The sequence below is a fragment of the Cynocephalus volans genome, chromosome 1, assembly GCF_027409185.1.
Source record: "Cynocephalus volans isolate mCynVol1 chromosome 1, mCynVol1.pri, whole genome shotgun sequence".
Taxonomy (NCBI): Eukaryota; Metazoa; Chordata; class Mammalia; order Dermoptera; family Cynocephalidae; genus Cynocephalus; species Cynocephalus volans.
Genome location: NC_084460.1, coordinates 141,926,441 through 142,070,619, shown reverse-complemented (window position 1 = coordinate 142,070,619; position 144,179 = coordinate 141,926,441). Strand labels below are relative to the sequence as shown.

The 144,179-nt window shown below is 37.9% G+C and overlaps 4 protein-coding genes, 2 non-coding genes and 1 pseudogene across 7 annotated transcripts; 4 read left to right on the top strand and 3 right to left on the bottom strand.

The window, feature by feature from the left end:
- Positions 1-16,169: 16,169 nt before the first annotated feature.
- On the bottom strand, positions 16,170-42,489 carry ZBTB11 (zinc finger and BTB domain containing 11). Its single transcript, XM_063088280.1, has 11 exons — positions 41,953-42,489; positions 35,366-35,601; positions 34,698-34,929; positions 27,578-28,422; positions 27,146-27,322; positions 23,429-23,674; positions 21,752-21,896; positions 20,721-20,838; positions 18,636-18,794; positions 18,141-18,316; positions 16,170-16,967 (listed from the first exon to the last, which is right to left on the bottom strand). Exons 1-11 carry the CDS (start codon positions 42,260-42,262, stop codon positions 16,450-16,452), a joined length of 3,162 nt encoding a protein of 1,053 aa, XP_062944350.1. The 5' UTR covers positions 42,263-42,489; the 3' UTR covers positions 16,170-16,449.
- A 3,427-nt stretch (positions 42,490-45,916) lies between these two features.
- Positions 45,917-50,849, bottom strand: RPL24 (ribosomal protein L24). Its single transcript, XM_063088281.1, has 6 exons — positions 50,760-50,849; positions 50,559-50,634; positions 49,855-49,965; positions 47,246-47,382; positions 46,660-46,723; positions 45,917-46,043 (listed from the first exon to the last, which is right to left on the bottom strand). Exons 1-6 carry the CDS (start codon positions 50,762-50,764, stop codon positions 45,963-45,965), a joined length of 474 nt encoding a protein of 157 aa, XP_062944351.1. The 5' UTR covers positions 50,765-50,849; the 3' UTR covers positions 45,917-45,962.
- A 16,526-nt stretch (positions 50,850-67,375) lies between these two features.
- On the top strand, positions 67,376-89,451 carry CEP97 (centrosomal protein 97). 2 transcript variants are annotated; one of them, XM_063104314.1, is made up of 11 exons: positions 67,376-67,459; positions 69,290-69,432; positions 70,058-70,216; positions 71,304-71,405; positions 72,805-72,918; positions 73,476-73,642; positions 77,912-78,076; positions 78,785-78,918; positions 79,358-80,132; positions 83,400-83,475; positions 84,887-89,451. In XM_063104314.1, exons 1-11 carry the CDS (start codon positions 67,417-67,419, stop codon positions 85,583-85,585), a joined length of 2,577 nt encoding a protein of 858 aa, XP_062960384.1. In that variant the 5' UTR covers positions 67,376-67,416; the 3' UTR covers positions 85,586-89,451. The 2 variants fall into 2 exon arrangements, with proteins under 2 accessions (XP_062960384.1, XP_062960394.1); XM_063104324.1 differs by lacking the exon at positions 67,376-67,459 and adding an exon at positions 67,666-68,075.
- Positions 89,452-90,800: 1,349 nt separating this feature from the next.
- On the bottom strand, positions 90,801-90,907 carry LOC134365077 (U6 spliceosomal RNA). The gene has a single exon (XR_010021925.1). It is a non-coding gene; the product is annotated as a U6 spliceosomal RNA (small nuclear RNA).
- A 4,904-nt stretch (positions 90,908-95,811) lies between these two features.
- LOC134390580 (vasculin-like protein 1) lies at positions 95,812-97,217 on the top strand (annotated as a pseudogene).
- Positions 97,218-98,638: 1,421 nt separating this feature from the next.
- Positions 98,639-98,745, top strand: LOC134365104 (U6 spliceosomal RNA). Its single transcript, XR_010021929.1, has one exon. It is a non-coding gene; the product is annotated as a U6 spliceosomal RNA (small nuclear RNA).
- A 2,263-nt stretch (positions 98,746-101,008) lies between these two features.
- Positions 101,009-143,688, top strand: NXPE3 (neurexophilin and PC-esterase domain family member 3). Its single transcript, XM_063112857.1, has 6 exons — positions 101,009-101,089; positions 108,434-108,725; positions 120,950-121,704; positions 125,541-125,614; positions 139,248-139,454; positions 142,451-143,688. The coding sequence occupies exons 2-6, from the start codon at positions 108,633-108,635 to the stop codon at positions 142,999-143,001; spliced, it is 1,680 nt and encodes a 559-aa protein (XP_062968927.1). The 5' UTR covers positions 101,009-101,089; positions 108,434-108,632; the 3' UTR covers positions 143,002-143,688.
- The last annotated feature ends 491 nt before the right edge of the window (positions 143,689-144,179 follow it).

The window sequence follows — 144,179 nt, the reverse complement described above, 5'->3', positions numbered from 1 at the left end:
CCTTGCTTTCTGATTTACTGTTTGGTTTCTTTGTTTGTTGGTTCCTTAGGTTGTAGATAGTGTTTTTGTTAGCTTGTTTTCTCTTCATGAATGCCATTTTTATTGTACTAGCGGGTTTAGATTTTTCTTAGGTTTTTATGGCAGTGGTAGTTATTTTTCAGGAACCAAACCCAGTACTCCCTTGAGGATTTCTTGTAAGGGTGGTCTTGTGGTAGTGAACTCCCGCAGTTTTTGTTTGTCTGAGAAATATACTATTTGCCCCTCATTTCGGAAGGATAGCCTTGCAGGGTAGAGTATTCTTGGCTGGCAATCTTTGTCTTTTAGTATTTTGAAAATATCATCCCATTGCTTTCTAGCTTTTAGGGTTTGTGATGAAAAGTCTGATGTTAACCTGATTGGGGCTCCCTTATAGGTGATTTGACGCTTCTCTCTTGCAGCTTTTAAGATTCTCTCTTTGTCTCTGAGTTTTGCCAATTTGACTATGACATGTCTTGGAGAAGGCCTTTTTGGGTTGAATACGTTTGGAGATCGTTGAGCTTCCTGGATCTGAAGATCTGTGATTTTTCCTATACCTGGGAAGTTTTCTGCCACTATTTTGTTGAATATGTTTTCAATGGAATCTCCATTTTCCTCCCCTTCTGGAATACCCATGACTCGGATATTTGAGCGCTTGAGGTTGTCTGATATCTCTCTCAGATTTTCTTCCATGTCCTTGATTCTTTTTTCTTTCTTTTTGTCTGCTTGTGTTATTTCAAACAGCCCATCTTCAAGTTCAGAGGTTCTCTCTTCAACTTCGACAAGCCTGCTGGTTAAACTCTCCGTTGTGTTTTTTATTTCGCTGAATAACTTCTTCAGTTCAGCAAGTTCTGCTACATTTTTTTTTCAGGACATTGATTTCCTTGTATATTTCCTCTTTCAGATCCTGTATACTTTTCCTCATTTCATCATGATGTCTAGCTGAGTTTTCTTGTATCTCATTCAGTTTCCTTAGAATTATCACTCGAAATTCCTTGTCAGTTATTTCAAGGGCTTCTTGTTCTATAGGATCTAGAGTATGAGATTTATTAACTTTTGGTGGTGTACTTTCTTGATTTTTTGTATTTCTGGTGTCTTTTTTTTGGTGTTTATTCATTGTTGCAGGGGGTTTCACAGTCCACCGGTTTAAGACTAATGACTAACTAGGATGTTGCTGTGGTTGCCAATTTGGTATGGCTCCCGCCGTGACTGCTCAGTTGGCCTCTAGTGTCTTGTGTGTGTGGTTGCCTCGGGTCTTGGGCTTCTCCGGGGATCCACCTTTCTGGTCAGCTTGTACTCTGCTGGGCTGGTGGATCACGTACCACAGGGTGTGTGATCTCTGTTGAGCTTTCACTTTCTGTACAGGACTTCTCCCCGTTCCGTGTGCTCTGGCCCAGGCTGTTAGATCGTGCAGTGGCGACCCCACCGGGTGTGTGGTTTCTGTCGAGTCTCCGCCTCCCTGGCCGCACGTCTCCCCCCTCTGTGCACACTGTGCTGGGCTGGGGTGTGTCTTCTGCACCCCTCGTCTATCAGCTGGGCCTTCAAGACCCTGCTCAGCACCGCCTCGCCCAGGAAGTCTACCAGGTTTCTGCTAGGCACAGACGACCGGTCTCTCTGGGTGCCTTTGTAGCACTGTGTAGATCTTTCTCGGGTCTTGTTCACCTTTGTATCCCCCCGGTATAAACCAAGTCTAGTGCCCGCCTGCAGCCTGCTCTCCGGCAGGTTCAAGCGGACCTGGGAACTCTCCTACCACACTATTCCCAACCAGAAATTCGTTAGGCTTTTTTCCAAACTGGTGGTCGCAGAGATGGTATCTGCCTCCCAGTAACAGGAAGTTTACCGGGGCCGGAGTCCAGGGTGTGGTGGAGTGACAGTCGGCCCCCCCGTACTTCCTAGCCCTCCCAACACTGGTCGGGACGCCCCACACCCCCAGCCCCGCCAGAGAACCGCGGAGGGAGTGGGAGAGGAGGCCGGCCCGCAGGGTCCGGAAAGCACCGCGCCAGGCCAGGCAAATGGGCTCAGTGATGGCCGAGCAGGGCGGAGCTGCCCGCACCTGGGAAAATGGAGGCAGCACCGGGGCAGTGAGTGGCCTGGTGGTGCAGGCGGGGAGCCGCGTGGGCATCCACCCCCCGAACAGAGCTGTGCCAGGGATCTCTCACAGTGCTGTGCCAGGTCGGGCGCTCGCTCTGTCTCTGGTTTGTTGCCTTCCGTGTTCTCGGCGCTGCCGCCTCGGGCTGTTCAGTCGCGGCGCCGCTCGGGCGCTCCCAGGAATCTTCTTTAATGCCGGCCTGAAACCTCGAATCCTGAATAGGGCAGCTGGCCGCCTTCAGTGCGGCCCCAGCCTCCGGGATCCTGGCTGCATCCACAGCAGCCCTGGCGCCGTGTTCCCTGTTTCAAGACTCGCTTTTGCAGCTAAGAATCAGTTCTTTTCCTGCTCCACACTTCAAAGCTGTTGCCTGTAAATGAGGCAGCCTCTCCTGCCGGGGGCAAAGTGGCGTTGAGCCCCCACGACCGGCCAGCAGCAGCAGTCCTCCCTTAAGAGATGGCCAGAGGAAGGTCCACAAGTTTCCCAGCTGCCTGAGGCCCAGTGGCCACCTTTTCCACCTCAGCTACTCCGCGCCAGCCGCCGCAGCCGCCGCCATCTTGAAACTCCATATTTATCATTTCTTTGTGGTGGTAAAACTCAAAATCCTCTTTTCTATCTAATTGAATGTATTCAATAAATTGTTGTTAATTACAGTCACCTCATGGTGCTATAGAACACTAGCTCTTATTCCTCCTTTGGTTAGAGCATGGCCTTATACACTAAGGTCATGGGTGCAGATTCCCCGTACCAGCCAGCCACCACGAAAATAAATAAGTAAATGGATAAATGCATAAAATAAAAACAACAACTAAAAACTAAAAACAAAAAAAAAAAGATTAGCTCTTATTCCTCCTATTTAACTGTAATTTCTTATTTATTAACCAGCCTCTCACTATTTCTACTCCCCTTCCCCTTCCCAGACTTATAACCAACATTCTACTTTCTATTACTACACAATCAACTTTCTTAGCTTCCATGTGAGTGAGAACATGCAGTATTTCTCTTTTTGTTCCCAGCTTATCTCACTACACATAATGCCCACCAAGCTCATTCTTTTTGCCCTGAATGACAGGATTTTATTATTTTTCTCTGGGTGAATAGTATTCCATTGTGTGTAAATGCCTCGTTTTCTTTATATATCTGTTGATCTTTTCGAGAAACCAACAATTGTTGATCTTTTGTATTGTTTTGTTAGTCTCAATTTCATTTATTTCTGCTCTGATCTTTATTATTTCTTTCCCTCTACCAATTTCAGGTTTGGATTATTCTTGCTTTTCTAGTTCCTTGAGATGCATCATCAAGTTGTTTATTTGAAATCTTTTTTCTTTTTTGATGTAGGGATTTATTGCTATGAACTTTCCTCTTGACACTGTTTTGGCTGCATCCCATAGGTATGTTGTTTTTCTGTTTTCATTTGTTTCAAGAAAGTTTTAAATTTCTTTCTTAATTTCTTCATTGACCCATTGTTGTTCAGTAGCATGTTGTTTAATCTTCATTTGCTTGTATAGTTTTGACAGTTTCTCCTGTTATTGATTTGTACTTTTATTCCTTTGTGGTTAGGAAAGATACTTGACTGAGACTTGTTTTGTGGCCTAACATATGGTCAATCCTGGAAAATGTTAAATTTGCAGATGAAAAGAAGTGTATTTTGCAGCTGTTGAATGAAATGTTCTATAAATTTATGATAGGTCCATTTGTTCTATAGTGCAACTTAAATCAATGTTTCTTTGTTGATTTTTGTGTCTAAATCATCTGTCCAGTGCTGAGAATGGGATGTTGGAATTCCCAACCATTATCGTATTGGAGTCTCTCTCTCCCTTTAGCTGTCATAATATTTGCTTTATGTATCTGGGTGTTCCAGTGTTTGGGTGCATATATATTTATAATTGTTATATCCTTTTGCTGTATTGATCCTTTGATCATTATATAATGACCATCTTTGTCTCTTTTTACAGTTTTTGACTTAAAGGCTGTTTTATTCTATATAAGTATAGCTACTCCTGTTTGCTGTTTGTTTTCATTTGCATGGGGTATCTTTTTCTATCCTTTCACTTTCAGTCCATGTGTTAAGTGAGTTTTCTGTATGCAGCATGTAGTTGGGTTTGTTGTTTTTTATCCATTTGGCTAGTTTATATTCTTAATTTGGGAAATTTAGTTTGATTACTTTTAAGGTTATTATTGATAGGTGAGGACTTACCACTGTCATTTTGTTGTTTTATAGTTGTTTTGGATATTTGTTAGTTTCTTTCTCTCTTTTTGTTTATCATTGCAGTTTGGTGGTTTTCTGTAGTTTTAAGCTTTTATTCCTTTCTCTTTCCCATTAGTGTATCTGCTGTCCCAGTGAGTTTTATACTTTTGCATATTTTTATGATGATAGTTATCATCCTTCCACTTCCAGATGTAGTACTCCCTTGATCATTTCTTATAAGGCCAGTCTAGTGGTAATGAATTCTCTTAGTTTTTGTTTGTCTGGGAAAAACTTTGTTTCTCTTTCATTCCTGAATGATAGCTTTGCTGTATGGTGTTCTTGTCTGGCAATTTTTTTCTTACAGCACTTTGAATATATCTTCCCATTCTCTCCTGTCTTGTAAGCTTTTAACTGAGAAATCTGCTGTTAGTGTAATGGGGATTCCTTAGATGTAACATTATGCTTTTCTCACAATGTTTTTAGAATTCTCTCATTTAACTTTTGACAATTTGACTATAATGTGCCTCGGACAGGACCTTTTTGTTTTGAATCTATTTTGGAACCTTTGAGCTTCCTGGATCTGGATGTCCATATCTCTCCCAAGACTTGGGAAATTTTCACCTATTATTTTATCAAATAATTTCTACACCTTTTCCTGTCTTTGCCTTCTGGAACTTTCATAATTCAAACATTTGTTCACTTAATGGTGTCCTGTAATTCCTGGAGGCTTTCTTCACTTTTTCATTCTTATTTATTTTCTCTCTAAGTAGTTTCAAATGGCCTGTCTTAATGTTCAGAGATTCTTCTGCCTGATCTAGTCTGCTGTTGAAGCTCTTTATTTTATTTTTTAATTTTATTCATTGAATTCCTTAGCTTCAGGATTTACATTTGCTTCTTTTTTGATATCTATCTCTTTGTTAAATTTCTCGTTCATATAATGAGTTGTTTTGATTCCACTGAATTGTCTATCTGTATTCTTTTGTATCTCATTGAGTTTCCTTAAGATCATTAAGTTAAATTCCTTTTCCAGTAATTGTTAGATTTCCTTTTCTTTGGGGTTGGTTACTGGATGATTATTGGGTTTCTTTGGTAGTGTCATATTTCCTTGCTTTTTCATGTTTCTTGCATTTCACAGATGTCTATGTATCTGGTGGAACAATCGCCTCTTCCACACTTTAAAAAGTGACTCTCACAAAGAAAGCCTTTCACCTACAGACTGATTTTAGTGTGCCGATTGGGAAGAGTGTGGTTATTCTGGTTCATGTAGAGGCATTGGTATGGTCTCTGTGCAGCTTCTTCAACAACATCAGCTATAACTGTCTCAGTAACCTAGGATATAGAAATTTGTGGTATCAGTGGTGGCAGCATAGGTTAAGGTCTTTGGTGGCAAGAGCTTTTGGGGTCCTTTTATTCTTATTTTTCCCACAATGGGGAGACTTAGCCAAGGGCATCTCCTTTGATGTTGGGTCAGACACACCCTAAAAAAGCTTGAGTGATGCTGGGTTCCCAGTTCAGGTGCTTGGAGCAGCTATGGAGTTAGGGTCCTAGGCTCAGGGCTGCAAATCCATTATAGCACCTAGATCTTGGGGTTCAGGTTCACTCTCTGTGGCAGGGTTAGATGTAGATTTCCCCAGAACCAGGATCTGTGATTCTGAGGCACCCCCTTGCAGATCAGTCCCAGTGATCTGTGTCTGTAGCTGTGACTCTGATCCTTGGGGGCAGGGCACAGCACTGGCCAAGCTTTGGGGGACAAGGAGTGTTCTTGAGGTCTGGACCCAAGGAGCAGGGTATGGCTGCTATTCAGTAACCAGAGCCAATATGACTCAGTAGTCACTCAAGTCCCTTGGGGATGAGGCACCATGTAGCTGTGACTCTAGACCCTAGCATGGTGGGACTTGGCAATATTCCAGACTCTGTGTGACCAGATGCAGTGGCAACAAGACCCAAAAATGGCAGGGCATAGATGTCATTTGGGCCCTGGGGCAGGAAGCAGCACAGCAATGTCTACACTCCTGAGGGAAAGGGGTGTCTCAGGAACTCAGAGTCTAGGGAGATGGTCCATCTTCATGGAAGCACAGTACTAGAGTTGTGTGGCCTGTAGGGCAGGATGTCTCAGCTCAGCCACTACTCTGTTTCCCTGGGACATTCGATACTATGTCAGCTCAGCCCTGAGATATGCAGCTGCTCAACTTCTCCAAGCAGCTATTCAGCCAAGGCACTGATTCCCAGGGTGCATGACTGCTCTGGGTGGCCAAAGTCCCATTTCCCCAGGAGGCAGTGGGCAGCTTTAGAACCAGTCACCAGGTGTAGGGTATAGCAGCAATTGGGAGTGGTGTAGGGAGTCCATTGATACTTTTGACTGGTAAACAGTTACCTAAAATGATATAAAACCTTTCCTAAACAATAAGTGGGGCTCACTGTGCCCAAATTCCTTGTACAGATAAAGTGATTTATGCTGAACACTTGCTTTCCTTCAGGGAGTTGGGAATCTTAGAATGTGCTAGGCAGACAGTGCCCATGTGACCAGCATCATTAAAAACCTTGGGTGCTTATTCTCTAATGAGCCTCCCTGGTAGATATCACTTCGAATGTATAATCACAATGTATTCTTGGAGAAATTAAGAATAATACCATTGGGAGAGGATTCTTGTAAAGTTGTGCTTGTTTCTTCTAGACTTTGTTCCATACACCTTTTCTCTTCACTGATTTTGCTTTTATATCCTGTTTCTTTAAGAAATAATAGCCATGAGTATGACTATTTTCTGAGTCCTCTAAGTCCTTCTAATGAATCACCAAACTGGGGGATGGTCTGAGGGACCTCTATCTCAGTCAGTTTAGGCTGCTATAACAAATATAAACTGGATGGCTTATAAACAACAGGAATTTCTCATAGTTCTGGAGGCTGGGAAGACCAAGATCAAAGTGCTGAAAGATTTGTCATTTGGTGAGGTCCTATCTTCTAGTTCATAGATGGCGTCTTCTCACTGTATCCTCACATGATGGAATAGGCCAATAACCTCTGGGGTTTCTTTTATAATGACAGTAATTCCATTATGAGAACTCCACCCTCATTTCCTAATCACCTCACAAAGGCCTCATAATACCATCACTTTGGAGGGTTAGGATTTCAACGTATGAATTTGGGAGGGACACATTCAGATCATAGCCATGGGTACTAAGTATAATCATTGCTGATGAATGTCTCCAATCCAGACCACCCCTGTACATGAATGCTATGTTTTAACACCAATTCTCTGACACCAACTACAGGCAAACCTCATTTTATTGAGCTTCACTTTATTGCACTTCCAGGTATTGTTTTTTACAAATTGAATTTTTGTAGCAACCCTGCATCGAGCAAGTCTACTGATGCCATTTTGCCAACATTTTTTAGCAATAAAATATTTAAGGTATGTATAATATGTTTTTTTAGTCATAATACTACTTAATTGCACACTTAATAGACTACAATATAGTGTAAACATAACTTTCATATGCACTGGGAAACTAAAAAAATTGTGACTCACTTTATTGTGATATTCACTTTATTGCCATGGTCTGGAACCAAACCCACAATATCCCCAAGGTATGCTGTACCTGGAGTTAGTGCAGACCCCACAATGGGCTCAGTCCCACAAGATGGCCTCCCACTTCTGATGCCAGCTGCAAGTCTTGGGTATCTCAAAGCCATCTGAAGTTCTGCCTGGCAGACCCCATTCTCAGGGGCTTCTATGACATCCTCCTACCTCAGGTTTGGTAATTCACTGGAATGATTCACAGAACTTATTGAAAGCACTATACTTACGATTACAGTTTTGTTATAAAAGATACAACTCAAGAACAGCCAAGTGGAAAAGATGCATAAGTCAGAGTTTGGCAGGGAGGGGCAGGGGAGCTTTTGTTTTTGTTGAGTCGGGCTTTGCCGCCTGCCTGGTCATGAATATGTTCACCAGTGAGGAAGCTCTCTGAGCCTCCTCAAGAATTTTCCTAATGGCTTCACTACATGGGTACCATTGATTTAATTAAAGGCCATGATTATACTCAAGCACCAGCCCTTCTCCCCTCCCAAAGAGGTCAGGGGGTGAGGCTGAAAAAAAGGTGTTTTTCCTGAGGTAAGGCCCCATCCTGAAATTATCTAGGCCAACTGTCAGTTACCTTACTAGCATAAACTCAGTATGGTCAATGGTCCAAAACCATTGTTATGGTTCTGTTATGAATAACAGTAGACACTTAGATCACTCAGGAAATTCTAAGGCTTTTAAAAACTCTGCCAGGAACCAGGGACAAAGACCAGATTTGTAAAAACAATTACATTACAGATGTCCTGTTGTCTTTACTCAGTCATTGATACCCCATGCTGTGCAGCCTTCTGTGGAAGATATACATCCTCCTCGTCCTACTCTGGCTTCAGCAAACACACTGTAGTCCACAGAATACCTACTTCATTGTACCACGCCTAATGGATTTAGCGCTGTTCTGGAAGGAAAGGGAACTTGTTTTTTATGTATATGTATATGTGTGTGTATATATATATACATACACATTTTTTTCTTTTTTTTTAAAGATGACTGGTAAGGGGACCTTAACCCTTGACTTGGTGTTGTCAGCACCACGCTCTCCAAGTGAGCTAACCGGCCATCCCTATATAGGATCCAAACCTGTAGCCTTGGTGTTATCAGCACCACACTCTCCCAAGTGAGCCACGGGCTGGCCCTCACTTTTTTTTTTTACGGCTGGCTGGTATGGGGATCCAGACTTTTGACTTGGTGTTATAACACTGAGCTCTAGCTAACTCAGTTAATCAGCCAGTCCAAGAACTTGTTTTATAAAGAGACCATTAATTTGATAACAAAACCAACAAAGACAATATAAGGAAGGAAAACTACACATCACTGTCACTCAAACATAGATGCAACAATCCTAAAAAAAATTAGTAAAGTGAATACAATGATATATATCAAGTTGGACTATCCCAGGAAGAAATAGTTGGTTTGACATTTGAAATATCTATTAAATTCACCTTAATAGAATGAGATGATAAAATTGATAAATTTATGATAAAATTCATCATATGCTTATCATTTAAAAAATCCTCTCAGAAAGCTTAGAAGGAAACTTTGTTCATGTGAAAAAAGACGTCTACAAAAATCTACAGCAAGACATTCTAAATGGTTAAATGTTTAAATTTTTTACTCTGAGATTGGAAAAAGATGTCAACTATCACATCTATTTAACATTGTACTGGAAGCCCTATACAGAGCAATAAAGCAAGCGAGGATTGGAACAGGAGAAACAAAACTTCATTATTTGTGGATGACACAATTGGGTATGTAGAAAATGCAAGCAATTTAAATTAATAAAGGATTTTAGCAAGGTTGCTGGATAAAAGGTGTTATTTCTAATCTCAGAGAAAATTTTAAACATTTCGCCACTCAGGATGCTTTGCTGTAGGTTTTTGTACTCATCCATTACCAGATGAAAAAAGTTCTCTTAATATACAGAAGCATTTTGTATTTCTACATACCAACAACAAATAAATGAAAAATGAAATTTAAAAGTCAGTACTATTCACAATTGCATAAAAATGCAACTAAAAATAAGTCTAACAAAAGATTTACACACACAAGGCCTGTAAAACATTATGAAAGTAAAGATAATCTAAATAAAGTGAATAGTTATGATGGGGGGGAGGGGAGAGAGGAAGGGGGGAAGAGGAACCAGTAAAGGGTCATGAAAATCAACTACAATGTACACTGAGAAGTTAAAATAAAAAAAAAAAAGATAACCTAAATAAATGGAGAAATGTACAATGTTCAGGGAATGAAAAATTCAATATTATAAATATATCAATTCTCTCCAAATTGATATATGAGTCAATGCAATTTCAGTCAAAATCCAAGCAGGTTTTTATTATGAAAATTGACAAACCGATTCTAAAATTTACATGGAAAGAGTACACAAGACAAATTGAAATAAGAATAAAGTGGGAAGGCTTAGTCTATCAGATGTCAAAATTATCAAAAACCTACATTAATTAAGACAATGTATTATTGGTGCAAAGATACAGAAATATAGCAAAGAGGTAGAATAGAGTCCAGAAAAAAACCCAATATGTATGTACTCTCGATTTATGACAGAAATGGCAATGCCGAGCAGTGGGGAAAGGTCACTATATTAAAAAAATTGTGTGTACAATTGCAAATCCACATTACAAAATAAAAAAAGAAGCTTGACCTCTTCTACACCTCTATTCCAGATGGATTATTGATCTAAATATAAAAGGCAAAATTATAAAGTTTTTAAAAGATAAAATAAGGAAATGTAATGAACTTTGGGCAGGGAAAATTGTAAAAGGGTACACATTTATAAATTGGGCTACATTAAAGACATTCATCAAAAGATACCATTAAGAGAATGAAGACAAGTTCTGGAATGGGAGACGTGATTTGCAAAGCATAAATGACAAAGGGCTTGTATACAGGAAAAGAAAAAGATAGACAATCGAACTGAGAAGTAGGTAAGATATTAAAAAAACAATTACCTTACAAAAAGGATACCTAAATGTCCAATAAATATACGCATAAAAAGGTATTCAACTTTATTAGTCATAATGAAAATGTAAATTAAAACCACAATGGGATACTACTACACACTTCTCAGAATGTCTAGTTAAGTAAATAATAAATAAGACTCACAGTACTTGGCAAACAGAGCAACCACCACTGATGAGAGTGTAAACTGGCACAATCTCTTTGAGAAGCATTTTGGTATTATCTGATAAAAGTTGAATATTCACAAACCCAAATGACTCAGAAATTCCACTCTTGGATATGTACCCAACAGAAATGCACGCACGTGCAAGCCACATGGCAAGGAGAAAAATGTTCTTTACTACATTCTTCTTGATAGCCCCAAACTAGAAATAACCCAAATGCCCATCAATGGTAGTACAGTAAGGTATGGTACATTCACACGAATTAATAATTTTTCAGTAGAGCACACAGAACAGACACAATAAGAATTAAAAATGGGCATAGTAAATCAAATCAGCAAGATAAAGTAAGATGAATAGAAATGGGAAATAGAAATACACACACTTATGAAAAACAAGTGGAAATGCTAGTGTAAGAAATAGAATTTTTGACCAGTACTGGAGAGCTGCCAAAAAAAAAAAAAAAAAAAACTCTATCTATCTATCTATCTATCTATCTATCTATCTATCTATCTATCTATCTACACAAACACAATTTTTGAAATGAATTCAGTAGATAATTGAATAAAAATAGTTAAAGATCAAGATCAAGTAAGTTAAGGAACTCTCCCAGGTTATCAGGAAAGGAGAAAAAGATGGGGAGCTTGAAAGGTCTGAAATAAAACTGCCAAAATATAATCCATAGGAATAAAGACGGCCAAAATATGACTCAGGAAGAAAGAAGAGAGTAACCAGAAGGTGGAAGTATTTTTAAAAACAACACTACTTGGTTTACAGAATTTGGTAGACTAAGGTACCTGTAAATCTCTGCTTGGTAATAGATAATAGATAACAAACAACCTTTGAAAGTCATGGTACCGAGTTTGTAAGAAAGGAAATGTCCTAGCTGCCCCCAGTAAGAGGAAACTGAGTTCAAACTGTAGTAGCCCTACAGTAGATGAGACTGTCAGTCTCAAAGGGGCTTGCTTTTGATAGCCAAACAGCAACAAGAGATCAGGATGTTGGTCCACAAAAATTGAAACAGAGCTCCACACAAAGCTTAGACCCATGAAGAGCTACAACTTCAGTGAAAGAACAAACGAGAGAAATCTCCATTTACCAGACCGTAGAGACAAAGATATTTGTCTGTCTGCAGCTGAGCTTTAATTGGGCCAAAAGCCTCCTTTGACGATTTTTACAATGGGCTTGTCCTCACGCTGGTCTTGAGTTCAAATTTACAATTGTTCACCTGGGAAACCACAGACTGAGAAGTTAGTATAAAAATACCCATTGAGGGCCGACCCCCTGGCGCACTTGGGAGAGTGCGGCCCTGAGAGCGCAGCAGCGCTCCCCGCTGCGGGTTCGGATCCTATGTAGGGATGGCCGGTGCGCTCACTGGCTGAGCGCGGTGCGGCCGGTCACACACACACACACACACACACACACACACACAAAAAAAAAAAACCATTGATACTCCTGGAGGAACATAGGAGAGGCAAACATAAACTGATCTGGAAGGAACCATTCTGAACTTACGAGGGTGGCACAAAATTCCCAAAGAAAAGGCCCTGTCTTAGTCTGTGCTAAGAGGGGATTGTAACCCTTGGCTTGGTGTCGCCTGCACCGCGCTCAGCCAGTGAGCACACCGGCCATCCCTATCTAGGATCCGAACCCGCGGTCTCGGCGCTACCAGCGCTGCAGCACTCCCAGCGCCGCACTCTTGCCGCACTCTCCCGAGTGAGCCACGGGGTCGGCCCAATAGCACTAATTTCTAAACAACAGAAATTTATTTTCTCAGTTCTGAGGCTGGGAAGTCCAAGATCAAGATGCTGGCAGGCTCAGTGTTTAGCGAGGGCTGCTTTCTGCTTCCAAGATGGCACCTGCGTCCTCACAGGGCAAAGACAGAAGGAAAAAAGGACAAAAAGGGCCTATCTAGTTCCCTCCAGCCCTTTTGTAAGGCACTAATCCATTCTTGAGGGCAGAGCCCTCATGACCTAGTCACTTCCCAAAGGCCACACCTCTTAATATTGCTACACTGGGGATTAAGTTCCAACATGAATTCTGGAAGGGACACAAACATTCAAACCATAGCAAGCCTTAGTGGAGATAAGCTCATACCCTAAAATTTATAAAACTTCTTGAGGAAAATATTTGATAAACAGTAGCATTAAACTTCAAAACTTCAGATATTGAACTATAAAATAAGTATGGCATATTAAAATGATTAAAGAAGTTATTACAAAGATTGGTTACATTTTGTAAAAATGAGTATACTAATTATCCTGATTTGATCACCACATACTTTACACAGGTATTGATATTCAAATCTGTACCCCACAAATATACATAATCATGTTTCAATAAAAAAAACTGTCAAAAAACGTTGCTCCACCTGTTTTGACAAACTTACTGATAAATTTACAGGATCAGGGGAGACAAAAGTTAACTTTTACTGCATATGTGCCAAACATTACATATAAAACCCGTTAGGAGCCTCCAAGATGACAGGTTTAAAAGGAAGAATCGTGAGCAGGAAGCACAGATGTTAAAAAAAAAAAAACAGGAAAAAAACAAAAAACGCACAAGGTTCGGATTAGCTACAAATCCAGCAATTTAAGTAACCTTATAAAATTCTGCAACCACTGGCTTTTAATAAAATGAACAGATTAAAACCCATGTTAGAAGACTACTTAATTCATTTCTATTAATAATACAGGCATTGCAGTGACTAACAGCAGTGACTCAAACTGCTTAGCAGCAGTGGTAGTAACGCGTAGGCAAAAGTGCTTATGACCCTCATATTTGATCAGGAGACACCCACAATTTGCAGAAGTCATCTGGCAGCAACAACAAAACAATTCATGTTTCTAAAAAAAAATTGTTATAGAAATATCCCCCATGGTAACATTAAAACTGTTAAGTTAAAATGAGTTTAGTTGGAATAGAGTTTGTTTTACAAGGTGAAAAAAGGAGATCAGTTGCACAACAATGTGAATGTACTTAATGCAACTGAACTGTATGGTTAAAAATGGTGACCACGGTAAATATTATGTTACGTGTATTTTACCTACCACAATTTTAAAAAATTGACAAAAAATAAAGCCTTCATTAAACTGCAAAAAAAATAAAAAATAAAATAAACTGTCCAATTAGGCTGGCTGGTCAGCTCAGTTGGTTAGAGCACTGCCTTGTAACACCAAGGTCAAGGGTTTGAGTCTCTGTACTGGCCAGCCACTTAAAACAAACAAACAAAAAAACTGTTGAATTTTGGAACCTTCTTAACACTTGTTTCTATATGCAATTTATGTGATTCTACAAATTTAAATTATCCAAAGTTGACAGTTAATGGTACTGCATTTAATTTTGTGGTAAGATCAAATTTAAGAATAATTAGTTTTAATATTAAGTGTTCCCCCAATGGTTATTTTTTATGTTCAGTTCCCTGTCCCTTTTAAAATAAACATATCAAATAACAGCAACTGATTTATTAATTAAAAAATAGTGATAAGGACAGTGATTGGCCAGTTTGCTTACTTGGTTAGAGCGTGGTGCTGCTGACACCCAGGTCAAGGGTTTGGATCCCTTTACCAGCCAGCCGCCAAAAAATAAAAAAAATAGTGACAAGCTCAACTCCAAAGCTTATGCTTTTAAGCAAGATTCAATGTCTTTTATTCACATATTTATGACGTACATTAATGGTCTTATACAACAAACTAAATCTAACAATAATGGTGAGAATGGAACATAAAAGATAAAATTACAAATTTTAGTCAGGTTGAGATACTTTTTCACTAACTAAAAGATGCAATAAATGAGCAGCCATTATAGTTTTGGGCTGCATGTCAATTCACTTCTTAAAATTGAAAGTCAGCCACACAGCTATTAAAACAATGAGAAATTTGCAAATGCAAATATTACATATACAAATATAATGCATGCATGGCTATCATTTATTATTTATCCTTAAAGCCATTTTTAAAGTAAACTGGAATAAGCATCTTAATAATATATGTACATCAAGGCACATTCTTTTCTTGTGCTTTAGGAATGACTTACATGTGATCTGCTTACTTTATACCTTATAATAGCTTCTGAAACCTAAAAGGTTAATTTTAACAATTATAGCTTGAATGATACTTTCCTAGAGAGAAATATGGCCATCTCCACACAGTCATTTTAAAAATTAGAAAATTGGATAGTTTAAAGAGGTGGGAATTTAAAAATCAACACATGAATTAATATAATTTTGTTTTCAGGTAACTTTTAAAAATAATTTATTTTCAGCAATTTGGTGGGATCATCATTAATTTCTTCAACTAGTATACTATAATTGTCAATATTCTGAAATTAGGGGCCGGCCCATGGCTCACTCGGGAGAGTGTGGTGCTGATAACACCAAGGCCATGGGTTCGGATCCTATATAGGGATGGCTGGATGGCTCACTGGCTGCGCGTGGTGTTGACAACACCAAGCCAAGGGTTGAGATCCCCTTACCGGTCATCTTTAAAAAAAAAAAAAAAAAAAAATCTGAAATTACTTAACCATTATATAGTACCAACAGGATCGCTGTATGTCTATATTGCAATCCTATTTCTCAACTGCAGTTTTTCAACAAAATTCAACAATTAAACATGATACAAAAGCTGAAAACATACGAAACTTAACTTGCTCATTTATTAACTTGGTTGATTCTTCAGCAAAAAAACATGAGACTTCTTTTTTCATTTATTATCCTATATTATCAGGGAGAAATTTCCCATCAACAATGTTTGACAACAGTGTTCTTTTCTCATGGTAAATTTACCTGCCTTGAAGAGATAGTACAGTAAGGCTTTTAATAGGCATTTCATGCATTTTGATGGCATTTAAAAAATTAACTATTCATTTATGGGTTCCCCCTATATATTAATATATTGTGCAAACTTGATTACAGCATGTAACTCATTAAGTGCTTCAAAATAGAATGAAGAATCCCTGACTTAGAAGGGACTAAAATAAATAGTAAGTCAAGAATCACAGATCTAAAGCATTTAAAAAACATAATATACCTATGCGTCCTACTGAAATGCTTTATAATAGAATTTTCTTTTAATCAATAAACAGGGCAAATGAAATCACAGAACCTCTGTATTTCAAGAACAGAAGAAAAGCCAACTGGTACAGACTTTAAACTCAAAATATATAATAAAATAATGTCAAAATGTAAATGAAACTGTATAATTTTAAGTTTAGTATAGTCATTTATAAACATTAATTCATAAAGGTATATCATGATAAGCCACTGCCATCAAATAGATTTGCTTTCAATTTCTTTACAGTAAATGAACTTTTCTACAGAACCCACTGGCCAGAAATATCACGTCACCAAACAGCCCAGAGCCTTGACATATAAACTCTAAGTGGGTAGTTACTGGTTTTGTAAACAAATATTCTGCGAGTTCAGCGTACATTAGATGTCACTTCTCATCTTCATTCTGCTTCTGAAATATGTGCCACCTCTACTTCAACAGTTTGAATAGCTTCTGCAACTTCAGATAGTTTCTGTCCTTGCTGTTGTGCCAATACATAATTAACCACTTGCATAATACTTTGGTCAGAAAGCGTAGACACCGATGGACACTCTTCAGTAGCTGCAACAGCTTCAAGAGCTTCCATAGTTTCTCCTGTCACTACCACAGTCTCAAGTTCTTGAGCACCATTGCTTTCTTGTTCCTGCATGTCTGCTGTTAAGATGCTAACAGCATGCTCCACTTGAGTTCCTTGGTTATGAAACTGAAGGGTGTCTTTTTCCAGCATAATTTTGCAAGGCACATAGTCTCTGTGGAATTTAGTCATATGTTTACGGAGTGTTCGGGCATCTATGTAGGCTTCGCTACACACGGGACAGACGTAGGGACGCTCTCCAGTATGTGTTCTGACATGGCGTTTTAGAGATCGGGCATCTGCCCAGGCTACTCCACATGTTAAGCATTCAAATGGCTTAACTCCTATTAAAAAAAAAAAAAAAAAAAAAAAAAAAAGCGTGTGAAAACATTAAAATTGCCTACCAAACTCAGTTGACCCTTGAACAATGCAGGGGTTAGGGGCACTGACCCCCACGCCATCGAAGATCCCCATATAACTTTTGACTCAACTGAAACCTTTCCCCTGGGTTGGGGCAGTCCCACACTGAGCTCCCCCAGTGGGGTGGGGGGAGGGAGGGGGTGGGGACTGCACTGTTAGGAGTAAGTAACTACTTAACTACTAATAGCTTCTTAACTTTTGGGTTAGATATGTTATGTACATGATTACATGACATACCCAACTAAAAATTTTCCAATATATTTATTGAAAAAAAATCCACATATAAGTGGAAACACACAGTTCAAACCCATGTTGTTCAAGGGTTGGGTGTAATTTTTTTTTTTTTTAAATTATGGTAACCCATAAGCCTTTCTACTTGACTATGGCAATATTTTATTTAGGACATAACAGTTTCCCACAGAATAAACTAGATTCTGTACTATGATCTCTGTGAAGATGTTCTCACATATAGAAGTTACTAAGAGACAAATGAGTGTAGTACGTCTTCAGATGAGATTAGCATGCGGATTGAGATTTCTATTGGGAGTATACTCGGTTGTCGACTTCCAGCAGTCAGAGTTCCCCTGGCTTTAGGTCGGGGGTGGGGACCATATATGAGTCGAAGTTTAGGTCTTTGTAGTCTGTATACTCGTAGCTTCAGTGCCATTGGTGGCCCATGGTTTTGATGGTTAGGAGAGGGTTGTTAATTTCATCTGTTATATATAGGATTCATAATGTTGGGAGGGCAATTAAGATGAGACTACTAGGGGTAAAATTGTTCATACGGTTTCTAATTCTTGAGCATCTATGGTGTTTGTGTGAGTGAGTTTTGTAGTTAAAACAGAAGCTACAGTTTAGTTCAGCATCACAATGTAAACACAGAATTAAGCTCACTAAAAAAAGGACTCTACCCATATACATAATAATTAGGTATTCAGGTTCAGGATCACCTCTGTCACTTGAATAAATCTTTCAAGATATAGGATTAATCTCTTATTAAGAAAGGCGAGTTAATACGTAAAAGGGCCGTGAAGGGAAAATCACTACTGGATTGGCTTTCATTCTATTAAGATAAATTTAATACAAAGTATACTTACCTCCATGGTTGTTCATGTGTCTCCTGTACTCTCTCAGCTGAGTGAATTTTCTTCCACACTGCTCACATACCCGTTCCAGGTTTTGCTTTGCTCTTCCTTTTTTCCCATGGGTAGCTTTCTTTACATGCCTTCTAAACAATGCTTTTTCATAAAATTCTTTGCCACATATATTACACCTAAAATAGGGGGAACAACCTAAATTATTTTTTCTAAGCACTAAGAGCCATAAGAATCAAAGTACACATACAGGTTGAGCATCCCCAATCTGAAAATCCAAAATCCAAAATGCTCCAAAATCCAAAACTTTTTGAGAGTCAACATGATGGAGCATTTCAAATTTTCAGATTTGGGATGATCAACTTGTAAATATAATGCAAATATTCCAAAATCAAAAGAAATCCAAAATTGAAATACTTCTGGTCCCAAGCATCTTGGATAATGGGTACTCAACCTGTATATGTCAATTAACATCAAATCCTTCTCAAATTTACCCACCTGTAAGGCTCAGTGACAGAATGAGACTTCACATGGGAATACCAATCTTTCTTCCAACTATAGCACTTATCACAAAATTGGCACTGGAATGGCTTCACACCAAGATGTTTGTTCATGTGCTGGCGAAGATCTCTAGCTTCAAAAAAACTTTTTTCACATCTGCAATAAAGTTCAATTACCCAACTGGATCATCTTATTCCTTTAAAACAAGTTTTCAAGAACTCAGTACATTTCACAAGATGATCCCAATTTAAAACAATATCCCAGTCTTCCCTCAAGGCTGCAGGGTTTTAAGTTCTTTTACCTCTAGAGCACTAGAAATGTTTTAGAAAGAATTAATCAGAGTTCCCAAAGGTTATGATAGAGGGAATTTTCTGTCTCTCCCCCTCTCCCATGTGATCCCCCCTTTAACATCACCCCTTCACCCCTCTCATTCTCTGTCCATGTGTTGTGGGTAGACTTCACCCTTGACCTGGGGATGGAGCAATGACTGAAGTCAAAGTCAATCAGAGAGTAGCATTCCCGTAGCCACAGTGATTCACTCAGGGATGACCAAATGACTTAACTTGATCTAACTGGAGTGAACCTTAGGGCTTTTATAGGAACTACAAGAAGCTTGACAATTTGGGAGTTGAGAAGATGTGAGGCTGAATCCACTGCCACTGCCTTGGCCATATGAAGCCTGAGAAAAGCCAAGTGCTAACAAATCTGAATCCAGTTTACATTAAACCACTCAGACACCTGGACTTTACCTTTCATTCAAGCCAGTTTGGGTTAGGTTTTCTATCACTTACAACTAAAAACGTATTAATGATAAACTATCTTTGTTTCAAAGTACGATTAATTAGAGTGACATCAGCAAATATGGCAGGCAGAAAAGGAAACTCCAAAAGCCCATCCCTCCAAAAGAGCAGTGGATAAACTAGCAAACTGTCAAAATCAACTTTAGCAGTAACTCTAGAAACTAATCTAAAGGTTTACAGTGATCAGGCAAATGTTTAATCAAGAAAAAAAAATTGTTGAGTCTCTGTAAGAGAGCTTTACGGTGTTTTAAACTTACCTTGGCTCCCATCCCCTGCTCCCCAGAATCCTTAAAAGATAGCAGACTGCATTTTCTATATAGATTCCTACTATAGAGAGGCTTATTCTTAAGAATAAGAATTGTGGTTGTTTTGAGCTATCTGATGGCTGTCTGACGGGCCTTTATTTCTCCTAACTCTCCCAGGGCTGAGGGTTATAGGCGGGGACTTTGTGGAAACATTTAGCAGCAAATGCATTAGCCACTGCCACCTGGGGCAAGGAATAATGGTTTTATGCAAATACAGAAATCGAAAGCTTGGGAATCAGATGCTTTGGGGAATAAGGACGTGAAAACTCTCTTGTATTTCTGGCAATCTAGAAGGCCACATCTGAGCCATGGTCAGAAAAGACTTGAAAAGGCCCGGAGTTCTCACCTCTGGCTGACCTTCCAGTTTTGCACAAATAAGAAGTGGGATCTAAGGCAGAGCTGTAAACTACATGGCTGAGTTTCAGAGGCATTCTGGAATTAGAGGTGTTTGTACAATATTGTGAATGTAATAAAGCCTCTGAATTGTGCACTTCTTTGTTGTGTTTTTTATTTTCTGAATTGTATACTTTGAAAAGATTAATCTTATGTTGTATGAATTTTACCTCAATTATAAAAAAGAGATTTCAGGAGGCTTTGGAAAATAAAAAGAAGGGAAAAAAGAAATTTTAAGGAGGACAAACTAGCAGTGTCCAGTGCTTTAGAGGAACTGCCTAGAAAGAAACTGGCTGGCAGTGAGTTCCTTCTTTCCTTCTGCCCCACCCCCAGGTAGTACATTTAGAAAATCTCTTTAAATCACTTTAAATGAGTGATTTGTATGATGCATGATTTATATCTCAATGAACAGTTGAAATAAATAAATAGTAACACCTAGACAAAAAAAGACAGATTAAAATCAAGAGTAAACTAAAATTACAGTTTAATATTATCTTTGAATAATTTCTTTTAAAAACAACTTTCAAATAAACTTAGTAAGAAAATAATGAAATTAATTAATGCTTCACATGTTAAATACTTACTGAGTACAATGATAGCCTCGAACCTCAGGCTTTGGCTGGTGTTTCTTTAAGTGCTTGCTGAGCCCAGAGCCCCTATGAAAAGATTTTCCACAAACTGAGCAAAGATACTTGGACTCTCCTGTAAAAAGTAAAAACCACGTCACAAATCCAACAATCAGGTCCTCTTCCAGTAGAATTCTTTTCCAAGTTATTTTATAAAGGGGACATGGAAGCTATAACATTTGGCAGATGTCTTCTAAGAATAACAATAAACCATTTCAAAATCCCTGTTTCCTCTCAATAACTATACTAGCAAAGGCTACTACCAACAGAATGTGATATGCTTACATAATCTATGGATTATAACAGTAATAGTTAAAAACACAAGCTCTATAGCAGGTATCTATCTACTTTACATCGGCAATTCCCACATTCCTGCTTTAAAGCATTTGAAAATAAGTATGTGTGGATTAAAAATTCTAATAAAATTAGGGCCGGCCCATGGCTCACTTGGGAGAGTGTGGTGCTGATAACACCAAGGCCACGGATTCGGATTCCTATATATAGGGATGGTCGGTTAGCTCACTTGGGAGAACGTGGTGCTGACAACACCAAGTCAAGGGTTAAGATTCCCCTTACCGGTCATCTTTAAATAAAATAAAATAAAATAAAATAAATAGGAATTCTAATAAAATTATAAGCTATCCACCAAAAGCATGAGCATTTCTTTAGGTGCCTAGATCTGAATTTTGCATGATTTTTAACACTGAGTACAAATTTTTCTATATTGAGGGGAACATTGAATAGTTTTATATAAATAAGACAGCTATAAAGCTAGATTTATGAAAAACTTTGAAATGGACAAGGTATAAAAAAAAAGAAAGGAAAAAAGAAAACCTGTTAACTTTAAATACTGTCTCATTAATTTAAAAAACTACACACACAATCATCAGTATATCAATATAATTTCTGATATAATTCTAGCATAATCAATATATAAGTAAATTAATAGTATATAAAATGTAACTACATCAATATAAATTTCTTATTACCTGTGTGAATACTCATATGTTCTTGAAGACTCCGTTTGGTAACAAATGACTTAACACATAGTTCACACTGAAACTGTTTTTGTGATTGATGGAGACTCTGGTGTAATTTTAGACCATGCTTATAGATAAAAGTCTTTCCACAGACCTAAGACAGAACAGGGGTGTTTAAGTCAGTAAAACAAAGAGGGAGAAAGCTGCTGTTTCTGAAGGATGAGAACAGAGAAACTAGTACATTATTTTAAATAAAAATTTAAGTTATTTAACTTAAATTATAAACAAAATGACAAAGTTGAAACCACAAATGCCAAGGATATTAGCTAGATGACCCCTCTTCCAATTCAGTACTTAATATTGTCGCTATCTTTAATTTATGAAGAGCTCAAAACAGTAAACAAAAAAACCCCAAAAATCTCATGCTATCCTTGAAACTGGTCAACAGTATATCTTATATTAAAAGAGACATGGAAGCTTAAACAAGAACATACTCATTTCCTGCTACACCAATTGGAATAGTGCTTCTCAAACTCTATGAAGAACTTATTTTTTTTTTTTTTTATTTCCCCAATCCACTGGGGAGAGATTTTTGTTAAACACAATAAAAATGTCACAACAAGGTCGAACTGCTATGAGAGTTTCTACATGCTTATTCTCTATTTCTATACTTACCTTCCAGGGACCATACATTTTGAGTGGTGCTGCCCTGGAAGACCAGAGGCCCAACTAATACTTGGTATTTAAATTTATTAATAAAATTATGCCTAGGACTTGGCTTCAAAATCATCAGGGATACCTGTACTGGCCAATTGCCACCCCCCCCCCCAAAAAAACCCCCAAAACCCAAAACAAACAAACAAACAAAACGCTCAGGGGGTGGGGGTGGGAGAATAAGGTAGTGAGTGACAGCAGACATAAAACACCTCTGACCATGAGTTGATAACTACTGAAGTTGGGTGAAGGGTATATAAGGGTTCATCCCATTCTCTTATATTTTATTTTCATATAATAAAAAGCTAAAAAAAAAGAGAGAAAAAAACTTATTAATAAAAATAGTAGGGTTGCCCAGTTAGCTTGGGAGAGCATGGTGCTGGTAACACCAAGGCCACAGGCTTGGATCCCTGTACCAGCCAGCTGCCAATAAATAAATAAATAAATAAATAAATAAATAAAAATAGTGAGCCATGCTTCTATGCAAGGCTATAGGAGCTACTAGAAATTTTCCATTGTTCTGAATAGCCCAAAGCTGGCTAATCACAGGAATTACCGAGGAGTCATATTTTGGCATTTAGACACCCTCAATCCTCAGCTCTGGAGAACGCATAATTCACTGACCAAGGAGATTTAAGCCATGGATTCCTTTCCAGTCCAGGTTGGTCCTGTTGAAGGTTAAGGAATGACTGGGATGATAAATTAGTTATTCTCACCCAATACATCCTCTGGACTCTAATAAGTTTCAAGAGCATCCTAAATAGATTCTTCTCAAACTATAACTTCAGGCAGCAAATTAAAGAATGCAACACAGGGAATCACTCTCAGTGTAGGTGACAGACTGAAGAAGTCATAAATTTCCCTGACATTTCCCAAGAGTGAGAGCAACTCCAGAATACCTATCAACCAGTCCCATCACCACAGTTAAGTTCCAATCTTCTTTAAGTAACAAAATAAATTTCATTGCTTTACCTGACATGCATGTGGCTTTACACCTGTGTGCTTTAACATATGTATTCGAAGAGAATATAATTTAGGTAATGTCCTTCCACATATGGAACATATAAATTCTCGTTTGGTTCTGCCCTTCTCAGATGACGTTCCTGATGCCCCATTAGATGTGGAACTGGTCGAGGATGAAGTGGGTGCATCTTTTCTGGTATGTCGAATAAGGTGTGCTCGCAAGGAGGCACTGTACTGAAACTGTTTTTTACACAACTAAAAGAAAGAGTAAAAAATAGTAAACAAAATTCTGTCTATGTATTTCCATCACTAAATGTTAAGTTGACTCATTCCAACTTTTTATTTCTGTTTCAATTATATAAATCAATAAACACATATACTATATAAAAGACATATACTAGCTACCTGATTATAAAGATAAAAGATAAGACTCAGGTCTTACTCTGGAGAGGCTTAAACTCTAACTACAACACAAAATTTACATATAAAAAGGTGAAGTATTTAAGAAGAGGGAGCAATCAAAGCAAGGAGTTAAGGCATCATCAAGAAGGCTGAGACTGAGTTGGGTGTTGAAGGAAAGGTGGGACACAGACAAAGATAGAATACTATCATATGAGTACAGTAGTCACCCCTTATCCAGTTTCACTTTCCACAGTTTCAGTTACCCGCAGTCAACCAGAGTCTGAAAATATTAAATGGAAATGAAGAATTCATAAGTTTTAAATTGTGCACCATTCTGAGTAGTACGATGAAATCTCGCTTCCAACTGATCTGTCCCACTAGGGACATGAGTCACCCTTTTGTCCAGCATGTCCACGCTGCAGACACTACCTGCCCTTTAGTCACTTAGTAGCCCTCTTGCTTATCATATCTACTGTGCAGATGGTGTCACAGTGCTTGTGTTCTAGTAACCCTTATTTTACTATTATTACAGTATATTGTTATAACAATTATTAGTTATTGTTGTTAATCTCTCATTGTGCCTAATTTATAAATTAAATTTTGTCACAGGTATCTATGTAAAGGAGACAACAAAGTATGGATAGGGTTTGGCACTATCCTTGGTTTCGACCATCCACTGGGGGTCTTAGAATGTACCCCCTGAAGATAAGGCAGAACTACTGTACTAATAGTTGTTAGATAGAGCAGAAATAGGGGAAAAGCAGAAAGATATAAGACTGTGATGGTCCTTGGATTTTATCCTGTAGCTGTTGAGGATTCACACAAGCTTCCGTTCTTTTAAAAATCAAAGTTATATATGCTTACCATCAACAAAACTTATTTAAAAGAAGAAAAACGAAGAAACTGGCCTCCTGGCCCACCATCTCCACCACATTTTGCTCTTACAGTTAACTTTTTTTTTTTTTTTTAAAGATGACCGGTAAGAGGATCTTAACCCTTGACTTGGTGTTGTCAGCACCATGCTCACCCAGTGAGCGAACCGGCCATCCCTATATGGGATCCGAACCCAGGGCCTTGGTGTTATCAGCACCACACTCTCCCGAGTGAGCCACGGGCCGGCCCTACAGTTAACTTGTTTTGAATCTCTCTGGATGCTTATCTTTGTAACAGTAAGTAACATGCATAATGGAAGTTGATTCTCTTCTTCACTCCTCCACTCCCTACACTTATATAAATGATTCCCATTACCCTACTTTATAAATATAGTTACATCATCTTTTTGAATAGATCAATTTCAGTGTTTACATTACTTGGATGTAAATGTCAATATGGCTGGTCCGCATGTTATACTATGATTTTTTTCTTTCTTGCTTTTTGCTTTCTGTTTTGCTTTTATCTCTTTTCATTTATAGATGATTCCCAACTTGATGGTTCAACTTCTGATTCTTCAACTTGGCAATGATATGAAAGCTATTTGCATTCAGTGGATTACATGAGATATTCAACACTTCGTTATGGAAGAGGTTTTGTATTAAATGGTTTTGCCCAACTGTAGGCTAATGTAAGGGTTCAGAACACGTTTAAGGCAGACTAGGCTAAGCCATGATGTTCATTCAGTACATTGAGTGCATTAAATGCACTTTCAACTTAAAATATTTTCAATGATTTAGGTGTAACCCCATCATAAATTCAGGAGCATGCGCATTATTAATTAATCACCACCAAACCCTTCTCCCAATTGTCCACTGAGATGAGATTCACCTTACTGGAAATCTGTGTCAAAGCATTATGTCCTGTTGCATCCTGGGCTGGTTGTTCCCTATGCTTGGCACATAACTTCATCCTGGGATCTCCTTTCACTACTATCTTGATGAATCCCTTTTAGATTTATTTTCATCCACTGTTCTGGGCTTTCGATGTACCCTTTTAACATGGAAACGTCTATTTTTACATTCTGAAATTTTTACTTTGATTATTACAATGATTTCTTTACCTCCATGTTTTGTTTGGAAATATTACTTGAATGCTGGACATCTTAAACTAATCCTGTAATTTTCTTTCACTCCTATTTTCTAACTTGTCTTTTTGCTCTATTTTCTGGGAGATTTAGCCAACTGTATTTCCCCACTTTTCTGAGATTTCTATGTATTTTATTCCTAAAAAGCTCTTCTGTTCTTTTAATGTATCCTTTTTAAAAATCAGCATCTGGTTATTGTTTCATAGATGCAATTTTTTCATTTATCTCCTATATAAACTGTACCTTGTGGGATTTTTGTTGTTGTTGCTTTTACCTCTGTGGTCTTGGAGTCAAAGTTGCTTTTCTTCTCAATCTTTTGTTATGAGTCTGATGATCTCTGATGTCTTTTTGTATTTCAGAATGACTTTAAAAAACTAACTGGAATTTCCACCTAAGTAGGGAGGATGTTGTTGTCAACTGCTTTAGTCAGCAGTATATTTGTTATTGGGTTTCTGATTTCTCATCTCTGACAAATCTTTTTGCTTTAGGGTAAGGGTCTGACTGCTAATTTCCTGGGACTTGAGTAAGGAAAGAGAATTTGAAGGGTCTCGATATTCAGTATGTTAGCTTTTACTTTTTCCTGTTTGGGGGTAGCATCTACCTTCACTTACATAGTGATCCCCAGAGCAGTTGTGGTTTTATCTTTTCCAGAGAGCAGAAAAAGGATCTTTGGCTGAGGAGGTGGGGGTGGTGATTTAATTGCTTCTACTTTCAAGGCAGCTAGTATCACCAGTTTTTGAGCCTTTTGGTGGTTCTGCAATACAATTTGGGTTGATTCTAAGTTTTTCCCAGAAATGAGCCCTTTCGAATCTGCTAAAACAGTTATTCCATCTGTTAGTGTCTAGAATTTAGTTGCCAGGGTCTCCTCTCCTGTTCTCCTTGCCCTTTTATGAGTTTCTTTTTTTTTTAAAGATGACCGGTAAGGGGATCTTAACCCTTGGCTTGGTGCTGTCAGCACCATGCTCAGCCAGTGAGCAAACCGGCCATCCCTATATAAGATCTGAACCCATGGCCTTGGTGTTATCAGCACCGCACTCTCCCGAGTGAGCCACGGGCTGGCCCTGAGTTTATGTTTTTAAAATGACCTTTTTACTGATACTGCGGTATCAGGAAGAAGCAGAGGTAAGTTTGAATATTTCCGGGAGACAATAACATATACAAATCAGAAGATGACTCACAATAATATGAGAGAGAAAGAGAGAGAGACATAGAGAAAATGTAAGTGGTTAAGATAACAACAAAGCAGTAAATTGGATTCTATTATTATGAGGTTAAAGCCATCTTCAGTTAGCTTTCCAGAGACTTACCGGACATTTGTAATCTTTAGCTCTTTCATGTTTCAGCGTGTGCGTGATAAGGGCATATCGTCTCTGAAAAACCATTCCACACTCCCCACATTTATGAGATGCTTCTTCGTTGTTCTCTTTACCATCCCTTTTTGGCTGTTTCATCTTTTTTCCTCTTTGAACTAACTTTTGGGCCACCTAATTAAGAGACAGAAAATACAATTTAAGTAAATATACTCATTTTGACTTTAAAGTTGCGTCATGTTATAAATTTCTAACAAAAATATTTAAATTCATATTCTATTATTAATATTGGTATTTAAAAAACTAAGTTGTTGCCCTGCACCCATCTCCCCTCCCAAATAATTTTTACCATAGTAGGCATAAGTTCATCAATAGAATGCTTTCAACCTAAAGCTACAACTATAAAGGTCAACACTTTTTACATCATACCTGTTGAACTGCTGACTTGGGAATGGCTTTCCGTTTCTGCAGCTTTTTCTCCATTCCCTTATGTAGTCGCATATAACCCCCTTCATTAACAGAACGCTGCCGAAGCCTACTTCTGTAAGTATCATCATCAGGGCCAAGGTCTGTGTCTGCTGTCAGTGCAACTAGACTTTCCTGATCATTTAAAGGTTGGCCAGAGTTCTGCCTATGTTTTGGAATGTCTTCAGCACAGATATCCTCAAGTGATGAATCATTTCCCATTTCACTGTTTTCTGGAGAACTACTGATTATATTCTCTTTTGGAAGTTTAGGATCAATATTAGAAATTGTGCTATCTTCTCTGCTATTTGAAGTTTCTAGTTCTGTCTGCCTGTTTTTTGTTAGTAAATCAACAGACTCCATTTCAGGATGGGAATCAGTTATACATCCTACAGATGACAGAGCAGCTTCAGTCACTGAAGAAACCTGGGGCTCAGGCTGTCGTCCTAGCTCTCCATTCTGCTCAGCTTCTGGCAATTCTCCATTTACCAGTAGTACAATTTCACAATCCCCCAGTTCAGTAGATAAAGTTGTTGTGGTTCCTTCATTGCTAGTCACAAGAGGTGCTGTACCTCTATTCTGTTCTGGTAAGTCGTGGGTAGATGCGACCGTTTGTACTTCACCCTTCTTATATACTGTTAGCTGTTTCTCTTCCATTAGTTTATGTACACTTTCACAAATTTCCAAAACTTCTGACATGAAAAGATGACGAGCTAAGATGGCTACATCAGCCATGCTACAGAAATCAAAACTCAACACAGAAGTATAGGCAAATTCCAGTAAAGGAAGGAAGCTTGCCTTACAAAAACCTATTCGAAAAAAGAAAAGTGGAGACAAAAAAAGTCTCAATTACCACTAAAACCCTTAAAAGTACAATAAATATAGAATTATGACAATATAAAATATAATACAAAGGCAAATATGACCATTTATTCTGCAATTAATTCCCTGGATTTGCTTTCTGTTCTGGTTATTAAACCTTGACTAACTCACTTCTACGAGCCAAGTCTCTCGATACTTAATACAGAAAATAACTTAAGACTTACTACCTCAAAAGTTGTTGTAAGGCATCACTTTCAAACTGCACTCCTTAGAACCCCAGGGGTTCCTCAAATTCCCCTCAAGAAACAGCTGCTGGAGAATGGAGGATTAAAAAAAAAAAAGAGGGAGGCAGGTGAGTTGGCGAGTACCAACCCGTCCCCTAACTTCACTTCCGTAAGCACAGCTATATATATATATATTTTTCTTTTTTTTAAAGATGACTGGTAAGAAGAGGATCTCAACCCTTGGCTTGGTGTTGTCAGCACCACGCTCAGCCAGTGAGCCAACCAGCCATCCCTATATAGGATCTGAACCTGTGGCCTTAGTGTTATCAGCACTGCACTCTCCTGAGTGAGCCACAGGCCGGCCCATAGCTATATTTTTTAATAACAGTAGTCCACACAGAAATTGGGTTGAACAAAGTATTCTAAGACTAAAATTAAAAACCAAAATCTAAGGGCCGGCCCGTGGCTCACTCGGGAGAGTGCGGTGCTGATAACACCAAGGCCCCGGGTTCGGATCCCATATACGGATGGCCGGTTCGCTCACTGGCTGAGCGTGGTGCTGACAACAGCAAGTCAAGGGTTAAGATCCCCTTACCGGTCATCTTTAAAAAAAAAAAAAAAAAAAACAAAATCTAAGGCAAGAGTCAGCAAAATAGGCCATAAGGTGTCTGTTCCAACTACACAGTTCTGCCATTGTAGCTGGAAAGCAGATGTGTAGGAATGGGTATGGCTGTGTTCCAATACAACTTTCTTCACAAAAAGGTAGGGAAAGGAGGATTGGCCCTTAGGCTGTAGTTTGCCTATCCTGGACCTAAGGAATGAAATAATTATTATACAGATGAGGTATTAAATTCTTGTGTGGGAAAATTAGGTCAGTTTATTTCCTTTCTAAGTTCTCAGTGCTTCACTTTCAAAAGCCATTTAATAATTTATTTATTTATTTATTTATTTTTGTGTGATTAGCTGGTATGGGGATACAAATCTGTGACCTTGGTGTTACCAGCTCCACGCTCTCCCAAGTGAGCGAACTAGCCAGCCCTCAAAAGCCATTTTAAATTCTTAGTACCGCATGATTTAAAAAACAGAAAAAGATTACAAAGTGATAATTCTAACTCTCTCTCTACAACCACTATGACTAGGAATTTGTATAGTTAAGCAAAAATATTCCCCCTTCTTACACTAGATATCATATTACATGTTAATTGTACTGCACCTTACTCTTTTCATACAACAATTTATCTTAGAGGTCTTTTTTTTACTATATAGAGAACCAAAGCAACCAAAAACTCACATTTGCTGTATTTTTCAGTTTGGACTTGAAGTACGTAAAATGTGGTCCTTTAACATAGGCAGATGGTGGATAGACAAGTAAAAAGGGAAACCTTAAATTGTGGGATATGTTAGGAGTAAGGTTGAAAACTTATACATCAATGTTACCATCATGGCTAATTTGGCCATTCCTAGGAAAGCTGATTATTAAATAGGCTGAAACCATATAAATCCTGCTACAATCCATGAGATCAAGTTAAGCTTAAGGTAAGTAAGGATATTTCTTAAAAAAATAATTCACATACCAACAAAATAACATAATTAGTCTTTTACCTAATATGTTTTAAATTTCTAAGTTCAAAGTCATAAAAGAAATCTTCCCATGAGATAATTAACACTTGGGCTGGCCGGTTAGTTCAGATGGTTAGTGTGTGGTGCTGATAACCATCCCTGAGTAGCCATAACCACAAGCCAGGCTTCATTTGGTGTTTTTTTTTTTTTTTCTTTTGGCAGCTAGCTTGTACGGGGATTTGAACACTTGACCTTGGTGTTAGCAACACTGTGCTCTAACCAACTGAACTAACCGGTCAGCCCCCATTTGGTGCTTTATTTTGTTGAATATACAGCACTATGATAGCAAAGAAAAACCTCAGAGAATTTAAGATAGTCCCAGTCTAGTAATGTCACTAGTATCTAAAGAATCAAATGTTTTATCTGTCGAAAACATCTTTAACCCAGGACTCAAAGACTTCTCACAAAGTTCTAAAGAATATGAATTCGGTGTACGGAGATTTTTAGAAAACAAGGAAAAAACAAGGTACCAGGAACAAGAGCTAAGCAGAGAAAAACAGCCCAAAATCAAATCAGCAAATATTTTAAATATTGTTATCATCAGGTAGAGAAAGTAAAGAAGGGATGGCATAATAAAAAGCAAAAAGTCATAAGAAGCAGCTCCTCAAAAGATATAAAAAAGAACTAAACAGAACCTTTAAATATGGAAAAAAAATTAGAATAAAAACCTCAATAGATGAATTAACAGCAAATTAAGACACAGCTAAAGAGTGAACTAGAATTTTCCAAAATAAACTACAAAGAGATAAAAAATTTGAAAGAAAGATTAAGAGACAGAAGATAAAGTGAAAATGTCTGTCTAATTTGAGTTTCAGCAAGGTAGAAGAGAGAATGAGGCAGAGACAATTTTTGGTCAAGAATTTTTCTCAACCAATGAAAGACAATAATTAGTCCACGTATTCAGAAGTCCAATAATTCCATGCAGGACAGTTAGAAGTCAAAGATCCTTATACCAGATCAAAAACAAAATCCGGCCTGGCTGGCTGGCTCAGTTGGTTACAGCGCAGTGTTGATAACACCAAGGTTAAGGTCAAGGAAACAAAAAACAAAAAAATCTAGAAATTTGATGTGTAAGGAGATATCTAAAACATAAAGATACAAAGAGGTTGAAAATAAAAGATGGAAGAAAGGAAGAAAGATATCCCTGGCAAACAGTAATCAGAATATTGTTCACATATTAATTGCAACCAAAAATAGATTTTAAAAAGCGTCACTTAAGAGAGTGACTACATAACAATGAAGGATGTTTTATCACAAAGTCATAATTCTAAACCTATATGTATTAATAACATGGCCTCAAGATACATAAAAAAAATTAAAGGAACTCTAATGAGAAACAGACAAATAAATTATACTTAATATTAAGTTAATATTCTAAAATACCTCTCTCAGTAACTAATAGATTAAGCACACAAAATAAGCTGTAAATAAAATAATTAACAATTAACAAGCTTGACTTAATGTACAGTATACTGAATATTGCAACCCACAAAAAAAATGCACATTTTCAACTAAAATGACACTTATGAAAACAGACCGCATGTAGGGTTAAAAACAAGTGTCAAAATAAAAAAATAAAAACAGAAAAAAAAAATACCAACAAAAAAATAAATAAAAGGAAGTGTCAACAAATCTGGTATTTACAGGGAAATATATAGTCTCAAATGCTTAAGCTGAAAAATAAGAAAGTTTGGAAATTAATGGGCTAAGTATCATACTTAAAAAAGAGAGAGAGAGAGAATGTCCAAATAAAGTAGGAGGTAGATGATAATAATAAATAGCAGATATTAATTAATGTAAAAAAACAGTATTTGTTTTTTGAAAGGAATATAAACAAAAATTGGCCAAAACTTGGCAATATGCAAAAAAAAGATTATCAGGTGTTCTTTAAAGCATGCTGACTATGCTTCATTGATTGACTTCAATTGACTATTTTATAATTCTATAAAATTTAACTTATAAAAAACTGATAGCAAGTGAATTGTAAAAAACTGAGAAGCTATTGCTATGAGGGTAGAAAAGATAACCCCCAAACTTACAGCTTATTACACTACAGGGCATTAACCAGTTTTGCACATATTAGTGAATACGTTTCAACATTCCTTTGGCCAAAAGACCTATATAACTCTCTTCTTCAAAACGATTAGAAGTGGTTTTAAACATTTTACTGGTTTCCTCAATTGATGACTTAAATAAAATCTTGGTTTGGTTCCCTGCACTGGCCAGCCATCAAATAAGTAAATAAGTAAGTAAGTAAGTAAGCAAGTAAGTAAGTAAGTAAGTAAGTAAATAAATAAATAAATAAAATCTTGGGCATTTGCATAACAGGTTTTTAACATTTAAAAATCATGCTTTGGCATGGGGTCAGGAAAATTTTTCTGTAAAGAGCCAGATAGCAAATATTTTAGGCTTTGTTGGTCATGTGGCTTGCGTTGCAACTATTAAATTCTGCCCCTGTAAGCCCAAAAGCTACCACAGATAATATGTAGATAAATGAGTGTAGCTGTGTTCCAATAATACTTTATTTACAAAAACAGGTGGCAGGGCAGATCTGGCCTGCAAGCTGTAGTTCTCTAACTCCTGATTTAGAAGGACTGGGGAAAAAAAAAGCAGTAAACTTCTAGTAAAAAAGATTTTAAAATGAGAGAAAAGGCCCAAATAACTCAAATAACTATTATTAAGAATGAAAGAGACATAACTAACTACAGTTGCTGGAGACATTTAGAAGAGAATATTATAAAAAAGTACCAATAAATAAGAAAATTTAGATGAAATGGACTAGTTCCTAAAAAAATATAACTTCTTATAAATTATTCAAGATGAAATGGAAAACTTGAACAATTCCATAACCATTAAACTTCAAAAAAGTAGTTAAAAATCTTCTCCCAAAGTCCACTGCAAAAAGTTAAAGTACCTCAGAATAAACATGACAAAAGATGTGCAAGACTTTGTGGATAAATCTCTAAAACTTTCTTAATTTGATGTAATCCCTACCAAAATGCATTTATTCTTTTCTTTTTGTCCAAAGACAACAAGCTAATTCTACAGTTTAAATGTAAGAGCAAAGGGTTATGAATAGCTAACATCCACCTGAATAATGAAGGTGGGAGACTTTTCTCATTATTACAAAGCTTAAGTAATTAAGACCAAATGATAATAGTGCAGGAAGAGACAACCAATAGAATAGAACAGAGAGCTCAGTCCCAAACATAGAAATGTTTTGTAACAGAATGCTGTGCTACAATTATTTATATCAGGGCAGAAACTTCTTTTCATTTGGTATAAGTTGCTGAGAAGCAGAAAAGAGCAAAACTCACATGCTTTCTCTTTATGCTTCAGATGCATGAAAAACAGGAAAAAAAATGCCAAAGCTAACATTATCAAAAGACTACACCTGTGATGAATTTTATTATTCAGATGGCTCAGTATAAGACATATTTTCTCCTGAGTCACCAAACCCAGAAAAAAATAAATACCACTAATCTAGAATGTAATGCAACTCTAAGCTCCAAACAGTTTTTGCTCACTATTGTACCACCAGAGCCTAGGGTAGTTCCCTGCACAGAATGGATACTTAATAAATCTTTATATAGAGAAAGCTATTGCTTTATATAAACATAAAGTTACTGCTAAGGAAAAATGTATGAATTTGTCTTCCCAGAAAAGGTGAGATTAAAAAGTATAAAGTAGAAAAGAATTAGTGGTTAAATGGTTAAGTATTTACATACCTGGATAAAGTTACTTTTTTGTTTCAGAAAGGGGAAAACATTTCACAAAGTAATGTCAGTAATTCAAAAGTTACGGCAAGTTTATATTATGAGAAAATGTATAAATAAAGTCACCTATTTAAATTCTTCCTAAACTTTCATAACTCATAAGCCAATATATAAATTCTAGTGAGGCCAAAAGAAAATCAAAATATTCATTTACAATAATAATAACACAAAAAAAAACTCACCTGGAATTCTGATTTTTCTACACTGACAGTTTGATTATTGAACCTAATGAATTCTATTGATTAATCTTTAAAAATAAAAAACAGACTTACAGAAGAACTGTATTTACAATTACATGTTCCACAAAATACAATATAAACAATTTTTAAATAACATATTCGCTTATTGTATAACACTGATGTAGTTGTGAATTTCTCTCAAACTGTTCCTAACAGTCTAGATCCCAGAAATTATTCTTCTGCTACAACTGTTCTATCTAAGAGGCACTGATAGGAAATGACAGTCTTTCTCATAACTCTATCTTGGAAACATTGCTTAAAAAGAAGGACCTTTCAAGTTCAGCTTAGTCTGCTGCTCTAAGGCTTCTACTTTAGCATAAATCCTGTGTTTGGAAGACACATATACACTTCTCTTCTAGAATGTACTTACAAATAAAAAGCAAGAGTATTAGAAAATTCTTACCCGAAAGATCCACCACAGCCTCATGACTGGAAATAGCTCCTTTCTCAATAAAAAGATCTCGAAAATATTCACTATTGGCTGACAAAACAGATTTATGAGCTTTGTACTCTTCTCCTTCAATTAACAAAGTAACATCACAGAACTGGTTGGAAAGTCTCTGTTCATTCAGCTGTTTTAAAACAGCCTGACAATGTTTTGGAGAAGAACGTTTTACCACTCCTTTGGTGTCAACCTAATAAAAAAAGTTTGAGACCAAGAGTTGCATTATATATCATCTGTATTTTTTACCCAAAAGACTAAAACAAGACACACTATTCCCTTTTAACATAAATGAAGAAATAACCTCATAGTCTTTCTTTGTTACCTATGTGTTTAAATTAAAAGGTATGATGTCCTCATTATTTTCTGCTATGTTCATTCTATATTACTTAATGGAAACCTGTATCTCACTTCTTGCTGCCTCTTATTGGAAATTTGATGATGTTGAAACTAATGCAGGCAAAAAACAAAGACCTAGCCAGATTAATTTACCTTGCAGCATGACCAGGCACTGCTTCCAGAAATGTCAGTTGTCAAACAGTCTCAGAGGTATGATAAAAATTCACCAAGACTGCAAATACTAGTACACTAGTTTCAAACACTAGAGCTGAATGCAAAGTACCACTTACAAATACAAGTTCATGTCTGGATACTGGCTTCTTTTTTGCAGGCTTGGAGGATGTAGTTGGAGGTGAAGAAAAGTTGCTCAGGTCATCCTCTGATTCATTACTTTCTTCTCCAGATTCTAGGTCTATTCCCAACTCTTCCAACATTTCTGAAGCATCTGATATTGGACGGGAACGGTCTAATTTCTCCTGGCATTTGCTACATTGTTTAATGTAATCTTTGACTTGCTTTAATATGCCTACAAGGAAAATAAAAATTAACAAGTCATATTTAATCTGTGTACACTAATGTTTGAGTGCATACATGCAGACACACTGAGGCCCAATAAAGTATGTAGAATGAGTTCTTTAGAATGTAAGATACACCTTTTCAAAGATATAAGGTTATAAATGATGGTTTGTTTATGCTGAGATAGACTTTTGTTTTTTATTCCCAGTTATTCACTCCCCCCACGATAAGATGATTTATAGAGTCCTGCCCATTTCCATGTGAGTTGCAACACATTTATGCAATAGAAACTATATGAAATTGCCAGTATTAAACTGTTTTTGACCTAAATAAGTAACAATTTAATATGGCTCAAGCTAACACTTCTCTACCCCCTTACATCAGGCTTCACCATGCAATCTGCTTTGACCAATGGAATATGAATGGATATGATGAGTGCCAAGTCTGAATAGAAGATTTAAGAGTCACTGAGTATTTCGCACCAGTTCTTTGATCTTTGTCCCCTCTCCCAAAGAACAGCATGTCCCAGATATATACTGTCCTTTAACCCAAACTGCAGATGAAAACAGGTGAAGTGAATCTGTAGTCTGGAATAGGATTACAACCAAAATTTGTACTGAGAATGTAAAATAAATCTTCTGTTTTTGAAAGTTATGAGATTTCAGGATTGTGTGAAGTAACAGCATACACACACAATCTAACAAAAGCTGATTGTTAGACAAGCCACTCACAATTAGCCTGTTTTGAATTTCAACTTCCACCTCACCATGCTGGGGTAGGGGTGAGGGGGCAGGGAGAAAGAAATTAAGATACATACATACAAACGCCCCCCCCCCATCATCCTTATAAGGCAGTAACAATTCCCAGTCTATAGAGGATGAGAATAAAGCCCCAAAAGATATGTAACTTGTCCAAAGTCACATCTACTAAATGGCAAAGCTGGGCCTCTAGAAGTCATGTGATTTTCAGTATATTATGCTACTCACACGGGAACACGTTTGTCCTTCCCTGTAGCAGAAACTTCTCCCCCCATCCCTAAATACTGTAAATACAAATGAATAGGTTTGTTATTAGCTAAAATAATACAGAAGTATTTAGTATATTCCCGAAAAGAATTTTAAGATGTCAAATTATACCAAGTTCCTCATACTTTTAACCTTCAAATTGTATTCAAGCAATATTTCCCAAATTATGTTATGTCTCATATTTATTATAAAAGTATACAAGGGTACTTCAAAAAGTTCACGGGCTGGCCAATTAGCTCACTTGGTAGACCATGGTGCTGATAATATAAAGGTCAAAAGTTTGGATCCCCTTATCAGTTAGCCATGGGAAAAAAAAAGATAATATGAATCTTTCTTTTTTTTTTTTTTTTAAAAGATGACCGGTAAGGGGATCTTAACCCTTGACTTGGTGTGGTCAGCACCACGCTCACCCAGTGAGCGAACCGGCCATCCGTATATGGGATCCGAACCCGGGGCCTTGGTGTTATTAGCACCGCACTCTCCCGACTGAGCCACGGGCCGGCCCATAATATGAATCTTTTGATGAACTTTTTGAAGTACTATCATTCACTGAACTAATTCAGAAAATTAAAATTTAAAGACACACAATGGACATTATTTTAGAAACTGACTTCCTACAATAAAGAAACCAGTTTAACCTAGGAATTTGCCAAATCGCCAGTTAGCTCAGTTGGTTAGAGTGCAACATTGTAATACCAAGGTCAAGGGTTTGGATCCCTATACCTGCCAGCCGCCCCTCCCCCCTAAAAAGCATAAAAGTATTTACATGTGCACATGAGACCAATTGAGGCTGTATTCTAATACCTGACTAAATGTTAAAGTCAATAACAAACCTATTTCATGTATGAGGTATAGTAGCAGCTTTTTAAAAACTAATAAAAAGGCAGGATGGACATATATTTTACATATTTAAGAATAAATGGGTTAAGGATGAAAAAAATTTCTAGAGATGAATAGCGGTGATGGCTGTACAACAATGTGAATATATTTAATGTTGCTGAACTGTTTACTTAAAATGGTAAATTTTATGCTATGTATGTTTTATTATAATAAAAAAGAGTAAATGGGTATGTGAGAGGAAGAAGCAATGTAAGCAAATATATATTTATATATAAGTGTACTTCTAGTAAGAAAGAGCATATGGAGTACTGCTATGGAAATTCCCCTGCCCAAAATAAAGACAAGAACAACAGTTTTTTCTAATTATTCTTGGATATAGTTCTAACTATTTTATGATTGTACACATTTAAGCATACAACAGAGGTTTGATTAAAATATTAACTGGCTGAGTTCATATTGGTATCAGACAAACCATATGGAAAGCACTTAAAAATGAACAAAAACAAATAAGAAAACTTCAGGAAAAAAATGATACAAATATATAATAATCAATTATCTCAAAAATTAACCTACCATGTTTTGTCTTTTATCTCAATTGTCAGTGTTTTGATGGAATAATCTTAAATTGAACTTTAGAGTCAGATATTTGACCTCCTTAGTTCACTCAGAGTAGATCAAGCTTTAAGAATCTGACTCAAATTAACCACACAAAAAATACTAACAAGTAAATATAGTTAATTTATTATTTTAAGAGCGGGGAATTACTGCAAGGAGTTGAAATTATTTATGCAGCAAAGTGATCCACTAGTTCTGTGACCATGGCCAAGTCACTGAACTCAGAGACTCTCTGTGTCTCTGTATCATTAACTATAAAATGGGGATAATAGCACTTACCTTATAGGGCTGTTATGAGGATCAAATGTTACTATTTATAAAGCACTTTGAACAGTGTCTGACACACAGTAGCTGCTAAGTGTTTAAATAATGCTTACTGGTTAATGTCTCTTGTATCTTAACCCCCACCCCCCATCCCAAGGCAACATAAAACATCAAGTTAATATTTTGAAAAGGTTCTTTACTGAGCACAGACTCACAACAGAGGGAAATAAATTACCTTAGTACAGTCAACTGATAAAACAGCTTGAGAAAGATTCTCACTCTAGAGTAGGGTTTTTCAACCTCATCAATATTGACATTTTTGGCCAGATGATTCTGTTATGAGAGGGCTGTCCTATGTACTGTAGAATGTTTAGAAGCATCCCTCACCTCTACCTAACTAGATGCCAATATCACCCCTCCTCCTCCCAATTTTGACAGCCAAAATTGTTTCCAGACATAGCTGAATGTCCCGTCGGAGGCATATTATCCCAGGTTGAGAATCACTGGTCAATCTGCTCCAGTCAGCTGTTCAAGAACCTCTCTCCTGGTCAGTGCTGGATACAGTGACCATCTCTTGCTCAGTGGCATCTAATTCGAGTTCCAAGCATATTAGTCCTTCAATTTCTTGCTTTGTTTTCGTCAAAGAGGTTACAAGTGGTTATAGCTTTATTTTACATAAACCTAGGTCTTGTCAGGTTTTTATAGAAATTACATCTTCTAGATTAGATAACAACAGCATCAATTTATCCCCACAGTGTAAACAAAAACAGATCAGTTCTTGGGGTAGGAACTTCTGTAGGCAGCTAATTTAACCTATTACATAATTTTGCTTGTTTAATCCTTTTTTTCCTCTTATCTTATTCTCGTATTTTGCATGCATTTAACCATAGATCCCCACACATCAGCTTTTGACTGAGTCAGGGGAGAGTCATTTTGAAATTCCAGTGCACACAACAATATAGTATTAAATAGAAAGATAAGGGGAAAACAATCTATTAACATTTTATATTCTGCATATTCTGAAATAAATTTGGTAGCTACTATACTAAACTTTAGGCACTGAGCCAGAGTTTTTCACTGTGCCAGAACAAGGGAAGCTGTTATAATCTTGCCTAAGAACTAGAATGTAGCTTCTGATGGGAGCATTCCAGAAAAAGCAGCATAAATAATGAATCCCAGTAAACTGTCGCTGTACAACTTCTGGTGGACTGACGTTGAAGCACTGTTCCCTAGCAAACACACAAGAGCATAAGCCTTACTCAAATGGAAAAGAATCAATGGAATATTCTTCAGAAGTGGGGAGAGTCAGAAAAGAAAAAAAAGGGCTGACAGGTTGCTCAGTTGGTTAGAAGTGGTGTTATAACACCAAGGTCAAGGGTTAGGATCCTGATACCAGCCAGAATAAATGGTATAGTTCTTTTCTAGGCATGTAAATGTACCAAATCTTATTAGCTCTCAGATAAAGTCTACAATGGTTTTAGAATATGTATCTATGTATCTCTAAAGAGCCCATTTGCAGTTTATGACACATTAAAAACAGGTAGTTAAGGAGGCTTAGAGCACAGCTTTTTAACACTAAGGTCAAGGGTTCAGTTCCCCACACTGACCAGCCAGTGGAAAAAAACAACAAAAAACTAGTTAAAAATGCTTATTTTATCAATTACCTGTTCTAGATCATTACTAATACCTGTTATAAATACCATCTGTAGAACTAACATCAATCAGCTTAAGCATTCTTCTTACTCAGAAGTGTTATATAAGTTGCTTAAGACTTTTTAAAAATTTGAAACAAATTACTTATTATGAAAATTCTTTCCATTTACTAATGTATTAAGAATGTATTTATTTATTTATTTTTTTAACTGAAGATCCGAACCCGCAGCCTTGTTGTTATCAGCACCGCACTCTCCCGAGTGAGCCACGGGCCGACCCAAGAATGTATTTTTTCCCTGACTATGCAGTTTTGTTAATCTAATAACCCTATAATCAGGAATTAAACAGTGCTAATGTAATAAACATCAAAATGATTAGCTAATATTTGAGGGCAAACTGCTCTGATGCTTACTGACTAGGAATTCCAATTTTATGAGAGGAAACATTAAAATAATAAAAAATGTCATTCAAATAATTTAATAAACCCATTAAGTGTTAACGTAAATAGCATTTTTATGAAAAATAACTTTTTTCAAAAAAAAAAAGTAGTGAGAAGAGTGGCACTTTTACATTTTTGCAAATCTTTTTAATGTGTGGCATAACAGAAGGCAGATCATTATATATGCGTCTGCATTCAATCTATATATCATGTAGTCTCTGGAAAACTGCACTGTATATTCGTGAAATAGGCAAATAATGCTTTAGTATTATTATAAAAATAATTTTTTTTTTTTTTTTTAAAAGATGACCGGTAAGGGGATCTTAACCCTTGACTTGGTGCTGTCAGCACCACGCTCAGCCAGTGAGCTAACCGGCCATCCCTATATGGGATCTGAACCCGTGGCCTTGGTGTTATCAGCACCACACTCTCCCGAGTGAGCCACGGGCCGGCCCCATTATAAAAATAATTTTAACCTTGTGGATCCTCTGAAAAGATTTCAGGGCCTCCCTTCTCCTGTACTTTAAGAGCAACTTCCCTAAATGTTTAAGAAGTTTTGAAATTCCACATAACTACAAACATAATTTAAAAATGAAAAGGATAACATAAACATCGTCTCAGGTTTTTTCATAGCTTAAGACATTGCGCACGCGCACACAAAACTGGATTGGACATGGGCTTTGGAAAGTGACTAATTCTAACTGAGCAATTTGAATTGAATATTCATCAACTTTGTGGAGAGAGACAGCGGTTAAGAAGCTAAAGGCATCTGCTCTCCTTTCCTAAACTGGTTCCGAAAGAGTCGAGAAACTTTAGGACTTTATTTTCTGCCAATAAAAAAATCATAGTAAGCACATCTTTTTTGGCACATACACCGCTTTTCACAGTATTAGGGGGAAGTCTATTAAAACACCCATAATTAAGACTATCTGATACTCTACATTTAATTCTTGCTCTAAAAACGAGTTTCAATACGACTATTCACACAATCACTCCTTAAAACTTCTGCACCTGATTGCATTACGTATTCCTTATTTACGCCGTAGTATTAGAATTTGAGGAATAAGGACGGGCGGAACACACGGGCGACAGCAGCCCGGGCCTTGGGCGAACCGTCCCTCTCCAAAACCGTCAGCATAAACAGATCTAAAACGGCACAACCCACAGCTTCCTCCCGAGAGACACAGCCGCCACCAGGGCCGCCTGAGGAGGCGGGCCAGCGCAGACCGCGCGTCCGGCCCCTCCCCGCGGCTGGCCCGGCCCCCGGAGAAGCCCCCTTGGCCCCACCCCGGGCCAGGGCCCGCCCCCAGCTTCCCCGGCCTCCTTCCTGTGGGAAGTGCGGCTCCTTTCGCGTCCCCCACCCTCTCTGCTCCGCCTGGCAGCCGCTCCGCCGCCGAGCACCACCTGGCCCGGCGAGGGGCGTCCGGGACCCTCACACTCGCGGGAACGCAAATAGGGCTCGCCAGCGGGCCTAGCCCGGGCAACAAGTCTCCGGCCCGCGCCCTATCTGACGACCTGTTCTTACCTCGCCACCAGTACGTCTTGGACAAGAGGTGCCAGGTCTGATGCCGGGTGTGGTGAGTGCCACCCGGGCCCAGGTGCGCAGCCTCGATGAGGCCCCGGCGCCGCTCCGGCTGCAGTACCACCTCCAGCTCCGCGAAGGTCTTGCGGTGTCGCTGCCGCCGCTGGTAATACAAAGTCCCTTCGCGCACGACGTAGCAGGCGGCAGCCTTGCGGATTTTACGCTTGACATTACCCTCGGTGCCCGGCTCGTACGGCTCGCGCTCGTTCGTCAGGTAGCGCAGGATAGCCCGGTAGCTCTCCTCGCTTGACATCACGGACGGCGGCTCCCTGAGGGCGCCTGTCAGTGGCAGGGGGAGGAAGACAGCTCACTAGTTCCGGCCGGTGCAACAGCAGAAACACTGCAGGGAAGAACGGCTGCGCCTTTGGTGAGCGCTCTTCGACGGCGCCCGCAGCGCGAAGGGAGAACGGACGAGTTGGTAACCAGGGGGGAACTGCACTTCTCCAGCGCGCGGGATCCTCTGGCGACTGACAAAATGGCTGCTGCACCACCGGAAATGACGCAAGTCAAAGGCGGGGACTGAGCCCTGATTGGGGCGCACTCGCTTTCTGGCTTGAGGTAGCCTATGGAGTGACGTCAGGACTGCGGACAGACATTTTGGACGCGGGTAGGCCTTTCCTGGGATATTGAAGGGTCTTTGGGCAGACATCTTAAGTCCTGGCAGTTTCCCTTTTTATTTTTCCCTTTTTTCCCACGCTTTCTGAGGAGCCACGTGTAGGAGCTGGTGGGCAGTTGTGATCCCATCCTACACACTCAAAGGGGTAGAGTATTCCGTTTTTCAGTCTACCTTCTGAGACATCCGACATCATAAAAGCATCAGAATTTGAGGCTCCTAATAAGATACCTTCTGGATACAGGGCCAGACAGCCCCATTCCCATGTGAATGTAGGTTCCAGGTATACCTTATAAAATCTAAGCCCCTCGGGGCCGGGCCGTGGCTCACTCGGGTGAGTGTGGTGCTGATAACACTAAGGCCACGGGTTCGGATCCCATATAGGGATGGCCGGTTAGCTCACTGGGTGAGCGTGGTGCTGACACCACCAAGTCAAGGGTTAAGATCCCCTTACCGGTCATCTTTAAAAAATAAATAAATAAATAAAAAATAAAATAAAATCTAAGCCCCTCAATGATAAGTTATTGGCATTTCTAAACTTCCAACCGCTACCCGAGGAATAGTCAGGATTTTTCTGGAATGAGCAGCATATATATATATACGTATATATATGTATACACATACATTTTTTTCTACGTATAAAGGGCAATCGTGTTAGAAAGGTGTGGGAAGAAGTAGTTAGCACTATTTTCCTAACACTTAATTTTCATATAATTTTACATAAACTTGGTAAAAGTTCTCTATTTGACACACAGTACGTGCTAAGGACACAAGTGGCCAAGCAGACTTGAACTGAGTTTCCCAAAGTACGTGGTAATCCAGAGTGGCGACCCAGGTCACCCTTCCCTGGGCCGAATCTGCATTGATCACTAGAGCCCTGGGCCGACTACACTTCCTGGCGACTGGGATCGGATGCTGGCACCGCTTCGCCGAAGCCGAAACTTCTAGGCTTCCCAGCCCAAGGACTCTGGCTGCAGATGTTGCCAACTCTCTCCTTCCCCACCCGGGAATCTGCAGACTCTGGATAAGGATCTTCGAGCCTTGTGGAGGCAAGTGAGGGGCAGACAGGTAAATAGAGTAGGCTCAAAAAACTGGGAGAGTAATTTCCCGTGGTACTTGTGGCCCGCACGCATTAATTCCCAAATGACCCAGAGCATCCTTGAAAGACTACGGGTGTTGGGACGTGAACTCTCAAGACACAGAGGAAAAGCAAAACTACCTGGCCTGGAATCTACTTAGGATTACTTGATCCACAGACTTTGTACAGACTTTGTGACTATAGCTGGGAAGAATTAGAAGATAGAAATGCTCTCCTGCCCCCATGGGGTGAGACAGTAGAGCAGATGCCCAAATCCACCCTCCAAGGAGTTGGTCTAGGTGCTGGGCCAGCCCTGCCACTCTTCTGCTGTGATATCCACTCTCTTAAAACTAAATTTAACATAAAAAGTGAATAGAATTCAATAAAACGTTAAGTAAACAATACAAAGTGCAAGTGACAAACACTACTAAAGAAAATCTAAGGCTGGCCAGTTAGCTTTGTTGGTTAGAGTGTAGTGCTGGTAACAGCAAGGTCAAAGGTTTGAGACCTGTACAGGCCAGCTTTACTGGTACCAAAACAAAAAAAATCCTTCCACCCAGTTCAGTTTCTACTAAAACACAAGTGTGAAAAGAATTGGGAAGTATACTATTGCTTGGAATTCTCCTTTGGACCAAAATAAATGTTCTAATAAAATGCTTTCCTGGTGGACAAATTGTCTTCCTGAGCAAAGCTAAACTTTGTACTGAGAACAGATAATTGGTATTTACTTCTAGCTTCGCTGGGCCACAATCTACCCAGGGCTCAAGGGTAATTGAAATTGGCTGTTCCAACCTTATTAAAAGCCAACAAAGCAGTGCTTTTAATGGGACATTTTATTCTGTATCTAAAAATTAGCAAGAGTTCTGCATTCAAGCTGGGGTTTTTTTGGGTGGGGGGTGGGTAGAGATGGCTGGCTGGCAGGGGGATCTGAACTCATGACCATGGTGTTATAAGGCTGCGCTCTAACCAACTCAACTATCCAGCCAGGCTGGCCCCTCAACTTGGGTATCTTGATCAGTTATTTTAAGCTTTTCTTGTTCACAGTTAAATAATTATTTTCCCTCTAACTTCATACATAAAAGTGTTGTCTTTACATTACCACAATAAAAAAGGGTTATTTGGGGGGACTGGCCAGTTAGCTCAGTTGGTTATAGTGCTAGAGCATGGTGTTGATAACACCAAGGTCAAGGGTCTGGATCCCCATAGTGGTCAGCCACCAAAAAATTTTTTTTTCTAAGCAAAATCTTAATATTTAAGTTTTGCCTTGTATGGGCAAGTCTGTTCAGTACATCTTGCACGTTTTCAGGTTCCGTAAAGAGACTGTTTTATTCATTTTGTTATCCCCAACACCTGGAGCGATGTCTGAATTTAACATGCAGTAGAAAAATTATTAATTCCATCACCTTGGATAGAATGATGATGGGGGAAAATGTTGACACTGACTATTCCTTCATCTAGTGTTCCTAAGTAGTTTGTGCTTTGTTATATCCTTGTAATTTGGCCCAGATTGGCAGGTAGCAAAGAATGATCTTCATTCTGTAGAAGTGCTAGCCTATTCTTTATAGAAATTAAGATTACTACTATTTATTTTCCTTATCCTGTCTTGTATACATACATTTCTTAAACATCAGCAAGCTAATATATTTTTGCAATCTAACATGGCTCTGTCAAACTCCCCAGCTAAACAAACTAATTTAGGAATAATATGAATACTCAAGAAGTAGCGCTCTTCATTTAAGTTTACTTTATGAACTATTAGCTAATGGTAGGTGAGGTACCAATGAATGGAAGGCAAACTTAATATAAAATAAATGTGTCTGTTTGTTATGGAAAAAGAAAATCTACCAAGAATATCATTAAAAATACTTTCTGCAAACACAACAGAGAAAGTGCATCTTTTAGCAATCAACTTGGACTTAATCTATGTAACATCCTAGTACTTGCAGCCATGTAACCAAAAAATTAAGATAATGCAGTCTATGTAATATGCCCCATACATCTCAGCAGCAGCAAAGCTAGCATTCAACCATCTAATTCTTATTACATCGTTTGGCTTAATATCTGTCCAACTTACAAGGTTTGCATTAGGAAGCATTATTCCTGAGAAATGAACTTTAAAAAAAAAATGCCTACCTCTTAAATTCTTAACTTTCTATATAGTTCACTTATGATCATGTAGGCCCAACATGCCTGTTATGAGTAAAAAATCAGCACAGTTGAAAGTTAAAGTTGGATCTTTATTTAAAAATCTGATCTGCCAACTTAGCGTTTTCCACCAACTCTGGGAGCAGAAACCTTCACAGGCTTCACAATCTTTTGCTTAGGTGCTGCCTTCGTGGGAGCCTGTAAAAAGATAACACGTGGCAGTACTTCATGAAACTTTTAAATTACCCTTTACATCCAGATTCTATACTTATCCTTGATTGCTTTCATAATAATTTAACTGCATTTCTAATACCAATCTTTTTATGTAACCCCCCATGTTAAAAGTCCATCTTTATAATCAAAGACAAAGATACTGTCACAGATGGGAGAATAAGGAGACATAACTAAATGCATTGTGGGTTCCTGAATTGTATCCTAACAGAAAAAGAACATTATTAATAATATAGCACCAATGTTAACTTTCTGGATTTGAAATTTTTACTATGGTTATGTAAACTGAAAGCATTGAGAAAAGCTAGGTAAACTCTGTACTGTGACTGAACTTTCATGAGTCTCAAATTATTTCAAAATAAATTTAAAAAACAAAAGCCATCTTTATTTTCCCCTTTCCCAACTCCTGACTTACATTTACATACTCACTGGCTCCTGGAGGCGGCCCTCTCTGGGAACATCATTTCCAATAGCATATTGCACTGAATTTTTAAAACCGTGGAACTTTCATTTATCATTATTTGTATTAAAATAAATTTTTGTGTTGTATCACTTAAGAAATCCAAGAAAACTCCAAAATTACCTTAGCAGCAGCCACTGCAGTCTTTTTAGATGCTTGCTTAGCCTTTTTTGCTTCCTTGGCAGCCCTGTGGAGTTATAAATAACTTAAGGCAAGGCACTTTACTCCTTAAGGGTACAACTTATTATCAAGGAGGTAGAGTAACTGGACAAGCAGAACTATCACATTCCTTCCCAATCTGCATTTACTTGTAGGTTAAATCCAAGGGGTTTATCAATAAATTTCATTAACCACCAAGCCAGCTTAACATATATTAAGGTTGTACAATAACTTTAATTGCATAAAGAATTTCAACATGAATTATTTAAACTATATTATAAAGTTTTGCACTATTAAACCTAAATATTTATGATCAACAATTCCAATACAGATGAAGTATCAAAACAAAATATCAGGTTAGGTTCCTGTACCCATAAATCCAAACATAAAGGGCCGGCCCGTGGCTCACTTGGGAGTGTGGTGCTGATAACACCAAGTCAAGGGTTAAGATCCCCTTACTGGTCATCTTTTAAAAAATAAAAAAATAAATCCAAACATAACCTAAAATCCATCCCAATAGCTAAAATGCTTAGAATGAACTACTCCTTACCTGATAGCTTGTTCTCGTTGAGCCTTTCTAACTTCAGGTTTTTGATTCCTCTTGGCCATTATATCAGCAAGAGATGCACCAGTAATGGCCCTCTGGAATTTGACTGCACGTCGGGTTCTTTTCTTTTGAATTTCTTCCTACAAAACAAAAAGATGGGGAAGCTTTATGATTTATGAAGATAAGATTTATGAAGCTGGGAATTTGGAAGGAGGAAAAATTAAGACTTAAGACAGGATAAATGACATCTTTTAAGATTCATATTCAACAAAAAATAATTTATGCAATTATTTGAAATGAAATAAAACACAAGTTTTCCACTTACGGGCTTAGCATCCATTACAAATCCTGGCCATTTTTACTACTTTAAAAGATAAAGAATTGAACTGTAAAGAAAATGTTTTTTTTTTTTTTTTTCCATGAACTGGATGGTACTTTAAAAGTGATCTTAATATGACTTTACGTGTTTAGTAATTTACTTATGGAGAAAATGATCAAACCTCAACTCCTGTATTTTAATTCAAAAGACTGTCGGTGGGAAAAATACTTATGTTAGACAATGATATATGACAGGAAAGCCCACCAAACTTCAGGGAATGTCAGGGCATCAAAGCAGAGTGAATGTAAATGTTTTCTGCAGATTCTATAGTGAAAACCTATATCACAGTCCTTATGAGAAAAAAGATCTTGAAGTGCAGCTCTAAATCCAAGAAGAATTAAAAAATATATTTGAACTGTTTGTAAGTCAGATGTGCAAAATTACCTTAAAATTTTTAACAAAATGTTTGGAGTAAATAGGCATGATTGTGGTTAAATAATTTTACTTGAAAGTTCTTACAAAGATGAAATCCTATTGTTGAAAATGCTAATATTAAATCAATGTACCCCACATATATGTATAATAATAAATAAATAAATAAATTGCCAGTATTTATCTGTTTGTTTCATATTTTTGTCATCTCAAATCCATTTTTAAATAGTTTCCTTATTGTGGTAAAACACATAGGTTACTTCAAAGTTACTGGAAAGATTTGTATTATCTTTTAATTCTATTTTTCATGAACTTTTTGAAGTTCTCTCATAATATAAAGTTGACCATTTTAACCATTTTTAAGTGTGTAATTTAGTGGCATTAACTACATTCACAATGTTGTAAAATCATCACCACTATTCATCTCCAGAACTTTTTCACCATCCCAAACTCTGCACCCAATAAACAATACTTCCTCATTCCTCCTCTAGTAACTTCTATTCTTTCTGTCTTTATGAATTTTCCTATTCTAGGTACATTATAAAAGTGGAATCATACAATATTTACCTTTGTCTGGCTTTTTCCACTTAGTATTATGTTTAAGGTTCATTCAGGTTGGCTGGTTGTTGGCTTTTTAAGGCTGAATAATATCCCTTTTATGTATATACATCGTTACCCACTCATCTGCTCATGGACATTTGAGTTACTTTTTGGCTATTGGGAATAATGCTGCTATGAACACAGTATGCAAGTTATCTGTTTCAGTCTCTGATTTCAGTTCTTTTGTATATATACCTAGAAGTGGAATTGCTGGGTCATATGATAATTTTTATGTTTTAACTTTCTGAGGAAACACCAAATGGTTTTCCAGTGTCTGCACCATTTTAAATTCAGCAATGCACAAGAGTTTCAATTTCTCCACATCCTCACTGACATCTGTAATTTTTTTTTTTAATAGCCACCCTAATGGATTTGTCAAACTCACTTTTAAGTGAAATTAGAAATAGAGGGTTGTCAGTTACCTCAGGTGGTCAGATCACCAAACTGGAGAGCAGTCAAAAAAAATAAATAAATAAAATTTTTCCTTCCTCTGAAATTGCAACATATTTTTATATCTGATGGCATTTATTTCCCACAATATCTTTCACTGAGGAGGAGGTCACTAAATACAGGTTAACTATCCCTAATCCAAAATACTCTAAAATCAAAAACTTTTTGAGGGCCAACATGATGCTCATTGGAGCATTTTGGATTTGGGAAGTATAATGCAAATCCGAAATAAGAAACTCTTCTGGTTCCAAGCATTTTGGTTAAGGGATACTCAGGCTGCATTCACAAGCCTAAGTTTCCACGCCTCCTGAATACCTACCACAGCACTTTTTCTCACAAACCTCCTTCATCCAGCTAAAAAGGCACTTTAAAAAAAAAAAAAAAAAAAAAAACGCGCCCCCAAAAACTCAAGTCTTGAGAAGGAATCAGTATGATGGAAGAATCCCCTGATGTCTTATGTTAGGTCTAATCCTGTAAGTACTATAATTAAAACCAAATTACCATAATATCTACCATAATTTCCACACACTGGAACACCTTAAACCCTTCCATGGTGTTCTACAACCCCAATGTGCTTCATGTTATTTAACTGACTTTTTTACAAGGGGATACTTTCAAATTTCAACTAGATATTGCTGTGAGCCTAAGATATATAATGAGACACTGTTTATATTGTCGTTCTCACTTCACTGATGCTTTACTTTCACATACGGTCTCATTTTATTACAATTCTACAAAGCAGAAAACCAACGGTCAGGGAGCTTAAACTACGTAAGAGATAGTCCACAACATCAAAATGTATTCCACCTACCGACTGCCCCTTTTTGTGCTTTCTTCTGTAGAGGACGGTCCAGTTTATCTGCCGAGGATTCCTCTTGGATAGAAATGCTGACTCGCATTTTGCATTAAGAAATTGGAAAACCTGGAGTGACAAAATCAAAGTAATTACCTACTTAACTATACAAAATAGAGGAGGCTGAACTTGAAATCCTCAGGAAGTTAATATTTTAGTTCTATCTTCTCATTTTACGAAATCGAGGCCTACAAAAACCGAAAGGCTTATGTTACACAACTGGCAGGTAATTGAGTAGCATCACGAAGGTCTTTGCGTTTGGTCTTTTCTTGAAAGCAGAGAAACCTAAGCTCGTAGCAAAGGGTAGGGTGGTCCGTCAAATTCTGGGATGCATCCTGTTCTTGTCCCTCCCTGGATTCCAAGAGGACCTGGTGTCCCTGAAACAGCCAGATACCCCGATATCCCAATTATTTCCCTTAAACCCGAACATAAAAATTACACAAACCTTTCCTCATTTCTGATCTAGCTCACAGTAAGTACACCAAGGCTAAATTCTGGTTCACTTGGAGGTTTCTGTTCCTCACAACCAATCCGCACGGGGTCCTCACAAAGCCTTCCAAGGACCAAGAGTGATGGGGTAAATGAACCTGCCGAGACCGAACTAAACCGGCCTTTGCTCCCCGGAGCACAAGAAGCTGTGTTTAGCTGGCGTGGCCTTTTACCTTCCCGTCGGTCCTGGCGTACCTCCTCCCATGTCCGGGATAGATCTTGTACCCGCTGAAACTGCACAGCTCGACCCTGTTACGAAAAGTGAAAGCCTGTTAGGGGGGGATGTCTACGGCAAGGAGAAGCCATGCCTAGGACACCGGAGAGGCGCTCAGGCCGAGGATGACAACGGATTGGGATCCACGGGTATTGCTTACTTCATGGCGGCGGACACCGGGGATGAGAAAGGATGGCAAGAAGCAAGAGAGGATCATGGGAAGAGACCTAATACGGTCGTGGGGAAAACTCCTCCCCAAATTCCCTTCTCTGACCCCGGCGCTCGGTGATGGCGTCACTCCCGCGGTGCGCCGGATCTCGTTTTCTGCGGCAACCGACTTCCTTAGGAATCCTTTCTGCGACAGCTGGAGGCTCTAGGGGTTATAAGGAGGTGAGGCCCAGAGAAACAGGCAGGCTATTGGTTTCTGAGGGATTCTGTCTAAGCTACTGCCAGGTGTTCTAAAGCCGTCGTTCTGTTGTAAGGAATGTGAACGTTAGAAAAAGTGTCTCCTCTCTTTCTTATAGGGACCCATAGACGAATACCCCGCAGGTGAAACTTAAAGAAGTCACATTTTGTCTTACGTGTTGGCCCATTTCCTCAGCCCAAAAAATTAAATTTTAATAGTTCGACCATTTGTAAAAAAGTATGATTATCTCAAAAAAAAATTAATAAAGTAATGACGTCTGGACCGTCTCCCAGGCCGTGCGAATCGAATTGTGCATGACGACACTTTGTTATCATTAATTATAATTGACTTTCATTGAGCGCCTTCTCTGTGCCAGGAATTATGCTGAAGGCTGTTTACATACATTAGCTTATTCAGTTTACAAAATTCCTACTAAGTACGCGCCGACGCACTGCAAAATGACGACTACTGATCGGGGAGGAGCTCGGTTGAGAACGGCGCTGCGGCCCGGTGAAGCCTAGGGGCCGCTGGGGGCGTGCCGTGAGGGCCAAGGCTGTAATCTCTCGAGCCCTTCTGTGATGCTAGATACTGAAGCATATGCTATATGATGGGTAGTGGCAAGAGGCAATCCTTGAATTCTATGGGAGACTGGAGAACATGACCAGGAAATAAATGTAATGATTGATTTATGCTTTCTTTATAAGCAACTCACCCTAAAAATGTTGTGTGACATAGGTGGTTGAAGAGATTTGGAATGTCTCACAAAGTGGCTGACTTATGCTGAGAAAATTGTGCAGTTGTGTTGGGACCAGTCTCAAGAATGGTTTGAGATTTCTGCGTAGGATTAAAAAGCAGAGCAAAAAGAGGAATTTGACAGCCTGACCTACTCTGACCAGTTGTTGCAAATACCTGGTGTACTTGAAAGATGTTCACTTCCTTAGGCTTCCATGGCTTGATGAACTTAACCAACTCTGACATTCATCCAGCTTTGTTTGTTGTAAATCATTGCTGACTGAACAAATGTTTGAGTATAAAAAAAAAAAATCTTTTTGAAATAGTCCTGGCTTCTACAAGTTCCAAGGCACAGCTGGGTGTGAATAGAGTGTGGAGCCAAGATCCACCTGCGGGAATGTAGTCCTTTTTGCTCCATAGAACATCAGAATTTATTGTCTCTTTCCAGCATTTTGGAAAATTATTGGTCTTTGAGTTATGTTTGGTTTGACTAGTTCTGTGGAAGAAAAGCGGGAAACTGGGTCTTTGGGATTTTAGTTGTATGTTATTCTTTCCTGGAGGACATTCTTGAGGTGATATTTCAGGGTTCTTTGTAACACACTGCCTATGTCACAACTTAAATAACCCTTAGAGGGTTTTGTGCTCAAACCTTCTTGGAATGGGAAGAAGTTATACAGAAAACCCCCAAAGAATTTATCTTATATGGTGTCAAAGCACAGCTTCCAACACTATCTATACATTTTTGCTGGCTTAATCCTTTTTTTCCTCTTTCATCGTAGGTAAAAGGCTCAGCTGCAATTTATTCTTTTATTAATTTATGGATCAGTACTGACCCAAACTTGGTGCCCTTCTCAGCCTTCTATACCTTTTGAGAACAGTGTTTTCCTTTCACAGCTTCTTCAACCTTTTATACATATTCACCTGCTATATTAGTTTCCTGTGGTTGCTATAACAAATTACCACAAACTTGGTAACTTAACACAACAGAAACATATTCTCCCAAAGTTCTGGAGGCCAGGAGTCCAAAATTAGTATCACTGGGGTGAAATCAAGGTGTCTGTGCTCTCTGGAAGATCGAGAGGAGAACATGTTCTTTGTCTCTTTCCAGTTTCCACCCAGATAAACCACTCTAGAATTCCTAACTTATCTCTTCCAATTTCCACCCAGATAAAACACTCTTGAATTCCTAACTTACAGACAGTGTGAGATCATAAATGTTTGTTGTTTTAAACGACTATGTTTTGGGGATAATTTGTTTTTTTTTTTTTTTTTCGTGACCGGCACTCAGCCAGTGAGTGCACCGGTCAGTCCTATATAGGATCCGAACCCGCGGCGGGAGAGTCGCCGCGCTGCCAGCGCAGCACTCTACCAAGTGCGCCACGGGCTCGGCCCGGGGATAATTTGTTAACATAGCAATAGGTAATACAGAGAGTAAGGAAAATGTGATGATGAATGCTTGGTGAATGGTGTTATCATTTGTAAAGAGAAGACAGATAAGAGAAAGGAGCAGGTTTTGAAAAGCTGTAAGATGCCCACAGGACATTAGGTAGAGCTGTGTAGTGGGAAGTTAAACAAGCTCAGAGGAGTGTTTGGAATAGAATATATTTTAGGAGTAATGAACCTGTGGTCATAGTAGGATATGTGGGATAATACCACCTAGTGTCACAAGCTGGCTTCTCTGGAAGCAGTTGCTGAGACTGAGTTTCAGGTGCAAGATATTTGTTACAGCCAAGTCTTGCAACAGGAAGGAGGAAAAAGCAATATTAGGCAGAGAAAGAAACTGAATGCATTATAGGCCCAACTAAACCTCGACACACCTGTCAGAGTGTCCTCTATTGGGCCAAATGGTCAAGCCTCTTTATAACAACACCTTGCTCAGTAAACAGATGTGGGCTGCCCCAGAGAGGTCATGACCTCAAGAGAGATGGTTCTCAGCAGCTGAGTCAGGCCCTACTGATAGCCGGAGAGTGCTGCTGCCTAAGCTGTATTCTCTTAGACAGCAAGCCAGCCCTTGCTTGAAGAGGGATCTGGGTAGCGTATTTCTGTGTCTGCCACCCCCAGAAAGAGTGACTGGAGTGAGTCAGCAAAAAAGAATCAGGAAATATCAATATTTAAGGAATAGGGAAATGGAGGAAGAGAGAACCGTCTGAAGGAGCCTGAGCAGATGAGGTCAAAGGAGACAGAACCATGACAGTCATCTCATAGAAGCCTATGGAAGTGCTAAAAGCCACATAAAGTTCAAGCCAATGACAGGAATGTGTAAATATGAAAGCCTTTGGAATAACTTAAGTGCCATTCTTAGTGTTTCCTTCTAACATAACAGTATTCTCCCCTGAGGTGGGAGAAGGATCCTGCCTTTTTAGACTACTGCCAAATAGTTCCCTGCATGCTTGCAATCCCCAGATTTAGGCATTGACTTCCAGGTGCGCTTTGAAACAAATGTGTAGTAACTAGATTAGAAAATAGGTTTAAAAATTACACAGCGCCTCTTTATTTTTTCTTGGTGGTTGGCTGGTGTAGAGATCAGGATCTTTGACCTTGGTGTTACAACACCATTGTCTAACCAATGAACTAACTGGCCAGCCCATACTGTCTTTTAATTCTATTTCTCCACAAACTTTTTGAAGTACCCTCCTAAAGCTATTTCCTTTCTTCTGCAATCAGTCTCTCCACCGGTCATAGTATCTTTTCATTTGCTATTTAACATTATGCTCTCTCAGACAAAGATGTTAGTTTGGCCAGTACTGGTGCCCAGGGGCCCAACTGGTGATTTGACACTTGTGCTTGCACCACATGTTCCACCAGCTGGGTCCTCTTTCCCTCCAGCTGCTGGACCAATATGCAGTGCCCTACCTGGGGGCAGGAAGGTTGAGCCAGCCATCTCCTTCCACTGCCCTGGTCAAACCCACAGTGGACACGCAACCCACCTTGGACATGTTTTGTATTTGGATCCTGGATCGAGGGTGGGTATCAAGTCACTTGCAGAGCCCACTGGTGTTGTCTGTTTGGAGGAAGGGGTAGGGAAGTCAGGCATTAGGGAAATGCAGAATCAGCTCATGAAGGCTGTTGGGCAGGCAGCAGGAAGTGAGACCATCCTGTGAGCTAAGGCTTCAAGCCCCAGGCACGTGCTTTATTGTCCTTTTTTACTTCACTTACAAAACACAAAGTCAAAGATAAGCCTTTCAGAGCATCAACTGTAGGGCATTAAACCCCAAGTAAGGGACCCTCCTTAGTGTGGTGGATTGTGTAACTGCACTGGTCACGCAACTTGAAGCTGGCTCTGCCTTTTGATTAAAAGAAACGTTAGAGCCTCATTAACCAATTACAATATATGGATCTTATTTAAGCCCTGATTTGGACAAACAAGCTGGATAGACCATAGGGGTAATTAGAATATTGATTGGATTTCTGATGATATTAAGACTTACTGTTCATTTTTTAGTTATAATTGTGTTGTGGTTATTTTTTTAAGTTATTACTTTTTCAAGATATGTACTAAATGTTTACAGATGAAATAACATGATGTCTCAGATTTGCCTTAAAATAATCTGAGAAAGGAGTTTGTGGGTAAGGGCATGTATAAAAAAATGATTGGCTAGGAGTGGATAGTGGTTGAAGCAGGATGTTGGGTACCAGCAGGGTACATCAAGATAGTTTTTATACTGATCCCTGTACTGGCCAGCCCTTAAAAAAAAAGTCATCTTATACATAGTTTGGCAGCTGGCTGGTAAGGGGAACTGAACCCACCTTGGTGTTATCAGTACCGTGCTATAACCAACTGAGCTAACCGGCCAGCCCTAAAGAAAATTTTTATTTTATTTTTTTGTTTTTTTTTTTTTGTTTGTTTTTTGTTTTTTTTTTTTAAGATGACCGGTAAGGGGATCTTAACCCTTGACTTGGTGTTGTCAGCACCACGCTCACCCAGTGAGCGAACCAGCCATCCGTATATGGGATCCGAACCCGGGGCCTTGGTGTTATCAGCACCGCACTCTCCCAAGTGAGCCACGGGCCAGCCCCTGTTTGTTTTTTGTTTTGGTGGCTGGCCAGTATGGGGATCCAAACCTAAAAAAGAAAATTTCAAAGGAAAAAAAACTTTGTACAAGAATGTTTATAGTAGCTTTATTGTTAACAGACAAATACAGGAAACTTTCTATGTGCCCGTCAATAGTAAATATATAAGCAAACTGCAATATATATTTATGCAACATACTACTAAGCAAGAAAACAGAATGAACTATTGATTTACACATCAACATGGATAAGCCTCAAACATTATGCTAATTGAAATAAATCTTACATTAAAAAGTACCTGTGGTTCAGGGCTCAATCCCTGTACCGGTCAGCCTCCAAAAAAACAAAAAAAGTACATATTTTATGATTCCACATATATCAAGTTCTACACCATGCAAGACTAAAAAATGGTGGGAAAAAAATCTGGCTGGGTTGGGAAGGATTGACTGGAAAGGGTAGGAGGGAACTTTGTGTGTTAATGGTAATGCTCTATATCCTGATGGGTTTGGATTATACAGTTTGTCAAAACTCAGAGAATGTTCATTTAAGATTTGAAAATTTCATCGTATGTAAATTTTTCTTCAACAAAAAGCAAACAATAATATTGAGTACTGGTTAATGAAATACATGCTGAAGTATTTAGGGAGAGGTGTGCTGATACATTAAAAACATCATGAATTGATGGATGGATAAGAGGGATATAGGGATGGATATGTGATAAAACAAGTGTAATAAAATATTGATAATAGGGGCCAGCCTGTGGCTCACTTGGGAGAGTGTGGTGCTGATAACACCAAGGCCACGGGATCGGATCCCATATAGGGATGACTGGTTAGCTCATTGGGTGAGTGTGGTGCTGACAACACCAAGTCAAGCGTTAAGATCCCCTTAACAGTCATCTTTAAAAAAAAAAAAAAAAAAAAAAAATATATATATATATATATATTGATAATAGAATCAAAGTGATACAAGTGAATAGAATCAAAGAATCATATGCCTATATGAGTGTTCATTGTAAAATGTGTAAGATACTGACATTAATAAAACATATATATTTCACAGGGCCATACCCTATAGTGTAGTAGGACCAAAGTTCTTAGATTAGACTGTAGCTTAGTAGGACCAAAGTCCCGTAGTTTAAGCCTTATGCCAGTTCTTTAGGAAAACACATAGAAGTGCTAAGATTGGGAAAAACCAGAAAACTTTCACAGGACTAAAGTCTTTGATGTAGATAAGAGAATTGAAACACAACAAAAGTGGTTGCTCTGGGGGCAGTTGCCAGTTGGTGCAGCTAAACCTAAATGATGGGCAAGTATGTGGGCTAAAATCTCCAAGGCTATTCTGCTAGTTTATGGTTAGGGGACGTTCCACATCTTACCCTCAGCTGTTTCTTTGAGTTTCTTGGGCCATAGTGATTATCTCATTGTTTCTTTTTGTATGTCACATAGCTTAGTTTTATGACTCCTTTTGATGGTAAATTGCTTGAACTGTTTTAAGTCACACTTGCTTTAATAAAGATTGTCATGTAACCAGTTTGTTTATGTTTTCACTATGATTGATTAACCACCTGTGTTTCTTCTGTAACTTTCTTGCCTGCACAATAAAAACTGAGAGAAAACCTGACTTGGTGTTGTGCCTGGGGCCCTTCTCTCTTGAAGGAGTTCTCCCTGGGTGTAGTCACTTGGGGCCTCTCAGTGCTCTGGATATATGGACTCTGAGTAATGCTTTGCATCTCCGTCACCCTGTAAGCGGTGACAGTAAAATTCTTTCAAATTTTCTGTATGTTTGGAATTTTTCATGATCATTTTTTTTGGAAATTATGAAAGGGAGCCATCTTCTGGAAGAATCTTGTATTACTAATTGGCCTAAAAAGGCAAGCCCAACAAAGCGTGGTTTTTATATGATTTGGTATGCTTATTATATTTCACATTCCTTATTGGTTTTCTGTCATGTGCTCAATGAATCCTCTTTGGCTGGAAAGCCTTCTTTCCTTCCACTGGCTAACTTCCTATTCAGATTTTACTTTCTCTGGAACTAGTCGGCCAGCTTTTTCTGTAAATGACCAGATAGTAAAATATTTTAGGCTTTATGGACCAAGAGGTAAAATTGAAGATATTTATGTAGATACTATCAAAGGACAAAATTACAACAAATTTAGTTAAAGATCTCAGTTGGCTTTATCGTGATTCTAGAATTGGGCAACTTCTCATTCTATAAAACAGAATGTGTTCCAGTGAGCTGAGCAGAGGAGGTTGGTTTTATATACAGAAAAGACAGAGGAAAGCAGAAACAAAGAACAAAAAGTGGATTGGTCATCTCAAAGTTACTTCTCTTGTAAGGTGGGGACAGGGAGACAGAACAATGGAAAAATAACTGGTTACTTAACATAAGGTTACTTCGGGTTATCCTTTTTATGTAAGGATTAAAGCAGAGAGAACATTATTTTGCCTATTGAAGATTTAAACTGGCCTGTTTGGGGAATTAGCTGTTATGTCTTTCTTTCTGGAAAAGTCAGACCACAGCTTAGTTTATTTTTTTAAATTATTTTTGGCAGTGGTATTGGAATCTGAACTTTTGACCTTGGTGTTATCAGCACCATGCTCTCCCTCAGGTGAGCTACGTGGTCAGCCCCAACATCTTAAAGCACATAGATATTTTAGATTTGGTGATATGGATCTTAGCAGGAGTTACTCCATTTTGATTTTGAGTCTGGTCCTTTGGGGCCTAGTGAAGGAACTTCGTTCAAAACAATGGCCTCCTATAATTTTTATTTAACAGTAATTTTAGAACAAGAGAGGAAAAAGGGACGGAAGGAAGAAAAAGAAAAATTTCCACAACTTTTTTTTGTTTGTTTTTGGCAGCTGGTGGGCACCAGGATCCACAATATTTTTATTGATAAAATTCAAAATATAATAATAAAATTGAGCACCAGTTTTTGTAAAACAGATCTACTAATAAGAAGAATGAAATTCTTTTTGAGGGAGGTGGAGAATAACATTTTACTTTCCTTTCTTTTGGCACTGGCTAGTATGGAGAACTGAACCCTTGACCTTGGTGTTACAAGGTTTTGCTCTAACCAACTGAGCTAACTGGCCAGCCCTAGAACTGATGCTTTAAGAGTTTCCATCTTCCTGAAACGTCACTGGTTTGGGCTTGTATTCACCTCTAGAGGGGTGGTGAAGGCAGTCATTCACTGGTCCCTCAACCTGTTTTGTTTTCATCTCTCTAACAAAACTTTCTGTTTGTCCAGTACTGATCTCTGCCCAGAAACCCAGCTAGAGCCTTCTTATAGTAAGGCAGAGTAGTCAGCCCCTCTGTTCAAATATTATTGTAGAATTCTTGAAATTCTTTAACTTTGGTTCTACATTTCTTTTTGGTTTACTGAGACCATGTCATTCTTTTTTTTTGTCAGCTGGCTGGTAAGGGTATCCAAACCCTGTGATCTTGGTGTTACAAAGCTACACTCTAATCAACTGAGCTAACTGGCTGTATTGGATTGAATTACGTCCCCCCAAAACTCTCTGAAGTTCACATTGAGTTTTATGTATTAGAAACTTAGCCCCCACTGTGACTGTTAAGAGGGTGGGAAATCCTATTATGGTAATTGAAAGATGGAGCCTTGAAGAGGTGATTGGATTGTAGGACCATGCAGTAGTGAATGGGTTAAAAATGGTGGTTAGGGGTGTACTTCTGAGGGCTTTAAAAGAAGAGTCTGTGTCTCGCTCTCTTTGCTCTCTCTTGCTTCCTCTCGCCATGTGACCTGCTTGTACCCACCAGCTGTCTGCTGCTTTCCTCCATGAGTAGAAGTATCCTGAGGCCCACACCAGATGCAGCTGTCCCAGAGTCGTAAGCCAAATATACCTTTGTTCTTTATAAATTACCCAGTCTCAAGTATTCTGTTATAGCAACACAAAACAGACTAATATAGAAAATTGGTACCGAGGAGTGGGATGTTGGTGTGCAGATATCTGAAAATGTGGAATTGGCTTTGGAACTGGGTAATGGGCAGATGATGGAGGAGTTTAGAGGACTTGGAAGACAAAAAGGTGAGGGAAAGTGTGGAATGTATTAGAGACTGGTTACGTGGTGGCGAGTAGAATGCTGATAGAAATACGGACTGTAAAGGGGGCTGGCCCATGGCTTACTCAGGTGAGTGTGGTGCTGATAACATCAAGGCCATGGGTTCAGACCCCATATAGGGATGACTGGTTAGCTCACTGGGTGAGCGTGGTGCTGACAACACCAAGTCAAGGGTTAAGATCCCCTTACCGGTCATCTTTAAAGAAAAAAATATATATATAGAGAGAGAGTGTAAAGACCATTCTAAGCAGGTCTCAGATAGAAATAAGGAGTTTATTGGAAATTGGGGCAAAGATTACCCTTGTTGTGAACTGGCAAGGAATTTGGCTGCATTGTGTCCACGCCCTAGGACTTTGTAGAAGTTGGAACTTAGGAGTTGTGAACCAAAGTATTTAGTGGAAGAAATTTCTAAGCAGCAAAGCATTAAGGAAGCTGGGTGGCTACTTGCAACAGCCTATGCTGAGTTATGGTGGCAAAGGCATAACGTAAAGCCAAAATTTAAAAGTGAAGCAGAGTGTAAAAATTTAGAAAATTTGCAGCCTGGCCATGTGGTAGAGAAGCAGAGAGCATCCAATGGTGCAGCCCAGCCACCTTCAGCTAAGAATATTACTGCAAAAGAAAGGGAATATCAAGAGAAAGGGGAAAAGGGCCCTGAAGGCATTGCAGAAGCTTCTGGGGCCAACCCTTCCATTTCAGGCCCAAAGACCTAGGGAGACAAAATGGTCTCGGGGAACAGGCCTGTGGTGTCCAACATGGGCTTGCTGCCCAGGGCCACCTTGGGATGCTTCTCCCCACACCAGCACCCCAGCTACTTTGGCTGCCCCAGCTGTGGGTAAATTTGCCCCAGGTGTGCCTGGATGCATAGCTTTGGAAAATACAAGCCAGAGGCCTTGGCAGAGTCTACGTGGTGTTAGGTCTGCAGGCTCACAGAATTCTAGAGGTGGGAAGGCTTTGGAGCCTCCACCACAATATCAAAGAAAATATGGAAAAGACTGGGGGCCCAAGAAGAGATCCATGATAGGGGCAGATTCACTGCATGGAACCTTCACTAAAGCAATGCCAAGTGGTGTCAGAGTTGCAGCAGAAAAACCCCAACAGTGCCATGACTAGTGGAACGATGAGAGTGAGATCACCATGGATACCCCGAACATCTGGAGCTACCAGAGTGGAACACCAGCCTGTGAGAGCTAAAACATCAACTGAGACCAGGAAAGCCATAGGAACTTAACTGCCTGAGGACTTGGGGACCCAACCCCCTCACCAGTGTGCAGAGGAGATCAGACATGGAGTCAAGGTACAAGATTCACCAGCTTTGAGTATTAATGCCTGCCCTGCTGGGTTTCAGACTTGTTTGGGGCCTGTTTCTCCTTTCTTTTGGCCTATTCTCCCCTTTTGGAATGGGAATATGTACCCTATGTTTGTCCCACCATTGTATCTTGGGGTAGATAACTTATGTTGATTTCACAGTTGGGACTTCGAACTTTGGACTTCTGAGTTGAAACAAGTTAAGACTTTGGGGATGAAATGAATGTATTTGCATGTGAAAACACATGAGTTTTGGGGGGCCAGGGGTGGAATGTATTGGATTGAATTATGTCCCCTCAAAACTCTCTGAAGCTCAAATTGAATTTTATGTATTAGAAACTTTGCTCCCACTGTGACTGGTAAGAGGGTGGGAAATCCTATTACGGTAAGTGAAAGGTGGAGCCTTGAAGAGGTGATTGGATTGTAGGACCATGCGGTATTGAGTGGATTAATAATGGTGGTCAGGGGCATACTTCTGAGGGCTTTAAAAGAAGAAAGGAGTCTATGTCTTGCTCTCTGCTCTCTCTGCTTCCGCCAATTTTCAATGTGAGACCCCTGGGTCACTGTTGCCACCACCAAATGGACTTTAGACTTCCCAGCCTCAGAAGCTGTAAGCAATAAATATCATTTTCTTTATAAATTGCCCAGTTTCTACTATTTTGTTATAAGCAACAAAGATGGACTAATACACAGCTCCCAACTGACCACTTCTTAAAACCATAATCTGAAAGAGCTGTGGCTCCTCTTCTAGACAAGTGCAAAGACAACATTCATGAAACTATCAGCGCATAGCCTTTCCTACTGTTTGATTTTTAGCATGGTGTGTGTAACACCTATTAAAATAATAAAATAAAGGCATACTCTTTTCTGACATCAGAACAATTGACTTTTCATTTTTGTGTTTTCTTATTGGATGAGTAATACGTTTTAAAAAAATACTCAAGAAGGGCCGAGCCCATGGCGCACTCGGGAGAGTGCGGCGTTGGGAGCGTGGCGACGCTCCTGCTGTGGGTTCAGATCCTATATAGGAATGGCCGGTGCACTCACTGGCTGAGTGCCGGTCACGGAAAAAGACAAAAAAAAAAAAAAAAAAAAAAAAAATTCAAGAAAACAAAATAACATGTAAAACACAAGACAAAAGTTTTGATAATCCCACTCCTTAGAGCTGCATTGTCTAATATGGTAGCCACTAGCCAAATGTCAGTACTGAGCACTTGACATGTGGCTAGTCCTCATTGAGGCCTAAGTATAAAATAGTCACTGAATTTCAAAGACTTAGTTAAAAATAAGAATGTAAAATATCTCGTTAATATTTTTATATTGTTTATGTGTTGAAATGTTAATATTTTGAATATTGGTCTAAATAAAATATATTAACATCTGTTTCTTTTTACTTTTTGAAATATGGCTATTAGAAAACTTAAAATTTCGTATGAGGTACACATATTTCTATTGGACAGTGCCATCTTAGCAATAATACAAAATCACTACCTTTTCAGTGCTTACCACATGCTAGGGGTTTCTAACATTCGTTGATTGATTCAATTATCACAGTGGTGATATGGGTTGGGAATTTATTATTGCCATTTTTCTGAGGGCAGAGCACAGAAAATTACAAGTCCAATATCATACAGCTGGTAAGAGACAACACTGAGATTCATCCATGGTCAGGCTTTGGAGCCCAGTGCTCATTCATTATGTTAAATAGCCTCTGTTTGGTGTCTCCATGGTTCACAGTTTGTTAAATTTTTTCTATATTTCTCCCCTTATATAATTGCTTTTAAAAACTGGGATCATAGTATACTGTAACTTGCTTAAAAAAAAACAAACAAAAAAACCCAGAAAAACCTTATGTCTCAGATATCTTTCCATTAGCCAATTGTACTAGTTGGTGGCTAAAAGCAACATCACCGTTACCATTCTGATTCAAATATAATTATTCACAAGCATTCCTCATGCAGTTTCTTTCCATTGATTGTTGTGCATTTCAGGTTCTAGTCACTATCTGGCCTTTTTGCTAGCCATAGACACTCTAGTAATAATTTCTTTTCTGCTGTCATTATGGAAAAACTAATTTTTTGTTTCCTCTTAAAGTGTATTTTGAACAGGCAGTACATTTATATGATAAAATATATATATATAAATGTGTTCAGCAAAAAGTTTCTCAGGGCTTGCCAGTGGCTCACTTGAGAGAGTGTGGTGCTGGTAACACCAAGGTCAAGGGTTCAGATCCGTGTACCAACAACCAAAAAAAAAGTTTCTCCCCATCCCTGTTGCTCATCAATTTACTTCCCTTTTGGCCTTCCCTCAGGTAACCACAGTTAATAATTTGTGGTGGATCCTTCCGGAACTCCTTCTAGACACAAAAATGGGCTGACTGGTTAGCTCAGTTGGTTAAGTATGGTGTTACAACATGAAGGTTAAGGGTTTGGATCCCATTATTGGCCAGCCGTCAAACACACACACACACACACGCGCGCGCGCGCACACACACACACACACACACACACACACACACACGGATCTTCCAAAAGTTCATGGAAAGATTTGCATTATTTTTTAATCCTATTTTTCCACAAACTTTTTAAAGTATGTTTGTACCCATTAAGGCTATAAGCAGAAAAAATGTGCAGCTCATATTTCTAATTCATTTATTGGAAAGGTTAATATATGGTTGCATACGGATTCAAAATATTGTCTGTCCTTGGGTAAATTACTGACCTTGTCAGGTTGCCAGAAATTAGCAAATTAAATACAAATGCAAACAAAAATAGGACACCCCGTTAAATTTGAATCTCTAATAAACAATACATTTTTAGCATATGTTCCAAATATTGCATGTAAGTATTGCAAATATTGCATAAGATGTATATATTGCAATATATATGGATATTTTGGACATATTTATACTAAAATATTTTTCGTTTTTTATTTGAAATTCAAATATAACTGGATGTCCTGTATTTTATCTGGCAACCATAACATCACCATTTGAGATCTACTTGCAGGGATTTTGTGAAATTTAGAGCTAATATATGTAGAGTAGTTCTTACAAAGACTAGCACATAACAGGAGATGATAATAATGATGATGATAATGAATAATAATGAGGAAGTTAATGCTTATTTGGGGCTTCTAGATAGACAGTGAGCAGATATTTCATAGGTCATAGATAAGGAAGCAGGACCCTAAGAATCTACTAATGAATACTAATGAAGGAAGGAAATGTTCAATTTTATGCACCTAAACCTTTGCAGAAAGATTTTTTACTGTAAAAAAAAAATTGGCACATTTTCTAAATCTTTACAGTGTCTGTTGGGAAAATAGAATAGTTTAATCAGGCCCCCTCACCTTAGGTCTGGTTGGGAGTGGTGTGGCACATTCTTTGTAAATAAGTTGTGTGTGGGTGGAGTTAGTGGCACACACACAGCACTGCCACTTGGCTAGCATTTACTGCCTCTGGTGTCTCCCCTGCGTGGCCATGCTTTCAAACCTACAGTTCCAATGATCTTTTTGCTGATTACCTAGCTTGTAGACCTGCGTGTGAAGGGTCTGTGACAAGTCTGGACAACGGGCTTGAGGGGTCTGTGAGCTCCATACCCAGCCCTAGCTCAATAGTGTCAAAATTCTTTTTTGCTCTTTTTTTTTCTTGGTGGCTGGCCGGTATAGGGATCCGAACCCTTGATCCTGGTGTTACCAAATTCTTTATATTAATACTGTAACTTCTTAGTTTTAAAACTTCAAAACTTTGCTTGGCAGAGCATGGTGCTGGTAATACCAAGGTCAAGAGTTCTGATCCCCATACTGGCAAGCTGCCAATAAAACAAAAAAACCTTGAAAATTTCAAACTTATTAGAATTATTTCTAATATAAGTTCAATTCTAATTAGAAAATCACCTTCATTTTGTCAGGGTAAATTTCACTACCCACAAATGTTCCATTTTCTTTGTCTATTTAGTCTGTTTTTGTTATCTAAACTTGTATATAATACTCTCCTGAAACCGCTCTGTTGAAGGTTACCATCCACTATTACAAGTCTCCTTCCTGTCTCTATTTTCCCTTTCAATTCATCCTTGTTATGTGAGCAGTTTACCCTTTCTAAAACATGTTTCATTATGTCAATTCCTCACTCAAAAATACCAAATGAAAACTAGTGAAATAAATGATGGGAAGTAGGGCCAGATTATGGTGGCTCTTGAAAGTTGAATTTCAAGTGGGAAGTTTTTGAGGAGGGAATTAACACAGTAAAAGGCATTGTTTTACTTGATCTTGCCAGTAACAGTGTGCAGATGAGTTAAAGATGGTAGAGATGAATCAGGATGATTAGCTGTTGTAGGGATCATGTATACTGACTATGCTGATAGGAAGGAAAGTCTTTCTTGTAGGGCCTGGGCCTGCCCAAGAAATACTATCTTGCTGAGAGGTTCCCAGTTTTAATTAGTAGAATCCTCCAATTTGGTCACAGCTTGTAGAGTTTAACATATATACAAAAATGAGGCAGTTTAGTTAAATATAGCAATTTGATTTTAGATTAAAAAAAATGTAAAAGCTGTATTTGAAGCCCAAGAGAGTTTCTGTGCTGTGATATTTAAGGCTTGTTGGGTCACTTGGGCATGTGAGACCTTGCCCAGGAACATTTTGCCCCTCTCTTTAACAGCCATGACTATGCTTAGTTATCCCCATAAAAGGAGTCCTTTGGCCCTTTCCTCAGGATCCCAGGGCATATGAACCAGACAAGATTCTGTTTAAGCTGTTGTTGTAAACTTGCAGAAACCTGTGCTCCTCAAGTATCCTCTAAACTTCCAGGATCCCCTTCCCAAGTCCTTACCATGCTAAATTGGAAAGAACTGTATACTCTTTCTGCCTCTCCTCAATCCTCACACCCTGTTCCAGTGAACGAGAGTTAGTAGGAGACAGTATTCAGGCTTGCTTTCTTCTTACACATACAATAAGACTTTTCTCTAGGACTCTTGGTTAGAGGAAAAAAAATCATACTCTTAATTCTCTCTTTGGAAACAGAAAAGGAGTTAAGGCAAGTGCAGTCGGGCAGATAGGAGAACCCAGAAAAGAGGGAATGCTCAAAGAATCTAGTGCCTGCTAGTCTCAGTGTGAGTTGCTGTATTTTTCTAAACAGAAATTATCAGAGACTTTGGAGATTGCTGTTTCAGAAAGGCGGCATTCAGAATAAAGATTGCAAGAGGAAATGGGGGAGTTGGTAACAGAAAGTGGAAGCTCCCTTTGAATATTCTGTGGTGCTATCAGGTTAGTTTCTCACCTGTGACCGCAGCCTCATTACCACCTTCCTCCATCTGCGGCCTGTGCTAATAATGTCTTTTCTCCTACTACTTCTGAACAGTTTAGTGTACCCATCTTTTAAGCCCTAGCTCCATTTGACTTCCTCCAGCAAGTCTTTCCTTAAGGTTATAGTTTCCATTTCCTGAAATCTTATTGAGTTCATAGTTAAGGTAACAACACTTAGCATGTAATAGTTATGTCAAAAGTGCGGGCTTACTCCCTGCAACTAGGCAATGTAACTCTTGAGTTTGCAGACTATATGTTATACTTCTTTTGAATACTCTCTGGAAAAATTCTGGGTTCAAACTTATTATACTCCCAAGTCAAAAGTTCTGTTAAATATTCGAGAACAACCACTTAAGAATACTGTATGAAAGTTTCTATTTCAGCATGTTTTACCTTTTTTGTTTTGGCAGCTAACCAGTGTAGGGATCTGAACCCTTGACCTTGGTGTTATACACCGCTGTCTAACCAACTGAACTAACCGGCCAGGCCTAAATACTTCACCAAAATTTCAAATAAAATATATTCATTCATTTTCACCATCTCATCAAGATCGCTCATATCATTCTTATACCAGAGTTGAAAACTTTCGACTTATTCGGAATTGTCAAAAGAAGGGGCAGCCCCTACAGAGAACGGTGCGCTCTCAAATTCGATGTGGATTTAGTAGCGTCCTTATAATCATCCCTATGATAAAAGAATAAAATTTCGCCTGGACAAGGGAGTGAAATTATCACCTAACAACGCAGTTAGTTTGCTCATCTGTCAAATAAGGGGGTTGAGGAGCTCACTACCGCTCAGATTTTTTTCTTTTTTCTTTTCCGTTCAGATTCTAACTCCGGTTTCACATCATTAGGAGTAGGCAGCCAATTGGGCATTTCTGGGTGCATCCTGGGAGTCGTAGTTTCCGGCTCCCTTCTCCAGACTACAAGCTCGATAGAGCCGCTGGAGGACGGTTGCTTGGTATTATTAGCAAGCGGCAAGTATGGCGGTGGCGCGCGACGACGCGGCTTTTCCTCCCGGAGAAGGTAAGGCGATCCCATCTCTGAGTCCCAAGGTTTACCCCATGGAGCTGAACTAAATAGTTGCCTGGTGGATAGGAAAAGCCTGGGTTTAGAGTTTTAATTTTGGACCAGTTCTTTTGATGCTGAGCTGTGGGCGTCGCGAATGCGCGCTACCCTCTGGGAGTTGTAGTCCCCATGCGTTGCCCAGGTCTCGGGCCTTGCGGCGATGGCCGAGCCGGGGACTACAACCCCCGGGCCTTCTTCGCCGGTCTGACTCCCCGACTCCCGCGCTCCGGGGGCTAGCAGGGTGGAGGCTTTCAGGCTGCGGTGACCCTCTTGGACATCTGCTTTGAGTTCCAGGTGCCCAAGTGAAATATGTAGGATCTCCCTCTTTCGCCTTATCCATCCTCCTTTACCCTAGGTTCCTAGAACGTTCAGGAAACCTTTCCTCAGACACCGCTCCCTACACTGACTTTGAACCCTTCCTTTGAAGTGGCCGGTGGGCCTGATAGAATCTGGGGGTGATCCAGAGTCCACAGTCCTCCACTCCTCGTTCCGGAATCGGGTTTCGTCGCTGCCCAGCAGAGCGCGGGGTGTGGGTGCTACTGGACCCGAGAAATATCTCTCTGGGGCGCCGGACGTGAGCTCCTTTTGTTTTGGTTACGGCTCCGAGGCATGGCAGCAGCCGTTTGGATTGGGGGCAGGGCCGGGGGTCGAGGCCCGACTTCAAGGCTTAGACCAGGGGCTCATTTTGTGGGAGCCGTAAATTCTTGGGGAAGAAGTTGATGAATGGTTCTAAGAGACCTCTCAGCCACTTGGAATTGTGTGCAAACGATGTGCAGTTTTCTGGGACAGTACACAGCTTTTATCAAGTTTTCGGGTGGTCCACGACCCCACACATGCTAAGAGCCGTTAGACAGTGGAAAAATGATGAAACCCTCCAGCAATCTTGCCAATATCGCATAATTCTTTCCCTTAGTAGCCATAATCTGAGTATAAATTTGAAATTGACGGTCTGGTCCCGCCCCCTGTGATATCTGCTTCTCTTAAGCTCCAACTTTCTAGCCCCCTAACTTAACTCTTAATAATAACAATTAACATATATAGGGCACTTTATTTTTATTTTTTATTTTTTTTTAAGAGCCAGCGATGTTCTCAGTGCCTTCTTACATTATCTCATTTTCTCTGTAGAACAACATTTACAAGGTAGGGATTATCATCTGTCTCCATTTTACAGAATAGAAAAATTAGGCCATAAGTGATCAGCAACTTCCCCAAGATATCACAGTGGTTAACTGGTGGAGCCAGGATTTGAACATCTGCTCTGTTGAAGTGCTTTATTGAGTGGCTGTTCATATGGTTTCTCTTTTAATTCCCACATCAACCTAGTGAATAGGTGTATTATTCTATCTTATAGATGAGGTAATTGAACTATGTTTTGATTTTTAAAATCGTTTGGACACTTTTGTACATACTGGTAGTTAGGTTGTAAGCAGGTTGATCTCTATCAAAAGTTTAGTTCCGTTTAGAAAATGCTGTCATTACTTAGGTACAAATATGGAAATAATAGTTCATACTAAGTATGAAGGATTCCAAAGTATTGTATCATAGAAACTTGAGTTGAATATCACAAATATAGTTGTAATTTGATATTTCTAAGGAAAAGCGAGTAATTCAATCTGTGGCAATTTAGGACTCAAGATTGCTTTAGTTTTAAAATCTTGATATTTATTTTGCTTTAGTGTTTTCTAACTTGAAACGTGTAGAGATTTTCTGAGTATAATTCCATCCCTATTCCTAGCTGTTGTATTTGTTTTATTTATGTTTTCTAACAAATTCCCTTCTCTTTTCAAGGATCAGTGGTCAATTGGTCAGGGCAGGGACTACAGAAATTAGGTCCAAATTTACTCTGTGAAGCTGATATTCACACTTTGATTCTGGATAAAAACCAGATTATTAAATTGGAAAATCTGGAGAAATGCAGACGATTAATACAGGTGGGTATTACTATCTGGGAAATAGTTACATAAGATCAATTTATTTTTAAACAAAATAAAACAATAAAATAACCTGACAAAAAGTGACTGTGCAGACCTAGAAAGCAGTAAATGTTGCCTTAAATTTTCACATGACATTTTCTCCTGAAGGTGAACACATATGTGTTACATTTAGAATAGATTAGAAAAAGAAGCATTGTTTAAAAAAAGAAAACATTTTATATTGGCAAAATATTGTGTTGCTAAGATAACCTTTTACCTCATGATGGGAGTAAAGAGTTTATTCATTTATTCATCTACTCATTCAAAAAATGTTTACTGGGTCCCTCTTAACATGTCTGACACTGTTCTAGGTTTTGACTGCGACAGTATAAGGACCCTGCTCTCAAGTTGCTGCTGTGGGTTGCTTAGCTTTAACAGTATTTTCTAATGCTTAAGAACAACAACAAAAAAACCCCCCAATATTTTAACTGTAGAATATTTAGACAATGTGAGAAGTACAAATTAGGTTGGTATATTTGGTCACATTTGGCCATCTAAACAAACTTTATAATCACCTTACTGTGAAAGTATATATATATGTATGTTTTGTTCTTAAGAGTAATGATATGTTTCCTTTCCACAGTTGTCAGTGGCTAATAATCGGCTGGTACGGATGATGGGTGTGGCCAAACTCATGCAACTTCGTGTTTTAAATTTGCCTCATAATAGCATTGGCTATGTGGAAGGGCTAAAGGAACTAATACATTTGGAATGGTTGAATTTGGCAGGAAATAATCTCAAGGTGAATTGTTTATTATTTTTAGTAATTATGTTTTGGTTTTTTTTAATTATACAAAACTCTTCTCTGTAAAAAGGAAATTCAAGCAGTATGGAAATAAGTAGAATAAAAACTGAAAGTACCTACTCCCCGGGGATAATCTCTGTTAACATAAACTAAAAAAAAAAAAAAATCTAATTTTGAAACACATAATACAGTATGATATTCTTTTAAATATGAATAAAGAATCTATATATACTTAGAAAAAAGTAGATCAAACAGTAGAATGGTCAGGAGGGAGACTATCATGCTGAATTAATGGTATAATGGAGAATATACTGGCTTTTAAAATTTTCATTTATTCGTATAGAATATACTGTTTCAAAAGTCAGGATATCTGGATTCTAGTTCTATTTCCACCACTTAGTAATTATATACTCTTGGGTAAGTTAATAAATATCTCTATCTTATTTTTTTGGTATGCTAGGTGAGGGTACTAGATTAAATGATACCATCTTTTTGTTTGTTTTGGCAGCTGACTGTTACAGGGATCAAAACCTCGACCTTGTTTGTTATCAGCACCATGCCCTAAGTGATATTAATAGCTGCCTTCTATTGAGCAATTAATTTGTTAGATACTATTGTAAGCACCTTATCTGTATTAACTCATTCAATCTTATGACAGCTATGAGGTAGGTGTAGTTGAGGAAACTGAAGCACAGAGAAGTTAAATAACTTGCTCAAGGTCACACAGCTGGGAAGTTGCAGAGCCAGGATTTAAATCCCAGCTGTTTGGCTTCACTCTTAACTTGCAAACTCTGTTCTATAACAATTGTCCTATGTCATCACTAAGGTTTCTTTAAGCTGTAAATATTTGGGATGTTATGAACAGCTTGGTACCCCTCTAAAAGGGATAATGAAAGTAGAAGCTTGCAGCATGACAATTTATTAAATTCTGTGAGCACTGCCTCCTTTTTCTTTTGCTAAGTGCTGCTGCTCTGCTTCCAGTAATAAGGAGAAGAGATAGGAGACTCAGCTACAAGGAACTAGAGAAGAATTTTATCTTTTCATTTTGTGTGCATTAAATAATGTGATGCTTTTCTTGTGATAGGCCGTGGAACAAATCAATAACTGCACATCTCTACAGCACCTCGATTTATCAGACAATAACATACCCCAGATAGGTGATCTATCTAAATTGGTTTCCCTGAAGGTAGGTGATTTAGTCTGATGTTGTCCTGATAGATGCTAAGAGAATTCAAATGAACAAAAGATGAGTGAACGTTTTAGGTTTTTTTCCCTTGTTTTTTTTTTTTTTTAAAAGATGACCGGTAAGGGGATCTTAACTTGGTGTTGTCAGCACCACACTGACCCAGTGAGCGAACCGGCCATCCGTATATGGGATCCGAACCCGGGGCCTTGGTGTTATCAGCACCGCACTCTCCCGAGTGAGCCACGGGCTGGTTCGATTTTTTTCCCTTGTATGGAAGCATGATTATCTGATCAGATTCCTGAGTGTTCAGAATCTTAAGTTTATACTTGATTGTTGCTGAGTTAGTGTGAGTCAGCTTCATCTGCAAGTAGCACATTCTACCTTCCTCCAGCTTTTATTTTTTTTTGTTTTTATGTTTTGGCAGCTGGCTGGTACTGGGATCTGAACCCTTCACCTTGGTGTTAAAACACTGTGCTCTAACCAACTGAGCTAACCGGCCAGCCCCCTCTAGCTTTTAGACTTGCCAATTATGGGTTGGGAGTTATCTCTCTCTCTCTTGGAAAATTTGCTTTATACACGATTGTTTTAGTGACTTTTTTTTCATCTTTCTCACCTATGTTTTGATGTTTTAAAAGTAGATGAGCAAGTGTGTTGGAAATTGCCAATGTCTAATAACTTAAATTTCACAGCATGCTAGTTGCTACATCAAACATGTATTCTTGGAAAAGTTTTTAAACTTTCTTGAGCTTAGGTCATTGACATGAAAAGAGAGAGTTGGACCAAAAGGGCATCTAGGACTTTTCTAGCATTAACATTCTTTTATTTGTGTGTGAGGGGAAGTATAATAGATCCCTGTATTAGTCCGTTTCTGTTGCTTATAGCAAAATACTTGAAACTGGGTAATTTGTAAAGAAAACAAAAAATTTATTGCTTACAGTTTCAGAGGCTAGGAAGTCCCAAATCCAGGGAACACATCTGGTGAAATCTGTCTTTGGTGGTGACAGTGATGGCAGGGTATCACATTGTGAAATGGCAGAGCAGAGAGAGCAGGGAGAGCTAACTTCGTCTTGCACTCTCATTGTAAAGCCCTCCAAACCACAGCCCTGACCACCATTATTAATCCATTCCCTGCTGCATGGTCCTACAATCCAATCACCTCTTCAAGGCCCCACCTTCCAATTACCGTAATAGGATTTCCCACCCTCTTAACATTCACAGAGGGGGCTAAGTTTCTAATACATAAAACTTGGGGAATACAATTCAAGCTTCAGTGAGTGTTGGGGGGACATAATTCAATCCACTACAATCCCTTTATTCTTGTATTCATCATTTTGATATTGTCAAAATAGACCAATTTATAATCTTTTCATTTGTAAGTCATGCTGTTTTTACTTTCAAGACCCTGCTTTTACATGGAAACATCATCACCTCTCTTAGAATGGCACCTGCTTATCTACCCAGAAGTCTTGCTATACTTTCTTTGGCAGAAAATGAAATCCGGGACTTAAATGAGGTAAAATTTGAGAGTATTTTATGAGATCCAAGAATCTGGAAAGTCCAGGAGAGACGAAAGAGAGAGTTGTGAACTCATTTTTAGACTGTGAGCATCTTTGAAGAAACTGCCATCGAGATGAAACACTTGGCTCTAGATTATCACTATTTTTCTTTCTAGTTTTCCTTCATGTCAGTGGGTTATTAAGGCTTAATTTTATTTGTAATGCTCAAATTAGCATTCCATTGGGAAGCGATTGGTGGTAGAGGGACATCTATATTACAGGGGCTATTAAGGCACCCTGTCTACCTTTCCCTGCCTACTATTATGTTTTCAAAATAAGGTTCTCTCTGCTAGGAAACAGTGCTTGCTGATACTTTCGAAGGGACTTTGTGTAGCAGGGACAGATGGCCATATTGCTGGAATTTTGGAAGTCAGTGGATAATAGAAAATCCTTTTACAGAAAAAGAGAGAAATTGTTATATTCTAAAATGCTGCCAAAGATGTGTAATCAGCAGAAGCCCTGTGCTTGACACTAAATAGTCCATTTTGTTCAACAAAGATATCCTTTGTTCCAGGTCTCTTTTTTGTCATCTTTAACTGAATTGGAACAGTTGTCGATCATGAACAATCCTTGTGTGATGGCAACACCATCCATTCCAGGGTTTGACTATCGGCCGTACATCGTCAGCTGGTGCTTAAACCTCAGAGTCCTAGATGGATATGTGATTTCTCAAAAGGAAAGGTGAACATGACCTCTTTAATGTCATATCAGTCATGGAAGTTACTGAAAAGACCATTTCTAGCATACTACAGATTAATAAATTGAATATTTCTTAAAATGTACATTTAGAAATTAAGAGCATATAGCAGACTGTGCTGGTCATTTAGTATTTTCTTTTCTTTCCAAAAGATAAGAAATAAATAGCAGCCCCAGAGGTTAGGGCTAGTGAGTCTAACATAGTGCCGAACATACAACAATTTGATTTCTAAAAATTCTTTTATTAGTTCTTTGGAGCTTGGAACACTTTTGCATAGAAACCATGTTATGGATGCTTTGTAGGATCTCACATCAATCCCACAAAAGCTTATAATTCATCATATATGTAAGGCCGTATTAATAATATCTTAGAACCCAATTATCCTTTGTAATGATAACTCTGGGAAAATGCATGCAGAGTTCCAGTTTGGAACTGGTAGCAGATATGCTAATTGGTCTACCTTTTTTCGTACCTGTGAAAGAGCAGAAGTGGGAACTCCTTCATCTATAGAGCACTGATAGTTTCTGTAGCTTGTAGGTGGGACCCCTACAGGATGGGGTCTTCCGGACACTGGCACATGATCAGTGGGATCAGAGATTTAGGGGAGGTAAGGAACTAGGATGTGAACAAGAAGGGGTGAACTTGGAGGGGATCGTGAGAGTCGAGATGACTTTATTCTCTTTACTATGCCTCATTTCATTTTCCACTTTCAGTACATGCACACATGAATTCATGGCCTCAACACATACATTCTCCCCCCACTTTTTTGTCCTTCTATATTAGAGATTGCTGGTAGTTACTTGAGGGGTTTCCTGATGGGAGGATGAGTAGTAGATTACAGACAGCATGTCTCTTTTCCTTCTTCCTGCTGTTTCATGTAGTTGCTGAATACAGCTGGGGGGGGGCAATGAGGAATGGCAACTAGGAGCTAGATAGTGGTGGTGCTGGTATAAGGTGAGGGACATATATCAGGTCCAGTTTACCTACAGAAAAGCGTGGTTTTTCCTTTTTCCTGCAGTAATTGTTGCTCTGAGAAGAAACCTTATTTTGTTTCAAACTGTCGACAAGTTCAAAGCTGGAATATGGGATTACTTGGATTATCTTCTCTACAGTTGTTGGATTTTTCTGTGGGATTGGGATTCGTAACATTTTCATATCTGAGAGGCAGTATGGTGAGGTGGGCACAGATAAAGTTTTGGTGTAAAGAAAGACCTGGGTAGAGAGATAAGACCTGGTTAAGAGAGACAAGGGAAGGGCTTCACATCTTTCCCTGCCACCTCTTAGCTGTATGGCATTGGCAAGATCCTATCCTCTCTGAGCCTAAATTGCTTCATCTATAAAATGTGGATAATACTACCTAGTTTTCAAGGATGTTAGGATTAAGCATAGTGTATATAGCATAGTACTGGTCATATAGTAGGTGCTTAATAAATGATAATGATAATTATGTAAAGGTAGAGACTAGGGATTGAAGAGTTTGTTGAAACTAAAGTGAGGGTTAGTAAATGCAGAAAATATTTGTTGAATGGGTGAATAATGATACAAAGCCTATGTTTTCATACTGTGGAAATTGTTTTAACCCAGTCCAAGTGATTTTAAGGTGAATTTGAATTTTCTTTGAGCTTTCACTGTAATGTTTTATAAACGTTTAATTTCAGAGACTTTTGGAGGTAGGGAAGACTAGGCTTCCAGACAGATTCTTTCTCTCATCTCATTTTCAAAAATTGCAAAGTTCTACAATATTTATGTTAGAAAAAAGAAGAAAAAAAAGATAAAAATAAAAAATTGCAAAGTATCACTTAATTCAGTTATAGTTTACCAATAATATATTTTTTCTATTTTTATTTAAATTTTTTATTTATTAGCATATTCATTCTTACAAATCATGATATTTCTTCAATAATATTTTTAAATATCCTTATAATCACCACTGAGAATAAGAATAGAATATAACCAGAACCCCATGGATCCCCTTTGTCTCACTCCCCTCCCCACTAAAGGTAATTGCTATACTGACTTTTTGATAATTCAGAAAGGTTTATTTTCCTAGTTATTATAGAGTCTTCAAACCAACCAACTTCCACTAGAGTGACTAAAAGTGAAAAGACTGACAATACTAAGTGTTGATAAGGATGTGGAACATTTGGAACTCTCATACACTACTCTAGGAGTATAAGTAGTACAACCACTTTGAAAAACTAAAAATCTACTGAAGCTAAACATACCTATACCCTATTACCCAGCAATTTTACTTCTGGTATATACCTTATATATTTTTATAATTTTCTTAGATATACTGAAAGATATGTACATGCATGTCCATAGCAGCCTTATTCATAATGGCTCATAACTGGAAATAACCCAAATGTCAGTCCACACAAGTATGGATAAATAGGGTTATATTCAAACTAAGGAACCTAGATTGTTGTTGATGCCACACTAGAGAGAAAATGCTGTTGCAGTTGATGTTTGAGACAACTTTGTAGTCTGTAAACAGTGTTCCCGTGTTTTAAAACAACTGTGGAAGTATTCTGTTCAGGAGGGAGGAGTTATTCTAAGGAGAGCCTTAAAAATTGATGGTTGGCCTGAGCAGTGTTCAAAACAGTTTCCTGCTCAACCTTGGGAATTGCCCTGAAGGACAATGTGTTAGTCCATTTCTGTTGCTTATGACAAAATACACAGAACTGGGTAATTTATAAAGAAAACAAAATTTATTGCTTACAGTTTCAGAGGCTGGGAAGTCCACAGTGCAGGGAATATGTCTGGTGAGGGTCTTGGTGGTGGCAACAGTGACCCAGTGGTCTCATATTGCAGAAAATGGTGGAGCAGAGGAGATACTAACCTCTTCATTTACTCTCCTTTTAAAGCCCTCCAAACCATGCTCATGGCCACCATTTTTAATCCATTTACAACGGCATGGTCCTACAATCTAATCACCTCTTCAAGGCTCCACCTTTCAATTACCACAATAGGATTTCCCACCCTCAGTAGTTACAGTGGGGATTAAGTTTTGGGGGACCTTCAACCTAAGGCATTCCACCCCTGGCCCCCCAAACTCATGTTTTTTTCACATACAAATACATTCATTTCATCCCCAAAGTCTTAACTTGTTCCAACTCAAAAGTCCAAAGTTCAGAGTCCCATCTATGCAATCAAAACAAGTTATCTACAAGAAATCACCAAGTTATAATGGTGGGACAAACAGACAGGAAGTAATTTTCAAGTTGCTTTTTTTTTAAATCTTCCCAGTCTAACTGCTAAGAGCATCCAGGTTAAAATTCTGTCCCATTATGAAAAGTATCCCAGGTTCTTTCATAACTTTGGGTAGCCAGATCTTGAGGGTGTGTGTCACCCAAAAGAGTAACTTGAGTAGTAACCCAACTTTGTGATGCTTTGGCTGAGTAGTTTCTCAGAGTTAAGTACACCTGTGGAAAGACTAGCACCTTTGTGTAACACCTCAGTATTTGGAGTTCTTTCTGCATTTGTTTAGATTTGTTTTACTCTTTACAGGAGACCTGTATTACTTAGATAGAGATCTTATGGGAACAGAACTTTGTAGAAAGTTGGTATTCCTTTTTTTTTTTTAAAGATGACCGGTAAGGGGATCTTAACCCTTGGCTTGGTGTTGTCAGCACCACACTCCTGAGTGAGCCACGGGCCGGCCCTATCATTCATTTTTTAATTAGCTGGAATACTTCTATAAAGTAACTATTTGGTTACCTGTTGGTATTGTTTGTATAGAAAAGGTAGAATTAATAATACTTAATTCTCTCCCTTTATTTATCAGTTTGTTTGTTTTTGCAGCTGGCTGGTACAGTGATCTGAAATTTACCAGTTTTTAAAAATGAGTTGGTGACTCACTAGCATCCTCCAACTATGACCAATTAGCTTTTCTTTTTTTAAACTGTCATGAGCTAATGGATTTAAATGCAAGTGATGTCCTTTAGTACTTCAGTATGACAGAGTGAATGGAGGGAATACTCATGGCTTCTTTGGAAATAATTTTAAAATATTTGGAACCATTAGTGCAACTCTATGGAAGTGCCCCTAAGCAAGAAAAAAGGTTTCAAACATTATTAGAGTAAGGGAAGTGAGTTAGAAGGATAAATTATTAAAACACTTAAGTGAATTTTATTTACGAAAAACATCCAGTGGTGTTATAAAGATAAATTAAGAAGAAAGATAATTGTTGCTTAACAGTGTGTCTCGCCTACCCTGGTGCTATCTCCTCTTCTCATTTCCCTCAATTCCAGTTTGAAAGCTGAATGGCTCTATAGTCAAGGCAAGGGAAGAGCATATCGGCCTGGCCAGCACATCCAGCTTGTCCAGTATCTGGCGACAGTTTGTCCTCTCACTTCTGCACTGGGTCTTCAAACTGCAGAGGATGCCAAACTAGAGAAAATTCTGAGCAAACAGAGGTAAGCCCATTTATTTGTAGCAGTTAGTGAATTCACAAGTGAAAATACCTGAGTCTTTCCTGTGGTAATAGTAGGCCTGAGGGAAGTGCCACAGTCCACATTTCTGGGCACTCAGGCCCCTTGTAACTCCAGCAGTCCTGCTCGGAAGGTGAACTACACAGTATAGTCCAGCTTGCTCCTCAGCAATTATATGGCTAATCACTTTTTCAGTGGGGAGAGCCAAGCAGTAGGTTATGTGGAAATGGAGTGTTTTTTTTGTTTGTTTGTTTTTTGTTTTTCTGTGGCTGGCTGCTAAGGGGATCTGAACCCTTGACCTTGGTGTCGTAACACATGCTGTAACCAACTGAGTTAACCAACTAGCCCTTGGAAAGGGATTTTTAAAAAATGTATTTGTCCTTTTAGCGTAGGTCTTTCATATGGGTTTTAAATACTAACATTAAGAAGTATAGCTGAAAGAGATCCTGCCTTTAAATGTTTGTGGATGTGTATATGTGTGAATTTGAGGGTGCCTGTCTATTCAATTTAAATATGTTTCTTAACCTTTTCTATCCAATGCTTTCAACTGAGACTTTATAATTTGGCAGTGATGAAAGGTACCTACCTTGAAAACTTATAAACTTCTACATTTTTGACATTGTTACCTTGGAAGCAGGAAAGCTTTCTTTTTTTGGTTTGTGTTAGATCACATCAGATGTTATTGATTTTTAGGTTTCACCAGAGGCAGTTGATGAACCAAAGCCAAAATGAAGAATTGACTTCTGTTGTTCCTTCTGAAACAAGGGCACACCTTGTACCTGAGCATTCAAGCCCTGTTCAAGACTGCCAGATAGTCCAGGAAAGTGGTAAGAAATTAATTTATTTCCAATCCCCTTTTCTCTAAGTTGTTTGATTTGTTAGCTATAATAAAACAGAAAAAAAGTATGTATTTTCTTATTAGTTTGTTAACTTTAGTGATCATTTGGATCTTATATTTATCTATGTATATATATGCAATATGTATATATTTGTATGTGTGCACATTATAACTATTATATTTCTAATTTTTAAAAACATTACAAAGACTTTAACCTTCCGTATATATTTTATTTTTATGATTATTGCAAAAATTCATTTTCGTAAAAATGCTTGGTTTGATATTTTAGGCATATTGGAAGAAATCATTGAAGGCATTTTATTACATTTTTCCATATTTCAGGGATTAGATTTTGTTAAAAGTATACAACTAAAAAAACTCTTTTAACATTTAGTGCTTTAAATGATATACTCTGTTGATTCTTCTAGAACCCGTTATCCAAGTCAATTCTTGGGTTGGGATAAGCAGTAATGATGATCAGTTATATGCTGTTAAGAATAACTTTCCAGCCTCTGTACATTCTACAAGATATTCTCGAAATGACCTGCACCTGGAAGACATACAGACAGATGAGGACAAGTTAAACTGTAGTCTTCTCTCTTCAGAGTCTACTTTTATGCCAGTTGCATCAGGACTATCTCCAGTATCACCTACAGTTGAGCTGAGGTTGCAAGGTATTAACTTGGGCCTAGAAGATGATGGTGTTGCAGATGAATATGTGAAAAGGCTGGAAAACCAGGACTTGGATAAGGAAGAGGAAAAGACTGTATGGGTTGAAAATGAGAATTCTGTTCAAATGATGAAAAATGAGATCAGTAAAGAGGTAAATGAGAAAGCTGGGATATTATCTTATCCTGAGCCAAAAATAGTCAGTGCTATCTTGAAGAATGATGACCATAGTCTGACATCTTTTCCTGAGTCAGCTGGGCATGTTATCTCTCATACACAGCCAGATAGTGAAGAAACCGTATCTCAAATAGTTTCAGAGAAACTTCCCTGCAGGATTTTAACCCAGGGATCTGTTGCTTTGGGAGAAGATAAAATTGCTCTTCAGAAATTGAATGAAGCAGCCACCAAGCTTCAGGCATGTTGGCGGGGCTTTTATGCCAGGAACTATAACCCTCAAGCCAAAGACGTGCGTTATGAAATCCGGCTGCACAGAATGCAGGAGCACATTGTCTGCTTAACTGATGAAATAAGGAGGTGGGTCAAAAGTCCTGTTGAAGTGTTATTTTGTTGGTTTGGGGGTATCAGATTCTTTGAGTTGATTTGGAACACTGTGTTTTTGTGGACATGACACTTTTTACACCACATAGCCACTGTTAATTTACTTGTCTGTTTCCTACAATATGCTGAAATCATCCTGAGGGCAGAGATGTCATATGCATCTCCATCCCTAGCACAGCAATTGGTAATATAGATGCAGTGTAGCAATAAATGTTGAATGAATGTGAGCTTTATAGACTTCTATAATCATAAACATAGAAAGATACATAAAATGTAGAAAAACTGAGTAAGTATAAAAATGAAAAGATGAGGAAGTCTATTTAGAACCCAGTACATGACATAACAATTACAGAAAATAGCAGAGTTTCCAAAGGGTCTAAAATTCTGGAGATACTCTCTGCTAACTCAGAAAAATTAGGATTTCATTAGTATTCCAACTAGCAATATTTGTTGTGATTATTAGGTGGAAGAGGAGGAGACAGCAAAAGAGACTGAGAAGGGATAGTCAGTGATAGGAAAACTAGGAGAGTATGTGTTTTAGCTCCAACAGGGGAAAGTGTTTCAAGAGAAATGAGGTGTGCCATAGGAGAGAACAGAGAACTATACACTAGGTTTATCAGCTGGAGGTTATTGGTGACTGTGTTGGGGGTCCCCAAGACTATCCTCAGATTTGATGATTCACTAAAATGACTTATAGAACTCAGGAAGATTGTTCTGTTCATGGTTATGGCTTACTACAGCAAAAGGATACAGATTAAAATCAACAAACAAGAAAGACGGGTAGGGCAGAGTCCGGGAGAGACCAGGTGCAAGCTTGCAGTTGTCCTCTTCCTGTGGAGTTGTATAGACAGGGCTTAATTCTCACAGCAATGATGTTTCATGACACATACAAAGTATTGCTAACCAAGGAAGCTCACTTGAGTTTTGCTGTCCAGGTTTTTTATTGGGGGTTCAGGATTTCTAGGGTCCTGAGGTCTGACCTTAACTACTCAGACCTCAGGACCCCTGGAGAACAAACTGATATACCATGATCCAGGGCCCCAAGTGAACAAAACAGGTGTTCACTAGAAATCACATTTTTAGCATAAACTCTCTGGTGTGGGTGAGACCCCCGGGTGTACAAAGATACTCTTTTCAGGCAGGATATTCCAAGAGTGTGGAGGTTATCTCCCAGGAGCCAGTCAAGGGCCAGTCCTCTCTCTGGAATGTATAATGTTTGAACATCTCATTCCCGCTGAGTTAACCATTTACCGCACAATGACCTTCCTATAAGAGTGTCTTCAGTGGCATGGGGGGATGAAGGCTGGTTTGGAATGCGTTGAATAGTGAATGTGCAGTAAAGAGTTTAGCCAACTCTTGGGAAGTTTTGCTTTGAGGAGAAGAGAGTAGGTGGTTGCTGGAGGAGAATTTGGAGTTTAGGCAGATTCTCTTTTAAAATGGGAGATATAGAGTGTATTTATGTGTTGATGGGGATGATTCAATAAGGAGAAGAAAACTGATGGTACTGAGGAAAGAAGGGAGAAGTGCAGGATTGAAGTTCTTGAGAAAGTGAGGGAAGAAGGGAGCCATTGCACAAGTAGGGGAAGTGTCCTGTAGTAGGAGCAGGAACAGGTAACATGGTAAGTTTGATGGTGGGAGGATAGGATAGTCCTTCTGATGCTTCTCTTTTTTCTATAATGTATATGACATGGTCAACACTTGAAAATGAGGAGGGGGTGAAAGACGTGTAAGGAGAGAAGTATTAGGTGTGGGGTAGTCATCTTAAAAGTGAACTTATGAGGAGATTGGAGGAGGATTGCTGGATAATGTGAGGAGAAACTTGAAGTGCAAAACAATAGGTCAGGTTGTATGATTTTCCTCAGCAACTCTCAGCTATTCTGCCCTGTTTCAGGTATGGTTAACTTGGTTCAGCAAGCAGTACTTTCCCTCCCAAGTGAATATGGTTGAGAGAGAGAGGAAGGGACTGAAGATATTTGGGAGGTGGTAATAATGATAGATCCTGGAATGATCTTGAGGTAAAAAGGAAGTGGAGGCAAGAAGGAAAAGTCATTGGATTGGAGGTCTAGGTGAAGATTAGCAGTCTAGATTGTTGCAGTGGGGTGCACGAGCAAGTGAACTGGGAGGATAGGAAAGTAGTGGTCATGTTGGGTGCTTGGAATTATTTTTGAAAGTGGCATAGTCAAAATGATTTGGTGTATGGTGAGACTATGAGAATGCTCGACTTACTTGGGGTGGATTATTTTTAGGTAGAGCGTCCATGTGAATGTTGAGGTCTCCAAAAATGATGATGGGAATGTGGCAGAGCAAAAGACTGGTGCTTAGACTTCGGTGAGTGGGGGCAGATAATGGGAGGTCAGTACTTGACAAAGAGTTTTGGTAAAGAATCTACAAAACAGCAGTGAGAAGCGATCTTCTGACCCTGATGTATGAGAGAAAAAAACAGCTTCCACTTGAGGGAGCTACAGTGCTCTCAGAAGTAGGTCTGCTTTGGTTAAGGAAAAGTTCAGAGAGAAGTTGAATATATTAGGGAGTTTGCTGATTACAATTCAGGAATCCCAGATAGCATAGGAGAAAGGCTTTTTGGGGGGCTACAGAAAGTGGAGAATTTGGTCAGAAGTTCAGAACAAAATGGTGACAGTCTGGATGAAAAATGATAACTAGAGGAACCTTTGGTTTGTAATAGATGTGAGTATGGACACAGCAGCAGTGAGCCCAGAGCTAAGACTTTAATGAATGAGGAGGAGCAATGGATGAGGAGCTCTGTTGATGTCGAGGAGTATGACAGGGACTGGGGCAAACAGGGAAGTGAAGTTTGTTGGCATTAGTTCTGCTAGTCTCTTAGAAGAGGGTGTTTCAAGCTGTGATCCTGAGTACTTAAGTGTGATACTTAACTGCTTTGGAGGCTTTGAATAACCACTCTTTTCTGCACCTCCTGCTGCTTTGGTGTATTTGTCTGGGAAAATGAAGCCAAGTAAAGCGTCATTTAATATTTATTTTTTATTTTATGTTTTATTACTGGAAATACTTTGTAGAATTAATACCTGGAATTTCAGTCACATCTCATTTGGCTTCTACTTTGAGTCATAGTTTAAAATTAAGGTTTCAGCTTAGATATTCTAAATGTGTAAAGGACTACTATTAGATTATCAGTCTCTTTACAGTGCATGTTTTTAGTAGTTGTAATAGGAAATGCAAGTCAAAGCATCTTTCTTTTTCTCAATAATGTATTTCGAATTATTGTAGATTAAGAAAAGAAAGAGATGAAGAACGTATTAAAAAATTTGTACAAGAAGAGGCTGTCAGATTCCTTTGGAACCAGGTAAACCCCCTCCTGCTGATTTACCTAATATATGAGCAAAGACAATTCTAGATTCATTGGGTAGTAATCATAGAGTAGTCAGGAGTATTAAGCACCCTTTTTCAAGGTTAAGGATGTGCTTTGTGCTCTTTGCCAACTCTGAGCTAGGACAGTGAATTTTGTTCCATTTTATTTAATCTGAGGAAAAGTGTTTTTATAATTTTGGTGAAAGATAAAGTTGAAGGAAAGTGGCTTCATTGAGGGATGTTGTTATAGCATTTCAATGGATATTAAAAAACCAATTTGAAGTCTTGTGTAGCTTTCTATCTGTTTTTATCTTTTGGGAATATTTGAATGAATGGTGACTAAGATGATATATGATGGCTACAATACACATCCTACAAAGTATACATGAGTGCTTGGGAGAGAGGGTTTGAAACAGCATACTTTAGGACTAGTTTAGGCAATTGGCTTTACTAGTATTGTAATCGCATTGAGTACTTGATGATAATTTCTTGGAAATATTTTTATAAAAGAATTTGTTATAATAGGATTTGACCTATAAAATTTAAAAATAATTATTGATTTTTTAAGGCTTTGTAATTACCAACAGTAGGGGAATGGTTAAATAAATTACATAATAATAATAATAACGTGGAATGCTGTGGAGCAGTTAAAAAGAATGTAATTGTATGGACTGACGTGGAAAGATCTCTAAAATAACAAGATACAGAACTTGCACAACTTAGGGTTCTACTTGGTTTTAAAGGCTCCCTTTGTATGTGAAAATATATAGAAAAAGGTCTGGAAGGATATACATCAAACTGCTATCAGTGATTACTTTGGAGGATGGTCAAAGGGAAATTAAAAATTCTATAACTTTCTTGCCTACAGTTTTTTCAGTAAAATTTTGAAATTTTAATTATACTTTAAAAACATAAAGGTCCCATTAGCAAGAACTTGGGATATTTTTAGATATTTTAGAAAGTTACATATACTGTATTGTTAGATAACACTTCAAAACTCTTATCCCTGCATGGATATCTAAAATGAGACTTCTTTTAGAGATATATTAATAGGCTCTAATCTGTCTAGTGAATAACCTTAGTGTATATTGAGTATGTTTTGAACCCCTTAATCAGCTAGACATGTATTGTTGTGCTTCTGATTGTTTTTCCAGTAGAAACAAGAGAATTGCTTTGGCCCACCCTCACTCTCCTGGTGAGGGCCTTTTGTTACCAAGGCCATGTACCACTTGTGCCAGCCTGGTTTAGGCTGGGGGTGCTATGGAAAGGTTGAAGGGAATCAGGCAGTTTCTAACTCCAGTTCTACCATTTACTAACTGCATGACTGCTGGAAAAAAGGTCGAAGGATAATCGTAAAACAGGTATGATTTTTATTTTAAAATAAAACCATATCCTCTGGTTTTTAGGTAAGGTCTCTACAAGCTTGGCAACAGACCATGGACCAACGTCTAAGTTCCTGGCATACTGATGTTCCTCCTATCTCAAGTACTCTGGTGCCATCTCCATTTTCCCCCCAAAGTCTGGAACCCTCTTCTGATCAAAATTCTGATTGGTTCATTGCTCCTGGTGAAACTCCTCAAGAGAAATCCTTTCCAGAATTTCCAGACTCTGGTTTTCATTCCTCCCTCACAGAACAAGTTCAGTGTTTGCAGGATTCTTTGGATTTTGAAAAAAGTTCCGCAGAAGGCAGTGAAAGTTCCATAATGGGGAATTCCATTGACACAGTCAAATATGGCCAAGAGTCAGATTTAGGGGATGTTAGCAAAGAAAGTGGTGAATTGAGTAAGGAAAGCTCAAACAATAAGCAGGATACTAGTTTGCTTGAACAATATTTAACTTCAGTTCAACAGCTAGACGATGCTGATGAGAGGACTAATTTTGATGAAGGGACAGGAAATAGAAAGCTTCGCATAGCTTGTTCCCTGGAAATGTTAGGTGCCTTGTCTGACAGTGCTTCTATAGATGAGACACATGGCGTATCTCCTACTTTGAAAGATGAAATCAGCCAGACACCAGAAAATTATAAATTAAATGCAGAAGTTCAAGGGCAGCAGCCAGAATGTGATTCCACATTTCAGGTATTGCATGTTGGTGTTACTGTGTAGCATGTATGGTCTCTTGGGAAGCAGAAATCCACTTCACTTAACTGTATTTTCAGTTGCCTTTTTTGTTTTTTTGAAGGAGAATGCTCCCCCGCTCAGTTTTGTTACTACTTATATAGAATTTGTATTCTTGTCTCATATTTTCCAGATTCTAGATTCCAGATTCTAGAGCTGAGTCTTTATTTTGATTTTGCTAGCTTTTTACTTAGCCATAGTATACCAAACAGTATTTATATTGAGAGGTATATGCACGTTATTTCTTAACAACTGAATTGTATCAACAGTCTTCCTGTTCCTTTTATGTACTCATTGCCTTTCAAAAATAAACTAGAATATCTTAAAGAAAGTAGAAAAATATAGCTTAAAGATATACATAAGAGAATTTTGTTTTTTCTGTATCTGAGGAAATTAGTTATATAGTAAGGAATGCAGTTTATTAAAGTGAATATAAATGACAAATATGAGGATTCTGAACTATTAAAATTTGCCAGACAGTCTCCTTGGAGTAAGAATATGTTTTTTATAAGCCTTTTCACTTCCTTCTGAGTCAAGGAAAGCCTTCTTGTAAGCAAATTTAGGAAGAAAAGGTAAGATTATAGGATTTCTCAATGGGGATGATTAAATTGGTTTCGTGGAAAACTATAGTTAATGTCATGCATCAGTTTTGACACATGAAATAAAGCGTTTCATTCAGCATTAAAATCAAGCTTACTTAGAGAGGCAATCTAAGACTATTTGTGTTAGATATGAAGAAAGGAGATGCTAAGCTCTGTTCACTTGGAATAATGTCACGGCAAACGTTCATGTTTTTATTTAGTGCTTTTTCACCCTACAGATAAGCATTTATGTGCCAATATATTGCCAGAAATTAATGTATGTTCATCTTCTCTGTTCCTGCTTATATTTACTTATGTATTTCAGCAGAAGGTCCATGGCCATTCACTTCACTTTTGACCTCTGCATCATAGTGAACATTTGAAGTAATACTAGTGGTAGAATATGAATGACTTTTTTTAAAAAGAACCATTTTCTATCTAACCTCTGAAAAATGCCACATTTGGAAGACAATTTAATTGTGGTTAAGAAAAAAATAAACCTTACTTCTTAAAAATAATACATATCTGTAACTTCAGGAAGAAATAAGACTGTGTTTGAATGTTGTAGATAGATGCATTTGTAAAACCAAGGATGATTTTTGGAAGCTTTGTATTTTAGTCTTTGAGAATATTCTAATATCATTGAACAATACATATCTGATTTCTCCCAACCTGTGGACATACAACTATTAAAACTATGGCAATATTTAAGTGTTCTTTAAATTTAGGTGCTAAATATCTATTCATTATTCTGTTACAGTCATTAGGTCCCATCTTTGAAGTTATATAAAATAAAAACTTCTGATCCTTCAATAATAAAGTTGAGGATCTCAAGGTACACTTTGGTGATAGTTAGAAATACTTCTCCAGTATGATAAGATGTATTTTTCTCAGTTTATAAATATGTAGTACTCAGGTTCAGAAGACTTGGATTTTATTCTCAGAAATCTAGAATCCCTTGAAAAGGAAATGTTTTCTGTCTCTTCTAAACAAAACAGGAGTCTTACATTCAAAAGGGTTTTTCCCTAGTGAAGCATGTGTATCATTGAATGCATGATAAATAAAAATTGAATTTTTTACTTTTTGAATAATGCTAGTTATCTTTTATGAATAATTTTGAATTTCTTCTTAAATATACCCTATTTTTCTACTTTACAGTTAAGTGCCTCATTTGCTGCCCATAGTTAGACAAGTGCAGTTTGCACTGCACTAGTACCAAAATACTCCTTCACAGTATATTAATTTTTCACAGGAGCTGCTGAAATATCATGGTACAGTATTACCTAAGTAGGTTTCTGCTAATGACCTCTTCCTCCTCTCTTTTTTTAAGTGATGGCAAAATACAACTAAATTTATTTGATCATCAGGATTTAGTTTTTTACCTTTGCCTTGTATTTATACCATAAATAGCGTTCAGCATGCTTTGATTAAAAACTTGGCAGAAAATGATAATTATTAATATTCTGCTCTTTGTATTTTACTTAACTTTTACTGGTGTTTAGAAATATAAGGATATTAAGTAGGCCCCTCCCTTAACTGTACAGATTATCTTGAATGTAGATAGAGTGAAAATAATGTAAATTAGAATGTAGGAAAACTGTAGCATAGACTTAATATATGTTGATGGGTTTACAATGTAATTTAAAAGTAATTTAGGTAACTAAGATATTTGGTTTTAACTCTGTGGGACATTTATTGGTCTGGCTGAAGAGTGAATAGGTCTAGAAAGGTTTGGGAAGTTGAGCTTTGGACATGGTCTTTGTATTTTTTCTAACAGGGGAGGTTTAGTTCAGTTATGCTGTTTTAATTCACATCAGTTCTCTTGATTTAGGGAAAATTCAATTTATCAATTAGAAATACCTTAAGAATTTCTAATTCTTTAATTTCTAAGTCTTTGTTTTAAAGATGAAACTAAGGCATACAGAAGTTAAATGACTTGTTTAAGGTTATAGCCAGTTAGTGGTACTTAACCATGAAAACTTATTTGTTACTATATTCCAACATTTTGTTATATACTCTCTATTAAATTTTACATTTAATGAGTCAGTAAGAAAGTCTCTGCATATTTTTCATTCTCTTTGAAAAGGAAAAAAGATTAAGAAAGCTATAGCTTTACCACTCAAGGCAGAATTGCTTGTGGCAAATGAAAAGTTTTTCAGAACCCGGAGTGAATTTTATCCAGGAAATGTGACTTGATTAAAATGGCTTTTAAAGAGCAATACTAGAAATTAAAATTTTAGAAAAGAATAACTGCATCTTAGAGTCCATTTGTTTGACGACATGTAATACGACAAGTTGCTAAGATATGTAAGATTTTTTTAGTGAAATGCTGAGTTTGATTATGTATTTTTATCTTCAGTTTTATAGATGTTAAAGTTTTAACTCTCCTGATGTGCAGAAAGCTCTTATTATGACAGTCAATAATATGCAATAGCTTGGTTTTATAAGTTTAATTATAAAAGACCTAATAATATGCATGTTTTAGGAAAATGTTCATTTATTTAGTCACACAGTTGTTTGTATACATGTAAATAGCATTGTCCTTGAATAATGTGGGTGCCATTCTTGAGTGTGTATTTTTATTTTGTTTTGGATTATTTTAAATACATAAACATTATAATAGTGTATTTTCCTGTTATCTACTTAAAATAAATCTAGTTCCACTTTTAATAAATATTTTCAGGAAAATACAGGCTTAAGATATTGTATTGTCTCCTTTGGTATTTTTTGGTTTTTTTTGATGCAATATTTTAGAATTGGATTTGTAACATTAATAACATAAAACATAAAACCTTTTCTCCTGGCAAAGTAAGACACGGTAAGAAGGGAAAATATAGAATGAGTCTGATCAATTTCTCATTTATAAAGGAAAAAAATAAACTTAACTGTTTAATGTGTATTTTTATTTTGACACGTATCTTATTAAAAGGTATTTATTATATTGTAATGTTTTAAATTTTAAATATATGATACCTTCATTCATGAAGTAGAAAGAGTCTGTAAGGAACAATCTAAAATATTTCCAATGATACTGCCTTCACTGATAAAGCCTATTGTGCCATGTTAAAATTAAAAGTCAAGTAAACAAAATAGTCCTCACAGCCTGGGAGAGAAATAGATAATGGTCTTTTAAAAATGAGGTGCTTTTTATCTGTGAATGAATAGAAATCATACTAAATTTTAATTCCTTTATTTATTTTAGTGGATAGCAGGAATCATTCTGTAGTGGTTTTGTTAATTTCCTGATTAAATTTCTTTGAGCATTTTATAATAATTTTAATATTGACAATAAAAGTTTAAAAATTATTTGATTTTGGATTGTTTTTAGATTTTTCTTTAATTTTGTTGTAGAAATAGAAAATGATTTGAAGTGGTTATAGTTTGTTTTATGAAGGTTTAATATTTCGTATTGTACTTATTTAATTTATATTTGAGTCTGATTTTAAATAAAAGGTTTCTACTTTTGAGCACTTCATCTGTTTATTATAATGGTTAGTAGTAATGGTTGTTATTCATTGTGCTTGTAATTAATTGGTAGGTACATTTCAGAACAAATTACAAATAGAACTCTAGTAAGGAAGGTCCAGAGTATTGTCATTATATAAGTGAATTTATAATAAAACAGTTCTAGCCTTATGAAAATGGATATGAAGTGAAAAGAATGCTAGTTTAGTTTTATTCAGTATAGATTTCATTACCTCCAGAATACTCACTGGAATTCTTTGCATAGAAAAGAGCAGATATTATCCCTTGAAGAGCACAGATGACACTGTCAGGTGCTCGTGATGACAGTGAGTACTGAATGTGTTAGTGTTGAGTCCTCACAATTGATGCAATCAGTACCTGTAGTTGGTTGACTAATCAAAAAGCTAGTTAGAGCAGGATATTATAAAAACTGAGATTTATATATCATAAACTTGGAAATACTTTATTGTGATATAATTGACATATAGTAAACTGCACATATTTAAAATGGACAATGTGATGACTTTTGACACATATTATGTGCCCATAAAACCATCACAACAATCAAGATAATAAACATATCCATTACCCCCCGAAAGTTCCCCATCCACTTCATAATTCCTCCCTCTATTTTGTTTGGTTTCTTTTACTCAGCATAATTATTCTGAGATTCATCTGATTCCTTTTTATTACTGAATAGTATTCCATTGTATGTATTTGCCACAATTTATTTATCCATTCATCTGCTGATGCACATTTGGGTTGTTTACAGATTCGGGTATTAGAAATGAAGCTGCTATGAACACTTCTGGATGAGTCCTTGTATGGACATACGTTTGATTTGTCTTGGGTAAATACCTAGGAATGGAATGGCTGGGTCATAGAGTATATATGTCCAACTTTTTAAGAAACTGCCAAACCAACTTTTTTCCTAAAGTGGTTGTATCATTTTGCATTCCCACCAGCAGCACAGGATGGTTGCAGTTTTTCTGCATCCTCACATTTGGTATGGCCATTCTTTTTAATTTTGGTCATTCTAGTGGGTAGGTATATAGTAGTATCTCACTGTGGCTTTAATTTACATTTCACTAATGACTAATGATGTTGAACATCTTTTAATTTGTTTCTTTGTTCATCTGTATATCTTCTTTTTTTTTTTAAATATGGAACGCTTCACGAATTTGCGTGTCATACTTGCGCAGGGGCCATGCTAATCTTCTCTGTATCGTTCCAATTTTAGTATATGTGCTGCCGAAGCGAGCACATCTGTATATCTTCTTTGGTTAAGTGTCTCAGAGTTTGGTGAAGTATTAAAAAAATTTGCCCATTTAAAAAATCAGGTTTTTTGTCTCCTTATTTTGAGTTGTAAGTGTTCTTTATGTAGTCTAGATACAAATTCTTCAATGAATTTAAAATATTTTGTCCTAGTCTGTGGGTTGCCTTTTCGTGTTCATAATCATGTTTTTTGAAGAGAAAAAGTTTAAAATTTTGATAAAGTCCAATGTATTGATTTCTTAAAAATACTTGGTGTTCTTTATATTTAAGAAATCGTTGCGATACCCAAAGCCACTAAGTTAATCTTCTATGTTTTCTTCCAGAAGTTTTAAGTTTTAGCTCTTACATTAAGCCTATGATCCATTTCACATTAACTTTTGTATATGTATGAGATAAAGTTTGAGGTTTATTTATTTTTTGCATATGATTATACAGGTGTCCAGCACTATTTATTGAAAAGATTGTCCTTTCCCCATTTAACTGCCTTGGCACCTTTGCAAAAACCAGTTGGCTGTGTATTTGTATGAGTGTGTTTCTTGATTCTCTTCTGTTCCATGGATTTATTTATTTATATCTCAATACTACACTTTCTTCATTACTATAGCTTTGTACTAAATCTAGAAATCAGGTAGTGTAAGTCTTTTTTTTTTTTAATACTGTTTTTTTTTGAGTATAGGTGCTCTGGAGTTCTGTGTATAAATACACCATTTCAATTTTTGGTTTCCTTAAAATGGAATGAGAACTTAAAAGTATTTATAAAGCCATCTGAATGCAGCATACTGTACTTCTAGATTTTTATTATTTCTCCCTCTGATCTTTAATACTTTTTTAGCCATATCTAACTCAGTAGCAGTTGTTTTAATGTCTTAAGTGATTTACTTTTGAGTCTTTCCAAAGCACCCAACCTTGTTTTCCTTGAATTTTTTATACTTTTACACTTGATTTCAAAGGTTCATATAATAGGTGATTATATGATTATGATAGCATTATAAGTGGCATAAACTGGTTTGGAAACAAATACAACTCAAATTGGTGGGCGTGGAAGTCCACACTCTGGAGAGGAGTAAAACGTCAGCAGGATAACAAAGGTTTTCTTGTATTTTCTCATTTATCTTTAAGGAAAAGAAAACCTTTCTGAACCACAACAAGAGTCTTCCAAAGTTAGATAATCTAACATATAGAGCTGAGAGGATATATCCTTTTTAAATGTATCTAATTGAAGCTGACTTCCAGTTTGTTGAGAAGTGAGTGCTGGTGCCTCATCAGATAGTATCCAAATTAGGAAGAATAATCATTCCCAAGTGTTTTGATAATCAAAATCTTCGTAGTATATATTGTATGATTCTATTTATATGACATTCTGGAAAAGACAACTCTATAGGGAGAGAAAACAGATTAGTGCTTGCCAGGGACTGAGGAAGGATTGACTATAAAGAAGCTGCACATAGGAATTTTTAGGGCATTAAACTATTCTGTATGAAACTGTGGTTGTGGTTGTGGATACATGTCTATGTATTTGTCAGTACACCACAGTAGATAGAACAGTACATCACAAAGACTGAATTTTATGCAAATTTTACCAAAAAAATCTCAACTAGGATGTCAGGGGATCTCAGAATGGAATGTGGACTATGACAAATGAATCTAACTGTATTACAAATACATGATATAACCTCACTTGAAGCGGGTGAGGAAAAAGGGAGATGACCTAAGTAACTTTGGAAAACTATTTTGGCTGAGTAATGTAAGTCTAAAGACAAAAAGAACTGTACAGGAACATTGTACTCTGGTTGGTAAATTTGTTCCTTACAGGGATACAGGTGACCAATTCTGTAACTGCATGTATACTAGGACTGAACAAATAAGTAACTACAGTATATATAATGATAGCCAGGTATATTGCTGTTGGAGAAAGTTTTCAAATAAGCAAAGGGGGAATGCAAGAATGAACTTATGGTGCTGGATTGGAGATACTAATATGAACTCATGTTTAACCTATATACAGATAGTTATGGAAGTAAATATAGATGTATGTTTATAAATGGGTTACTATACTAATTATATTTTCTAGCTCTGTCCATTGAGAGGGCCTAGAAAGAATAACACTCCAGTAGCAACAAGCATACCTAGCACCCAGATCTTGGTCTCTACCATTCTTCAATAAAAGAAAACAGGGCTCTTTGGAGAAATGGTTGATTCCAGAGGTGGGGCAATGAAAAAAACAAAATGAGCCCAGAACATTTCATAGTGTCAGAGTAAGGAAGTGATAAACAATGGGACATGTCAAAAAGACACAGAGCCAACCTGAAATACTTCCCTATGGCCAAAGGTAGAACAATTTGAGCAACAAAATAACAATACTATTGGATTATAATCCAAGGAATAAAATAAATATCCGTAAGTGCACCCTGATGTAAATAAACCATTAAATAAATAAGTGGGGGAGAAGGGACAAATCTTTCTTACAGACGATGTCCAAATAATAAATGTAAAAGAAATGAAGGAAATAGAAAAATCACCATTAGAAAACCATAATAATAATTGCTACAGCAGAGATCCACTAATTAATGCTAAAATTAGTGGGCAAAAATTTAAAGAGAAACAGGATATTTGCAGAGCTTCAATGTATCTTCCCCTAAATATGTATTGATTATTATGGTGATTTTAACATATACCCACAAGTTCTTCTGATACTTCTTTCTTGAGTAGGTGAAGCTTGATTTCCCTCTCCTGAGCATGGACTGGACTAAGTGACTTGCTTCTAACAAATAGATTATGGAAAGTCAAAATTAGAAACTCTGTTGTGAAGAAGTCTAGCAGATACCACCTCAACCAAGTGATCAAGGTTAACAACACCAGTGATAAATCATGTTAATATATGCTTCCTGATCTGTTACAACGGGAAGGGCACTTTGTTCCAGTATTCTTTCCCCAAATACAAAACACAGTCTAATCACGAGTAAACACCAGACAATCCTACGTTGAGGAACAGTCTACAAAATGCCTGACCAATATTCTTCAAAAGTTTCAAAATCTTGAAAAATAAGGAAAGACTTAAAACTGTCAGATTGGAAAAGACCGAGGAGACAAAATGACTAAATGCAATATGGTATCCTGGATTGGATGCTAGATCTGAGAAAGGAGATTAATAGAACAACCGGTGAAACCCAAATAAAACCTATAGTTTAATAGTATTGTATTAATGTTAGTTTCTTAGTTTTGGTAATTGTAGCATTCAAGGGAAGTTGAGTGAAGGGTATACAGGGACTCTTTCTATACAGGAATTCTTTGTAACTCCTCTGTATATTTAAAATTAATGAAATTATTTTAGGTTTTTTTTTTTTTTTTTTTTTTTTTTTCTGGCTGGTACAAGGATGAAATGCCAGACCTTGGTATTATTAGCACCATGCTCTAACCAACTGAGCTAAATGGCCAGCTCTAATGCAATAATTTTAAAATAAGAAGATTTAGGCAGGCCTCTGGAGCCAGGCCATGTGGCCCAATGGGTACTGGTCTCAACGATGTGCACATGTAAAGGACGGAAGGAGCAAAACTGATATATTTGTGTGGCCTTTTAAATGATTGAGTAATGACGGAAATGGATCAAAAAATAATAAGTGACTTCTCTCTCAAAGCAGTAGAAGATTCTTCACATCACCTTCCAGTAGCTCAATTCGGTTTTTTGGAAGTGGCAGAACAAGTGAAATACAGAAAACTGAAGAGAAGAAAACCTCATTTTGGAACTGTCTTTCTCCTTGACTACCCTTTAACCTCCTGTCTTCTACTTGTTTTAATTTTGCTCTGAATTTATAAATAGTAAAGACCAAAGAAATGGAATATACATTTAGGAGCTGTATATCAAGAAATTTGCTTTGAAAGATGCTATTCCATGGAGGGAAAAGTATATCAAGTTCCTGTCTGTTTTTTTTTTTAAACAAGATTTCTTTTTCTTGGCAGCTGGCAGTTGGGGATCTGAACCCATGACCTTCATGTTACAATGCAGTGCTCTAACCAATTGAGCTAAACAGCCAGCCTTTTTTAAATGAGATTCCTTACGTTCTTATATTTTGAAGGTTAAGACAAATATAACTATATAACGGCACACTCTTTTTAGCAGTTATATGAGTAAGAATAATGAGATTTGTATTTTAAGGGCTTTGTCATGTGGATATTTTGCCACTGGAGTTGACTGCTTGGAAGATCTTTTACAGCATGTTAATAATGTAAGGGGATCTTAACCCTTAGCTTGGTGTTGTCAGCACCATGCTCAGCCATTGAGCTAACCGGCCATCCCTATATAGGATCTGAACCCACGGCCTTTGTGTTATCAGCACTGCACTCTCCTGAGTGAGCCATGGGCTAGCCCTAATGTATTTTTGATTTATGACCTTGATGACATCACTTGGCCACATGTGAGCCCACCTATCTTTCTAGCTATAACCTTGTTATGAACAGTGTTTGCACTCACTGTGCAAATGTGCATGTATTACCTGTTTAAGCAACATCATAGTGCCATGACTCAAGGAAGTTGAATGAGGTGAACATGGACATAGCTCTTTCCCCTTCCCTCCTTTTTAAATGTAACATAATTTTTATGTTCCCCTTTCCTTTCCCCTTTGCCCCTTTTGTAAACGTGTCAGGAACTGGACAGTTTAAGATGAGCATTTGAAGGGACTGAAAGAGTGGTCCACATGGAGCCTGGCTTCTTTGTGTTTCATGATAAGACATGTTGTTGTCCAGGCTTAAGTAGCACACTTTTAACAAGAAAACCTTGTGGGAAATCCAGCTTGCAGACTCAAGGAGTTTGGGAAACAAGACCATAGAGCTTACACTCTGGGATCCTGGCCATGAGGTTGGATGCCTCACCTTACTGAAAAGAGACACTGGAACTAAATGGTGCCGCATGACTTCGTTCCCGCTTGGCTAAATTTCTCGACACAACAGTCATCTAAATTACCTACTGCCACCTTCGAAAAACGTAGAGAGTATGTATCCCAAGGAGAAGGTAAATTTGGAGTAAGCCTTTGTTAACATAATTCTTCTGATGGCTTTTTTTAACAACGGACCCTTACGAACTACAAAGAGATTCCTGGCACCAGCCCTACTTGTTCCACCACAATTCTGTGGACTCCGGTGTCTCTAAGGGATCACACACTGGAATCACAGGGAACCTATCTGCTTGGTATGGCTCTTCTCAAGGTCATGATGGTATGAGCCAGTGTAGTGGTGGTGGCACAGGCAATCATTGCCACTGGAATGGCAACTTTCCCTTCTGGGAAGGCTGTGCCTTTCAGGAAAAGCCACCTATGGAGATTAGGGAAGAAAAGAAAGAAGGTGGAAAAGTTGCAGTTTGAAGAGGAAGACTTTCCTTCTTTGAATCCAGAAGCTGGCAAAAAGTATCAGCAATGCAGACCTATTGGAACCCCTTCTGGAGTGTGAGAAAACCCACCTACTGCCAAGCAACCCTCCAAGATGCTAGTCATCAAAAAGTTTCCAAAGAGGATTCTGCTGCCTTCTCTGCTGCATTCAATTCACCAGGATCTCACCATGCAAATGTGAACAAATTATCAACCATAGTTCCAAGTGTCTAGAAGAACCTAGTTCTTAAGCCTGCACCACCTCCTTCCAAGCCCAATGCATGGAAAGCTAACAGAATGGAACACAAATCAGGATCCATTTCCTCTAACTGGGAGTCTGTTTTTACCAGTCCATTCTCTGTTACCAAACCAGTGGTACTGGCTGGTGGCACAGTCCTAAGTTCTCTAAAAGAGAGTCCCTCCAGCACCACCCCTCCAATTGAGTTTGCCTCCTCTTGTCTAACCAAGTTGACTTACTGAACCAGCGACAGGAAGAGTGTTCCTGAAGACTCTGAAGGATGACCACAATGGAGACTTCTCAGAGAACAGAGACTGTGACAAGCTGAAGGATTTGTTGGACAATAGCTCACCTGAACCAAAGGAAAGTGGAGAGGCTGTCATCAGAATGGTCTTGCTCTCCCTGTAGTAGAAGAAGGGGAGGTCTTCTCACACTCTCTAGAAACAGAACAGAGGTTATTAAAAGCAAAGGGATGGCAGGAATATCCTGAAAATGAAAAGAATTGTCTTCCTGTCACAGAGAATGAACTCAAAGAGTTCTACATGAAGACAGAGCAGCTGAGAAGAAATGACTTTGGAAAGAATGGCTTCTTGCAGAGGTGCAGTTCTAGCCTGTTCTCTCCCTGGAGGAGCACTTGTAAAGCAGAGTTTGAGGGCTCAGAAATGGAAACCAGTAGCAGTGAAATATCAGGTGATGATGCCTGAAACTAGGCATATAAATGCTCACAGTTAAATCTGACCCAGTAAACTCAGCATGCGTGTTTAGGGAATATACAAAAGAAATTGTTCTTTTCCTGTTCCTTTTCTTGAATTGTCAAATACTTCATGCACAAGGGAAACAATCACATCCCAAAGAGAGAGTGATTGGCTTGTTTAGCTTTGTTGTGTTGTTCTTCCCTGTTATCTGCTTAACAGAAAGAAGTTTGTGTGGTGGGGAAGATTTAAAAAAAAAAAAAATATATATATATATATATACACCCACAGAACATATGGTGCGATGCATAGGTGGGAGCTGGCAGTGCAGAGAGGAAGAGACACTGGTCTGCAGCAACAACTTCTACTACCAGCCATGGGGCAGTCACCCTATGCTCAAGCAATCATTGTCAATGACAAAGTGACGAAGTTAGAATCATTTAGATTAATGCTAAAAATTTGGATATTTTATTTTATTTTTGGCTGCTCTGGTAACTTTAGCCCTTAACCAAGCATATGTGGTTTTCTGTTTTTGTTTTCATTTTTTTTCCTTTTTCCTTTTTGGGTACGGCTGTAAAATATTTGGATATAGGATATGTTGTGTTATTCCTGCAGCCTTGATATTCAGGGTGGACTGTAAAATATAAATTTTTGTGAGATTTCAAAGATTAAGATTATTTTGATAACATTGTTTACAGATTTAAAAGATGTGGTTATCACAAATCTGTTGAGGGGAAAACTACTGCATAAAATAACTAACTTGGAATGAATATTTTGCATCAGTTTGAAAAAAAAAGCTTTTAAAAATATGGAGAACTTTATAAAATGCAGATTTCAGATACTTCTGCCCTTAGGACTCTGTCTCAGCAGGTTAGGGTAGGGTTCATAATCTCTATTTTTCAAAAAAGCTACTGATGCTGTGTTGTTTATTAGTGGAATTTGATTTGAGGACTAGTGAGCTGGAGAAATCAAGAGTAGAGGGATAAATTGATTCATTTTCTCCTTAAACCATAATGTAGGATTAGCCATCATCAATTATGCATTTAAAAAAGGAAAATATTAATTTTATAATATTTAAATATATATTATAAATTAATATCATGTTTATCTGAGGGCATGGACCAAGGCAGTAGCAGTACCAACTACCTTTCTCCTCTATTCTCTCACCCTTGGCAGCATCCTCTCATGGTCCATGGTGTTTTTGGAATGGTGTGGTTGGTCCCTAAAGTGACAGCAGTCATTTAATTTTGAACAGTGGTTTGACAGTCCTTGGGGCCCAAATTTCGGTCACTTGTTCAAAGGGAGGAAGCAAAAGAACCAAATCAGGAACTGACTTGGGCTTATGAGTGCTTGTGCCCCAAGCTTCTGCCATCAGAGATGGAGCCAGATTTGCTGGTGAATACCCCAAATTAGCTACATCAGAAATGGGCTTAGTACTTGCTTCAACAGCACATATACTAAAATTGGAACGATACAAAGAAGATTAGCATGGCCCCTGCACAAGAATGACACGCAAATTCATGAAGCATTCAATATTTTAAAATTTAATTTTTTTCAAAAACAATATCCTGCTGCAATCATCTTAATTGTAGATAACCTAGCCAAGATATGGAAATTACCTGGAAACAACCAAGATGTGGTACTACAGAGACAATATTATTAGTCCTCTCAATGTATAATATACAACAGGATTAGTGTATGCTATGCGGGCACACAGGAAATTTTTAAATCTCACCATCATGTTGCCCAAATGAAAAATAAGAATTTACCAACTTAGTCACCATGTTGTACATTAGATCTATACATCTGATAAGTAATTAATATCCAAAATATATAAGGAACTCCTCTATATTAAGAAAATAATTAACTCAATTTAAAAATAGGCAAGGGACCTAAACAGGCATTTCTCAAAAGAAGACATACCAAAAAAAAAGGGGGGGGGGCTTAATTTGCTTTTACTTAGTTACCCTTAAGATCCATGCTTTGTTTTGCTTAGAAAAATAGTTTAGTAATATTAGCATCTAAATCATTTTTGTAGACAGGTCAGAAACGACTAGTTCCTTGAGTTTCATATTATAATATAAACTGTATATTCCTGGTTTTTTCTTTTTTCTTTTATTTGCTCTAAAGGAGAGATTATCATAAATGCAATATTCAGAAATTCCTTATGCTATGTCATAACCTGAGATAGGGAATTCAAGAGGAAGAGATTTGGGACATTGGGCTAGGTACTATTCCTAAGTGATAGTGGTGTTGCCCTTAATTTACAGTAGAGGAAATGAACTCAGAGAAGTTAAGTAATTTGCCTAGAACGGCACTGCTAGTAAGAGGCAAAGCTGTGGTCCAGACTCGGGCAGGCTGGGATCTAAAGCACATATTCTTTGCACTGTAGTATTCTGCATTGGATGTACTGAGGTGGGAGTGTGGTGACTTTGCAGTGAGAAATCTTTTAAGAATCTGGTAGTGATGGACATGCCTCTCTGATCCGGATTTCTCCTGTTTCTGGCTATGACTAAAAAATATATGCAAGATCACTCAAATGTCTCAGAGTTACGAGTGCTTGGGGGAAAATAGTGTTAATGAGGTCCAAAACCATGACCTAGAAGTCATCATGTCCTCTCTTAAGTATTTGTCACTTGCTAGACAGCCAAACTGTGAAGGATGGGTGGCTGGGGGGTCTACCTACTGTGAGCTAAACCTTAATTAGAGCAGAAGTCTGGCATATGGGACTCCTTTTCGATAGACACAGAGGCATGGAAACCACCTTTTATGACTACAAAAGGCCCTAGAAACTGTATTTCTTGGAGCAAGAATGAGAATGAAATGGTTACTCCAGAAAAGACTGTCCCTATGGCAGAACTTCCCCTTATTCCATTCATGGGTCTGGTTACCCATGCATGTAGACCTGCCACATAAGCATCTGAATGAGCACAAAGAGTCCATTGTGGTCAATAAATATAAAGATAATTAATGTCGGTTGTAATTTATATTAATTCTTCTTCTTCAACCTAGAGATAATAGTCTGGGGGCAGGACTACTTTTTGGGCCTGTGTTTCGCTCGAATAAATTGGGTTAACGCCACTGCGCTCTGATGAGCACTGAAGCACAGAGCAGCCAGCGATCCCTTTCGTCTTTTTGACCAAGTCCACTAAAGACTCCTCTCAGTTCCTGGATTTCAGGTAACTGCTACCGACGTTTTACCAATTAGAAGAATGTCCAGGTAGGATAATCCAGAATTGGGGGTAGAGGCGGGGAGAGTATTCTGGCATTTTTGCCTGGTGACCCACGTCATGTACAGTGAGAGTAAAAGGACCGGGGCTGTTTCAAAGGCGAGTAGAAGTAATCGACCAATTTCAAAGCAAGGAAAGATTCAAGGACCTGCCATCTCCGTGTTCGTGCTTGGCAAATTGTATTCTACGGTACAAAGAAAGATAAACTCCACTCCCGCAGAGGAGAGACAGCTCGAGTAGGGCCATCTCCGGTTGCGGTCAATTTCGCTGAGAAGAGAAAAGGCTTGAGGCGGATGCTCCCAGGTGAGCGCTGATGCCCAAAAATCACGGTGCAGTGGTTCGCGGGAGGGGCCGTCCCTCAGGCCGGAGGCCGAGGGCTGCAGGGTTACGTAGCACCTAGGAGCCCGGCGGGGCCGAGCGCGAGGGGCGCCCACTCCGCGTCCCGGCCTCTCGACTCTCATCTGCGTGCGCGCGGCTGTCAGTCAACGTCTTCGGCCCGCCCCTCCCGGAGCTCGACCAATCGTAGCCGGGGTTCTGGAGTGAGGAGACGTAGCGGGGTCAGGAAGCCGGGGGCCAGGGCCTGGTGCAGCTGCCAGGGCTGGGGCGTCCGATCCCTGGCCGCAAAGAGCGAACGGCGGGCGACGCAGCGCGGAGGTGAGTGCGGCGCTGCAAGCTGTGTGCGGATGCCGGGCGGGGGCCCATTGCCCGGCTCCTCACGCGCCCTGGGCTGCGAAGCCCCCCTCCGCTCGCGCAGGCTCGCTAGTCCCCCGCCCGCTGCGGCGGAGGTGCAGCCGCGGGGGTCCGGGCTGGGGGCGCTGGGGCTAGGGAGGTAAGGCTCTGTTCGAAGGCAGGGTGGGAGCCACGGCTGCCGCAGCCTCGGACCCGAGGAGCCGGAGCTGTGGCAGGTCCCTTACCGACTGATAAGGGTCTGAGCTGGGTGCGGGCATCTCCATCCTTAGTTTCCTGGACTTGCTGCAACACCGGAACTTGGCGGAGACCGGACCTTGGAGCCGCAGCTGAGGATCCCTCTCCGCCTGGCACCTCCACTAACCCGGTGCAGGGCACTTGGCGACGCCTCCCCGCCCAGCTTCGGTCTCTTGTCTCATCGCTACTCTGGGCACCAGCTGCCTCTTGGCTGGCGGATTCTGGCCTTACTGAGCTGCCGTTTTGGGACATCAGATTCAGGTCACTTGGGGAAAAACTAGTGTGACTTTACAGGATGTGATGTGGAGACCTTGGTCTGTCGCCTATCTGTGCCTGGTCAGAGGCTACTAGGGTGGTGCTAAGAGGGATTCTCAGGCAGGATTTAGACATTTGTGTGAAATCGTCTTTGTGAATTTTTCCTTGCTTTTTCATGTTTCACTCTAAAGGACTGTTGCCATGTATCCTAAAGGTAAAGAATCACACTGCTCTGGTGGGCCTCCTCCTCGCTGCAGTTAATTATCCTTTGGAACATCGGGGTGTGTTTGAAGCTGGCGGGGCTCCCAGACCCTGATTATTAATTGTCTGATTCCACGTCGTGGAGGCAGCAGCATGCTATTTCTCCATTGTGTTTGGAATCTGCTTTCCTTTGACTATTTAGTGTCTTCTCTCTGTGTCTTTTATCCTCACAGTCTCTCCTGGGCTGATAAAATACTGTTATTTGTTACTGAGAAAGGAAACGAAGGAACAGATCACTGAAGTGGGGTTGGCTGTTCCCCTTATCCCGGAATCGGGTTGTCCTGAGGGAACAATGTAGGTTACAATTCAAACATTATTTCAGAAAGGCCGTGCCTTACCAAATGATAAAAATAACACAGCCTGGCGACCCTATACTGTTGGTTCTCTTACTTGCCTGTATATTATAATCATCTGGGGCCTTTTTAAAAAAGCTGTTTCTTGGGTCCTATTCCCACAGCTTCTAATTTAATTGGTTGGCGGGGCCCAGGCATTAATATTTCTGAAAGCTTCCACAATGACTATTAATGTGCATGCAGGGTTGAGGACCAGGAACTATCACCGTGCCCTGTTTTTTTTTCTTATAGCACTTAGTACTATATGACTTACTTAGCTGCTTCATGATTACTTCTCCACCCGCCATGTAATCTCCATGAGTGCATGGGGTTCTGCTTTGGTAGAAGGGTGAGGGAAGATCTGAGTGATTCAGCACTTTGGGCATGTAGGGTGGGGGTACGCGAAGGGGAAACGGAATCTACAGAAGCAGGTCCTGCAGACCACTGTCCTTGCTTCATCTTTGTTCAAGGATTGACCTTATTTGGTTGACCTGTCATCTTCATGTTGTTGGATGGGTCTCCAGTTCTTTGTGCAGATCCTGCCTTACGTTTTATGGTCTTACTTAGCGCCCTATGAAATACAGCTGCTCTTTGGAAAGTTTGAAATATAAACATTTAAGCTTGGATATGTTCCATGTACCCCTGCTTTTTGTCTCCTATGCAGAGGACCATATATTCTGAATTAAAATTTCAGACACTTGCTCTGACTAGTAGTACAATTATATTTATGTGGATAGCAAGTCAGAGTATTTAGGGTGGGGACTGTCCCCAAAACTGGATATGTGTGGTTGTGAAATATTTGCCTGAGAACATTAGCTCCTGTCTAATTTTCTTTGTTTAGTACTGAACTAAGGTATTTTATTTGTTTGCTGACAGTTGTAATTCCAAGTAATGTAAACAGCCATTTTGTAATTCACTTGTGAGATGGCAGTTGGAAGTCGGGTACCTAATGGCAGTCTAGGGTTGTTGCCACAGGCCATAAGGAAGTTAGATTGTCCAGTAAATGTCTTAGACTTAGAAGTAGTCTTAATCAAAATTTGGCAGAAACAGCCCTAACAAATTCTAGGCTCCAACTTGCAAGACAGATCATGCATTTTACTTTTTGCTTGTCCTTTGCACATAAAAATAAAGCATTAGGTATGTGGTGGTCTGTTACTTCATAAAGATTTGAAAACAAGACCACTCAAGTTTAGATTCCTTGAATCATAACTTTTAGATCTATGTAGATACCTCTTGTTTTTTATAGTGGGAGGATGGATCATTGAACTACACTTATTCTAGTCTTTAATAAAAATAACATTTGGAGCTTTTATCTTTGGTTTATATTTTTTTCAGTTACATTGTTATGTTTAAAGTTTTGACCTTTAGCCAAGTTCTGAGAGTGACTTGCTAGGTTCAAGTTAATGTATATAAATAGCCAGTTTCTGTTTATAAGTACGAAAAAGAAATGGTCATATCCCTACTCCTCCCACTATATTGTATGCAAATTTATGTATACCTCTCTGTCTACAAAAGTGTACTCTTAATTTCCAATATGTTTTCCTTTACTACATTTTCAGTTTCTTTAACCTTTATTGATATAAATGTGCTTATTTCTGTTGCGATAGGAAGAATGGTATAAAAATGAAAAAACATCAATGTGTATTTTGAATGTGGCAAGAAAAGAATAAGGCCGCTAGTCATGATTGCCTGAGTTCAGGATTTCATGCTGGAAGGAAAGTTAGATGTAAACTCTAATTTCTTAGTTCCAATAAGCACCAGTTCTTGGGATATTTACAAAAAAGGTAAGTTAGATTGAATTCTATATTCTTATTTTTTTGGTTCAACTTAGAAACTTTTTTCTAGAGTCATTCCCATCCAGCACTATTGTTCTTCCTTGATTCTAAGGCAGTCTGACATACTAGATGATATTTTCCTCCTGTCTTTGCAAATAGCTTTCTTGTTATAATGCCTAGATTTCATATTTGTAGGTTAATAACAGAAACCTGTTACAGGTTTCTTCTTTCACTTAGAAATCTTTCATTTTAAATTGAATTTTTTCCCCCAAATATGATTTAATGCCTTGTTTCTCCTTATGTCTCATTAATTTTTACTTTTAGAAATCAGCTTTATTCTTTATATTTGTGATTTTAATTTCCTGGTGAAAAATTTGGGCACGTAGGTAAAGGAGAAAACAGAAACTGCCCAGAGGTGATAACTGTTAACATTTTAGTACAGTATATGTCTTTGCAAAGAGAGGTCTTTCTAGTGTGCCTCAGGTAGTATCTACTTAGATGTTCAAATGGGTCTCTCAAATGTCAGTGATCTACTTGTTTATAGCAGAAAGGCAGGTCTTTTCTTGGCATGGCCCTCTATAATGTTGTCAATAGAAGTGTCTAGCCATGAGAGGCTTCTTGCATTGCTGCCTGTAGCCCTGCAGTCCTTTAGCTTTGGAGTCTGGCATCCACACAATCCACAGACCAAGCCTGCCCATGGTGCAGCTACATAAGTGTGGAATATCATCTTTGGTCTTCTCCCTCTCTGGCCATCAAGGAAACCTATGATTTTTATGGTCAATTCTTTGAGAAGGATTTCTGTAGCAGAACATTTGGGGTCCTGATGACAGAGTTATTCTCTGTTTCATAGCCTTTCCTTCCCAGAGTCTACAGGCACTTCAGGATGGGCGGATGGCTGTGCATTGGAGAAGGGCGGTGTTGGGGAGCCATAAGATGGTTAAGTACAGTCTTTCACAGTGCCTGGCATCCCTGTGGGGGTGGCCAGGAATGGTGGATTTATTCCTCTTTAGGGAGGGAACTACCACTTGTCAAATATGAATATAAACTTTTCAAGGAGAATTTCTGGCACTTAGTATAGTGTGTGGAACAGTCGGTAGGCCTCTACAATTATTTGTTGCATGGATTGTTGAATCAGAGTGTACCATGTAAAGAGCTAAGTATTGTGAGGGAATCAAAAAAGTATGATATATTATCCTTAAGTTGTTTTTTTTTCCTGATACATGGTTTCTGGGTTTATTTTTTTATTTATTTCATTTTTAATTGATACATAATAATCATACATGTTTATGGAGGTACAGTGTGACATTTCAGTACATATACATGATGTGTAATAGTCGAATCAGGGTAATTGGCATATCCATCACCTCAGACCTTTATCATTTCTTAGTGGCGAGAGCTTTCAAAAACGACTTTTCTTGCTGTTTTGAAATATATAATATATTGCTGTTAACCTTAGTCACCCCTACTATGAATTGAGACACTAGAACTTATTCTTCCAATTCTACTGTAACTTTGTACTCACTGATCAACCCTCCCCCCCCCCCCAGCAGTCTCTGGCAACCACAACTCTACTCTTTACTTCTATGAGATCAACATTTTTAGATTCCGCAAATGAGTGAGATCATGCAGTATTTGTCTTTCTGTGCCTGGCTCACTTCACTTAACATAATGATCTCCAGTTCTATCCGTATTGCTGCAAATGACAGGATTTCATTCTTTTTTAAAATGGCTAAATAGTATCCTTTGTGTAAATTTTCTTTATCCATTCATCTGTTGATGATTCCATATCTTGGCTATTGTAAATAGTGCTGTAATAAACATGGGCGTGCAGATATCTCTTTGACATACTGATTTTGTTTCCTTTAGATATATTTCCAGTAGTGGAATTCTGGGTCATATGGGAGTTCTATTTTTAATTTTTTGAGGAACCTCTATACTGTTTTTTATAGAGGCTGTACTAATTTACATTCCCACCAACAGTGTATAAGAATTCCCCTTTCTTCACATCCTTGCCAGCATTTGTTGTATTTGTCTTTTTTTTTTTTTTTTTTTTAAAGATGACCAGTAAGGGGATGTGAACCCGTGGCCTTGGTGTTGTCAGCACCACACTCTCCCAAGTGAGCCATGGGCCAGCCCTTGTTATTTTGTGTCTTTTTGATAATAGCCATTCTAACTGGGGTGAGATGACAACTCACTGTGGTTTTGATCTGCATTTCCTTGATGATTAGTGATGTTGAGCATTTTTTCATATACCTATTGGCCTTTTGTATGTCAGCTTTTGAAAAATGTCTACTCAGATCTTTTGCCCATTTTTTAATCATATTATTTGTTTTTTTGCTATTGAGTTGTTTGAGTTCTTTATATATGCTGGATATTAACCCCTTGTCAGATGTGTAGTTTGCAAATATTTTCTCCTATTCTATAGGTTGTCTCTTCACTCTGGTGATTGTTTCCTTTGCTGTGCAGAAGCTTTTTAGTTGATGTAGTCTCATTTGTCTATTTTTGCTCTAACTGCTTGTGCTTTTGAGGTCTTATTTAAAAAATCCTTGCTCACACCAGTGTCATGAAGTGTTTCCCTTATGTTTTTTTCTACTAGTTTCATAGTTTTGGATCTTACATTTAAGTCTGACCCATTTTGAGTTGATTTTTATACGTAGTGAGAGATAGAGGTCTAATTTCATTCCTCTGCATTTTTTTTTATATAGTCATAATTGGTATAATCTAGTTGGAGACAAGAAATACGTACAAATAGAAATCAGGTAAAAAGTGAAAATAACAATAAAAATTGCTATGGGAATTCTGAGGATGGAGAGCATGTTGGCATAGCTCAATCTTGTCTGCTTTTTGTGGCTGGGCTGGGATAGGGTTGGCATGGCTATTGTTGTGTGGAAATGGTTCAGAGAGGTGGAGTGGAGGAGTGAAAGAATGGGGGGTGCCAGGTTCAACTCAAAGGTGAGGGGAGTGTTGATGCAGTTGAGCTATTCTGAGATATTCTGCACCTTGATTATGTACCCTTTCCACTTTACCTCTATACGCTGCCCTCCAGGAAAGTGTATTAGTCTGTGTTGCTATAACAGAAATACCTGGGTAATTTATAAAGAACTGGGTAATTTATAAAGAACAGGTTTATTTGGCTTATGATTCTGGGACAGCTGCATCTGGCACAGGCCTCAGGCTGCTTCTACTCATGGCGGAGAGCTGCAGGCAGCTGGCACAAGCAGATCACATGGCTAGAGGAAGCAAGAGAGAGAGAGGAGGTGCCAGGGTCTTTTAAACAACCAGCTCTTGTGGAAACTAATAGAGCGAGAACTCACTCATTACTCCCCCCACCTAGGGAGAGCACTGATCCATTCATGAGGGATCCACCCCCATGACTCAAACAGCTTCCAGCACTGCCACATTGGGGATCAGATTTCCATGAGTTTTGGTGGGGACAACACATTCAAACTCCATCAGAAAGCTTCTCTGGTAACAAAATATTAGGACCTTCTGTGTTTACCTATATCAAATAACAACTGGGGAGAGCATTTTAATTTGTTACGTGGCAGAACAGTTAGGAATGGCCAACTCTGAAATCTTCTGCCTCTAGCAGGTGTGATGAAGGATTTGGGGATCCTGTTATCCACTCCTGAAGCTTAACTTTCCTCCTCTACATCTTCAGGGCAGGTGTCTTTCCTCCTGTGCCTTGTTACTCAGCTAAGAGAACACCAGGACCACATATATGGTGGGGGCGCTTGAAACACAAAGGGTATTTCCTGTGTCCTCCATATAGAGAGGTAGCACTCCTAGTTTTCCAGAGAATGTCAGGACGGTTTGCATGATAACCCAGAGCTCTTCATAAAAACACAGGGTTTATAACACCAAGGTTAAGGGTTTGGATCCCTATGCTGGCTAGCCACCAGAAAAACAAAACAAAACCCACAACGTTTTCTCTTTATGCTCTTTAAATAATTAATATAGTAATGCTATCTAACTTAATCCATAAGAGAAGGAAGCGATTTTATTTGCTTAGATCTCTGTAGAAATTTAACTATTATTTTTATTTTGCAGTTTCTGAGTTTGAAGATATTCTTCTTTGCTCTTTTAAAACTTAAAACCTAAATAGGTAATAGGGCAAATATTATTATTATTATTTTTGGTGGCTGGGCTGAACCCTTATGGGGATTTGAACCCTTGACCTTGGTGTTATCAACATTGTGCTATATAACCAACTGAGCTAACCAGACAGCCCAGGGCAAATATTATTGTATTTACATAGAAGCCTGGGATTGGGAAAGGAAACTTTGAGGAGATTGTCTGGAAATGGACTAGATAGTACTGAGCTCTGGCTCTTTCCTTTCTCCTCCTGTCTTTTGGCTTTAGGTAAGGTTAAGGAAGAGGAAATGTGTTTTTCCTCTCACCCCACCCATCTATTGCAATTGGTGATGTTCTCTTATTTCCCCCTTTTGAAGGAGTTCTTTGAAGAAAAATGTGATTTTTGAATCAACTGCAGACTGTTCTCTACATAAAGAACTCTTAAGGCTACAACTAGCAGGATAGAAGCAAATTAAACTGAAAGTTCATCTGCAGCTCAGAAAAACAAAGACATGGAGTTTTGAGGAGTGAAGGTAGCATGGTGTTGGCCATGGGTGATCAAGACGCTGCCAGACAATGTGGACCAGTTTCTTCAAACTACGGCTTTTCTGCTGTTTGCTTGCAGTGTTGATGGTGGTGGTGCTGGTCATCAATGTTACTCAGGTAGAGGTGAGTACACAGTATACACCTTCATAACTAGGGGAGCCAAATCTGGGGATTCAGAGCTGACTAGTCTGTGGAAATGTTGGTTATCAGGAAGCTTATCCAGGTTACAGTTCTAGTTTCATTTATTCAATAAGTATTTGAGTGCCTCCAGTTGTCATATACTGTGCTGGTCACCGAGAGTACGTTGGTGAAGAAGACAGACATGATTTCTTTACTTATGGACCTTACATTCTAAGTGTGCATGTGAGAAAATAATAATAACTAAATATCATAATCACATAAATAATAATAATGATAAAGACTGTGAAAAGTGCTGTAAAGAAAGGAAAGGTAACTACTCTCAGGTAGCTTTAGAGTAATGAAGGAAAAGCCTCTTCAGGGAGAAGACCTTTTAGCTGACACTTGGCAAAAAGCTGAAGGACTATTTCAAGGGAGGAAGCTGATGTGCATCTTTTGAAGACTACCTATGGCACTCAAGGGCATGTACCGTGTCTTTCTGAACCCCTTACAAGTGCCTGGCACTAAGAAGGTATTCCCCACCGACCCTGCCCGCTCCCCTCCCCTTCCTGTATGAACTCACATATCTCCAACATTTATGGAGTAGTTCCATGTAAAAGGGTGTGTCCTTTTTATTTTGTTGGCTTGTGGTACTTCTCAGGTTACAAGTCCAACTTAATTATGGGATTTCTTTGCTTATTGGGTTTTATTAGCACAAGATGTTCTAAAAGCTAAACCATAGGCTTTTTTATTTCTCTTGCTGGAACTCACTTTGTGGTTTTTAGCAGAACACCTAATCTCACTATGAAATGGGCACACTAGGGCCCTATATGTTTTTTCCTGTGAGCCATTAGAAAAATTCATTAGGTACTTTGAAGAACGTGAAGTGATTCTGTTAAAAATTTCCTATGTATTAGAACTGGTTTTAAAGCATAAAGATTAGGTATTTCTTCTTCCTATTCTTTGCTTAAACTGTTCTTACATGTTTTGCTGGACTAGGCAGTGCCAAATCCTTACTGACATTGCCTTCTATCTGGAAGCTGTCATGGTGTGTGTAGGTATTATAGAAACTCCTCTCTTTTTAAGGTTTTTCTTTTCTGGTAAAATATAACATAGAATTTACCATTTCAACCATTTTTAAATGTACAGGTTAGTAGCATTAAGTACATTAATATTGTTGAGCAATCATCACCACCATTTATCTCCAGAACTTTTCATCTTCCCAATCTGAAACTCTGTACCCATTAAACAATAATTACTCATGACTCCCTTCCCCCAGCCCCTGGCACCCACTATTCTACTCTCTGTCTCCATGAATTTGATGACTAAGTACTTCACATGAGTGGAATCATATGGTATTTGCCTTTTTGTGACTGGCTTATGTCTGTTAGCGTAATGTCCTCAAGGTTCATCATGGTGTAGCATGTATCAGAATTTCCTTTCTTTTTTAAGGCTGAGTAATATTCCACTGTCTATACATACGCAGACAGAGGAATACCACTCAGCCTTAAAAAGGAAGGAAATTCTGGTACATGCTACAACATATGCATATATGCCACGTTTTGTTTATCCATTCATCTGTTGATGGACATTTGGGTTTTTTCCACCTTTTGGCTATTGTGAGTAATGCTGCTATGAAGACAGGTACACAAATATTTCTTTGAGACTCTGCTTCAGTTCTTTTGGATATGTACCCACAAGTCAAATCGCTGGATCATATGGTAATTCTGATTTTCCGAGGAACTGCTGTACTGTTTTCCATAGCAGCTGCATCATTTTTCATTCTTACCAACAGTGCATCAGGGTTCCAGTTCTTTTGCATCCCTCCCAATACTTATTTTCTATTTTTTTGATAGTAGCCTTCCTAGTGGATGTGAGGTAGTATCTCATTATAGTTTTGACTTGCATTTCCCTAATGATTAGTGATGTTGAGCATCTTTTCATGTGCTCACTGGCCGTTTTATGTCTTTTATAGAAAATGTCTGTTCAAGTCCTGTGCCCATTTTTTAATGGGATTTTTTTTTGTTGTTGTTGAGTTGTAGAAGTTTTTTTTTGTATATTCTAGATATTAATTCCTTATTAGATATATGATTTGAAGATATTTTCTCCCATTCCGAAGGTTGCCTTTTCACTCTCTTGATTGTGTCTTTTGTTACACAAAAATTTTACTTTTGATGTAGTCCAATTTCTCTACGTTTACTTTTGTTGCCCTGTGCATTTGATGTCATATTCGAGAAATCATTATTAACTCCAATCTTGTGAGGCTTTCCGCCTATGTTTTCTTTTGAGTTTTATAGTTTTAGCTCTTACATTTAGGTCTTTGATCCACCTTACTATCCTTCTCTTTTTTAATTGTGGTAAAAACATATAATGTAAAATTTACCATCTTCACCATTTTTAAGTGTACAGTTTAGTAATGTTAAGTATATTTACACTGTTGTGAATTAGATCTCCAGAACCCCTTATTATCCTATTAATATCTGTAGAATCTGTGGTGTTGTCATTCTCTCATTTCTGATATTGATAATTTGTGTCTTCTCTCTTTACCCCGATCAGTCTGGCAAGAGGATTGTTAGTTTTATTGTTCTTGAAGAACCAGCTTTTCATTTCATTGCTTTTCTTTATTATTTTTCTGTTTTCTATTTGGTTGATTTCTACTCTGATTTTTAAAATTTCTACTTCTATTTACTTCGGTTTTAATTATCTCTTTTTTTAGTTTCTTAAGGTGGTAGCTGTGGTCATTGATTTGAGATTTTTTCTAGTGAGTATTTAGTGCTGTAAATTTCCTTGTACATACTGCTGTAGTGGCATACCACAAGTTTTGACGTGGTTTGTTTTTGTTTTCCTTAAGTTCAAAATACATTCTAATTTCTCCTTGGCTTTTTTTCATTGACCCATGTGCTATTTAGAAGTGTTACTTAATTTTCAAATATTTGGGTGTTTTTCAGATACCTTTCTGTGACTGATTTCTAATTTAATTCCCCTGGGAACATACCTTGTATGAATTGAATTCTTTATAAAATTATTGAGATTTGTTTTTATGGCCCAGAATATAGTCTGTGTTGGTACATATTCTATGTGTACTGGAAAAGGATGTGTATTCTGCTGCTAGTGGGTAGAACATTCTATAAATGTCAGTTAGGTCAACACGATTCCTAGTGTTGGTCAAGTCTTTTGTATTCTTACTATTTTCAGTTTACATGTTCTGTCAGTTATTGAAGGAAGGGTATTGAAATCTGACATAATCAAGGATCCATAATCATGGATTTGTCTGTTTCATTATGCAATTCTGTCAGTTTTTGCTTCATGTATTTTGAAGTTATATTATTACATATATAAGTGTTTAGAATTGTTGTGTCCTCTTGATTAATTTAGAGCCTTATTTTCATGAAATGGTCCTCCTCATTCCTGGTAATGTCCTTTCCTCTGAAATGTATATTACATAATCACTCCAGCTTTCTTTTGTTTCGTATTAGCAGGTATATCTTTTTTCATTTTTTTATTATTAGTTTTTAAACCTTTTTGTGTTTTTATATTTAAAGCAGGTTTCTTGTAGCCCATATTTAGTTGGGTCTTGTTTGTTTTTTTCAATCCAATCTGACATCTCTGCTCTCCCCCCCGCCCCTCCCCCCACAGCTGGCCGGTACAGAAATTGAACCCTTTTCTACCTTTTAGTTGGGGCATTGAGACGGTTTACGTTTAATATACTTATTGAAAGGATATGATTACATCTGCCATTTTGCTGTTTGTTTTATATTTGTCCCACCTCTTCTTTATTCCTTTCTTCCTTTTCTTTTTTCCGCCTTCTTTTGTATTAATTGAGAAGTTTTGAATCAATTTTATCTTTTTTTGTGGGCTTATTAGCGGTAACTCTCTGTGTTACTTTAGTGGTTGGTTAGGGTTTATGGTATACATGCTTTAACTTACCACAGTATACCTTCAAATGGTAGGCCACATCGTTTACTACAAGTAACTTGCTACAGTGTATTTTTTATTTCTCCCTTTCTGGCCTTTGTGCTATTATCATCATATATTTTACTCTTCATATGTTATCTACCCCTCATTATATTGTTTTTTAATTTTTATTTAACTGTTAATGCTTAAGGAAGTTTAAATAATAAAAATATCTTTTTATTTTTTATTTCTTTGGTAGCTGGCCAGTAAGGAGATCCAAACCCTTGACCTGGGTGTTACCAGCACCTCACTCTAACCAAATAAAAATATTTTATATTTACCATGGGGTTACCATTTCCTGTACTCTTCACTTTTGTTTGTGGATCCATATATTCACCTGGTAGTATTTTCCTTCTTCCTGGACTTCCTTTAACATTTCTTGTGGTGCAGGTTCATTGGTGATGAATGCTTTCTTCTTTTGTATGTCTGAAAAAGTCTTTAGGTAGCCTTTTGTTTTATTTTTTTTTAATATTTAGTAGACTTTATTCAAATTACTTATTTGTGGGGTACAGTGTATTGTTTCAATACATGCATATACTGCACAATGATTCACTTAGGGTTGATAGCATAGTTTTGTATCCGTTAGACTTTATTTTTTAGAGTACTCTTAGGTTTACAGAAAAGTTACACATAAAGTACAGAATTCTCACCTTGCACCCTCTTCCCCACTCCATTTCCCCTATTATCAACATCTTGCATTCGTGTGGTGCATTTGTTTCAATTGATGAACCAATGTTGATATACTATTAACTAATGTCCATAGTTTACATTAGGTTATGCTCCTTGTGTTGTACACTTCTGTGGATTTTTGACAAATGCATGTCATGTGTCCACCATTAAGAGTATCATAGAGAACAGGTTTACTGACCTAAACATGCCCTGTGCTTCATCTATTCAACCTTCCCTCTCTCCCCCTGAACACTGGACATCCACTGGGCTTTTTAATGTCTCGCTAGTTTTGCCTTTTCCAGGACGTCACATAGTCGGAATCATGCAACGAGTAGTCTTTCAGACATTCTGTAAGGCTGTTGTTCTTCTGTCTTCTTGCTTACATTGTTTCTGATGAGAAAATGTAATGAGATTTTATTTGATGAGATGAGATGATGTTTACCTTTGTTTCTCTTTATATAATGTCTCTTTTTTTTCTAGTTGCTTTAAGATTTTCTTTTTCTCACTGGTTTTGAGCAATTTAATTTTGATATACTTTGATCTAGTTTTAATGTTTCTATTCCTTGGAGTTCATTGAAGTTTGTGGATTTGTGTATTTGCAGTTTTCATCAAATTTGGTAAATATTTGGCCATTACTTCTATTTTTTTCAAAGAGAGAAGTAAATCTTTATTTTCTTGTTTCACAAATAAAGGTAGCTGAATTGTTTGCTTTTTGGTGATTAGCCAAAGGAGCCAAATCCCATATCCTCATCTGCCTCCTCCAACTCTTCCTTTGCATTAATTTTGTACAGGGCTGTGGCAGCAGCAGGAGCAGCAGTGGTGTTGGTGGCCACAGGGGCAGCAGCCACAAACGCAGATGGAACAGCTGAAAAGACCTACCTTTCAGCAGGTGGACGGTGTAATTACTCTCCCCAGACAAAGCCAGGACCCACTTATACCCACTGATGATGGAATGGGGAAACTGATACAGCAGCTGGGTAACCAATCTGTAGACACGCACCGGCAACAGTGCGTCACTCTCCAGGAAGTGAGAATGCAGAGTTTCCTCTGTTATGTCAAGCACATTGGGGTTGCAGAAACTGCTGTTGTCATACACGTGTTGGGCCATCAGACTGAAGGAGAAGGAGATGTTCAGCAATGTGGCTTTGCTGACTCCAGTCTTAATTAGCTGTATCGCTCAGAATTTTGATGGTGCCCCTAGTTATTTAGTGGTGTTGCCTAAAGACTAGAAGAAGGAGGTTGTTTGTGTCGCTCTCAAATTCATATGTTCAATTCCTAACTCCTTAATTTGATGGCATATGGAGGATTTTGAAGTGGTTTGGCGTAGGTGGGGAGCCCAAAGCCTTGTTCAAGTTGTTTGCAAAGAACAAGGAAATACTGTTGCTATTGAGGAGAGAAATTTTTGGTTTTACTTGTTATTTTTTCCCCCTGCAATTTAACTCATTGTATAATGTAAGATGCAGTTTTCTGGATTAGGAATATAACTATTTTTACCTTTCCATTTGTCCATCTGTCCTATTTACTAAAAAGATAACGTGTGAAAAGTTCAGAAAACTTCAAAGAATAGAGAATGGTAATAAGTACATAGTTTGATTCCCTCCCTGTTCTTCACTCTCAGTAAATGTAACTGCTGGGATGTAACTGCCTGTTTTTCATTATTTGGGTAGTTAGCACGAATTATGCGTTACATACTTATATCTCAGTTTGTCAACTTTATATGGTATCTGTCCATGTGAGGCAATAGAGCCTGGGTGGTCAAGTACACAGACCTGAAGTCAGACAGCCTGGGTTGTCATATCCTAGTTCTGCTGCTTCTGACCTACATGCCTTAGACAAATTATTAAGCCATTGTTGCCCTCAGTTTCCTTTCTGCCCTCAGAACCTAATAATAGGACTTATCTCATGGGATAATTTGAACATTGAATTAAGATTCATGTAAAGTCTTTACAAGAATGTCTGGCATATAAGTGCTCAATAAATGTTGGCTGTTTCTTTTACTTCTGTTAAGAAAATGAGAGGTGAGGCCTTCTGCTTACTCATACTTTGTCAGTCTCCTTCCAAAATTTGGAAATTAATTTTATTTCTGTTATCTTTATAACATTAAATAATGTATTTAGAGTTTTTCTTTCCCCAACAGCATTAGGTAGTACAGGTTGAGCATCCCTAATCTGAAAATTCAAAATGCTCCAAAATCCGAAACATCTTGAGTGCAGACATGATGCTCAAAAGAAGTGCTCACTGGAGCATTTCAGATTTCAGATTTTCAGATTAGGGATGCTCAACTGGTTAAGTGTCCTACAAGTATTACAAAATTCCCCAGAAATCTGAAATTCGAAATACTTCTGGTCCCAAGCATTTTGTATAAGGGATACTAAGTCTGTATATCTTAACTCCCTACAGTGAGGAAGAAAGCACTCCTTCATTATTTTACATTTGACTTCCATTAGCTATAATATTACTTTTGCATCATCAGGTTTTATAGTCTTTAGATTTATTGCTACAACTATTATTAAGGCTAATGTGCATTCTTTATGGATTGATTCTTATACCTAAATGAACATCATGTACACTATTATGATTATGTAAATTTTTTTCATTATAGAACATGATCCTGTAAAACCAAACCTGTATCTTTTGAAGGGGAATCAAGCATCAAGGTCAAATGGATTTTTTTTTTTAATATACACTACATCAGTTGCTTAATCACGCTACATTTTAATTTGGTTTGGATTTTAACCATGACTTTCTTATACCTCTTCTTGTTTTTCCTGGAGTGCTAACTGCCTTTCTTTTTCTGATGCGAGTAGTAGTATCTGCCTTGTAGCATGTTATTAGGAGCTTCCTTTATGTTATTTGTTGAATTGAGTCTGCCTCTTCTTGAAGGCGTCTTTTCCTTCAGAGTCCTCTATCTTCCTATTTTAATGTGCACTGATCACTGTCTAGACCAGTTGCCCTTCTTTTAATTCTGAGTTTGCTTTTCATTGTATTCCTGGGTTAGTTTCACTGTTACTCATGTCTTTTACTTTCTTCAATTTTTCTTTTGCTGGATTGAATCTTCAAGCAATTTTTTTCTGAAACGGCATATAGGAAGTAATCTTACGTATCTGAAACTGTCTTTATTTTGCCCTCATGTAGGATTTGTATTTGGGTTTTATAACCCAAATCTATGTAGTATTCAACATTGTTTTCCCTCAGGACCTTGACAACTTTGCTCCATTGTCTTCTAGTGTCCACTGTTGCAAAAAGCAAGTCTAATGCTAATCTATGCATTATTTTTTAATTGGTAACTTTATTTTCCTTTCTAGAAGCTTTTAAGATCTCTTTACCTTTGAAATTCTATAAGCTCTAGAAGGGAGGGCTTTTTAAAAAAAATTCCATTTTTAAAAAGGCAGATCTGCTCATTAATAGAAAAAGAGCTTAAGTATCTGAATTTTAGAAGCAGAAGATAAAATTTTGAGGTACAAAATTTTAGAAAGCCATTATGTTGTATAGCATAAAGAAAAAATGTCACAAGATGAGGGTACTTTGAAAAGTTTGTGGAAAGATACATATTTCAATTTGATTTTTCCATGGACTTTTTAAGTACCCTTGTATAAATACAAATATTAAAGTCCAAAATAAAAAAGACTGAGTATTTTTTAAGCAGAAAGGCCAAAGTGAAGATTAAGGATCTGTTCTAGGAGGGTGTAGATTGTGCTCATTAGGAAGCACTGGAATTCTGTTAAGGTGCTTTCTTGCATACCTGAGATAAATCTTACTTGATTATAGTGTATAATTCATTTTTTATGTTGTTGGATTTGATTTGCTAATATATTTTTAAGGATTATTACATCAATGTTCATGAGAGATATTGGTCTTTAATTTTTTTGTAATGTCTCTTTCTGGTTTTGATATTAGGGTAATGCTGGCATCATAGAATGAGTTAGAAAGTATTTTCTCTGCTTCTATCTTCTGGAAGAGATTGTAGAGAATTGGTATAAATTCTTCTTTAAATGTTTGATAGAATTCGCCAATGAACCCATCTGGGCCTGGTGCTTTCTGTTTTGAAAGGGTACTAACTACTGATTCAATTTCTTCAATAGATAGAGGCCTATTCAGATTGTCTATTTCTTCTTGTGTGAATTTTGGTAGATTGTGTCTTTCAAGGAAGTGGTCCATTTCATCCAGGTTATCAAATTTGTGGGCCTAGAGTTCACAATATTTCTTCATTATTCTTTTAATGATCATGGGATCTGTAGTGATGGCCCCTGTTGCAGTTCTGGTATTAGTAATTTGTGTTTTCTCTCTTTTTCTTAGCCTGGCTACAGGCTTATCAATTTTATCAATCTTCTCAAAGAACTAGCTTTTGGTTTCATTATTTTTCTCTATTGATTTCCTGTTTTCAACTTTATTGATTTCTGCTATGGTTTTTATTATTTCTTTTTTTCCCCTGCTTATTTTGGATTTAATTTGCTCTTCTTTTTCTAGTTTCCTAAGGTGAAAGCTTAGATTGTTGATTTTAGATCTTTTTTCTTTTCTAATATATGCATTTAATACTATAAATTTCTCCTTCACTCACGTTTTTGCTGCATCCCACAACATTTCATAAATTATATTTTCATTTTCACCTAGTTCAAAATAGTTTTACCTTTCTCTTGAGATTTCATATTTGATCCATGTGTATGTTATTTTGGGATTTTTCCAGCTGTCTTTCTGTTATTGATTTCTGGTTTAATTCCATTATGGTCTGAGAGCAGACATTGTATGATTTCTGTTTTTAAAAATTTGTTAAGGTGCATTTTATGGCCCAGTATGTGACCTGTTTTGGTGAATGTTCCATGTGAACTTGATTAAGTAGTCTGTAGATGTCAATTATATCCAGTTTATTGATGGTGCTGTTGAGTTCAACCATGTCCTTGGTTGAACTCATGGTTTTCTACCTGCTAGATCTATTTATTTCTGATGGAGTGGTGTTGAAGTCTTCAACTATAATGTAGATTTATCTCTATTTCTCTATTAGTTTTGCCTCATATATATACTTTTTTTTTCATTTTGGTGGCTGGTCAGTAGAGGGATCTGTACCCTTGACTTTGGTGTTACAACACCATGCTGTAACCAACTGGGCTAACTGGCCAGCCACATCTCTTTACTTTTAATCTATGTGTCTTTATTTTGAAATTGGGTTTCCTGTAAACAACATATTGTTGGGTCTTATTATTTGATCCATTCTGACAATCTCTGTCTCTTAATTGGTATATTGAAATCATTGATGTTTAAAGTGATTATTCATATAGTTGGATTAATGTCTACCATATTTATTACCATTTTTTATTTGTTGCCTTTATTCTTTGTTCCTGTTTTTGTCCTCCACTCTTTTTCTGCCTTTTGTAGTTTTAGTTGAACATTTGATATGATTTTATTCTCTCTCCTTTCTTAGCATATCAGTTATACTTCTTAAAATTATTTTAGCTCCAGAGTTTGAAATATACATTTACAACTAATACAAGTCCACTTTCAAATAATGCTATACTGCTTCAGTGGTAGTTCAAGGACCTTATAATAACAGAATATTTCTAATTTCTCCCTCCTATGATTTGTGTTATTGCTATCATCCATTTCACGTACATGTAAGCATACATAATCAAATATAGTGTTGCTATTATTATTTTGAACAAACTTTTATCTGTTAGATCAATTAAGAATAAGAAAAATAAAAACTTTTTATTTTACCTTCATTTGTTTCTTCTCTGATATTCTTCCTTTCTTTATGTAGATATGAGTTTCTGATCAATATCATTTTCCTTCTCCCTGGAGAACTTCTAACATTTCTTGCAAGGCAGGTCTGCTGGCAACAACTTCCCTCAATTTTTGTTTATCTGCAAAAGTCTTTATTTCTCCTTCACTTTTGAAGGATAATTTCACAGGTTAAATAATTCTACATTGGTATTTTTTTGTCCCCCCCCCAACACTTTAAATATTTCACTTCATTCTCTTCTTGCTTATGATTTTTGAGAAGTCTGGGTGTAATTCTTATCTTTGCTTCTTTATAGGTAAGGTTTTATTTTTTCTCTTTGGCTTCTTTCAAGATTTTTTCATTATCTTTGACTTTCTGCAGTTTGAATATGGTTTAGATGTAGGTTTTTGGGCATTTATCTTGTTTGTTGTTCCCTGAGCTTTCTGGATCTGTGGTTTGATGTCTGACATTAATTTAGGGAATTCTCAATTATTGATTCAAATATTTCTTCTGTTCTTTTTTTATTGTCCTAGTGTTCTCATTATGCATGTGTTGCATCTTTTGTAATTGTCTCAAAGCTCTGGGATATACTGTTTCAGTCTTTTTTCTCTTTCCTTTTCAGTTTTGGAAATTTCTGTTGACATAACCTCAAGCCCAGAGACTCTTTCCTAGATGTATCTAGTCTACTAATGAGCCCATCAAAAGCACTCTTTATTTTTCCTTCAGATTTATTGTTCTTTAGCATTTAAAAATTTTTGTTCTTAGAATTTCCATTACTATATTTACAATGCCCATCTGTTCTTGCATGTTGTCTACTTTTTCTATTAGAGGACTTAGCATATTAATCATAGTCATTTTATTTATTTTGTAGTCAGCTATTGTTTGTATAATCTTATGATTTTATGTTGATATTTGTGGTCATAAAATTGACCATTAAAAATGGTCATTAAAAATGACCATTTGTGCTATAGACTTTAGTAAATTAACAAATTTGGGTAACTGACATTTTGAATTTGAGTCTCTAATTGTTATAATTATTTTCTTTCTCTCCCCCCGCCTTTCTTTTTAAAGTAATCATAGTTATTTTAAATTCCCAGTCTCATAATTCTAACATTCCTGCCATATCTGAGTCTGGTTCTGATACTTGGTCTGTCTTGAGACTGTATTTTTTTACTTTTAGAATGCCTTGTAATTTTTGTAGAAATCTGGACCTAACATACTTGGGTGAAAGGTGCTCAGGTAAATAGGCCTTCAGTGGTGTGGTAGCAAGATATGGGGGAATAGGGGAAGCATTCTATTATCTTATCATTAAGTCTCAGCCTTTTAGTGAGCCTCTGCCCCTTGGCTGTGAGCTTCACCAGTGTTTTGATTTTTTCCCCTCTTGGGTCAGACAGGATGGCTGCAGTGAGCTAGAGCTGAGTATTTCCTTTCCCATACATGGAAGACTAGAGCAGGCTATAGTTGGGTATTTCCCTTCTCCCAGGTAGGTTAGGCTCTGATAAAACCCCAGTAGGTTAGGTTCTGGTAAAATAGTTTCTTTGAGGGCAGGCTTTGTTAAGAAGAACACAATGCTCAGGCATGTTTCAAAATGGTTCCTCTTCCCCTTCCCTTGCCAGAAGCTTAAGCAGATTTTTTTCTGATATTTACTGTGAGAGCCTGGTAGAGTTCCTGGAGGTAAAACCCGTGAAAGTGGGAATCCCTCAATGAATTTATTTCTCATCTTGATTTTATTGTTACAATAAAATAGCCCTGTAAAATTTGAGCTATAGTTTTTGAGACAATGTCATCCCAACCGACTTTATACAGGTATAAACTGAAGCAGAGATTTATTTGGTTGAATGAATATATACAGATTTACTGTAGTGGTGGTTTCTGTTTGTGTCTTTCATTTCAGTACTTGGACCATGAGACTGTTTCAGCCACATTCATCGACAGCAGTGGACAGTTTGTTTCCTCCCAGGTGGCAAGAATTAGCCAGAATCCCTACTGTGGTTATGAGCACCAGACCCTGTCCAGCTGGGAGCGCTTGGAGGAGGACTCCTTGCTGGCTGCTTTGCAGTGGCAGGTGCCTGATGTGGGCCCAGTCCCTTTTGTGAAGAGCACTGACCCTTCTTCCAGCTACTTTGTCATCTTGAACTCTGCAGGCTTCTTCAAGGTGGGAAGCCAGCTGGAGGTGCTGGTTCATGTACAGGATTTTCAAAAAAAGCCTAAGAAGTATGGTGGAGACTACCTGCAGGCCAGAATCCACACCCCCAAACTGCAGGCAGGGGCTGTGGGCAGAGTGGTAGACTACAAGAATGGGTTTTACAAGGTTTTTTTTACATTGCTCTGGCCAGGTAAAGTTAAGGTGTCTGTATCTTTGGTCCATCCCAGCGAAGGGATTAGAATTCTCCAGCACTTGCAGGAAGAGAAACCAGATAGGGTCTATTTCAAGAGTCTCTTCCGTTCAGGAAGAATTTCTGAAACTACTGAGTGCAATGTGTGTCTTCCTGGGAGTCTGCCTCTTTGTAACTTTACAGATCTTTATACTGGAGAGCCCTGGTTCTGCTTCAAACCAACGAAGCTCCCTTGCAGCAGCAGAATTAACCATTTCAAAGGTGGATACCTGAAGGGCCTCCTAACTGCTGCAGAGAGTGCTTTCTTCCAGAGGTACGTGCTCCTTGTTCTAGGGGGTATTTTGAGTCTAAGGGGGTATTAGGAGACTTTCTTGTTTTGGGTATGTATTCCTTATGTCTCTCTGCACTTGACCCAATTCAGGAGAGGTGGTGAGTAAGAAAATAAACACAGACTTGTATTTTTGTTTGGTGTTTTAAAAGTGAAGCTTAGTGCTTATCCAAGTTCAAATTAAAGACCCTTTACCCTTGAATTTTTATTCTTTACCCTCATATCTATGTTTAACTTCAGGACATAGCATATATACACAATAGCTGTATAAGCACAGAACAGATTTTTTAAAAATTGTTCAAGAACAGGGCTACTAGGGGTATAGTAGTCAGGCTCTTATTTTAGCTTTGTGTCTAATAAACTAAAAATTTTTAAGTGATATAATAGCAGTGTTTAAAATTATGTAACATTTGTCAATAGGAAAAAGAATATAAATATGGTAATGTTGCTGGGTTGACTTAGTAATAAGCATGAGAAGCCAGAAATAACCACAGCAAACTGTGATTTTTAAGTTAACAGTTGTTAAAATTATTACAGTATTGTGCTTAAATTTGTATTTTGAATGTAAGCATAAAACATTTTCAGCATAACGGTCAATATATGTAATAATGTGCAGAACAGAATTATGGAATCAATCAGTATGAATTAAAATTGGTGTTTTCTTCATTCCGCATGGTTTTGAAGTAAAATAATATTTCTAGGAAATAAAAAGTTATAAAAGCTAATGGTTAAAAAGTACAGTTATTTGAAAGAATGTATTTTTTTTTTTTTTTTTTTTTTTGCTCTTTAATGAAACAATTCCTTTTTAAACATTCCCTGGTAGAGAGGTATTTTTGTTGAGTACATCTGGGCACCCTAAAAATTTTCATATTTTATGTCCACTCAGTATTCAGTGGGGGAAAAGTTGCTATCATAAAGTTTGTATTTTATAGGAGCTCCTTAAATAAAACTCCGATTTTCTACTTCTGAAGTCAGCTTTTGGTCATATCACGGTACATATATAGTGAACTTGTGCCATGCTTTTAGAAGGCCAGCAGAGGGAGCACTATTCTCTGTATTTAGTTTACTAATGAGAAGACTACTACTGTATTTTGTATGGCTCAGTACAATACTAAAACAAAATTAAACAAGAAAAAAACCCTTGAAGCAAAAACAAAAGTTTTAGTTTTAACCCCGGGTTCAGATTTCAGACATGCTATATACTAATGACTGTGAGCAGATTATTTTATATTTGTGCACTTTTTTGCCTATGTGTGAAAATTACTGTTTTTCCGTTTTAGAGTTGTGTTGAGCATACTTAATGGTCTAGCAAAGAAGAAGGAGCATAGTTTGTAATTTACTCAAATTCCATGTGGAAAATAGTGGGAGAAAGGTTAGAGCATCAAATCAGTGAAAAACTTAAAAATATTCCTGACACTAAGTCCTACCATTAAAAACAAAAAACACCTGTGAATCCAGAAAGATAAATAATGTGTTTGTCCCTGTCTTTCCTTCCATGTTCTGACTGAGGATGGTTGATGGCACATTGTAGTAGAATCATTACAAAATTCTACTTACCTGGAAGTTTGCTGGGAACATACTGTTTGAGATGGCACATGTTTTTGGAAACCAAACATTTGACAGAGTTCTAATAATTGATTTTCATTTTCCTATCCTTTATTCTGCTAAAGTTCTGAAATATTGCACCAGGCTAACTGAAAAGAAAAAGAGAAATATTGGAATTGATCTTTGGGTGTATTATTTTGAGCTCATGGCCTGATATGTTGAGCTGATTGATGCCCATTTTAACCTCTTTTCCTTGATGGCTCATAATCTTGCCTAAGTCAGAAAGAATTAAGAAGCTTAGCTTTGGTGTTTGGTTTCCTAAATGACAGTGGGCAACTTATGTGATGGCATCTTTGTTTTTTTTCCTAAAGGGAAAAAAAAGTGTTGGTCTTGGAAAGGACATGAGTACTTTGCTTAAAATAGTCTATTAATGTAAAGGAAGACCTTTTGAAGGAATTAGCTTATCACTTAAAAAGTTTCCCTTTTGTTTTAGCATGATTTATACTTTCTTCTTTCTAATTTTATATTAAAAAACCTCTTCAAGTCTTTAGAAACATTGCAAAAATAATAACAATGAATATCTGTATACCTTTAATAGATTTGCCACTGTTAATGTTTTGCCACATTTGCTTTATCTTTCTCTCTGTATGTGTATGTGTTTGTGTGTGTCTGTGTATAATTATTTCCTTTGGACCATTTGAGAGTAAGTTGCAGACATGATGGCACTGTACCCCATGAATATGCATCTCTTAAGAACATGGACTTTCTCCAGCATATAACCATAGTACAGCTATCACACTACAAACATTTATCATTGATATAATACTATTATCCAATATGCAGTCTGTATTCAAGTTTCTCCAGTTGTCCCAATGATGTCTTTTATAGCTACTTTTTTTATTTGAACTAATCTATGATCACAAAATGTGTTGAGTTATCTCTTTGATCCAGAAGTGTTCGTTAGCCTATTTTGTTTTTACAGCATTGACAATTTCAATGTTGCTGTTTTGTACAATGTCCTTTACTTTGGATTTACTTTATTGTTTCCACATGACTAGATTGAATTAAAAAAATTTTTTGGGGGGCAGGAAAATTTCCTGCAAATGTTTTTTTCAGGAAAACATATTATATAACTTATTATAAAATAATTATGTAATTATTAAAGTTATAGAGAAATACATTATATTTCTTTTCCTTGCCATAAAACTCTAAGCTCACAGAAGTAGTTTATATGTGCTTTCTTAAAAGTCATGTCCTCTCTTAAATGTCACTTATCCTAGCTATGAAATTCTATTATTCCCTAATGTAGCCAGCCTGAGTACTTCCTTCATTGCTTGTTTTTGTCTGTCTCCCCCATTAGAATGTCAGTTTCATGAGGGAGGAGATGCTGTGTGTAATAGCCCTGGCATCTCAGATGGTGCCTGGCACATAGTAGAAGCTTAAGAATTATTTGTTGAATGAATGAATCTTTTCTGAAAATTGATGAAACAAAAAATCATGACTATACATTTCCATATCAAAAATTTGGAAAGTTAACATTTTTTTTTGTTTGTTTTTGGTCTAAGTATAAGAGACCTAATTACTTTGACCCAGTTTCTGGAATAGTTACACTGGGCTTTCAGTATTCTTCTCCTGGCCTCTGCCTTCCCCCAATTTTTCATGCAGCTCTCCAAAAATATTTACCGAGCATGGACTCTAAACAGGGCCTGTGCTCAGTGCTGATGATACAAAAGTGAATGGGCACCATCCATCTCATTGAGGAATGTATGTTTCAGTAAGGGGAATGACACTAAAGAGTCAGTGATGTTGAACAAAGTAGTGCATGAGTATATATCTGGGGGCAAGCATTCCCAGTAGGACTCATCTCAGATTTGGGCAAGGCCTAAGGAATCTGACATGTGACTAAATGCTGCACAGATTTGCAGCCTGAAAACTAGGTAGTGACAAAGTAGACATTCTTGTCAGTGTGAACCATTCTCTAAGAGGAGCAAGTAATTCAAAGCAGAATTGGTCATTTTGGAGTCTGCACTCTTATGTCTGGCTAGGCAGTATACAGTACAGTCAGAAATTAAGTCTGTTTAAAGTCCTCTACAGTTTATATATCCATATAGCCTGCTTATCACAAGAGACCTGCTTTATTAATTATGTTAGAGTTAACATATTTCATCATAATAAGACTATGAAATCATGTTCATTTTTTCACTTGCAAATAAAGATACATAACTGAAAAGAAATGTTCCTGAATCTAAGCTTGTGCTTTTTTATTTCTCTTAAAGTGGTATCAATATCAAAGTGCCAATCAATGCCAGTGGACCTGATTGGGTGACTGTGATTCCTGGGAGAATAAAAGGTAAAAAAGGAATGAGCTCGAAGATTTGTTGTTTTTCTTGCTAAGTAGGTTGAGGCGCTGTTGTTTCACTGATGTTGCAAAAGCTTTTTTTCCCCCTTGAATATGTCATGGTTACTTCATGGCACAACTGAAAATATTAAAAGAGCTGTTTGGTTAAAAAAAAATCATTAGACCTTATGTACATAATTCTGGGTTTTGCTGTTTATGCTCAAGTAAAAGTTGTCTTTTCCTACCACCCTCCCTGCCCCATTTGGCTCCTTTTGAGCATGCTGTCCAATGTGGTAGCTACTGGCCACATGTGGCTATTTAAATTTAAATTAATTAAGATTAAATAAAATTAAAAATTTAGTTCTTCAGTTACACATGCTCAATGTGGCTGTATGTGGCTAGTAGCCATGTTGTATAACACTTTATTTAGAATGTATCCATCATTGCAAAAGATTCTGTTGAACATTGCTACTCTAGAGATACTCAAGAAATGTGTGTGAAATTATCATGGAAATTTTAAAAATAAACAAAATTGGGTTGCTGAATAGTGGCTGTACTCAAAGTGTGGTCTCTGGATCAGCAGCATTAGCATTACCAAGGGACTTGATAGAATTGCAAATTCTTGGATCCCATCTCAGACTACTGAATCAGAAGCTCTGGCTGGTGGGGCCCAGCAATCAGTATTTGAACAAACTTTCCAGGTAATTCTGATCCATTGATAATAGGATATTATTAATATTAAAAGAATGAAACTGAGAGGAATAAATGTATGTATTATGTTTTTGCAGAATAGATATAATTAGCTGTAGTGATTTTTAGAAAGAAAGGATGAACATTATTTAAGGAGGCTTATGCAGACGGTGGGCAAAGTCCTTTTAGCTGTTGAAAGCATGCTAATCAATAGTATTCTACACAGCAGATGTTGTCAGCCCATTTGCCACAGGGTCTAGGTATATAATACACATGGATCAAGGAGGGTGGGTATTAGCTGTATTATGCCTTGTGTGAATGAGAGGGACCATTTCAAGGGGGCAGCCTCTCTTTAGTTCCTGCTGCTTTGTCACTGTGCAGAAACACACCCATTGTGGCCAGATCTGTAGATTTTTTTCTTCATGAAAAACCAGGAGTCTTCATTTTTAATGTGATATCTCTGGGTTTTAAACTATTGTCATCCAATTCAGAACTTTAAATATGTTGTATGGCTAAATAAAATTTGTCTGTGGCCCAGATGCAGTCAGGGCACTGCTAGTCTGTATCTTGTTCTCCACCATTGCATGCCACAAGAATTCCCAGTCTTCTAATGGAGAGCTGTATTTGATTAACTTGAACCAGATGAATTACTAATTTTGGAAGACACATATGAAACACCATTAATCAAAATCCTTATCTTTTATCTGTCTGGACCTCAACCCCATGACCATGATGTCAGTAGGCATGGTGTCCGTCAGTAGCACTGCACTCTGCACATTCTCCCATGTCTGACATCCTCAGGAGGCCCATCCCACCACCACGTCTACTTATTTCCACCACAGCCTTGACTGTCTGGCTTGTCCACCTTGTGGTGTCCCTGGGTGTCCCGTGAGATGGCTGAGTGGGAGGCACTTTGGATAGTTTACCTGTACCTGACTGGTCTTGGAGCTCAGCCAGGAAGTGGTTGTGGATTTGTGATGTACTCTTCTGGTTAGAGAGAAGACAGATTCAGTAAGTAGTGAGGCTTTTGATGGATTTTTAGAGGAAGAAAGTAACTATGAATCGGTAGGAGCAGAATAGTCTGGCTTTGAATGAGAAAAAACATCTTGTAGCAGGTACATAACTGGAAAGAAAAAGGCTATTGCTCTACGTAGTATCAGAGGAGCCCAGCTTGGCAGAACTTCATTGAAGTTCACTCAAGTGACCAGCTGGGGGCACTCAAAGACTCTAAATCAAAGGCTCATATTTTTTCTTTCCTTACTTTCCTCCTCCTATGCAAACATTCTGCTTCTGCTTAAACTTTTACCCACTAATTTTAGCATTCATTAGATCTTGCCTGTAGCAGAGATTTCTGTGAGTTCTATATCTTTCATTCTTTTGAAATTTATTAGTTGGAATTCTTCCATAAGGAAGAGTTGTCCCTTCTTCCCCATTTATTTAATTATTTATATTGGTATGGACTCATGATTATTTTATTCTTTGGGTTATAATCCAATTCAATTCATTTTTTTTTTTCTTTTTTTGGCTCATATTGTTCCAGTTTTGGCAGTGGGGAAAATTTTCTGTTTGGCTTCTGTGCCCTTTTGACATGCTCTCCTCCTTATTTATTTATTTATTTATTTCTGAGCATTTCCTTACTTTCTGTCACCACAGATATTTTATGCTTATCTCATATTTATTCTGCCCCAGCCCTAGAAGAGTTCATAATCTTTCCATTTCTATTATTTCACTTATGAGTCCTATATTTTGAAGTTTTTTTACGTATGAAATTTTATGTATTAGCTAATTAATTTCCGTACAAGGTAAAATTATCCTAAGATGCATATTTCAAGATGAGCGGATTACTTGAGATTGCCAGTGCTACTGCTGTGCTTGGGTATAATTTCAGTCAAAAGCAAAGAAATACAGTTTTTAATTAGAGTAGAATACCTTACCAAGGGCAAGTGTCTAGTTTCTGACAGGCTTTCCCAGTGTCAGAATTACTGCTGAATTTTGTGGCCTCCAGATTATCACAGCTAAAACGGCTCAGTCAGGGGCATTGACAGATTCTAAACTCATCAACAACTTGAGCTCATATTTTTTGGGTGCAGCTTTACTGAGAGTTTGGGATAAGACTAGACCTACTAGCAATAGTATAGATACTAACATTTTTATAGCCCTTTACTATTTTTATGTATTTATCGAGGTATATCCTATAAACAGTAGAGCACACAGATTATAATCACGTAGTACAATGTATATATCTTTGTAACTGTGGTAGGCCAAACACTAAGATGACTCCCAGTGATCTAATCCCTTGTATAATCCTCTTCCCCTTGAGGGTAGGAGGGACTTGTAAATATGATGGGATATCACTCCTATGATTTGATTATGTTATATGACAAAGTTGAGTTTAAGAGAGAGATATTATCTGACCTTATCAGATAAACCCTTAACAGGGACTAGGCTCTTCCTGAAGAAAGAGATTCAAAGTGTAAGAAGGATTCCATGTGAGGGAGATTCTTTGTTGCTGGCTTGAAAGATGGAAGGGGCCACATGGCAAAGAATATAGGAAGCTTCTGGGAGGTGAAGAGCATTTCCTGGCTGATAACCAGCAAGGAAATGGGAAACTCTTTCTTAAAACCACAAGGAATTGGATTTGGCCAGCAATTTGAATGAGCTTTCTGAAGGTTCTTCTGTAGAGAACACAGCCCTGCTAGCACTCTGATTTCAACCTGTGAGACCCTGAACAGAGAACCCAGCTATGCCATGCCCCAGACTCCTGACCCACAGAACTATGGGATAATAAATGTGCCTTGTTTATAAGGCACTAAGTTTGTGGTGATGTGTTACACTGCAGGAGAAAACTAATAAGGTAACTACCATCAAATCAAGATATAGAAAATTTAGAACATACAAGATATTTCCAGTACCCTGTCATAGCCCTTTATTATTAAAAAAGTGCTTTCACACTATTATAGTATTTAATTTTCATAATACTCTTCAAAATAACTAGTAGCTTACCCATTTTAAAGATGGTGAAATCAAGGTCCAGAGACTCATTTATTCAGTCATCATTTTTTTTTTTTAGTTTTGTTTTATTTTGTCAATATACAATGTGGTTAATTATTGCGGCCCATTACGGAAACTTCCCTCCCTCTTCCCTCTCCCCCCTTCCTCCCAACAAACTCCAGTTCACTTGTCGTATCAACTTCAAGGAATTGTAATTGTTGTGTCTTCTTCCCTCCCCGCCAGGTTGTTTGTGTATTTATTTATTTATTTATTTTTAGCTCCCACAAATAAGTGAGAACATGTGATATTTCTCTTTCTGTGCCTGACTTGTTTCACTTAATATAATTCTCTCTAGGTCCATCCATGTTATGGCAAATGGCAGCATTTCATTCTTTTTTATAGCAGAGTAGTATTCCACTCTGTAGATATACCACATTTTCTGTATCCACTCATCTGATGATGGATATTTGGGCTGGTTCCAACTGTTAGCTATTTTAAAGAGTGCTGCAGTGAACATTGGAGAACAGGTACACCTTCGACTTGATGATTTCCATTCCTTTGGGTGTATTCCCAGCAGAGGGATAGCTGGGTCATATGGTAGCTCTATCTGCAATTGCTTGAGGATCCTCCATACCATTTTCCATAGAGGCTGCACCATTTTGTGGTCCTACCAACAATGTATGAGAGTTCCTTTTTCTCTGCAACCTCGCCAGCATTTATCATTCACAGTCTTTTGGATATTAGCCATCCTAACTGGGGTGAGATGGTATCTCAGTGTGGTTTTGATTTGCATTTCCTGAATGCTGAGTGATGTTGAGCATTTTTTCATGTGTCTTTGGCCATTCATATATCTTCCTTTGAGAAATGCCTATTTAGCTCTTTTGCCCATTTTTAATTGGATTACTTGTTTTTTTCTTGTAAAGTTGTTTCAGTTCCTTGTATATTCTGGATATTAATCCTTTGTCAGATGTGTATTTTGCAAATATTTTCTCCCACTCTGTTGGTTGTCTTTTAACTATGTTAATTGTTTCTTTTGCTGTGCAGAAGGTTTTTAGTTTGATATAATCCCATTTGTTTATTTTTCCTTTGGTTACCAGTGCTTTTGGGGTCCTATTCATGAATTCTGTGTCCAGTCCTACTTCCTGAAGTGTTTCTCCTATGTCTTCTTTAAGAAGTTTTATTGTTTCAGGGTGTATATTTAATTCTTTAATCCATTTTGAGTTGATTTCAGTATATGGTGAGAGGTATGGGTCTAGTTTCATTCTCCTGCATGTTGATATCCAGTTATCCCAGCAGCATTTGCTGAAGAGGCAGTCTCTTCCCCAGTGTATAGGCTTGGTGCCTTTGTCAAAGATCTGATGACTGTAGGTGTGTGGGTTGATTTCTGGATTCTCTATTCTATTCCATTGATCAGTGTGTCTGCTTTTATGTCAGTACCATGCTGTTTTGGTTATTATAGCTTTGTAGTATAGTTTAAAGTCTGCACTTGATCTTAGCCAAAAGGCCGAGAAGCGATATATAGTTTAAAGTCTGGTAGTATTATGCCTCCAGCTTTATTTTTTTTGCTCAGAATTGCTTTGGCTATGCGTGGTCTTTTGTTATTCCATGTAAATGTCTGGATAGTTTTTTCCATTTCTGAGAAAAATGTAATTGGAATTTTGATGGGGATTGCATTGAATTTGTATATCACTTTGGGTAGTATGTACATTTTCACAATGTTGATTCTTCCAATCCAAGAGCATGGGATATCTTTCCATCTTCTTGTGTCCTCTTTAATTTCTCTCAGCAGTGGTTTGTAGTTCTGATTGTAGAGATTTTTCACATCCTTGCTTAACTCAGTTCCTAAGTATTTTATTTTTTTGGTGGCAATAGCAAGCTTTCTTGATTGGGCAAGCTTTCTTGATTTTTCTTTCAGCATGTTCACTATTGCAGAATAGAAATGCTACTTATTTTTGTGTGTTGATTTTGTATCCTGCTACTTTGCTGAAATCATTTATCAACTCCAAGAGTTTTTTTGTAGCGGCTTTAGGCTGTTCGATATATAGGATCATGTCATCTGCAAACAGGGACAGTTTGACTTCATCTTTTCCAATCTGGATGCCCTTTATTTCCTTCTCTTCTCTGATTGCTCTGGCTAGTACTTCCAACACTATGTTGAATAGGAGTGGTGAGAGTGGGCATCCTTGTCTAGTTCCTGTTCTTATAGGAAAAGCTTTCAGCTTTTCCCCATTCAAGATGATATTGGCGATGAGTTTATCATATATGGCTTTAATTATGTTGAGATACTTTCCATCTATACCTAACTTATAGAGAGTCTTTATCATGAATGAGTGTTGAATTTTATCAAATGATTTTCAGCATCTATAGAGATGATCATATGGTCCTTGTATTTGATTTTATTGATATGGTGTATCACATTTATTGATTTGCATATGTTGAACCAAACTTGCATCCCTGGGATGAATCCCACTTGATCATGGTGTATAATTTTCATATGTGTTGCTGTATTCTGTTAGCTATTATTTTATTGAGGATTTTTGCATCTATATTCATCAAAGATATTGGCCTGTAGTTTTCTTTTTTAGTTGTATCTTTACCTGGTTTTGGTATCAGGGTGGTGTTTGCTTCATAGAATGAGTTTGGGAGAATTGCCTCTGTTTCAATCTTTTGGGATAGTTTGTATAGTATTGGTTTCAATTCCTCTTTGAATGTTTGGTAGAACTCTGCAGTGAACCTGTCTGGTCCTAGGCTTTTCTTTGTTGGGAGCCTTCTGATAACAGCTTCAATCTCTTTTATTGTTATTGGTCTGTTCAGATTTTCTACATCTTCTTGGCTCAGTTTTGGTAGCTTGTGTGTGTCCAGAAATTTATCCATTGCCTCCAGATTTTCAGATTTGTTGGCATATAGTTGTTTATTGTAGTCTTGAATGATTCCTTTTATTTCAGATGTATCAGTTGTAATATTGCCTTTTTCATTTCTAATTTTTGTTATTTGGATCTTCTGTCTTCTTTTTTTAGTTAGCCATGCTAGTGGTTTGTCAATTTTATTTATCTTTTTAAAAAACCAACTTTTTGATTCATTGATCTTTTGTATTGTTTTTTGGGTTTCAATTTCATTAAGTTCTGCTCTGATCTTAATGATTTCTTACCATCTGCTAACTTTGGGTTTGGATTGCTCTTGTTTTTCTAGTTCTTTAAGATGAAGTATTAGGTTGTTCACTTGCCATCTTTCCATTCTTCTGCAGTAAGCATTTAGTGCTATAAATTTCCCCCTTAGTACTGCTTTTGCAGTATCCATTAGGTTTTGGTATGATGTATCATTGTTTTCATTAATTTCAATAAATTTTTTGATTTACTGTTTGATTTCTTCTTGGACCCATATGTTATTAAGTAGAATGCTGTTTAATTTCCATTTGTTTGTATTGTTTCCAGAATTTTGTTTGTTATTGATTTCTAATTTTAATCCATTGTGGTCTGAAAAAATATAGGGGATAATTCCAATTTTTTTGAATTTGTTGAGACTTGATTTGTGGCCTAACATGTGATCTATCCTGGAGGATGATCCATGTGCTGATGAGAAGAACAAATATTCTGAGGTTGTTGGATGGGATGTTATGTAGATATCTGCCAAGTCCAATTGGTCTAGAGTATTGTTTCTCTGCTTATTCTTTGCCTAGATAATCTGTTCAATATAGATAGTGGGGTGTTCAGGTGCCCTGCTATTATGGTATTAGTGTCTATTTCCTTCTTTAGGTCTAATAGAGTTTGTTTTATAAATCTGGCTGCTCCAACATTGGGTGCGTACATATTTATGATTGTTATGTCTTCTTGATGCACCAGTCCTTTTATCATTAAGTAGTGTCCCTCATTGTCTCTTTTTATGGTTTTTAGTTTAAAGTCTATTTTGTCAGATATAAGAATAGCTACTCCAGCTTGTTTTTCATTTCTGTTTGCATGGTAAATCTTTTTCCATCCTTTCACTCTTAGTCTGTGTGAGTCTTTATGGGTGAGGTGGGTCTCTTGAAGGCAGCATATAGTTGGGTCCTCCTTTTTAATCCAGTCAGCCAGGCTGTGTCTTTTGATTGGGGAATTTAAGCCTTTTACATTAAGAGTTGTTATTGAAAAGTGTTGATTTACTCCTAGCATTTTATTGATTTTTGTTTGGATGTCTTCAGTGTCTTTTTTTCCTTTCTTTCTGATTTACTGTTTGTTTTCTGTATTTGTTGGTTCCTTGGGTTGTAGATAAACTTTTTTTTTTTTTTCTGTTCATTGTTGCCTTTTTAATTTCACTAGTGGGTTTTGATTTTTCTTGAGTTTTTATGGCAGTGGTAGTTATTTTTCAGGTATCAAACCTAGTACTTCCTCGAGAATTTCCTGTAAGTGTGGTCATGTGGTAGTGAACTCCCGCAGTTTTTGTTTGTCTGAGAAATATACTATTTGCCCTTCATTTTGGAATGATAGCCTTGCGGGGTAGAGGATTCTTGGCTGACAATCTCTGTCTTTTAGTATTTTGAATGTATCATCCCATTCCTTTCTGGCTTTTAGGATTTGTGATGAAAAGTCTGATGTTAGTCTTATTTGGGCTCCCTTATAGGTGATTTGATGCTTCTCTCTTGCAGCTTTTAAGATTCTTTTTGTCTTTGAGTTTTGCCAATTTGACTATAACATTTCTTGGAGAAGACCGTTTTGGGTTGAATACATTTTGGGATCTTTGAGCTTCCTGAATCTGAAGATCTGTGTCTTTTCCTATACCTGGAAGTTTTCTGCCAGTATTTTGTTGAATATGTTTTCAATGCAATCTCCTTTTTCCTCTTCTTCTGGAATACCCATGGCTCCAACATTTGAGCGCTTAAGGTTGTCTGATATCTCTCTTAGATTTTCGTCAATGTTTTTAATTCTTTTTTCTTTTTTCTTTTTTTGGTCTGCCTGTGTTATTTCAAACAGCCCATCTTCAAGGTCAGAAGTTCTCTCTTCTGCTTCTGCAAGCCTGCTGGTTAAACTCTGTTGTGTTTTTTATTTGGTTGAATGAATTCTTCAGCTCAGCAACCTCTGCTACATTCTTTTTCAGGGCATTGATTTCCTTGTACATTTCTTCTTTCAGGTCCTGTATACTTTTCCTCACTTCATTGTGTTGTCTAGCTGAGTTTTCTTGTATCTCATTTAGTTTCCTTAGAATTATCACTCGAAATTACTTGTCAGACATTTCAAGGGCTTCTTGTTCTATCGGATCTAGATCTTGAGAGTTATTACCCTTTGGTGGTGTACTTTCTTGATTTTTCATATTCCTGGTATCTTTCCTTTGTTAGTCATTGTGGTAGGGGATTTCACAGTCCACTGGTTTGACACTATTGTCTGGCTAGGATGCTGCTGGGGCTGCCAATTTCGTATGGCTGCCTCAGTGTCTGCTTGGTTGCCCACTAGTGCCTTGGGCACACGGTTACCTCAGATCTTGGGCCTCTCAGGGGAGGCGCCTCTCTGGTCAGCACGCACTCGGCTGGGCTGGGGAGGGAGGCGGGTGGTGGTGGCAAGGCCTACCTGCTAGGTTGCACGCTGGCACCGCAGGGTGCATAATCTCTGTGGATCATGGGCCTCTCTGGCTGGGTGCCTCTCTGATCAGCGCGCACTCAGTGGGGCTGGGGATGGAGTCAGGTGGCGGCGGTGAGGCCTACCTGCTGGGTCGCACACTGGCACTGCAGGGCTTGTGGTCTCCGCAGATCTTGGGCTTCTCCAGAGGGGCACCTCTCTGATCGATGCGGACTCAGTGGGGCTGGGGATGGAGTTGTGTAGCGGCGGCGAGGCCTACCGGCTGGGCCACGTGATGGCACCACAGGACGTGTGGTTCCCACAGATCTTGATGCCTCTCTGATCAGAGCACACTTGACGGGGCTGGGGATGGAGTCAGGTGGCGGCGGTGAGGCCTACCTGCTGGGTCACATGCTGGCACCGCAGGGCTCGTGGTCTCTGCAGATCTTGGGCTTCTCCAGCTGGGTGCCTCTCTGATTGGTGTGCACTCGGCGGGGCTGGGGATTGAGTCGGGTGGCAGCAGCGAGGCCTACCTGCTGGGTCATGTGCTGGCACCACCCTTCAGTCATCATTTTGATACCTCTTAGCTCTGTTAGGCTAGACACGGAGATACAGGTGGGGGATAGATGAGATTTAAGTAATATCAGGGGTGTCATCTTTGGAGAGGTAAAGTCAGACATAAATCAGGTCCTGTGACTCCTAGTCTAGCACTTTTACTACTGTCACTTATCCATGTGTGGTAGGAGTGGCCAAAGATATCTTGATGTTTTGGTTTATCTGCATTAGTGAAATTTATCAACTCTCTCCTATCCAAATGCATCTAAATGATGAAGTGAATGATAAAGTGTTTCATGTTGTGCAGTGAAAATTAAACTATTCCTTTTATAGTTGAGACCTCTATCTGATGTCGATTTCTAGAAAATGGCAAAGAAGAAATGCTGTCACAACAAATTGGACAAAGCTACTTTAAAGGCAATTACTTTCCAATTATTGGGACAGATAATTTGATACAGAATGTATTTTATTTAGTTGACCTCAAAAATCAGAGGGCTCATATCCTGCATATAAAACCCAACTAATTGATGTCATTTGGGCGAAAGGAGCCCACTCAGATTACTATATCAATAATGAAATGTATTTGTCTTTGTAAACGTTACTACTTTACCACTACCTGTCTCTAGAACTCTTTGTCTGAGAAATTTTGGCAAGTCACTCTGTGACATGTTTTTCTCACCTTTCAAAGACATTTGGACTAGCTATTCTCTGAGACCCTTTTCAACATTCTGTGAATGTACAGACATTTCTGCCTCTATAAGCATTTTTAGTTTTCCTCTGTAAAATGCTTAGCTTTTAGGGGACTAAAATATAAAGAAAAAAAAATTCCTAAGGTTTTATATGGGGAATTCAAGGAATAAACTGAAGCCACCAAAATTGCTGTGTAGCTGGGTCCTTCTCATATTCCTAGCACCTGATGGGGTGTGCTTGATACACTGTCTGCATCCCTTATCCTGCTGAGATTGCGCCTAAGCTTCCTGTGTTCATGGCATTCCCTGGTGTGGGAAATTATTTGATCCCATTTCTTCTCTGTCTTGTCTTTTTTCCCACTAATAAACTGTGTACTCCTCTTTATCCTTCCTGCCTTTTACTGTTCTTAATTCTACAGATAATTTCATACCATAAAATTAAGGGACATTTATGCTGCCTATGTGCACATGTACCCCTCCCATCCTTAATTCACATTGTTGTATCCCTCCCATCCAGCTCTTTCTAGATGGCTTAGGGAAATTTATTTCTCTGCTTTTTTTCTCTTATTTTGTCCCATTTTGTGGCCCAAATAACCCCCATTATGGCTAATGGATGACATGGGATGATACCTTTTGGAGGAAAATTTAAGCCATGGGCTTTAAGAAGCAGGGACATAACTTGCAAATAATCAAAAAGACCCTTCTGATTTTGCACTATAATCTTCATATCTGCTTTTACAACCACCTCCATGTAAACTTTCTCTCACCAGCAGTATTTAAGATACCATAAAATTGAGTAATAACTCATTTGTTTGTTTTAATTCTTTTTATTCCACATGAATAGTATGTGAGGGGTTATATTATCTATTTAAGAGACATTATCAGTTATCTTACAAGCAAATGCATTCTTAGTTCCAAGAAACACTTTTTAAAGAACCTCAGACTGCGTAAAATCTATTAAAATTTGTTAGAAATTGTTTTTGACATAGCTGACCATAAGGGGGCAGTGTAGGTATGTGCATTTCACTTAAAAAAAATATGGTTTTGTTGCAGCGCATGCCATGTTTAAAAAATTAGTGTCAGATTCAGTAATTGATTTGCTTTGCTTGACTTAACTCTGGTAGTAAATATAATTAACATTTGAATGGAAATGGTAATTGCTTCCCGTGTGATATATACTTTACTTTATTACATGTATTTGGCACAGAATAGTCTAGTCTACAGAATTAACAGTGGTAAAAATTGTAACTTCAAAATTACTTTTAATTCTCATTCTAGTAAATGCTTGCTGTGGGCCCTGGTGTCTGCTCTGGAGTTCTCTGGCTATACAGCCTTGATGTACTGATATAATGAAGGAGCTTTGGGCAAGATGTAGTAACATGGTAAAGCCACATTTGATAATATGTTGAGAAATTGTTTTTGAATAAGCCAGATAAATATTTACCCTACCTGCAATTTCCTTTGATAATCACATTTGTTAAATAAAGCTTTTAAAAATATTGTTTACTTTTCCACTTGGGCCCTGAACCTGCAAATAATTAGCAGATGCCAAAGAAAAAGATTAAATATGCACTATTTGTCAAATAGGGCATCTTCTCAGAAGGGAATAAAAACCAAAATAATTTTGAGTAACATGGGTAATGTCAAAAAGTCAGAGAAGCCCAAATAGTCCCAAATAGGGGACTTACTTAAATGTATTTATTTATTTTATTTTTTATTTTTTTACATATCTTTTTTTATTTGTTTACTTATTAATGTTATTTCTTTACATTCTAAGATGTTGTGGAACAGTTGGGTGGGAAAGGGAAAGGGGAAGGGGGAAGGAAATAGGGTGGGAGAAGGAGGAAGGAGGGGTGTGGTCAAGGCCTGTGGCACGCCCCCTCATCCCTCCATGCGAGGCCAGGGGGCTTCCAGCGTCAGCTTGGTTGTTGCTGGGCTGGATGGACTCACTTAAATTTAAATTTGAGTCATAGAAGCATTTGAATTTTAAATTGTGGTTTAACAGGCAACTATACAATGACTGGATTATGATCAAGGTTGAACCTTGGGGTGTGTATGGAAGTGATATAAAATGGTTTGTTGCTTCCTGAAGATTATAGGTTTGAATAATTATTAGAAATGAATAAGTATATACCTTCAGGAAAAAAAAGCCAAAAGAAATGTCTGACCTCTATAAACATCTGTTTTTGAGAGGTGATCTAGTAAAGCAGAACATGGGCTTCAGGGCTCACTTGTTTGGATCGGATCCTGACTTTGCCACTTAATTGCTCAGGACCTTGGTCAAATTGTTTAACTGTTCTGAAAGGCTGGGAAAGTAATAGGACCTACTTTAAAGGGTTATTGTGAGCATCATATGAAATAATATCTTTGATTGCTTGGAACAGTCTCTGGTGCAGAGTAAACTTGCAAGAAATATTAGCCATCACTATCTGTTGTGAAGCATGTAAATTGTGTTGTTTCGGTAATGGCATTTTCCATGGGAGGTGTTAGGGCAGAAGGATGTTGACTTTCCTTCTGAAAGGTGTCCTGGTGCTCGTGTAGCTAGGCTACAACCATTAGTACACATTTCTGATACATTTTTAGTATTGTTCATTATGCATAAAGACTTTCTGAACCTTTTGTACTGTGGAAAATAACCCTTTAAACTGTGTGTCATTAATTTATTCTGTGTATTAAGTGGTGGTTTTCTGAGTTAAAATTTCAATGTAGGATTCATGGATTACAACTTTCCTTTTAATGGACTGAGAAACAATAGACTAATATTACTGTGTATATGTAAAATATGAATTTAAGTTGTTACTTGCCTCATAGGCATTTGGATGAGAAACTCTTCTCCTATTCCAGATAATGCTGCACAAGTGTTTATATCTATACATGTCCTTAGTTTTTGCCTTCTTTTATTTTTGGCTTTGATGAGAACATACGTAATAAGAGGGAATGCTCAAAGTCCTCTTTTTTCTTTCTGTATGCCAACACTCTCACACCCACTTTAAAGCTTCCCATTTTTGTGTGAAGGAAAACTTTTTTGTATTTGGGGGGAAAATCTGGTATTTCTTTGAGATATGACAGCAGGAAATGTTGCCCACAGGTCAGCAGGCTAACAAAAATATGGGCATAATTGTGTTTCTTGGAACATTTTCATCTCTTGTTGCAGGAGAATTTAAGAATGTCTTATTTTTTTCCCCTTTTTCTTTACAGAAACTAACAACCTAGAACTATATCAGGTATCGGGAACTTTTCCTTCTGGGTATTATTACAAAGACCAGTGGAGGCCCAGAAAATTTAAGATGCACCAGTTTAATGATCCTGACAACATTACAGAATGCTTACAAAGAAAAGTAGTGTATTTATTTGGTGACTCGACAATCAGGCAATGGTTTGAATACCTCACTACATTTGTTCCAGGTTGGTACTTTTTGTTTCATAACTATTTACCACATGCACAAAATCAGTTTTGAAATAAGCAGACTCACTTAGGATCCCAAAGGAAGGCATCAGGTGAGGAAGTTATTTCTCTGTAGGGTGAAAGAGGTAATCCTAACCCTGGAGAGATGCGTGACAGTTTCTGATGAGTAGCAGGGTTGCCTTGTACTGGTGGAAATATACTGGGTTCTTATTGAAGTTTATGTCACTGATCTGTGTGACCTTGGACAAGTCTCTTACTTCTCAGGGCTTCATTTCTGTGTGTGTGAGATGAGACAGCTGGACTGAGTCACCTCACAGGTGTCTTTCACTTCTACTATTCTGGGTTGTAAAATAGGGGTGGATATTTCCAGTTTTTTCTCACCTAGCTCTGTTTGATACAGCTCCAGGTTTATAGTAGATTCAACTGGAAGGAAGCAGCCAAATTTGTTGTGGTCCATTTTAATGCATCCTTGCAACAAAGTCATCCATTGGGCCTACCATTGGTGTGACTGTGAGATAGAGCTGGCTCCTATTGGGGGAGTCTGGGTAAAGTTGCAGCATTCTTAGCTTCTTGATTTCTCTGCTTGGCTCTGGGGCTGTGCTCCAGACTCAGAACAAAACTCCACTGTTTGGAGCCCCACACCTTATTCACAATGGGCATTCTCCTCTTCCTGGAAAGGGTGTGGATGGGTGAGGAAGGATGGATCCCAGGGAGTAGAGAGAAAAGACCCTGCTTACAGTTTGGAGAGCTGATAAATAGTTTTGTGGGAACTATTTGTGATAGCTGTGTATGGGCAAGGCTTTTCATAAAGTAAATCCCCATGGTTTAAGTTGTTTGTGATGTTTTTCATCAGCTCTTTTATTTATTACATCAACTTAATTTCAAATTCAATTTTTAGAAGGAAAAAGGAGGAAGTAGATATTACCCCAAAAAGTTAAAAGTCAATTCCAGTTTTTGCTTTGCTTGTTTTTTTATTGAAACAAACATAGCTGAGTTTTAGTTGATAAGGCATAAAATAAGAATCAGGAGAAGGGAAGTAATTTGTATGGCATGATGCTAGGCATGGTTTGATGCTGACCAGGCAGGGCCCTCCAGATGTCTGTAGCTGCTTGCTTCTTAAGTTCTAATGACGTACCTTGGTGTTTCCTTTGATAGCAATGATTATTTTGACCATATTGATCGTTTCTACCGTATCCTTTACAGACAGATTTCCACCTGATAAAGATAAAGCCTTGTATCTGGGTGCTTGATCTTAGTAAAAAGAAAGTAGTAGGTTCAGCTTTTCTTCAATTTTAATGGGGCTGGATGCTAAGTTGTAATGAATTAGGTAGGAAAATGTAGAAGAGAAGCTTGGAACTGAAGGGAGAAAAAAGTGAAACTTAGTTTAACTCTTAAGAGAAATAAAGGACCATTATAGTGTGATGTTACTTCTTCAAACTTGATGTAAACTCCCTGATGGTAAGAACTGTGCCTTATCCATCTGAGCATTGCTGGTAGCACTTACAGTAGTGGGCACTGAGTAGACGCTTAGGAAATGTTAGTTGAATTGGGTTGCCAACATTTACTTCGTCTGTTCTCTATAAGGCACTTATGGGACTATTTAGAGATACAAGACAGATCCTCTTTCCTCATGGGGGCATATGTTAAGTGATGAATTATACAGAATTTCTGAGCAATAACAAGGGGTCCCACTGATTCCTGGGACTTTCAGAACATCTCAGAAGAATTGGACCTTGAAACACAACTTAGATAAAGGGAGAGAGGGAAAGAAGGGAATCCTAACTTGTGCTGCTGCCTTTGTTATTCTCATGATAAAGATAGAAGTTCTCCTGTAGGACATTAATATGGCTTTCCATCTATAGGGTAAAATTAAAAGTCAAAAGAAATAGGGTTACTGCTTTCTTTTGCTTATTGCAAAAAGAGGTATTTGTTTTTTTTTTTTTAGACTTAAAATTTAAATTGCTTTATTTTTATTTTATTTAAAGGTTTTAAAAATATTAGATTGTCAATTGTATGTATTTATGGGGTACGATGTGATATTTTGATATATGTATACATTGTGGAATGATTATATCAAGCTAATTAACATAGCCATCTCTTCACATACTTATTTTTTTTGTAGTGAGAACACCTAAAATCTACTCTTTTAGCAATTTTGAAATACGCAACACATAATTATTAACTATGGTTACCATGCTGTGCAGTATATTTTGAAAACTGAAACTTTGTATCCTTTGACCAACATCTCCCCATTGCCCTCCTCCCCCACCCTCCCAGCCTCTGGCAACCACCATTACTACTCCCTACTTATATCAGTTCGACTTTTAGATTTCACAGATGAGTGAGATCATGCAGTATTTGTCTTTCTGTGCCTGGCACATTTCACTTTAACATTATGTCCCTCCAGGTTTATCTGTGTTGTTGCAAATGACAGAATTTCCAAAAATAGGTATTTGGTTACTAATATGTGCTCATAAAACAGAAGTTACAGCCCTTATCCTGGAAGAAATAATATTTATCTGTTAGAATAAGTGTTAATGCCAAGTTGATTTTTAAATATTTAATGATCAGTGCGAACAGCAAGATTCTTGGCCTAAAAGAGGTAAACAGGTTATTTTGTTTTTAAGGCATAGACATATGAGGGTACTTCAAAAAGTTCTTGGAAAAATAGAATTGAAAGATAATATGAATCTTGCCATGAACTTTTTGAAGTACCCTCTATCATAGGTGTTGAATCTATCACTGATGGTGTTACTTATAATGTCATGCTTATGGAATGAGTGATTTAAATAATAAATACGTTAGAATAAAGGTCTGTTGATTCAAAGAGGAGCAGGGTGCAGTGAAATAGGTATTCCCTTTACTGTTGCATTGCAACGTTCTGTTGTACTTTTATTTTAAAAACTGTTTTTTGAAACCACTCAGTAAAGAATAATCAAAATATATGTGTGCTTGCTTTGGATGTTTTTATGAATTTGAGTTTTCTTTGTTTCAGATTTAGTGGAGTTTAACTTGGGTAGTCCCAAGAATGTGGGTCCCTTCCTTGCAGTGGACCAGAAGCACAACATCCTGCTCAAATACCGCTGCCATGGTCCACCCATCCGCTTCACGACCGTATTTAGTAGTGAGCTCCATTATGTGGCAAATGAGCTGAATGGAATCGTGGGAGGGAAGAACACAGTGGTTGCCATAGCCATATGGTCTCACTTCAGCACCTTCCCCTTGGAAGTATATATCCGACGGCTCAGGAACATCCGTCGAGCAGTAGTCCAGCTCCTGGATCGAAGCCCTAAGACGGTGGTGGTCATCCGGACAGCCAATGCCCAAGAGTTGGGGCCTGAGGTGAGCCTTTTCAACAGTGACTGGTACAACTTTCAACTAGACACCATCCTTCGGAGGATGTTCTCAGGGGTTGGAGTATATCTTGTCGATGCCTGGGAGATGACCTTGGCCCATTATCTACCCCACAAACTGCATCCAGATGAAGTTATTGTGAAGAACCAAGTGGACATGTTCTTGTCCTTTGTGTGCCCCTTGGAGGCCTAGTCTGCACTGAAGGGGACTGGAGGAATCACATTCAGCAACCTTTCCATTTGACCTGCATTACAGAAAGTTTATGGGTGACCTCATTGAGAGATGGCTGCCATTAATATGTACAAAATTTCAAAAAAAGCTGGACTTCATATACTGACTTGTAAGGAGCTTAGAAAACACAGGTTACATTTATTATCCACCAATAGGATTTTTTCCAGTCTTGACTAAATTGTGGTAGAACCCTTATTAATAGCATCTATACACACTGTATTGCCCTTGTAACCAAAGCTGCTAATGAGCATATTTGAACTAGATTGTCCTGGTAGGGGAGATTACTATGCTGAAGAGTATGAAATGGATTACTCTGATGTAAATGCATTACTCTGATGTAGATGGAATGGACAAGTTTGATTGACAATGGAGCTTTTTTAGCTTATCTGGTGAAGGAAATTGGACACATCTGCATGAATAGCAGAAGTGGTCCATCTTTGGGATGAACTAAAGAGGGCTTATAGTCAGGGGCTCTTGTGAATACACTGAAGACTGCCAAGTCTCAGGAGTTTCTCTTGATGATCTACCTTTTCTGAATTACTTGAAAAGGCCAATGTTCTTGGTCAAAATTTTATAGGAAAATTTTATCTAGAAAAGAAGCAAAAGGGAAATACGAAAGTATGTATAAAATCTGTGCTTTGAATTGATATTTGTATTGGGTGATTGTTTCTTATTTGATTCAACTAAATTTTATGTGATGAATACTTATTCTAAAATAACCACTTTTGGAACCAAAGGGGGAAATCTATAAATGGAAATTTATTTTTAAGTTCTGATGTTTGAGGGTTCTAAGAATTGACTTTTGTGTAAAGAATGCTATTGATTATTATAAAGTAGTAGAAGTTTTTTCCATCAGTTATAAATGTGTGTTTTTTTGGTTATTTTGAACTACATACTAAATTTCAAAGTTAAAATTTACTTTGAAGTTAACAAAATTAGATATTAAAATTCTTGGCAGGTATTTCTTGATTTGAGCATAAGGTATACACATTCTCTCATGCTTGGAAGTAAAAAGCTGCTGTTTCTACGGCTATCAAAAAATAAATTATCATTTTTATTTGACTTTATCTTATTAATTTTAAGTGAGTTTAAGTTAATTTGGGATCATTTAGTAAGTATTCTTTTCTTTTTGAGCTATG

Coding starts and splice junctions, on each gene's coding strand:
- ZBTB11 (XM_063088280.1), bottom strand. CDS start 42,262: ATGTCAAGCGAGGAGAGCTACCGGGCTATCCTGCGCTACCTGACGAAC. Junction 34,930..35,365: donor CCAGACATGAACTTGTATTT/GTAAGTGGTACT, acceptor TTTTTTTATTAG/GTTGACACCAAAGGAGTGGT. Junction 27,323..27,577: donor CCAAGTCAGCAGTTCAACAG/GTATGATGTAAA, acceptor TCTCTTAATTAG/GTGGCCCAAAAGTTAGTTCA.
- RPL24 (XM_063088281.1), bottom strand. Junction 49,966..50,558: donor ACGCCAGGACCGACGGGAAG/GTAAAAGGCCAC, acceptor TTGTCACTCCAG/GTTTTCCAATTTCTTAATGC. Junction 46,044..46,659: donor CTGCAGTGGCTGCTGCTAAG/GTAATTTTGGAG, acceptor ATCTTTTTACAG/GCTCCCACGAAGGCAGCACC.
- CEP97 (XM_063104314.1), top strand. CDS start 67,417: ATGGCGGTGGCGCGCGACGACGCGGCTTTTCCTCCCGGAGAAG. Junction 70,217..71,303: donor TGGCAGGAAATAATCTCAAG/GTGAATTGTTTA, acceptor TTCTTGTGATAG/GCCGTGGAACAAATCAATAA. Junction 83,476..84,886: donor TCAGATTCCTTTGGAACCAG/GTAAACCCCCTC, acceptor TCTGGTTTTTAG/GTAAGGTCTCTACAAGCTTG.
- NXPE3 (XM_063112857.1), top strand. CDS start 108,633: ATGTGGACCAGTTTCTTCAAACTACGGCTTTTCTGCTGTTTGCTTGCA. Junction 125,615..139,247: donor GATTCCTGGGAGAATAAAAG/GTAAAAAAGGAA, acceptor TTTTCTTTACAG/AAACTAACAACCTAGAACTA. Junction 139,455..142,450: donor CCTCACTACATTTGTTCCAG/GTTGGTACTTTT, acceptor TCTTTGTTTCAG/ATTTAGTGGAGTTTAACTTG.